Source organism: Cryptomeria japonica, chromosome 11 (genome assembly GCF_030272615.1).
Source record: "Cryptomeria japonica chromosome 11, Sugi_1.0, whole genome shotgun sequence".
NCBI lineage: Eukaryota > Viridiplantae > Streptophyta > Pinopsida > Cupressales > Cupressaceae > Cryptomeria > Cryptomeria japonica.
In genome coordinates this window covers 507,758,676-507,902,854 of record NC_081415.1, presented here as the reverse complement: position 1 = coordinate 507,902,854, position 144,179 = coordinate 507,758,676, and the positions used below count along the sequence as shown (strand labels likewise).

General features: G+C 36.3%; 1 long non-coding RNA gene across 3 annotated transcripts; it reads right to left on the bottom strand.

Moving 5' to 3' along the window:
• Positions 1 to 31,706: 31,706 nt before the first annotated feature.
• LOC131068269 (uncharacterized) lies at positions 31,707 to 112,045 on the bottom strand. Of its 3 annotated transcripts, XR_009359316.1 has the most exons (4): positions 111,434 to 112,045; positions 109,774 to 109,909; positions 50,303 to 50,345; positions 31,707 to 31,879 (listed from the first exon to the last, which is right to left on the bottom strand). It is a non-coding gene; the product is annotated as an uncharacterized LOC131068269 (long non-coding RNA). The 3 variants fall into 3 exon arrangements; XR_009111974.2 differs by lacking the exons at positions 31,707 to 31,879; positions 50,303 to 50,345 and adding an exon at positions 101,231 to 101,572 and having other exon boundaries at positions 111,434 to 112,029; XR_009111975.2 differs by lacking the exons at positions 31,707 to 31,879; positions 50,303 to 50,345 and adding an exon at positions 106,028 to 106,629 and having other exon boundaries at positions 111,434 to 112,035.
• Between the last annotated feature and the right edge of the window lie 32,134 nt (positions 112,046 to 144,179).

The window sequence follows — 144,179 nt, the reverse complement described above, 5'->3', positions numbered from 1 at the left end:
TATGTAAGCCCACCGATAATATGGACAAGGTGCAAATATAGAAAACTTTCCAATTGATGGGAATGTGCATGCTTAGGTTAGTCATGTCTGAAGACCAGTTTAAGTGTTCTATCGACAGTTCAGCAAAGTGCAGACATGATGAGTGAGTGAGGTACCAGCAAGGTTAGTATACCGGCAGGAAAGAGGAACCAGTAGAGTAGTTGGTTGGTGATCCCATCTGGACCAACATGAAGGAGTCAAGCTGGCAGATGGCCGACATGGATGCCACATAGAGTCAAGGTGGAAAACCTGCATCGGACGAAGATGGAGTGTACACCGACGGGGTAGCTGTAGAGTTGGTCGACTTTAAAGGGGACTGTGAAGCTCGAGGTGAAGCGGCAGAAGTGCGCGGATCGCGATTAAACGGACAAGAGAGGATCGCGAATAGACTAATCGAGCAAATCAAAGTAGTTGAAGCAAACCATCATGCCATTAATGGCGATTGACCAAGAAGTATGTCGACAGATCGTTTGCAGGTTGTTGAAGAAGGAAGTTGTGTTTTAGAAGGCGCGTTAATGACGGAGTTGTGCAAATGGATGTCAGAGTGATCAGATCGAGCAAGATCTAATTGGATTTGGTTTGCCTCGAGGAGGGTAAGGAAACCCTAACCACCTGAATTTTGAATTGAGCGTTGGCGGGAAAACCTGGCTATAAGTATGAAGGCCAAAGAGATTGTTTAGTGTTGCTGAGAAGAAGAGTTTAGTGTTGTTGTGAAGTGACTAAGTGTTACTTCTACAAGTTAGAGCAAATCCGTCAAGTGCACAACGCATATTTGAGAAAAGACTTAGTGTGAGGGAGAATCAAGTTTAAGGGATCAACCAGTAGCAGAGCAGAACCGGTAAGGATCATAGCGGAAAAAAAGTGAAGGTAGCACTCCAAGTTAGGCAGGCATAGAATCGGCTAAGTATAGTATCGCTAGAGAGAAGCAGAGAGCTGAAGGAAGTGAGAACCGACAGAGAGGAAGGTGAACCAGTAAACAATAGCAGTGAGAAGAGAAAGCAGTAAGTAAGAGAGAAGATCCAACAAGATAGTGACTGAGCTAGTGAAGATTCAGTCAGAGTGAGCAAAGAACTGGTAAGGCTAAGGAGATACCTTACTGGCAAGGAATTTTGTATTGAGTTGTTACAAGATTCACTTGTAACTAGATTACTACCTTTGTATTTGATGTTTTCCTTATGAACACTGAGTTGTAGCTCGGTGTAGGGGTTGTAGCTCCTTTGGGTTGTAGCCCATAAATCGGGAAGGGGTTATAGCTCCTTGGGTTGGTACCCTAAAGTCACAGGTTGGTGCTCCTTGGGTTGGTTCCCTAAACTTTGTGACAGGTTTTTCATTGTGAGGATGGATTAGAGCAGTAGACTCCAACAGCATTGCTCGCCGAGGTTTTTCCCATCTTGGGTTTTCCTCATACATCCTCGTGTTATGTGATGTCCCTTTGTGTCAATGCATTTGTGTTTAGTCTCCTCTCTAACCGGTAAGTCTGCATTCAGCTAGATGTGTTAATCGGTATGCTCATATAGAATAGCTAAAGGGAAAAGTTTGAGAACCATTGATTCACCCCCTCCCCCTCTCAATGGTACATTGTGTCTAACACAACTTCATAGTCTTTGCTCCCTCTTTACCAACTACTCTCTTTATATATTTCATTCTCAACTCTCTTTATATATTTTATTTTTATTTTTCCCTACATTTTTCATTGATTTGTTCAGCAAACAAAACCCTTATTAAAAATTTAATATAATTTGTTTTGGAAATGATTTCCTTTGCTCAATTATGCTTATCAATGGCTATATTGGCTTTGCTCAGGTGTGCTTATCAATGGTTGTATTGGATGCAAGATAGTTTAGGTTTACATTATTTACTATCCATATTGTTTTGCCTTGCTCTATTAGACTTTGTACTCTGTTTTGAACATGACAGAAGCAACAGATTCATGCTTGGGCAAAAATGATGATGGTAACAATGGAATGAATTAAATTTATCTACTTGCAACCAACAATGCCCCTTTTTAATTTTTTTCAGATTTATGAAGATTTATAAAGCTTTGTGCAAGCAACAAGTATTTTCATGCACACAAGTAAACAGTATTTTCATATAAGTTTGCAATGAATTTTGAGCATTCATTTTTATGCATCTTTTTACAACCTTATAGCAACCGACATCATTTACATTAAAATTACAATAAATTTTCTATGCTTCACTTATTTGTATATTTGTTAGTATTTTGAAAATTTTTATCAAATCAAAACTACATACTATGTTTGATTTCTCCTATCTATATCTAATATAAAAATTATTAATGAGATATTAATCAAATTGTAGTGTTTCTATTTTTTCTATTTGATAATTATAAATCTAAAAAATCAATTGTAAAATCAAATTTATTTTAAAATTAATTGTTAGTTCATTTAAAAATTATAAAAAAGAAATTATTATAATTTTAGAATTTGAACTGATTTACATGCAAAATGAGAATAGAATAGAAATGTTTCATATATATATATATATATATAGAGAGAGAGAGAGAGAGAGAGAGAGAGAGAGAGAGAGAGAGAGAGAGAGAGAGAGAGAGAGAGAGAGAGAGAGAGAGAGAGAGAGAGAGAGAGAGAGAGAGAGATTTTATTTATAAATAGATTATTCTTTTAAATTTATTCTAAAATGGTGATTTATTTAAAAATTAAAAAAAAGAATTTTGTTTGATTTTGGTATTTGAAATGACTTGCCTGTAAAAAGAGAAAATAAAATAGAAATTTTACTTATATCTCTATACAAAAAAATTTTGGAAAATTTTAATTTATATTTTTTTAATTTATTTAAATGTATTCTTAAACTAAGTCTTGATTTATTTAACAATTATCAAATATATTTATTAATAAAATATGTATTGATATAGGTTTGGTTTTTTTATTATTATTCAAATAATTTAAAAAAAATATTAAATGTTTCAAATTATTTCATAAAGGTTAAACAATTAATTAAGATTTTGATTTAATTAAGGTTAGGGTTTAAGCACTCAATTAATATTTTTGTTTAATTACAACTAGAATTAGGGTTGTATTATGGATATACCTGGGATTGAATTTTTAAGGTTAGAATAAAGGTTACAAGTAAGATAATTTTAATTTAAAGAAACTTTAAACTATTTTAAATTTATGTTAATTTTGGATTAAAATAAAGTTTAAAATTATTATATTTCATAAAAATATAAAAAATAAAGAAAAAATTATTCATAAGAAAAGTACATAATAATCAACATTTTTTTTATTATTTAATAAGAAAATGATAATTCGTGTTATGAATGCATTATCTTGTAATAGTAGCCCTAATTTTATCATAACCTTAACCCTAAACTATAATTGACTATAACATTTACCCTTAACCCTAAACCATCTAATGGAATACCCACCCTAATCCAACCCTAAACTCAACTATAACCATGGAATTAAACCTTACTATAGCCTTAATTGAACCCTAACCTTAATATAAACCTTAACCCTTATTGTTCCCTAATATTAATTAAATTATAGCCCAAACCTTAACCCTAATTGTACTTTAGTCCTAATTTATCCCCAACCATAATGTTATTCAATCATAAGCCTAATTCTAACCCTAATTGAAATCTAATATAAACTTTAACCCTAATTTTATTGAATTATAAGCCTAATTATAACCCTAATTGAACTCTAATATGAACCCTAACTATATTTAAAACTTTACCATAATGAAACCCTTACCTTGACAATATCCATAATCTAGACCTAATTAAACCCGAATCCATAACCCAACCCTAAAATTAAATATAACCTTAATTTAATTCCAACCCTAACCATAACTCTAACTATAGAATTAAACCATATCTACAACTTCAACCTTAATCTAACCCTAATTGAACCCTAGCACTTATTGAACCCTGATCCTAATTGAATTATAGCCCAAACCCTAACCCTAATTAAACTTTATTCCTAATTTAATTGTAACCTTAATGTAATTGAATTGCAAGGCTAATTCTAAACCTAACTGAACTCTTATATGGACCCTAACTATAATTAAAACCTTACCATAATTACACAATAACCTGATCCCTAATATAGCCCTACATACAACTTGATCCCTAATATAACCATAACTAAATCCTAGCCTAAATTGAATCCTAACCCTAATCCAACTCTAATCGTAATTGAAATCTAATCTTAATCTAACCCTAGCCCTAATATACACCAAACCCTGATCCTAATTGAATTTTAATCCTAACCCCAAATATGATTATATCCTTACCACAGTCAAACCCTAACTCTAATTAACTATAACCTTAACCCTTAACTCTAATCCCTCTAATTGAATGCTAACCCTATCCTAACCCTAAAGTTAACTCTAACCATAGAATTAAACCTTACCTACAACTCCAACCTTAATATAACCCTAATATAAACCCTAATCCTTATTTAATCCTAATCCTAATTTAATAGTAACCCTCATCCTCACCTTTTCTTATCCTAACAATAACCCTATTTAAACCTTAACTTTGACCTTAAAATGAAGCTTTATTATATAATCCGAACTCTCACACCATGATTTATCCTTAAACGTAATTAAACACTAAATAAATTGTAATACTAAACCTAATCCCAACTCTAATCAAGATGTAAATCCAAACCCTAAAAATAACAATAATTATAACCCTAAACCTAAATTTAACCCAAACCTTAAGACTAACACTCAAGAAACCAAAATGAGTAGAGAAAAAGTTGAATCTTTGAAGTTTTTCAATAATGGTAATGTCAGTGGTGGTAGTTCGGAAGGTGCTTCAGAAGGCATTGCTACCATCTGGAACCTTAATACTGTCAAAGGCCATGTTCTTATTCAGGAAAATAATTTCTCTTGTATCAAATTTGAGTATTTAAAAGATGTTACTTCATGGGTTCTCACTAACATTTATGCTCCCAATACTTTGAAGGCTAGAATTCCTTCTGGAAAAAACTTATAGAAGCTAGGGACAACTTCAGAAATCTTAGCTGGGTGGTCATGGGAGACTCCAATACTCCTTTGAGAGAGGAGGAAAAATTTGGAGGAAGCCCCTCTTAGCTGGAAAGTAGGTTGGCCCTTATGGACTTCATTAATACTCAGGCTCTCAACGATGTGGAAATACAGGGATGCAATTACACTTGGACTAATAGGAGAACTGGTAATGATCTTATCCAAGTTCATCTTGACAAGACTCTCATCTCTGATGACTGGTACAGTCATTATTTATGTTCTCTGTCGGCCCACATTCGAGTTGGGTCAAATCACTTTCCTATCACCTTCATTGTTGACTCAATTAATAGAAGGAGACACTTCCCATTCAGATTTTAAAAAATGTGAACCCTTCACCCAGATATCAAAAGTAATATTCAGAAATGGTGGAGTATCCAAGCTGAGGGAACTACTATGTATAGAGTTGTTAAGAAGCTTAAAGTGTAAAGGATAACATAAGACTCTGGAATAAATTCAGCTTTGAGGCTAAAGGTAAAGTTCAGGAAGACCTTAAAAAAATACAGGCCCAAATTCAGAAGGATGGTTTCAGTACTATGTCCATTGCTGATGAAAATGAGACTCTCAAAAAATACCATGATATCATTGCTAAAGAGAAAACTTTCTGGAAGCAGATATCAAGATGCATTTAGCTTAAGGAAGGAGATAGGAATACTAGATTCTTTCATATGTCGACGATCAAGCATACAGCAGCTAATAGGATAACCAAACTAATGGTGGATAATGGGAAGTTGGTCAAGGAGGAAGAAATAAGGAACGAAGCTAAAAGGTATTTCTCGGAACTGCTCAAGAGGGATCACAAATTGGATGCTGAAGCTCAAACTTCTTTCCTTGATAACATCCCTTGTCTCATTGATGATCAAATGAACCTCTCCCTCTCTTCCATTCCTTCGATCTTGGAAATCAAAAATGTTGTTTTTTTCTTTTGATGGTAACAAAGCGCCTGGCCCAGATGGTTTCCCCATGTTCTTTTTCCAAGATTTCTGGGATATTGTCGAGAAAGATGTCTCCAATGGGGTCAAGGAATTTTTTGGGGCTAGAAATTTTTTGAAAGAAATCAATGGTACTTTCATTTCTCTCATCCCCAAAACCCAAGGTACAGACTCTATGGAAAAGTTTAGACCTATCCGTCTTTGCAATTCTTTTTATAAGATTATCTCCAAGGTTCTTACTACCAGAATTTTGTCTGTCCTTCCTGCTTTGATTAATGACCAGCAAAATGGTTTTGTCCCTGGAAGACAAATTCTTGAATCTATTGTCACTGTCCATGAGAACATTCATTCTCTTGTTAGAGCTAAGAAGCAAGGTCTCATCCTCAAGCTTGATCTCTCCAAAGCCTATGACAAGGTTGACTGGCATTTTCTTGTGAAGGTTCTTATGGCTTTTGGTTTCTTCACTAGAGTTATTGACCTCTTCAACCAGCTTATCACCTCTGCCTCTTTTGTTGTTCTTGTCAATGGTTCCCCATCCCCCTTTTTCCAAGCTTCTAGAGGACTAAGGCAAGGGGATCCCATTTCCCCCATCCTCTTCATCATTATGGCAGAATGTTTTGGAAGGTCAATGGAAAATATGGTTATGCAAGGCTCCTTTAAGGGACTCCAATCTTCTTCTGCTGACCTCATTTTCTCCCACCAACAGTTTATCAATGATACTATTATCATGGGGGAATCTAGTATCTCTGAAGGTAAAATCTTGAAGAGTACTCTTTGTAAGTTTGCCTCAGCTTCTGGTCAGCTTATTAATTGGGTCAAAAGCGAAGATTTTTCATCAATACTCCTGAGAGAAGACAACAAAGAATCAACAGAATCCTGGATTGTATGATTGTTGATCTTCCTGCAACCTATCTTGGTCTCCCCATGGGCATTGCACCTCCTGATCCTTTTTGGAGCTCTCTAGTGGATAAATTTCATAAAAAAACTAGCTAGTTGGAAAGGATCCCTTTTAAGTCAGGCTGAAAAGCTCCAACTACTAAAAGCCTCTCTTCAAAATATATCGATTTATGCCCTTAAGTCTTTTCAGAATTCCAGTTAAGTATGTTGACGCAATTGAGAAAATTCAAAGAAAATTCCTATGGTCTGGGGTTGAGGACAAGAAAAGAATGTCTATGGTGGCTTGGGACCAGGTTTATAGACCGAAAAGTAAAGGAGGTCTGGGCCTGAGGAGAATCTAAACCTTAAATGAAGCTCTCATGTTCAAACAAGTATGGAGAATGTTCCATTCAGACACTGAATGGTGTAAAATCTGGCGAAGTAAGTACTCTCTTTTGTCCTCCTCTCTTTCTTCTTTTATCAATTTGGAATTCAGTATTAATGGATCCCGTATATGGAATCATGCCTCTAAGTGCAAAGAAAGCATTCCTTAAGGAATGATCTAGAAAGTAGGAAATGGCAGGAAAATTAAATTCTGGGAGGACCCCTGGCTTTTTGATAAACCCTTGACTGAAATCAATGAATGGGCCCTCCATGCTCCCTCCTGTATTAGAACTTTTGGCTCCTTAGTTGCTGAGTATTGGTCTGGGAACAAATGGCAGAACATTGAAAGTATCCACCCTATACTTTCTAAGCTCAAGATCCATTTGTCTTCAGTCTGGTTGAATAAAGAGGAAGACTCCCTTATTTGAAAACATGAACCCAAAGGTATTTTGACTGTTTCCTCTATGTATTGTGTCCTTTCCCCCACCCCTCCTGGTAATCCTTTCTAGTCTAAAGCCTGAATTAAGGGTCTGACTCCCAAAATCATTTTTTTCTACTAGACCATCCTTCAAAATAAGATATTGACCCTAGACAACCTTAAGGGCAGAGGCTTTGCCTTCCCTAATAGATGTGCTCTGTGTCTTCAGGAGGAAGAGTTTGTGGACCACCTGGCCATCCACTGTTCCTATTCTACCTCAGTCTGGGAAAGATTTCTTAAAAGTTTTAGCATTGATTGGGTGTTTCCTAACACTATCAGTGAACTGATTTCCTCCTGGAATTTTCATTGGACTAACTCCTTTTTGAGATCTTTGTGGTAGCTATCTCTTCCTCACATCCTGTGGGGATTATGGAAAGAAAGAAACAATCGTATGTTCAGGGACTTATCCCTCAATCAGGATATTGTGTTCCAGAAAATTCAATGGGCAATTGTGGAAAATATTGGGATCATTGAGGGTCCCTATTTCTCGAACAACCCCCTGGAATCAAATATTTTAAGCTCATGGAATTTTAAGATTGCTAACAGTTCTGACCTCAACCAAAATAAAAGACTTGAAGCTAGGTGGCAAACCCCCCCCTCATGGTTGGTTCAAAGTCAATTTTGATGGTGCTGCAAAAGGTAACCCAGGCCCTGCGATTGTGGAGCTATTCTTAGAGATGATAAAGGTATTTGCAAGGAAATGGTTGTTGTCCCAATTGGGAGCCAAACAAACCATAAAGTTGAAGCAATGGCAGCTCTCCAAGGTATTCTCCTTGCTAAAAAATGGAATTTCCCCTACTTATGGATTGAAGAGGACTCAAACAATATCATCAAATGTCTTAAGGGGACCTCAAAGCCCTCATGGTCGATCAACAATATCATTCAAGCTGCTAGAGACCTTATCAGCACTTTTAAAAAAAGTTACATATCCCACATCTACTGTGAGGCCAATGGCTCTGGTGATTGGGCTGCCAACGTGCCGGTTAACAAAGATGAGATGATTATGTGAACAAGAGAACAAGGACTCCCTGAAAAATGTCAAACTAATAATTTTTAAGGACTGATATAGAAGCACTCCAAAGATTTTTGATGGACAGAATAATAATGAAAATGACTAATTGGAGTACTTCGAGTTATTATAATAATGAGAGCCTCATTTATTATAATATTTATTCCATCACTTCCCACGCTTTCTGGGTTAAATTGATAGTTTCGATAAGCTTTCTGGCTAAAACTTTCTGCAAGTTTCAAAATTCGGCTTTGAACAGCGAAAATATGGGTAGTAACAGGCGGCGATACGAACCAAGCAGATGCAAAGAATGGAAATAGAAGGAGGAGGTCTGGAGCATCCTACAGAAGCGTGGTTTTTCAAAATTCATGGAGAGACTCCACGAACGGGATGGCACAGTTACCAGTTTTTTCTGCAAAAACTGGAGAAAGGGTATGCTGAAAATGGGAGACCGGACTATTTAAATTGATGAACACCTTATTGCCCAAGCCATAGGCCTCAGAAGGGAAGGATGCAACTTCTATAGAGACAGAAAAGTCAGTAAGGAGGCCATTGACAAATATCCGAAAACCGAGGAGGAGAAAAAACGCCTGGTGAAGTTAAGTAAAACTTACTACCCACCTAGGGCTTTTGTTAAACCCTGGCAAGAGGTCCTCTTTGTTTTAATGCGCTACATTACATTAGATGGTAGGTTTACAAAATTTTATGGCTACCATTTTGTCTTGCTAAATCATTTTAGGCATGATGAGAATGTTAATTTTCCTTATTTTCTGCTTTGCTCGATGAATGCCACTATTAAGGCCTACAAAGAGAACCCTATGGGGGACACTGCCATGCATCAAGGCTTAATGGTCCTTATTTACGACCACCTCAAGGCCAATCAAATAGCCCGCCTGCAACCCTCTATAGAGTTTGAGGAGGATGGGTCTGACTCTACCTTTTAGTGGATGAGGAGTCTGACAGTGACCCATCGAGTGATTCTGAGGAGAGCTTGGATGTTTCGGATTATGAAACTGGAAAGAAAAGGAAACACATTAAAATAAGACCTTCTTCCTCTAAGGGTAAAAAACCTAAAGGCAAAATCCTCCATATTAGCCCTTCCTCAAAGGAGGAGGTCTCTGAAGACTCAGAGAAGGAGAACCCTCAAGGTTCGCTGAAAAAGAAAACTAAAGTTCACACCCAGACTAGAAATAAGCACAAGAGGAATGAGGAGAATGTGAAGAAGCTGGAGGTTTATAAGCAGGAAAGGACCTTGGAAGCCGAACAGAACCTGGAGAAGGTGACCATGGGCGAGGCTCTTAGGGTTGAAGACACAACTACTATTCGGGACACCCCAAAAAAGGAACAGGATATCCCTGGTAAGGTTGATCCTCCCCCTAACCCTCCTCCAGAGGGTATGCAAGGTTTCATGGATACTATGGAGTGGCCTATAACTAGTTATAAGAAAGCTATGGACGACAACAAAAAATTCAGCAACAGAATTAAGATTTTGGAAACCATCAACACTGGGGAAGGGAAGACTATGGCTGATTACATTGAGGACTTGAAAAATACCATTGCAAAAGCTAAAAACATAAGAGACTCCTTCAACCCCAAATTCGAGAAAATAGAGAAAGATCTATTGGAAAGGAAAAATCTTGCTGACACTAATGATCAAACTATCTCGAGTACCACCAGTAAAGTCAGCAAAATTGAGGAGTGCCTGAAGAGTATTGTTGAACAGAGTTTAAGCATCCTGAAGATTTCTGCTAGCAACACTAATACTCTCATCAACAAACTGGACGAAGAGAAGGAGACCCTGGATATTGACCCCGACACTGAAGGTACAGGCAAAAAGAAAGAAAAGAAACCTAACAAGGACTTGGAAGATCTCAAAGCTGTTGGGGCCACCTATGACCAGTTGGTGAAAAAGGCAAAGGACCTACTGAAGACTATAGCTGTGTAGTGCTTTCCTTTTTTCTTTGTTGTTTTTATCTTTAGCTGTCTTTTTGGTTTGCTGGCTTTTTTGTCAGTCGTTTTGTAAGTGGTTTATAAGCTCTGGACTTTTTATTGTCTTATCTTAATCTCCTTTGTTAAAGGTTTCGAGTCCTGAAAACCTGTTTTCTTAATTAATCAAAACACTGACCCTAATCAAGATGTAAATACAAAACCTAACAATAACAATAATTATAACCTTAAACCTTACCATAACCCAAACCCTAAAACTAACCTTAATCTTATTAATGATGTAAACCCTAACTATGATTGTAATCCTAATCCCAAACCCTATCCCGAACCATAACCCTAACCCTAACCATGATTTGAACCCTAAACCTAACCATAATCCTAGACCCTAACCCTCTCCATAATCCTAACAATAACCCTAACCATGGTCTAAATGCTAACCCTAACCCTAACTATGATGTAAACACTAAAATTAATCCTAACACTAACCCTTAACCCTTGACCCTAACCCTAACCATGATATAAACCATAACCCTAGTTATAATCCTAACCTTAACCCGAACCTTAACCCAAACCATGATGTAAACCATAACCTTTATCATACTCCTAACTATAACTCTAAACCATTACCCTAATCATAATCATGACCCTAACCCTACTCATAATCTTAACCCTAACCCTAACCCTAACCCTAACCTAACCTAACCTAATAATAATCCTAAAACTAACCCTAACCTAACCTAATAATAACCCTAAACCCTAACCCTGAAAAATGGGAAAAGGTTGTACAACCCTTAGGATACACCAAACATTTATTAAAATGTATTAATAATATATATGAAGGGTATTAATATATTGGTGCATCCTAAGGGTTGGATAGCCTTTTCCGTAAAAATAACCCTACAAGTAACCCTAACCATGATGTCACCCTAACCCTATCAATAATCCTAACCATGATGTAAACCCTAATCCTAACCATGATGTATATCCTAACCCTAGCCCTAACCATAAATATAATCATAAACCTAACTCTAACCTAAACCCTAAACCCTAACCCAAGCAATGATCCTAACCCTAACAATAATCCTAATCTTAACCCTAACTATGATGCAAATCCTAACCCTAACCCTAAATCTAATTGAACCCTTACCTAATATGAACCCTAACACTTATTGAACACTGATCCTAATTGAATTCTAGCCCAAACCCTAACCCTAAGTAAACTTTAATCCTAATTTAATTGTAACCCTAATTTTAGTTAATTGTAAGGATAATTCTAACCCTAATTGAACTCTTATATGAACCCTAACTATAATTAAAACCTTACCATAATCAAACCCTAACCTTGACAATATCCCTAATCTATAGCTAATTGAACCCTAAACCATAATCTAATCCTAAACTTCAACCTTAATCTAAACATAATTAAAATCTAACCATAACCTAACCCTAAATTTTAATAATAACCCTACAATTAAGTCCTACCTACAACTTTAACCCTGATCTAACCATAACTAAATCCTAGCCTAAACTTAATTCTAACCCTAATCAAAGTCTAATAGTAATTGAACTCTAATCTTAATCTAACCCTAACCCTAATATACACCAAACCCTTATCCTAATTGAACTTTAATCCTAACCCTTAATATGATAATACCCTTACCATAGTCAAACCCTAATCATAATTGAACCCTAACTCTAATTAACTATAATCTTAACCCTTAACTCTAATCCCTCTAATTCAATGCTAACCCTAACCTAACCCTAAAATTAACTCTAACCATAGAATTAAACCATACCTACAACTCCAACCTTAATATAACTATAATATGAACCATAACCCTTATTGAATCCTAATCCTAATTTAATAACCCTCACCATCACCTTTCCTTATCCTAACAATAACCCAAATTAAAAGCAAGCTTTATTATATAATCCTAACCCTCACACCATGATTTATCCTTAAACGTAATTAAACCCTAAATAAATTGTAATGTTTTGATTAATCAAAAAAGAAGGTTTTCAGGACCCGAAACCTTTAACATAGGTGATTAAAAAAAGACACCAAAAAGTCCAGTGCTTAAGAACCGCATACAAAATGACTGGCAAAAAAGCCAGCAAACCAAAAGGACAACAAAACAAACAACAGCAAAGAAACAAAGAAGGCAATACACAGTAATTTTCTTCAATAGGTCCTCCGCCTTTATCACTAGCTCTTCGTAAGTGGCCCCGACAGTTTTAAGGTCTTCCAGATCCTTGTTAGGTTTCTTTTCCTTCTTTCTACCTCTCATACGGGTTCTAGGACCTTGAACTTCCCCTGTTCCTTCAGTTTCCGAGTCAATGTCCAAGATTTCCTTTTCTTTATCCAGTTTGCTGATGAGAATGTTGGTGTTGTTAGCTGAAATCTTCAGGATGCTTAGGCTCTGTTCAACAATGCTCTTCAGACACTCCTCAATTTTGCCGATTTTGCTAACGGTATCCGAGAGAGTTTGGTCGTTAGTGTCAACATTATTTTTCCTTTCCAGCAAATCCTTCTCTATTTTTTCAAACCTAGGGTTGAAGGCATCTCTTATGTTTTTGGCTTTAGCAATGGTTCTTTTCAGGTCCTCTATGTAGTTGGCCATGGTCTTCCCTTCCCCAGTATTGATGGTTTCCAAGATCAAGATTTTGTTGCAAAGTTTTTTGTTTTCATCCACAGCTTTCTTGTAACCATTAATAAGCCACTCCATAGTTTCCATGAAACCTTGCATACCCTCGGGGGGAGGTTGAGAGGGGGGGTCAACTTTTCCAGGGGTTGTTTGTTCCTCTTTAGGGGTGTGTCGGGTGGTAGTTGTGTCTACAACCCTAAGAGCCTCTTCCATGGTCTCCTTTTCCAGATTATGGTCAGCTTCCAGGGCCCCTACCTGCTTGTGGACTTTCGGTTCCTTAACAATCTCCTCTTTCTTCTTGTACTTTTTCCCGGTCTGGGTGTGAGCTTTTGTCTTCTTCTTCAACAGCCCTTGAGGGTTCTCCTCCTCAGAGTCACCTGAGACCTCCTCTTCCGAAGAAATGCTAATCTGGGATCTACCTTTAGGTTTTTTGCCCTTAGAGGATGAAGGTCTAGTTTTGATATATTTCCTCTTCTTCCCACTTTCATAATCCGAGACATCCATGTTGCCCTCAGTATCAGTCGAAGGGTCACTGTTAGACTCCTCTTCCTCTGAGAAGGCAGGGTCAGACCCCTCATCCTCAAAATCCATAGAGGGTTGCATCCGAGCAATTTGGTTGGCCTTGAGATGGTCATAAATTAGGACCATTAGGCCTTGACACATGGCAGTATCACCCAATGGGTTCTCTTTGTAGGCCTTAATGGTAGCATTCATCGAACAGAGAAGAAAATAAGGGAAGTTAACCCTTTCATTGTGCCTAAAGTGATTCAGCAAAACAAAGTGATAACCATAAACTTTTGTGAACCTACCATCTAAAGTGATATAACACATTAAAACAAAGAGGACCTCCCGCCAGGGTTTGGCAAAAGCCCTAGGAGGGTAGTAAGTTTTGCTCAACTTTACCAATCGTTTTTTCTCCTTCTCAATATCCGGGTATCTTTCAATAGCTTCCTTACTGACTTTCCTATCTCTGTAGAAGTCGCACCCTTCTCTTGTGAGGCTCATGGCTTGAGTAATTAAATCTTCATCAATTTCAACCGTTTGGTCTCCCATTTTCAGCAAACCCTTTCTCCAGTTTTTACAGAAAAAACTGGTGACCATGCCATCTCGTCCGTGGAGTCTCTCTATGAATTTCGAGAAACCAACCTTCTGCAGAATACCCCAAACCTCCTCCTTCTGTTTCCATTCTTTGCAGCTACTTGGTTCGTTTCACCTCCTGTTACCACCCATGTTGTCACTGTTCAAAGCTAAATTTTGAAACTTGCAGAGCAAATTAGCCGGAAAGCTTTTCGGAACTATCAAAGTTACCTAGAAAGCGTGGGAACTAATGGCATTGGTATTATAATGAATGAGTCTCTCATTATTATAATGACTCGAAGTACTCCAATTAATCCTTTTCATAATTATCCTGTCCATCAAGAATCTTTGCAGTGCTTCTATATCGATCATTACAAATGATTTGCCTAACATTTTCGGGGAGTCCGTGTTCTCCCATCCACGTAATTGTAGCGTCCTAAAATTGCGACACTTGCAATTTCGACTGCATTTCGGTCTTCACGATGGCGACGCAACACGGAACCTGAATGGAGACCCCGAAACTTGTCCACGACACCAAAAACTGCATTTTTCAAGCACCCTGGCCTGAACCTCCTTTGCACCCTGCTGTCCCGGGAGGTGGGACCAGAGCGCCCAGCGCCCTGGTCCCTGGCCCTATTTTGGGCCCGGTCTCCTATGGGACTTCGGGTCTTTTTGTTTGTAAATTGGAAATAATATTTCCTGGTCGGCCTAAGGTCCAGAAAATCAGTCTATTAACCCTAATTGACAAGTATATAAACTACATTTTCCTCTCTCATTTGGATGGAGGGAAAAAGGTGGAAACGATATTCAAGCATTCAAGCATTCAAGCCTTCCTTCAAGCAATTGATCATTCTAAATCTCCATTCAAGGCTAAGTGTTGCATTCAAGACAAGGATTCAACCATTGAAGAGGAGATCACATACTACAACATACAACATACAACAAACAACAACATCTATACCTTCGCACATAAGGATACAAACATCCTTACAACAAGGTATTAGTACTTGTTTTACAGACATTTACAGTTACAGCATTTCTCATTTCTTGGTTAATTCCAAAACCGGGGTTTGACCTAAAGGCAAACCCCTAATCCCTAACCCCCCAATCGTCTTCGCTTTTCTGTGTGTAGGTTGCAGGTACGCGGCTGAAATTGAAGATCTGGAAATCCTTGTGCAGAGACGAACAGATCCCCCTTCGTTTCGCGGATTTTTCGAAGGACCGTGTGCACGTCGGGCGCCATCGTCCCGTCAACTTTTGCTCAAATTTGCAGGACAGCGCCGTATCGACATTTTATTGCTAATTCCAGGTCCGCAGCTTCATCCTATATCCCTATCTCAGTTTATAAGCCAATCTTTCTCACTTTCTATGCATTCCTAGCTTAATTCTTCTATCAACATTCTTTACAAAAGAGGGTAGCCTTGCTGTCTTAACCCTTGAAACTCATTTAGCATCCAATCTTGCCTTGTGTGGGATTGGATCTTGTGGGTTTCAACCCCTCTTTTGAATGTAAAGTCTCCCAAGTGAAAACCATCAACCCTAGCAACCTCCCTTCTCTCTCCTTGGAGTTGGAAGAGGGGAGAGCAACTAGGGTTCGATCGATTTTCCGCTTTACATTTTGGTGAACCTGACGTGAACATCCTTTCTGATTATTCATGGTTAGATCTGAAAATTGGATTCCTTGATTACATTTCCATGTTTGATCTTTTGCAAAATTTTAGAGGTTAATTGCATAAAAACCCTAAATTTTCTTTTTAGTAATTAAGCTTGTGAAATGTCTAAATGTTAATGCTTGTTTTAGATCTGCCCTTCTATTACAAATTATCAGTTCATATTTGTGCTTTAATTCTGAAAGTTAAGTGGTTAAGTGTCAAAACCCTAATTTTTGAAACCCTCTTGATTCAACCTTTGTCTGACAATTTCACTTATCAAAACATCTCCAAATCAGCTGTAACTTTGGATTCCGCAATAAAATCACAATATCTTTCATCCCTGAAAATTTGGAAAAAAGTTGCGAGGACCGTGTGCACTCCGAGCGCCATCATCCCCGACATTTTTTCCGAAATTTCGGGAGCTAGATCTTACTGTATTTTCCTGCTAAAATCCAGAATTTTGGCTGATTTTATCAATTACAACACTTTCAAAATTAAAGTCAAAGTTGGTCTTGTGATTGCTTGGATTAAGGCTTCTAATTATTCAAAAATTGTTGAAATTGAAATTTTGTGTCAAAATTGTGTTCTTACTGTCCTAAATCTGAAAAGTGTGTTTGCATTCATTCGAAATTTCAGTGCTTTATTCAAATTCTTGCAATTTGTGACTTTTGAAATTAAGTGTTTAATTACAACAACTTTGATTTCCGCTTTCAAAATTGAATTTTGCGTGAAATTGAGTCAACTTTTAAATTTCAAAACTTGCATTGCTTTTGGTATTCCCTCTAAAATCATAAAATTCAAAATTTCACTTTTCCTCTCTTTTTCAAAATTCAAATTTTGCATTTTTCGACAATCTTGGTAGGGTTCAATTTTGAGATTGCAACTTTAATTTGGCCTATCTACAGATCGTAAAATCACTCAATTTTTTCAGATTAGCTTTAAAATCATCATAACTTTCATCCCTGCAAATTTCGAAAAAAGTTGTCGGGACCGTGTGCACTCCGAGCGCCACGGTCCCTGACATTTTTTCTGAAATTTCGGGAGATTGTCCTGATTATTTTTAACAGCTTAAATCTAGAAGATTGGCTGATTTTACTGAAAATTGCTACCTCTAAATTCAAAATCTTTCTCTCTCTCTCTAGTGCATGAGTTTTACAACGATAAGCCCTACTTACACTATTCCCGTTAGACGAAGCCGTAGAATTAAGTCTTTCCGAGGTTTAATTACCGAGGAGATGGAGCCTAATTTGAATAGCCTTTTTAACGAGGACATGGGTAATTCCTCTAATCCTCCTAACGATGAAGAAGCTCTCCATGAGGTTTCTGTAGAACAACTTGCGAAATTGGATAATCAATTTGACGATTTTCGACAATGGATGTCTCAAGAATACCCCGATAGTCAAGCTCTTCCTTTAATTGAGGGTTTAAAACATATGCTTCAAAGTGACAAGAATGGAATTGATATTTTGCGTGGTATTGCACACATTGTGGATTCGAATGTGATGCCTATGAAGAGTTGTGCCGAAACTTTAGGTTATACACAACCTCCCACTCAAGTCAATCACTCTATCCCTTTGACAACTTCTATTGCTAGCATACCTACCTTTACATCAAACATAATGACTACTTCTATACAAGACATTCCTCCTGTGATCACCAGTCATGGGGGCAATCCTTCTTCTTCAATTAACCCTCTTCCTTCATTCAATCCGACTTCTTCATTCATTCCTTCAATGAGTGTTCCTATTACATCTTCACAAATGAACATGACGCAAGGGGGCAATTCATTCAATCATTCCATTCCTCCTTGTAGTGTTCCTCCTGTCCAATCATCTCCTATGACTAATTATCATAGAGTCCCACCACCTTACTCTTTACCTTCTTTCAATAACATAACACCTCCATCTCAATCTAACACATCTAATATGAATTCTTCGACTGAAGCGACCATTAACAATCTTGCACAAACTGTCTCTTCTTTACAGCAACAAATTGTCTCTATGAATCAATCTAAGTTTAGTGTGCCCACATTTGATGTTGCGAGCCCACTTTCTCTTGACATTGTTCGGGCTATCCCTCCTAAACATGTTGAAATCCCGCATTTGGAGCTTTATAATGGTAAAGGTGATCCTCTAACACATGTTAAGACTTTTCAAACCATATGTACTGATTTTGCTTATGACCAAAGGTTGCTTGCAAAATTGTTTACTAGAACATTAAGAGACAAAGCCCTACAATGGTATTGCTCGTTGCCTTCTTATTCTATTACTTCTTTCAAACAACTTGCAAATGCTTTCATTCAACAATTTCAAAACAATATAAGTCCTAAAGTTACTTTGATTGATTTAATGCATTGTAAACAAGGTGTTAAAGAAAAAGTGACTGATTTCATTGGTAGATATAAGCATTTGTATGCTCAAATTTCTTTTCCAGTGCCTGACAATGATATTCAAAGAATCTTTATTTCTAATTTACAAAAAGATATTCGAGACAAACTTCTGTTTTCTGAGTTTACTTCTTTCCAACAGTTGTGTGCAACTCTTCACAATTATCAACTGACTGTGAGTCAAATGGAACAATCATATCCTATGGCTCCGAGTGATAAGGGTGATAGCAGTCAACAACCATTTGGAAAGTTTAAACCGAACAGAGATTCTATCAAATTCAATGAAAACATCATCAACAACAATGTGAATGCAGCATCAGGTGTGCCTCCTATTTCTAAATTTTTCAAGAAAGAAAGAAAGTATACTCCTTTGAATGAATCATTGCATAGTATTATGAATAAGTTATTGGAACAAAATGTGCTTACTTTTCCTCCTATAAGGCAAATTGATCCTGCAAAGATTACTTCACCTTATTTTGATAACAAATCTTTTTGTCAATTTCATCGTCAGCCTGGGCATGATACTGAAAAATGTTTTTCTTTAAAGGGTAAAATTCAAGATTTGATTGATAATAATACTATCTCTGTTTAGGGAGTGAATGATAAAGGCAACACATCTGTAGCTCCTCCTAACCAAAATCTTCAGATTTTTACTAATCCATTACCTTCTCATGCCTCTAATGTGATTGAGACTAATGATTCCTCTCTCTCATCTGATGGTCTTGTGTCTATGACTCCGAATGTGATTAACTTTGTAGAGCAGCAAGAAAACCCTAAAGAACCTTCCATCACATTTGATTCTAGTGAAACCATTAGGGCACCTGATGGTCCTTTATACATAGTTGCAAAAGTCAAGAATACACCTTGCCGTGGAGTGCTTATTGATCCTTCGTGCATGGTTAATGTTATTACTGAAGAATTCCTTTTTACTTTGCAATTGAATCAAGTGATTTATGACAAAACAGATGTGATTGTGAAATTATTTGATGCATTTTCTTCTCCTGCAATTGGTTCTATTACATTGCCTATTGAGGTCCATAACAAATCCCTTGATGTGAGGTTTGCTATTATTCCTTCGTCCGAACAATTTCGTGTGAAGCTAGGCTATCCTTGGCTATGTTCCATGAAAGCTATTGCTTCTCCTATTCATAAGTGTTTGAAATTTCCCCATAATGGTGAAGTTGTTACTGTCAATCATAGTCTCTTTAAACCAGCTGAAAGAACTTCTAGTGTTCCTATTGATTACTTTTGGCCTAAACAATTCCAATCTCTTCCTCCGCGAAGTGATCATCTTTTCAAATCTTATCAAAAGTGGAAATCAGATATGATCCTATCTCTAAGTGAACCTAGAACACCCAAACTTGATATTCCTATCGTTCTTGAGAAGGAAGTTCTTCCTTTGAAAGATAAAACTAATGTCTTTCCTCAAGAAGATTCCCAACCCATCCCTATGGATGTGACTATGTCTATGCCTAATAAACTTCCTAAAAGTAGACCTATGCCTCCTCGTCATGATGGACTTGGTCTCCTTCCTAAACCAAATATTCCTCCTTTGTATGGAGCAGTTCCTCCTCCTTCCTTTTATAGAGAGAAGAGACCTTCTTCTTCTCCTATTATCCAGCCTAAGAGACCACAACCTAAACACCCAAGTGATAAGGATGAGAACATTCCTCCTCCTCAATCTTCTCCACTTCCTACTAAGACTAGACGAAATCGTTCTGCACGTGAACGCCGACGAAAGCGTCGTCTTAGAGCTCAAGCAGCTGCTTCTCAAACTTTGCAATCTCCAAAAACACCTTCAACAAGCATTATTCCATTTTCTCCAAAATCTCCTAAACATAAGATGCATGATGGTCTTGATCTTGTACGGGTTAAAGATCCTATTTTTATTAATCTTGATGATGATATAGAAGAAAATGCTATTCATGATGAACATGTTACTCCTCTTGCTTCTGATAGTGAATATGAACTTGTTGATATTGATAACCATTTATCTAACGAATTTTCTAAAGCACTTATCCTAGCTCCTAGACAAGAACAACGTGGCTTGGAACATGAACATAGCCCTTGTTTGGATCTTGTGATAGCTCCATCTGTTGTGTTGGATGTTCCTCCTCTAGCGTGTTCCCTACCTTCCCGAAACATTGATCAGCAAGATCGGGGGGTAGATGACGTGCTAGACTAGTTACATTAGCATAGCAGATTCTCTCCTCTCTTGTGTTACTTCTTCTATATGTTATTCTCATTCTTCTATTTGTTGTCCTTAGTATTGTCTACTTGAGGACGATGCAAAGCATTGAGATCTCTTTTGGTCTCTCTCATGTTGACTCAAAAAACACATGTGTTCCCTTCTTCTAGGTGATTTTCCTTGATTGGGGAATGAAGAACAATTATGCATACATATATATGATATACATGAATTATCATACAGCATACTGACCCCGAGGAAAGCGAAGTCACCTCGTGCTTTGTGTTTTGTGTCTATTATCCTTGGGTTTATCTCACACTTGGGGGCTAAATCTTTATGATAACGTGCTCCTTTCCTTTCTCATTTCTTATGTGTATCACTACGTTAAAACAATCACCCCCGTTGAGGCGTGTGCGATCGCTTTAACGTAGGGGGGCATACACCCCGTCTATCCCTTGAAAATTTCTGGGCGAAGTTAGCTTTGCCTTGAAAATTTTTGGTATTTCTCTTGCATGACTCATAGTGAGGGAACCTTACTACTGACAGTCATGGTTCTCCCTCGTGATCTTCCCTTTTACTTTGTCAATCGAAGTCGTAAGATCCTTAGTCCACTGGGGGCTTGGTGTGTCTTGCCTCCTTGACGTGGTGAAAGTCTTTCAATGTTGTTTCCTTGTACTTTACTGGAAGTATGAGCATACATACTCCCGCTAAAGTGGGGGCTAAATGTAGCGTCCTAAAATTACGACACTTGCAATTTCGACTGCATTTCGGTCTTCACGATGGCGACGCAACACGGAACCTGAATGGAGACCCCGAAACTTGTCCACGACACCAAAAACTGCATTTTTCAAGCACCCTGGCCTGAACCTCCTTTGCATCCTGCTATCCCGGGAGGTGGGACCAGAGCGCCCAGCGCCCTGGTCCTTTAGGACCAGGGCACCCAGTGCCCTGGTCCCCCAGGACCATGGCGCCCAGCGCCCTGGTCCCTGGCCCTATTTTGGGCCTGGTCTCCTATGGGACTTCGGGTCTTTTTGTTTGCAAATTGGAAATAATATTTCCTGGTCGGCCTAAGGTCCGGAAAATCAGTCTATTAACCCTAATTGACAAGTATATAAACTACATTTTCCTCTCTCATTTGGATGGAGGGAAAAAGGTGGAAACGATATTCAAGCATTCAAGCATTCAAGCATTCAAGCCTTCCTTCAATACCTTCGCACATAAGGATACAAACATCCTTACAACAAGGTATTAGTACTTGTTTTACAGACATTTACATTTACAGCATTTCTCATTTCTTGGTTAATTCCAAAACCGGGGTTTGACCTAACGGCAAACCCCTAATCCCTAACCCCCCAATCGTCTTCGTTTTTCTGTGTGTAGGTTGCAGGTACGCGGCTGAAATTGAAGATCTGGAAATCCTTGTGCAGAGACGAACAGATCCCCCTTCATTTCGCGGATTTTTCGAAGGACCGTGTGCATGCCGGGCGCCATCGTCCCGTCAACGTTTACTCAAATTTGCAGGACAACGCCGTATCGACATTTTATTGCTAATTCCAGGTCCGCAGCTTCATCCTATATCCCTATCTCAGTTTATAAGCCAATCTTTCTCACTTTCTATGCATTCCTAGCTTAATTCTTCTATCAACATTCTTTACAAAAGAGGGTAGCCTTGCTGTCTTAACCCTTGAAACTCATTTAGCATCCAATCTTGCCTTGTGTGGGATTGGATCTTGTGGGCTTCAACCCCTCTTTTGAATGTAAAGTCTCCCAAGTGAAAACCATCAACCCTAGCAACCTCCCTTCTCTCTCCTTGGAGTTGGAAGAGGGGAGAGCAACTAGGGTTCGATCGATTTTCCGCTTTACAGTAATCATTTCCTCTTTGTTTACCGCCACATTGGCAGCCCAGTCAGCAGAGCCATTGGCCTCCTGGTAAATGTGGGAAACGTAGTTTTTTTTTAAAGTGCTAATAAGTTCTATAGCAGAGATGATTATATTGTAGATCGACCAAGATGGTTTTGAGATCCCCTTAAGACAATTTATAATATTGTTTGAGTCCCCTTCAATCCATAGGTAGGGACAATTCCATTTTTTAGCTAGGAGGATACCTTGGAGAGCTACCATTGCTTCAGCTTTATGGTTAGTTTGGGTTCCAATAGGGACATCAACCATTTCCTTACAAGTTCCTTTGTCATCTCTTACAAAAGCTCCACAACCTGAAGGACCCGGGTTACCTTTGGCAACACCGTCAAAATTAACTTTGAACCAACCATAAGGGGGCATTTTCCATTTAGCTTCTAGCCTTTTATTATGGTTGGGGTTAGGGCGGTCGGCAATCTTCATATTCCACGCACTTAAGATGTTTAATTCCAAAGAGTTGTTCGAGAAACAAGGACCCTCAATGATCCCTATATTTTTCTGAATCGCCCATTGAATTTTCTGGAACACAATATCCTAATTGAGGGAGACATCCCTAAAGATTCGATTATTTCTTTCTTTCCATAGTCCCCACAGGATGTGAGGAAGAGAAAGTTGCCACAAAGATCTCAAAAAGGAGTTAGTCCATTTTGAATTCCAGGAGGAAAATAGATCGCTGATGGTATTAGAAACACCCAGACAATACTAAAACTTTTAAGAAATCTTTCCCAGACTGAGGCTGAGAAGGAGCAGTGGATGGCAAGGTGATCCACAGACTGTTCTTCCTGAAGGCACAGAGCACATCTATTAGGGAAAGCAAAGCCTTTGTTTTTTAGTTTGTCAAGGGTCAAGATTTTATTATGGAGGATGGTCCAGAAGAAGAAATTGATTATGGGGGTAAGGCCTTTAATCCAGGCTTTAGACCAATAAGGATTACCTGAAGGAGTGGGGGGCAAGACACAATACATAGAGGAAACAATTAAGGTACCTTTGGGATCATGTTTCTAAATCAAGGAGTCTACCTCTTTGTTCAACCAAACCGCAGACAGATCGATCTTGGGCTTAGAAAGGCTTGGATGGATGCTTTCAATATTCTGTCATTTGTTACCAGCCCAGTACTCAGCAACTAAGGAGCCGAATGTTCTTATACAACAAGGAGCATGGGGGGGCCATTCATTGATTTCTATCAAAGGTTTATCAAAAAGCCAAGGATCCTCCCAGAATTTAACTTTCCTACCATTTCCAACTTTCCAGATCACTCCTTTGGCTAAACTTTCTTTGCATTTAGAGGCATGATTTCATATGTGGGATCCATTAATGCTAAGATCCGAGTTGATAAAAGAAGAAAGAGAGGAGGATTGAAGAGAGTACTTACTTTGCCAAATTTTACACCATTCGGTATCTAAATGAAACATTCTCCAGACTTGTTTGGACAGGAGAGCTTCATTTAAGGTTCGAATTCTCCTCAGGGCCAGACCTCCTTGGCTCTTTGGTCTACAGACCTAGTCCCAAGCCACCAAAGACATTCTTTTCTTGTCCTCAACCCCAGACCAAAGGATTCTTCTTTGAAATTTCTCGATTGCATCAGCATACTTAACTGGAATTCTGAAAAGACTAAGAGCATAAATCGGAATACTTTGAAGAGAAGCTTTAAGAAGTTGGAGCTTTCCAGCCTGACTTTTTATGGAATTTGTCCACTAGAGAACTCCAAAAGGATTCAGGAGGTGCAGTGCCCATGGGGAGACCAAGGTAGGTAGCAGGAAGATCAGCAATCTTACACTCTAGGATTCTACTGATTCTCTATTGTCTTCTCTCAGGAGAATTGATGAAAAAAACTTCACTTTTTGTCCTGTTGATTAGCTGACCAGAAGCAGAGGCAAACTTACAAAGAGTACTCTTCAAAATTTTAGCTTTAGAGATACTAGATTCCCCAATGATAATAATATCATTGACAAATTGTTGATGAGAACAAACAAGATCTATTGAGAAAGGGTGGAGACCCTTAAAGGAGCCTCGCAAAACCATATTTTCCATAGTCCTTCCAAAACATTATGCCATAATAATGAAGAGGATGGGATAAATAGGATCCCCTTGCCTTAGACCTCTAGAAGCTTGGAAGAAGGGAGAAGGGGAACCATTGACAAGGACAGCAAAAGAGGCAGAGGTGATAAGTTGGGTGATGAGATCCAAAACTCTGGAGGAGAAACCGAAAGACATAAGAACCTTCATGAGAAAAGACCAGTCAACCCTATCATAGGCTTTAGAGAGATCAAGCTTGAGGATGAGACCCTGCTTCTTTGCTTTAACAAGAGAGTGGATGTTCTCATGGACAGTTATAATAGAGTCAAGAATTTGACGACCAGGGACAAAACCATTTTATTGGTGATTAATAAGAGTAGGAAGGACGGACAGTAATCTGGAAGTTAGAACCTTAGAGATAATCTTATAAAAGGAATTGCAAAGACTAATAGGTCTAAATTTGTCCATAGAGTCAGCGCCTTGAGTTTTGGGAATGAGAGAAAGAAAAGTACCATTGATTTCTTTCAAAAGTTTTCTAGCCCCAAAAAATTCCTTGACCCCATTGGAAACATCTTTACCGACAATGTCCCAAAAATCTTAAAAAAAGAACATGGGAAAACCATCAGGGCCAGGCACTTTGTTACCATCGAAGGAGAAGACAACATTTTAAATTTCCAGAATCGAAGGAATGGAAGAAAGGGAGGCGTTCTTTTGTTCATCAATGAGACAAGGGATGTTATGAAGAAAAGAAGATTGAGCTTCAGCATCCAACCTGTGATCCCTCTTTACCAGTTCCAAGAAAAACCTTTTAGCTTTGTTCCTAATTTCATCCTCCTTGATAATCTCCCCATTATCCACCACAAGTTTGGTAACCCTATTAACTGTTTTATGCTTGATCATCGACATATGGAAGAATCTTGTGTTGCTATCTCCTTCCTTGAGCCAAATGCATCTAGATCTCTGCTTCCAGAAGGTTTCCTCTTTGGCAATGATATCATGCTATTTTTTGAGAGTCTCATTTTCATCAGCAATGGACACAGTACTGAAACCATCTTTCTGGATTTGAGTTTGTATTTCTTTAAGGTCTTCCTGGACTTTGCCTTTGGCCTCAAAAATGTTCCCAAGGCTGGATTTATTCCAGAGTCTTATGTTATCCTTTACACTTTTAAGCTTCTTAACAACTCTATACATAGCAGTTCCCTCAACTTGAATGCTCCACGTTTTCTAGATATTACTTTTGATGTTTGGGTGAAGGTTCCACATTTTTTCAAATCTGAAGGGGAAGTTTCTCCTTATATTGATGGATTCAACAATGAAAGTGATGGGAAAGTGATCCGATCCAACCCGAATGTGGGTCGACAAAGAACAGAAATAATGACTATACCAGTCATCAGAAATGAGAGTCCTATCAAGACGAACTTGGATAAGATCATTACCAGTTCTCCTGTTAGTCCAAGTATAAATAAATTGTAATGTTAACCCTAATCCTAACTCTAATAAATATGTAAATCCAAACCCTAAAAATAACCATAATTATAACCCTAAACATAACTTTAACCCAAACCCTAATACTAATTGTAACCCTAATCAAGATGCAAATACAAAACCTAACAATAACCATAATTATAACCTTAAACCTAACCATAACCCAAACCCTAAAACTAACCCTAATCCTTACAATGATGCAAACCCTAACTATGATTATAATCCTAATCCTAAACCCTATCCTGAACCATAAACCTAACCCTAACCATGATTTGAACCCTAAACCTAACCAAAATCCTAGACCCTAACCCTATCCATAATCCTAACAATAACCCTAACCATGGTGCAAATCCTAACCCTAACTGTGATTTAAAGACTAACATTAATCCTAACACTAACCCTTAACCCTAAGGGTTGGATAGCCATTTCACTAAAACTAACCCTACAACTAGCCCTAACCATGATGTATATCCTAACCCTTACCATAACCATAATTATAATCCTCAACCTAAGTATAACCTAAACCCTAAACCCTAACCCAAACAATAATCCTAACCCTAACCTTAATCTTAATCTCTAACCCTAACAATAATCCTAATCTTAACCCTACCCGTGATGCAAATCCTAACACTAACCCTAACCATGAAATAAACACTAAGATTAATCCTAACACTAACCCTAACCCTAACCATGATGTAAACCCTTACTCTATATTGATAATCCTAACCATAATTGTAACCCTAAGCCTAGCCATAACCTAACCCTAACTCCAACCCCGACCATGATGTACATCATAACCCTAACCATAATCCTAACGATAACTCTAAACCCTAACCCTAATCTAATCTAACCATAACCCTAAACCCTAAAACCTAATCCTAACCCTAACCCTAACCCAGTCCATAACCCTAACCCTATCCTTAATCTTAAACCCTAATCATAATCCTCACCATAACCCTAAGCATAATTTAAATCCTAACCCTAACCCTAAACCTAACTCTAACCATGATGTTAATCATGACCCTAACCCTAACCCTAATGTTAACCCTAACCCTAACTATGATGTAAACACTAACCTAGCCATTATCCTGACTATGACCCTAACCTAAGCCTAACTATTATCATAAACGTAACCTTAAGTCCAACCATGATGTAAACAATAAACTCAACCATAACCCTAACCCTAATCCTAATGCTAACCTAATTGTAATCCTAAACCTTAACCCTAATAATAATCCTTCTCTAAACTTAACCCTAAACCAAATTAAATTTTAATCCTAATCTATTCCTAAACCTAGACCCTACTCCTAACTAAACTTTAATACTAATTTAACCCTAACCTTAATGTAATTGAACCTTAACCCTAATTTTAACCCTAATTTTGTTGTAAATACCAAATGTAATTGTAGCCCTGGCACTAAACCCTAACCATAAACTTAACCTTAACTCTAAACCTTAACCCTAACCATAATCCTAACTATAATCATAAACCGTAACCCTAACCATAATCCTAAACCAAAACCAAACCCTAACCATGATATACACCCTAACCATTATCATAACCCTAACCCTAATCATAACCCTAAACATGATATAAACCTTATAAATTACCATAATACTAAACTTAACCTTCATCCAAAACATAACCATAAACCAAATCCTAATCCTAACCATACCCCCAGCTATAATTCTGACCCTAACCCTAACAGTAATTATGCTTACCCTAAACCTAACTTTGATGTAAACCCAAAACATAATTGTAAACTTGACACTAGACCCTAACCCTAACCATAAATTTAACCCTAATATTAATTTGTAACCATAACCCTAACCCTAACCATAATCCTAATTGTAATCCTAAACCCTAACCCTAACCACAATCCTAAACCAAAACCAAACCCTAATATTGATGCTAACCATAACCATGATATAAACCCCAACCATTATCATAACCCTAACCCTAATCATAAACCTAACTTGAAACATGATGTAAACCTTAATCCTGACAATAACACTAACCTTAATCCTAACGCTAACCATAAGCATAATACTCGTGATTAAATAAAGTTTTATATTATTTAGTATTTGCTTTGATCTTGCAACACATATATATTATTAAAAACAGTCTAAATAGATATATTAAATTTCATATATGTCTACCTAATAATATAATAATAATAATAATAATATTATAATATAATTTATTCTAATAAAAGAATATATAATTATATATTGATTTATTTTATGTTTTTCATGTTGCACCGCACGACTGCCACTAGCATATATACCTTAAATTTTAATTTCATCTATATAAAATACGCTGAGAGATATCCTTCTCGAGACGCCTATTTTTAATGAATTTTACACCCTAAATTCAAATAGGCTCCTCGAGAAGGATATCTCTCAACGTATTTTATATAGATTAAATTAAAATTTAAGGTATATATGCTAGTAAATAAACTCATGCTTTTATTTACTCCATACATAATACTTATTAAGTGATTTATAATTCATCGCTGAATAAATATTAATTACATTGATATTAGTTATTAAGTGATAAATTATATTAATTACATTGATATTAGTTATTAAGTGATGAATTATAAATCACTTAAGTAATAAGCACTCAAAAGAGATGCAAAATAAAACATTTGATCCCTAATGCCCAAGAGGGTATAAGGAAGGGGAAATGTAAAAAGAAAACCAAAAAAAATGTTTGTCTTTTCGAATATATTAGGGTAAAATGAAACCCTAAATCATTCATATCCTCTTGACATTCGATACTTTCATTTTGCTACTGTGTTGAGTGTCGCCATGATATTCACTCCTTGAGGGTATGAACAAGTTTTTTCTGGAAATATTTGCAAGCGTCTAGCATAGGTGAAGGGCATATTTAAATGATTTTATGTGTGCTGCATATTTTGATGAGTTTTTCATTAATATTGAACTGCATTTGGCATCATTATACTTGGAAGTATGTTGGGTTTTCTGGAAGCTTTCATTTTGTTTCTTCGTCAGGCCGTCACAGGTAAGATTGCAAAGCTATTTCTTTAACTCCATTAATGGCTACCAATAACGGTGACATTATCATTATTGCCTACAACTTTCATTGATCAATTTTGAGCTCCATTTTGATGTAATAAAATTTCAGTGACATGAGTATCCTCTGCATATTCTCATTTATTTCAACTTGTGGCTACATTCAAAGGCCATGCAAGTCATGGTTTGAAACCCTTACACATCCTCTGATTTTGAAGGAGCTTTACAAGCTCAACAGTGGCTCCATATTATTGTCTCTGTTTGTATTGAAGGCATTGTGCTTTTCGATTGGTAATTTGATCCTTATGCTCTACTAATATGGCAATGCCCTTCAATGGTTGTATTTAGGCCATTGTCTTGATTTGTTGCTCTAGATGCCATTGATGGATGGTTACATGTCGTTTAACAAAAATCTCATACCCTTTGACTATTATTCATGATTTACTATATGTACTTTAAAGTTTGATTGTCTTATATATGCTAATGGTTACAACACATACATATTCGCTGAGTAATAATTCTTGCATCTGTGTTCCGATAAAATTGTCTTTTTATCAAAAGCTACAACAATCACAATTTTGAAACCATTTATGATATTGGACTTCTTCAAAACCCTTTGTCTTCAATATATGCTCCTATGTTTTGAATGGACCATGAATGCCTTTGTCTTTAGGCTTATGACTATATTTTCCACGAGGCTTTGATTGTGATTTCATTGTATTATTAATTCCTTACTATCTTTTCTTCTCTCTATTATTTTATAGTCTTCAATCACTGCAATCTATATGTTATTATGTATTGAGCTCAAAGTTAATAACATATAATCATAGCGTATTGAAAAGAGAATCAGAAATTTGTATATTAGCTTCTCTTTTCATTATCCAACAACGCCAATGATTGTTCCTATTATCAAACTCTTCATACTTTGGTAGCTGCAAACCTGGGTCTTTAATTCCTAATTGATGAATTCTTTCCTTCAATATGCCCTTAGCTTCGAGCTCTTGTGCCCATTGTAACTCCTCTCATGAGATATAATCATAAAACATGTTGTGTAGGTATGTTTTCTCTCATCACCATAGATTGCACTATATATTGAACACAGTTGTTGCTATTATGATGTTTCCAATAACTCTTCAAACCTGTACTTTTCCCATGCACTATCATTGGGCTTCAAGGTCACTGTTTATTGATATCTTTGACATGCTTTATGAGCGCTACAACCTTATGCTTGTCTATAGATTGTATGCTTTGATGAACTCTCACTTATTTGCATTTGTCACTGTTTTGGGATCACTGAGATAATTATCAATATCTTTGATTTTTGTGTCACTGCTTCCTTTCTATTTTCTACTATTGATTACTTCGAACATTGAGGACTGCATACTATATTGCTTTTCATTGGCTATGAACACTATTGTATCTATCCTATTTTTGAATGCAATGATTGAGCTATATGCCTTTGAAATGGATTTATCAATCACTATACACTACAGTTCATTGTCTTTAAGTTCTCGTGAACTGCTATAGATCACTATGTAGCATGATCTCACTGTATTTGATAGTGACACTGATCATCTGTAGAAATGTCACTGGTGATTATTGTTGTCTTCAATGACACTGTGGTCCCATTGAGCATCAATTTTCTATTTATATCAGTGAACTCACTACTTCAGTGTTATAAATGATGAATTCATGTTTGATTGAATCACCATGTCATGTAGGAAAACACACTAAATCTCTGCCAATAACAATAGGATAAATGATTACATGTTGGGGTCAACCCTTATGGGAGCCCATTTTACTCCAAAAGCTATGATATTTGATATATCATATGAACTTGTAAAGTATTTCAATAAAGAGTATCGTACATGTACATGTACAATGAACAAACATGTTAGATAAAAATGAAATTCTGATTTTCATGGATATTGTCGATGATTTTCTGCATATTCTTTGATATTTCACTGTTCTTCATAACTTGTTTGATGCCCTATGAAAATGATTATCCATTTCCTGAAGTTACATATGAATTGATTAGGTATCCTGAGCTCTAACACCACTTTTTCATCTCTTGCAGACACCTCTGGAGAAGTAGAGTGTAAAAGAGCATGAAGACAAGCGACAACTCAGCCTCGAGGGTTGATCATTTAGGCAACGATGGATCCCTACTCCTTTTTTTATGCTTTCTTTCGTAAATGTATATATTTATTTTCATAATGCACTAAATGAGTTACTCCCACAGCTTGTGTGGGACACTATACTTTTGATATTCATGAATAAAGAAAAAACATCCTTCTATGCAAAGTTGTAAACAGTTCTTTCTTGAAAACACCTGCATTGAATATATTATTCATTTGATAACATCTCTTACTTGTATGAGAATTTGGGCACAATAAGATATGTACTTTTAATTTTTTAGTGCAAATGTTGTCCCGACTCTACCTGATTGAGCTGGAGGCGAAATTAGGTAAAAATGCTACCTAAATTCCTCTCAGCTCAATCAAGTAGACCTAGGATAGCATTTGCATTAAAAAATTGAAAGCATGTATCTGATTATGTATAGGTATCAAAAATATTTTCTTTATTAATAAATTCAAAAAGCATAGTGTCCCACACAAGCCATGGGAGTAACTAATTCAATGTGTCATACAAGAAAACTATACATTTACAGAAGAAAGCATATAAAAGGAGTAGGGATCTGTCATTCCCTGAATGACAAATCCTCGAGGTTGACTTGTCGCTTGTATTCATGCTCCTTACACTTTGCTGCTCCAGAAGTGCCTGCAAGTGATGAAAAGTGATGTTGAGCTCAGGATACCTAATTAGTTCATATGTAAAATCAGCAAATGCATAGAAGCTTTCATAAAGCGTCAAATCAGTTATTCAAGTTATCACATATATTAGAGAGGAAAGCAAAAAAATCATCATCAATATCCATTACAATCTGAACTTGATTGTTTCACCTAACATGTTTGTTCATTGTGCAGGTACAGGTATCATATTTATTGTTAGATTATATTATACTGAAATCAAATATCACAACATGTCGAGTAAAATGGGCTCCCACAAGGGTTGAGCCCAGCATGTTGTAATCTAATTTAACAGAGGCAAAGGTCTTTCTTGTTTCATGGTAATTCAGTCAAGAAGGGGTTCATCATTCACAACAGTGAATTGATGAATTCATTGGTATAAATAAAAAATCACTACTCAATAGAACCACACTGACATAAGAAATACAAGTAGTAGAAACTTAAATGATAGTGGCAAAACAAGGTTTTCCCTTAGTCAAAGGGGTCAAAGAGCAACAGTATAGGGCATTGCTATAGTCAATGGACAATGCTTTCAAGCTTATATGACAATGGTGAAAAGATGTTGTGAAAAGCATAATACATAATCATAACAAGAATAGTAAAGGTATTGCATCTTTTACAAGGAGCTATGTTTGAACAATCTCAAAAATAATTCACGAGACGCAAAATGAATAAATAAGGGTATAATAATCTTATCCTGCAAGTTACAATGACAATCATTTTCATGTCAAAGAATGGTGCTACGACAGAGATGGAATCAAAACTCATTGAGTTTGCAGCATCATGAAAATACGGAGCTTGTATTGGAAGATGAAGTTTAAATTGTCTTGCCAGGGCCTAACATAGTCCTACTAAACCAATCCATGACAGTGACAACATATATGAGATAGAGGTCACATGTTGTCAATGAACAATTGCAAAGGATATTCACCATGCACAAAAGGAATAATGCAAAGTGCAGCCAATAATGAAACTTAGAGATAGAGGTAACATAAGAGATATTCCATGACAGTGACAGCAAATAAGAGATAGAGGTCACATGTTGTCAATGAACAGTTGCAAGGGATATTCACCATGCACAAAAGGAATAATGCAAAGTGCGGCCAACAATGAAACTTAGAGATAGAGGTCACATAAGAGATATTTCATGACAATGGCAGCAAATAAGAGATTGAGGTCACATGTTGTCAATGAACAGTTGCAAGGGATATTCTAATGCACAAAAGGAATAATGCAAAGTGCAGCCAACAATGAAATTTAGATCAGCCACAACCTGCACAATGTATGCTCTGTGACAATAGAAATATGCGGTTTCAACCCCTACATTATCACAGCGTGTTCAATACAAACAAAGAGGATAATGAGAATCCACTATCGAGCCTATAAGGTTCCTTCTAAATTAGAGATAAAGTTGTAAGGGTTTCAAGACATGGCCTGCCTTATGGCCTTAGAATGCAGCATCAAGATTGAAACAAGTAATAATATACAAAGTTTGCCAGTTGTGGCCTAGATAATGAATTCAAACTTGCAAAATCTTTCTAAGATTTGATAATCAAAAGGAGGTACAACATCATTCATCAAATGCACATAGAATAATGTTGCAACTGGTATCTCTCAAAGTTGGAGATGGAGCTTAAACAAATGTTTTCATTCACAAGTGATAAAGCTTGTCATGGCAGCCTGAGTATTGCCTTCAAACTCTTCCAGAAAACCCAACAGACTTCCAAGTATGGCAGCATCAAGGAGTAGTCACAAAGCAAATGACAAATCTTCATGAAATACGAACCACAAAATATGCCCTTCTTTTTATTAAAACTCGGAATGAGCAAATACACAGAGAGTTTGCAAGTCATGGCATATTTCATGGCGCCAAAATATAGTTCAAAGTTGATGAATAGAATCACACAGAAAACCATCAAAATATGCCTTTAAATAAAATCGTGCAGAGCTCGAAATGAGTTTTTTAAACATAGGAAATGCAAAGAATTTACTAGATCCGGGTGCCTATTGTCGACACCTGCAAATTCTTCAAGAAGACTTCCATTCAAACCCTGAGGATGTGAAATGCACCATGGTGGCACCTCAAGAAGCAGATAGAGCAAATTAAATATGTGTCGAATGAATGCTCTTGCCTTGTGTTAGGGTTTCATTTACCCTAAAGTATTCGACCAAGTCTAGGCATTTTGCCTTTGTGTTTTTTTTTTCAATTTGACCAAGTCCAGTGATCGAATGTTTCACTTTGCATCCCTTTCTTGAATGTATAATATTTATTAAATGATTTATAATTTATCACTAAATGAACATTATCAATGCAATTAATATTTATTAAGTGATAAATTATAAATCACCTAATAAATATAATTATGAAAAAAATAATAACATGGACTTAAGTATAAATGAAATAAGAAAAATATTTATTAAAGTGATAATTAATAAATCACTTTATTAGATATTTTTCTTATTTACATATATTGATAAGGCAAGAGATATTATTACATTTAAAAGGAGAGTCAAGAATATAGGGGTAGTTGTATAGGTGGGCAAACATGTGGAGGGAATATGTCTTGTTTGAGTTGTTTAGGGACCGTTTAATGCATTTTTAAGAGCGTTTATGATAAAGGATGATAAGGCTTGACTTTTTTCTCAAGCACAAGCCTTTTCAAAGTTGTTTAGGGACCTAAAAAATAGGCTTTTTGAGTATGCACGACCAAAAGAGGTAGAGTCTTGTTTTCATACAACTGCTTTGGGAAAGCATAAATATATCCAAGTTGTTGGAGTTAGTTCTTACTGGTCATTCTTCTTGCAACTTGTAATTTTTAGAGTTCTTTTTGCAAAAGTGAAGAGTTTGTAACTCATTTTCAAAGATTGATCCAACATTGTAACACCTTTTAATTAGTAATAAGCAGTTTATGCCTTCTCATTTTTATGATATTGTATGCTTAGTGCTGATGCAGTTTCATGTGATGTCTCTTGTCCTTGTAATTGTATCTTATATTGGCAACTTTATACAGGAATACATACATATTTGCAAGTTATAAGTTGTGTCAATTATAAAATCAGTCTTAAGTTGTGAGAAAGAGTCTTTTTCCCCATAGGATTGTTATTATTTAGCCTTCTTATAAATTGATGCAAATATTATGAATCACTGAGTTGTGCAAGAAAACCATTGTGTTATTGGTTATTGTGTGTGTTAGTCAGTTGTCCAAATTTAGAATTATCACTTTGGTGTATCACCTTAGGTTTAGGGTTTCAGTTTCATGTTCTCCTTCTTATAGTTTCCTCTGCAAAGATTAGTTTTAAATACCTTCTAGGTGAAGTATCAAGAGGAAGCCGACCTTCTCCGCAGGTTCATTCTCATAACAGGTTACCCACATCCTGTGAATGTTCCTATGTATCACTAGATTGTTGAGTTTACTCAACAAGGTGCAAATATGTTGGCAATATGGAGAAATTGATTACGTGTTACATTGATGTTTTGTCATTGACGGCAACACCGGCTGTTCTGGTTGTTTACCGGTTTCTGGTTGGTTCCGGTAGAGTGGTTGGATTATGATATTGATCCGGTATGCTCTAGTATGCTTTGGTTTGTGGAATTGATTTTCATTTGTCATTCATGCTATTCAGATGTGTATCATGATCAATTCGTTCGGGATTTGATGGCTAAGATACTATCATTTGTTCTAGTAAGCCTTTTGGTCACCGGTAAGGGTTTTACCAACAGAGCTTTGTTGAAGATCTTTTGATGCACATGATAAGTGGTGTTGGTGCAACTTCTAGATGGCTTTTGCGATGTTGTTGGTTATCTTGTTTGTGTTCCTGTTGATCGGTGGTGTTGGATTTGGTTTATGACAAACTATTTTGGGTCCAATATTATCTAAGTTATGGACCAGTTTATGTAACATGTTGGTGAATGATCCCAATGTGTTACCAGCGGGATTTAATGATTGGTTCAGATTTTTTGTGGCCTAAGACGACTTGGTTGATCATTGGATTATGGGTTTATGTTATGAATTTATTGTATTATCTTTTAACTGGCCGACGTAATTGGTTAGGTCTCGGTTTGGTATAAATATGATGTAAGATCTCTTTGTAGATCATGGGTATATGGGATAATGGTTATGGGATGGTTATATGATTACCTGTGTTCGAAATGTTGTAATCATATGCAAGACTCTTGGTCGATCATAGGTGATTGAATTGGGTTGGTAAGAGAAGTTTAAAACCTCTAGTACTGAGCTTAACCGGAATTGTACTCAGGCATAGGAGAATTTATCTTTGCAGTTCACTCTTCTTTCCCGATTAATAATGCTATTTTATAGTCAGTGAGGCTCCTTTTGTGATGAGCAATACACTCTAGGTTGTTGGCCTTCATGCCTGTGCAGGCCCCTCATATTGTAATCACATACTTACTGCAGAAGTATTATCTAACTGTGGGTAGGCTTCCCACCATGGTTTTTCCCTTTACCGAGTTTTCCACGGACAAATATTGGTGTCATGTGTTCTGGATGGATGGTAGTTGTTATGTGATTTATGTTTATGCTTAATTGCTATATCATTTATTCTGGTATTTGTTTTATGCATTCCAGTATTGAGTTTACGTGTTCTAGTAATAAGGATTTGAATGCTTAAATTTATGTAATCTATTGATAAATGATTCACCCCATGTCTTGGTCGATCATAGGTGATCGATTTGGGTTGGTAAGAGAGGTTTAAGACCTCTGGTACTGAGCTTAACTGGAACTGTAATCAGGCATAGGAGATGTTATCTTTGCAGTTCACTCTTCTTTCAAGATTGTAGTCTGGATTTATTTTGCAGTTAGTGAGGCTCCTTTTGTGATGAGCAGTGCGCTCTAGGTTGTTGCCCTTCCTGCATGTGCAGGCCCCTCGTATTGTAATCACAAACTTACTACAAAAGTATAATCTAACTGTGGGTAGGCTTTCCATCGTGGTTTTTCCCTTTACCAAGTTTTCCACGTACAAATATTGGTGTCATGTATTCTGGATGGTTGGTAATTGTTCTGTAATTTTTCTTTATGCTTAATTGTTATATCAGTTATTCCGGTATTTGGTTTATACATTCCGGTATTGAGTTTACGTGTTCCGATAATAAGGATTTGAATGCTTAAACTTATGTAATCTATTGAAAATTAATCCACCCCCCCCCTCAATTGTCCCCTAGTTATCTGAGTTGTCTAACAATTAGTATCAGAGCCTAGTCCTCTCTGGAGAAGCTTAACCGCTTGAGGAAGATCCTATGGCATCTAATAGTTCAAGTTCATAAAATACATCTGCAGTTGAACTCCAGAGAGAAATTCCTTGGCTTGATGGAACAACTTACAGGGTATGGAAGATTCAGATGGAGACTCGCTTGAGATATCTTGGAAAGGAAATTTGGGAGATCGTTGAGAAAAGGGGTAACTCATTTTAATCTGGCATCTGGCAATCCTCCTCCGGCAAGCCTGGATAAGGAGCTTGAAAATGATTGTAGAGCTAAAGAAGCCCTTTTGTGTGCACTTTCTGATCAGCAGATAATGGGACTTACTAACAAATCAACTACAAAAGCTATATGGGACAAATTGGAGACTCTGAATGAAGTTGACCCTACTGTTAAAATTGCTAGAATTAATGGTTATCGGGTGAGGTATGAGAACTTGGAGATGGAAGAAGATGAAAGGATTACTGCTTTTATGGAGAGATTTAATGACATTGTTATAGGAATTCAATGTTGTGGTGGATCTCTGAGAGAAGATGAAATAGTTTCTAAAGTGCTGAGAGCTTTGCCACCGGCTTATAACATGAAGGCTACTGCAATTAATGAGCTAAGAACTATGGCAACACCTTTGTTAATAGGGATACCTTGGTTGGGAAGTTATCTGCTTTTAAACTTGATGAATTTGGACCTTCTGGAGCTGTAAAATTTGAACCTGCTTTTCATGCATCAACATCATCTACCGGCAAGAGTGATTGGAAAAGCTTTATATGTAGAGGAACTAGAGGATATGAAGAAAGAAGATGAAGAGTTTGAGCAACTTGAAGCCTTATTTGCTAGAAGAGTACATAAAAGACTGGCTGGAAGTAAGTATGAAGGAAAATCACCTTTTAAATGTTTTGTATGTAATAAGATAGGTCGTTTTGCATCTAGATGTCCTGAAAGGAATTCAAGATTTAAAGAAAAGGAGCTAGAAGATCTTTTAGGCCTAACCATGATTATCATAACAAACATAAGTACAGGAGGAACAATGACAAATCATGCTACTTTGTTGATGAGGAAGGTGTAACTGATTCTTATGATCAATCGGCACAAGATTCATCTAGTGAATCCAGCAATAGAAAGGAATGGTTATTTTTGGCTATCAAGGAAGATGATCTGGTACCTGAAGATAAGGCCCTTGCTGCTAAAATTGAAGAAAATGATGAATGGGTGATTGGCAGTGGATGTTCACATCATATGACTGGAGATAAAAGGAAGTTCTTATCTTTGCAAGAATTTGATGGTGGTCTGGTTAGATTTGGAGATGACAAAGCATGCATGATTAAGGGAAGAGGAACAATATCATTGGATGGTAAGCATAACACTGATAATGTTTATTATGTTGAAGGTTTAACACATAATCTTTTGAGTGTAGGACAGTTGGTGGATAAGGGATTTCAGTTAAAGTTCAAGGATGGAAAATGCAAGATTATCAACAAATCTAGATTGGAGATTGAAACCGGTACACAAACTAAAGGTAATATCTTTCATTTGAACTTCAGTGAGAAGACATGTTTGATTGCACAAATTGATGAGAGTTGGCTATGACATAAGAGGTTGTGTCATGTGAGTTTTGATTGCATTGTGGAGAGCACAAATGTCAAGGTGGATGAGCATAACAAAAGTCAAATCAGAACTTATGAGAGAGAACCGGCAATGGAAATGATCATAACTGAACCGATAGCACCTACATTAGAACAAAATGTTCAACTAGTTACTCCGACAATATCAGAAAATTCAACAGTAACTGAAGATCAGGGCAGAGGAATAGAAATTCAGAAGACTCCTACATATGTAAGGTTGAATCATTCAGAAGATCAGATCATTGGAGACAAAAACAAAGGAGTGATGAAAAGAAGGTTGGCAGCTGACGAGGTATGTTTAATTTCTCAAGTTGAACCGGCATCAATAATTGAATCTTGTAAAGATGAATGTTGGATGAAACCTATGGAAGAAGAATTAGATCAGATAGAAAAGAATAACACATGGACTTTAGTTCCCCGAGCTAAAAATAAGGAGCTTATTGAAACTAAATGGGTTTTTAGGAATAAATTGAATGAATATGGACAAGTTGTGAGGAATAAATCTAGATTGGTTTGTAAAGGATATTCTCAGAAGAAAGGAATTGATTATGATGGAACCTTTGCACCGGTAGCTAGGATTGAAGCTGTGAAATTATTTCTTGATTATGCTGCACATAAGAACTGCAAAGTTTATCAGATGGATGTTAAGTGTGCATTCAAGTTTGCTAGAGAGTTGTTGAAGAAATTTGGGTTGGAAAATTCTAAATCGGTTGGTACTTTCATGGTTACAAGTGAGAAATTGACAAAGAAAGATGCATCTGCACCGGTAAATCCTACAAGGTACAAGTCTATGATTGGAGGTTAGTTATATCTGACTCAGACTAGACCGGATATAATGAATGCAATTTGTATTGTATCAAGATATCAATGTGATCCTAGATAGAATCATGAGAGTGCAGTGAAAAGGATTTTTAGGTATTTGTAGGGAACAACTGAATATGGTTTGTGGTATCCTAAAAATGATGACTTTACATTATATGCATATACAGATGCAAATTGGCCTGGAGATGTTGATGATCGGAAGAGCACATCTAGTGGAGCTTTCTTTCCTGGAAAGAAAATTGTTTCATGGATCGGCAAAAAACAGTCATGTACCTCTTTATCTACTACTGAAGTTGAGTATGTTGTTGCTGCTACTAACTGTAAACAAGTTCTATGGATGAAGCAAATGTTGAAGGATATAAAGGTGGATTGTAATGAATCGGTAGTTATTCATTGTGATAACTCTGCTGCTATTGATATATCAAAGAATCTGGTATTTCATTCTAAGACAACACATATCTATCAAGTATAACTTTTTGAAGGAGAAACTGGAAGCAAATGAAGTCAGAATAGTTTATGTGAACACTAAAGAGCAGATTACAAACATCTTCAATAAACCTTGGCCTAAAGAATCATTTGAGTACTTTAGAGACAGATTGGGGGTTTCTGCCCCTCCAGTAGAGACCTAAGTGATGATGATTGGCATCAGTCTGCTATGCATTATCAGAGCTATTACTAATTCCAGATTGATGTGGTGGTGCTATTACTCAGGGGGAGTAGTCAGTTGTATGAATAAGAGGATTTATGATCTTTCTTTGATATTTATGTCAGATCTTTAGCATTGATGTCAAAGGGGGAGATTTACTCTTGTGAAAAACATAAGGGAGAGATATATTCATTAGGGTAGTTTGGTTCAAATCTTCACTGCTATATCATTTTGTGGGAGATTGTTGGTTGTCTTCCACAGGGCGGGACTTGTTTGGCATTTCTTGGCACTTGGATATTTTTCATATATAGTGTTGTCATCAATGCCAAAGGGGAAGATTGTTGGCAATTTGGAGGAATTGATTGTGTTGCATTGATGTTTTGTCATTAATGGCAACATCGAATGTTTTGGCTGTTTACCGATTTGCAGTTGGTTCCGGTAGAGTGGTTGGATTATGATATTGATCCGGTATGCTCCGATATGCTTTGGTTTGTGGAATTGATTTGAATATGTCACTCATACTATTTAGATGTGTATCACGATCAGTTAATTCAGGATTTGATGACTCAGATACTACAATTTGTTCTAGTAAGCATTTTGGTCACCGATAAGCGTTTTACTGCCAGAGCTTTGTTGAAGATATTTTGATGCACGTGATAAGTGTTGTTGGTGCAACTTCTAGATGGCTTTCGGGATGTTGTTGGTTATCTTGTTCATGTTCCTGTTGATCGGTGGTGTTGGATTTGGTTTATGGCGACCTATTTTGGGTCCAGTGTTATCTAGATTATGGACTGGTTTATGTAATATATTGGTGGATGATCCTGATGCGTTACCGACAAGATTTAATGATTGGTTTACATTGTTTTCTGCCTAAGCTGACTTGGTTGATCATTGGATTGTGGGTTTATGTTATGAATTTATTGTATTATCTTTTAGGCGGCCGACCTCATTCTTTAGTTCCCAGGTTGGTATAAATATAATATAAGATCTCCTTGTAGATCATGGGTATATGGGATTATGGTTATGGGATGGTTATGCAATTACCCGTGTCCGAATAATATTTTAATCATATGCAGGAGTCTTAGTCGATCATAGGTGATTGAATTGGGTTGGTAAGAGATTTTTAAGACCTCTGATACTGAGTTTAACTAGAATTGTACTCAGGCATAGGAGATGTTATCTTTGCAGTTCACTCATCTTTCCGGATTGTAGTCACTGAGGCTCCTTTTGTGATGAGCAGTGCGCTCTCTAGATTGTTGGCCTTCCTCCATGTGCAGGCCCCTCATATTATAATCACATACTGCAGAAGTATTATCTGATAGTGGGTAAGCTTCCCATCGTGGTTTTCCATGTACAAATTTTGGTGTCATGTGTTCTGCATGGATGGTAACTATTATGTAATTTATGTTTATGCTTAATTGTTATATCATTTATTATGGTATTTGGTTTATGCATTCTGGTATTAAGTTTATGTGTTCTGGTAATAAGGATTTGAATGCTTAAAGTTCTGTAATCTGTTGACAACTGATTCACCCCTCCCCCCCCCCCTCTCAGTTGTCCCCTGGTTATCTGAGTTGTCTAACAAAGTCTAGGTGATAATAGTTATGATCTGAATTCTTTTGGAGATGCAAAGAGGGAAAAGTTTAAAATGAATGTTGCTAATGATGTTTCTACTCCTTCTGAATTAGGAACAAAGTTAATGCTTGATATGAATACTCCTTTAGTTGATGTTACTTTATATAAACTAGTTGGAAGTTTAAATTATTTAACTCTTACTAGACCAAATATTACTTATAGTGTGCGTTTAGTTTCTAGATATATGTCTAAACCTCAACAAACTCACTTTAAAGTTACAAAAAAGAATTGAGATATATTAAAGGAACTCTTAATGTTGGGTTATTTTATGATGAAAATATGATTTTATTTTAAAAGGATTTACTGATTCAGATCTAGGGGAGATTCCAATCATGGGAAATCTACTTGTAGATATTGTTTCTTTGTTGTTTCAAGTGTCATTTCTTGGAATAGTAAGAAACAACAGTCTACTTCACTTGGTTCCACCAAAGCTAAATATAAAGGATGCACTAATGATTACTTGAAGATTTGGAGGTACCTCAACAAGATCCAACACCTTTGAATTGTGACAATCAAAGTGTCATTGCCTTGGCTAAGAATCATATCTTCCATGCAAGGACCAAACATATTGCTCTCCAACACCACTTTATTAGAGAACAAATTGAAGACAAGCAAGTTTCACTTCTATATTGCAAGGGTGAAGATCAAATTGTTGATATTCTAACAAAATCACTTCGTAAAGAGAAGTTCCAACTTCATTGTAAAAATCTTGGTTTGCGACCCATTGAAGGGTTTGATGTAAACTCCCCAAGTAAAGCTTAAGGGGGGATGTTAAAGCATTTAATCTTTACTTGGCTTAGGTTTATTTGTATTTAGTTTAGGATGTCCCTTTGGAATCCCTACATGTAATTTGTCCTTCTGTACATGTGTGAGGACAAGTCATTTATTTTAGTTTCCTTTATTAAGGATGTTGACACTTTGCACACATATTATGTGTCTCCTCTTCTCATCACTATTTAAGAGATGCTTCTCCTTTCATTCTTCACTTTGGATATCATTGTAATGACTCTCTCTCTCTCTCTCTCTCTCTCTCTCTCTCTCTCTCTCTCTCTGCTCTCTCAGCTTTGTCTTCATTCATAATACATACAGGGTTTTTCTTTGTTTTTCCCCTTTCAAAAGCTCTTGTGTCTCCTCTTCAAGTTTTGGGTGATTGCTTTCAAGTTGTTCTCTACTTTGGTAATATTACTTCAATCAACATACATACTTGGACTTATTTCTCATTTTCTTGCTCTTGAATTTCCCTTCAAATGGAACCAAATCATTATCCAAGCAATTATGATGAGGAAGGCTCAAAATTACGACGAGGAAGGCTCAAAATTGGAAGTTAAACAAATGGATCAAGTTAATCTCAGGGCTCCTTAAATTTTCTATTTTCAAATTATTGCATATCAAAAGAGATGGAAATGTGTTGGTGGATAGGGTATCGAATCAAAGTTGCTCTCTCACCGAGGAACAACCAACTTGGTGGGATGATATGAACTACTTCTCTTTTGAAACCACATGGGAGGTGATGCGTTGAAGGATTTCGCAAAAAGGTTACAGGGTGAGGACACTACCACTTTTACAAACAGTTGACTCTCCTCATCATGCGCTTTGAATTTGAAAGCTTAGAAGACCATGCAAAGGGGACAAGATTTCACATGTGTCTCGATATTTTTTCCCAAGCATAGGTCACAAGGGTTCACTTATTCATTTCGTGGTATAAGTGTCAAGTAGAAGTTGTCTCTACTCTCTGCTATCTTCTTAGCAAAATTCATTGGGTGCAAGTTCAGAGACGTTGGAAGGTAGAGTGAGGAGTAGACGACTTGTTCAGGTGCAGGCTAATGGAGGCCAACTTCTCCTTTGAGGTAGCTAAGCAACAAGGTGCCTTTAAAGGTGTGATATTAGAAAAAAGGAGGAGACATGTTTTCAAAATAGAGGATCTCAAGTTCCTAATAATGGTGGATGTCTTTTTAGAGGAGGCATACATGAAAACATCCTTCAAGTTCAGAACTAATGTTGATATTGCATCCATTTTTCTAGCCTAGTGCCTTGAGCTTGGCACAAAGGAGGGTGTGAAATGGGTGACGAGAGAATGCATGAAAGAAGAATGGAAGGAGGGACTGAATTCCTTTTTAGCCATGGCAAGACCCAGGGAGGGATTCATTAACATTAGAGGGCAATGTATCTATGCCGCAGAAGTTACTCCCCCTCTACAACCTTTCATGGTTTGGGGAGTTGATGATGATAGAGAGAGCAGAAGAGCAGAAGCACGCGATGGATGGAGAAGGATAAAAGAATATCTGAGAGAAAGGGAAGGAGAAATACAAGAGCAAGAAGGGGATACAATGCAAAAAAAGAAAAAACCATATTTCAAGAAAGAGGATTATTGGGTTAGTTGTGGCATACAAACGGGAGAATCCTCTAATCAGTAAGGAGTTTAAATCTCAGAAGGGATTTTTTGTTAATCAATGGCTTGGCTTTTTGTAATCTTGTTCAAGGGATAATGTTTGTAGTCAGTCTAGATCTATGCAGATGCCAAGTATAGGAGTAGTATTCGAATGTAGTATTACGTAAGGGCTTGTTCTGGTGTTGCTTTTCATACGACAAGTAATGCAACACATTTTTTATCTTATATGTAATCTTTGATATTTCTATTAATATAATTATAATATTTATTGATAAATATATATATATATATATAAGATAATATAACAATGTATTATATTAATATTTTATTATCTCTTATATATTTATTTATTTTTGGTGAGTAAATAGTTTTACATCAAATTTTCCTTCTATGCTAAACTACAAAAAAAAAGCATTCTCAACTACAGCCCACCGCCTAAGCATTCATAGAAAAAACTACATCCAGCCTTCCAAAAAACAAAGGATTCCATATATAACTAAACTAACCACCTATATATCGCCTATCTAATAGTTTAATTTTTAACATTACAAAAAAGTTTCCTTATCAATTCGTTAGCACCCATCCATACCAAGACCACCTCGACCATCAACCAATTACCACACAACCCTCCTACTCGCCAACAGCATCCTTACGCTCAACCCTTTTCCTCATCTCCCTCACGATCCTATCCCATCTAATGACCAAACTCTCTTTACCATAGTCAATATGAGCTTCAGACCTTCCAACTTCTTCGACATCACATTCATTCTCTGCAACCCATTCCTCCTCGCGACCCAGATGTAGCACACCCACTATCTCAACAACATCCTTGTCAATTTCCTCACCCATAAAGCCTTTTGTGATTAGATAGTCCCACTCCCAGTCTGAACATGTGGGCACTTTGATTTTGGCTATATAGAGCAAAAAATTGATGCTTCTGTCTATCTCCCCCCATCGACCCATCAGAATGTCGGGCTCTAAAGTCCTTACAATTGGGAATTTGTGAACCTTAACTGCAACTCCACCATCCTTGCCCATATAATACTTCTGAGGAAGGGTGATAAGGAGATTCTTGTCTACATTATCTATAACAACGTCTATTTCGCCAAGAAAGTCATGCTTGAACACCATCTAGGTCAATTTTTTAGCCCATTCCTTCGACGTGCCCACATAGATCAACATTGCCAAGAAAAATGCTTGCATGCTTGAACTAACTCTGTAACTATGATGAGCTAGTATAAATTCCCAACCCAACACCTCCTTTTAAGCATGCATGATATACATGTCACTATTCAACAGCACACCCCCCAACCACTTGTCTGTTATCTCACCCAAAAATGTCATATGTGGCTTGGTAGCCTAGTGAACTACACAGAAGGCTAAGATTGCCAAACTAAGAAAACTCACTCTATTTAATTGTAAACTCACATAACACCCAAAACCATATAAAATATGGTATTCTACGTACCTCCCCCCCCCAACCCCCCCAAGCTTGCACTCTTCTAGAATATTTATACAAAAATATGAAACTTCCAAATCCACAAAATCTAGAACAACCTTAACATTATGTAACTACTGTTATTCAAAATCTTAACCAAATTCCAAATATGTTGAAATCAGTTCACGAAAACTAAAATCTAAATGTTTGTTGCTCCTGCATCAGACTCCCAAGGAACAAAAGGCGTGTTTATGGGTCTCAATACTGACACTATGCTTGAATATATCTAATCTTGTCATCCATGTGGCATCTTCAACTGGTTGGTCCTTCCATTTGACCAAGTACTGAAGATATTCTTTGTTTTTGGTCTTCTTTACCACATTTTTGTCTAGAACTGATTCAATCTCCTTTGGTTGTGTTTTGAGTAGTTGTTGTTCCCAACTTATAATATGATCATCCCCAAGTTCAAGTCCATTTATTGAGTCCTCTTCTCCTTTGAAAGGACACAAATTTGAAACATTGAATATGGGAGAAATACCAATGTCATCTGGAAGCTCAATTTCATAGGCATTAGAAGAAAACTTCCTTAAGATTTTGCAAGGCCCAATCTTTGTCAATTTCAACTCGTTGTATTCTCTTTGAGAACCTTTCCTTCCTTAGGTGTACTAGAACCAAATCTCTAACTTCAAAATTTACCTCTTCTTTTGTACTTGCTTGTGTTTTCATGAAGTTGTTGTTTGACATTGTCATGCAATTATTACAAAACTGTAGCAAAATTTTCTCCATCAGCACTTCTGACCTCTTGCTTTCCTAAGTTTCGCAATTCATAAACGCCTCTTGGATGCATACCATACACAATCTGAAATGGGCTATAACCTGTGCTTTTGATTGGTGAATCATTATAAGCAAATCCAGCTTGTGCAAGTACTGGATCCCATTGTTTGGGATGTGCACTTACCAAGCTTCTCAATATTTCTCCAAGGCTTCTATTGACCACCTTAGTTTGATCATCTATCTGAGGGTGGTAAGCTCAACTGAAGCTGAGATTTGTTCGCAACATTTTCCAAAGAGTCCTCCAAAAATAGCCAACAAATTTAGTATCCTTGTCAGAAATAATACTTCTAGGAAGTCCATGCAATCTTACCACTTCTTTAAAGAGCAAATTGGCAATATGAGTTACATCATTTGTCCTAGCACATGCTCTAAAGTGTGCCATTTTGGAAAATATGTCAACTACAACAAATATAGAATCATTACCCTTCTGATTTTTTGGCAACCCAAGTACAAAATCCATGCTAATTGAATCTCATGGCTTAGTAGGAATTGGCAAGGGTTGATATAATCCAGTGTTTTGACTTCTTCCCTTAGCATGTTGGCATATCTTGCATCTTTCAAAAAACCTTTTCACACCAGCTTGCATTCCTGGCCAAAAATATTATACATTCAACTGAACAAGTGTTTTGTTTTGCCCAAAATGTCCTGCCAAACTGCCACAGTGTTTCTCTTTTAGTAGATTCTCTCTCATTGAACATCTGGGAATGCATAGCTTACATCCTTTGAACAACAACCCTTCTTGAATCATGTAATCCATCCATTGACTCCTATCTTTACTTATAGGATCTTCACATGCTGCATAAGCCTATCTGAAATCTGATTCCTCTTTGTACATGTCTTTCAAGGCATCAAATCCCAAGTTTTCCACCTTATATTCTTGGATAATAAGAGTTCTCCTACTTAATCTATTTGCAGCTTTGTTGGATTGTACACTTGAAAATTGTAAGGCATGGTTATCAATGTACAAAACAAATTCCTTAGGCATTAGATAATGTCTCCATTTCTTCAAAGCCTAGACAAGAGCATAAAATTATTTGTCATATGACGAATACTTCTTTTTGGCATCATTGACTTTCTCACTATGGTAAGCAATTGGCTTACCTTCTTGACTTAGGACAGAACCTATAGTTGTAATGCCCCGCCAAGAACCCTAAAGGAAAAACCACACAAACTAACCAAGGGTGAAATAATTTTATCTTTTTTAAGTTTAATCCACATAAAGTGCTTTAATTACTACATTGCACGTTTATTTTACAAGCGGAAGTGTAACACAAAGAATTCCTAAAGGGTTACCAACAAAAATTATTCGGAAGGTTAAATTTCATTATTAAGGTTAATCCAATTATCCATCTTAGGATGCTCAAAAACATACAATTGCCAACATTACCTATTAAACACAAATAAATCATAGTCATACGATAGATTTCACCGTTTGGAAGATTAAAAGTATTGCATTATATATCTCTTTCAAAAAAGCATTTGCACAATGAATAAAGATAACTGATATAATAAGCAACCAAATAAACTAAGATTACAATAATCATTTATTACATGGCTTCAAATAATACATATGAAATTACATCTTTACCAATTGCCAAGGTAACATAATCCACTGATACAAATGACCACATAGGTCTCAAAGGTACAAAAATCTCCAAAATTAGATGATCCAAAAATCACGAACCATGGGAATATTTGCGAAGTCAATCCTCACATGAAGGCGCGAACATAAACACCTGATGGGAAGTGGCACTACCACCCGACCATATGATCCCAAAAAGGAACCACCCCACCGTGCTAAGAGATATCAGAAAACCCTCAAGCAAGCACAAGCAAAACATGGCTGACAATACAAGAGTGACTTCACAATACTCCAGGTGAACTCATCATCACAATACACTAGTGACCCTAAAGAGAGAGTGTCATCGCATAGCTTGTGATGGTTACCCTAGGTAGGCCTCCATAAGTCCCAGCCCCCAACCTGGGTTATCCCGGTACCTTTCTCGAACCCCCGGTTCCATCCAAGACTCATGCGGACCCTACCAACCCTTCGTCAAGACAAGGTGGTCGGTTTGTCATTCCAGACCTTCCCACTACATCTTGAGTCTATACGAGCACTCAACCATGTGCGGGGTACAATATCTTACTTAATGTTTAGAACTACCCACCCCCAATCAATTATTAGGTTATCACTTATTAACTCACTTTCGAGGGGTTATCCAGCCATCCACTTAGGGCACGACCCCCACTCGAAAGCCACTCTCTCATAGGACACAATACAATCACGGTCTCCCTAAGAGAACCCTATGGCGATACTAACAGCCATATGACCACTACATAACACGGGTTACGAAAACACAATCTTACTAACCCTTGGTTAACCATATGGAATATAACACAACAAGGTTTAAATCGACAAGGTTATAAGGCCAACACCTGCTCAAGAGGGTACAACAAACAATACAACATGACGACTAAACAATTACAATAATTGCAATGAAATTAAGCTCTTTGCTAAGACATACCAGATTCGCTAAAGATCATAATTCAAACAATCTTTTGAGAATAATTAAGTTATTATATACTTGCAATTCAATATTAAAGATTTGAGAAAACACAACCACCCCTTTTTAAGAAAATTTGAAGTCGTCATTAATCTAATAAGGCTAGAATTTAAACTAAACTCAAATAACCAATTTCCCCCTTTTATTTTTGAACAAGTAAAAATCATAATAACCTAATGAACTAAAACAACCCATATTAAAATAATACATCTTTCACATAAACATCATTTTATTTAATATCCCAAATAATACAATTTCCAAAAAATAATTAAAATCACATTAAATATATATTAATATATATTTGTCGAATATATACTTATATACACATCATATTATGTATATATACCACATCTAATTTATAACTTAAATTACGGATATATCTAAAATTTCCAACAGTAATCATAAAGAAAAATACATTTATAATAATATGTATATATATGTGTGTGTGTGTGTGTGTGTGTGTGGATATATACATATATATTATTAAATCTGCATTTTCAAAAAACTAGCGAAACGTTATTTTTTTTAAGCGCTGAGAAAATAGACTAGAGAAATTGTTAACAGACGGTGCCTGCTATTTTTGGTAGTACTGCTACCAAATGGCAGCGATGCTACCATATGGTAGTAGTGACTACCAGATGGCAGGGATGCTACCATATGGTAGTAGTGACTACCAGATGGTAGCAGCAACTACCATATGGTAGAGCAGCTACCATCCCACGTGTGGGGGGGAGGTGGATCCCTTGCCACATGGGTAAAAATTTTATTAATTTTTATGGGCAAAAACCAAGAAAAATTCAAACAAAATAGAGGGGATTAAGTTCAAATTTTCATTGCTCTCACACAAATAGAAAAATCAAGAACACACACGGGGAGGTCAATTTGCAAAAATTTAGCCAACGTAACCCTTGTTTTTTTAACAATCTGAAAACCTCCATACAAATAGAAAAAAAATCTTTTGCTCCCAAACTTGAAATGAAAATATTTACAACAAATTGCTCAACTTAAAAACACACACAGAGAACTAAATTTCTGGTTCTAAAATTAAATTTCTTCAATATTAATAAATCCGATTTGGAAAAAGATTAATTCCATTATAAATCACTCAATTCCCACAACTTATATTAAATTTAAAGCTTCCAATAATAAATTTCATGAATTCCAAACCCACACAAGAAGTTTTCAAACCATTTAAATTTTTTTAATAAGAAGAAAGATAAAATCTATCCAACCTGTAAATGCACTCCTGGAAGAAAATTTGGGATGAGCCTCAACCTACACACCAAAATCTTCAATCCAGAATCCAATCTCCAATTTTTTTGTTTCCAAACTTAGCTTCCAAAAAATTTCTCTCCTCTCTTCCCGTGAAATCTTAGGTAAATATATGAAAAAATTTAACTTAAAACTTCTAGGTTAAAGTTATCATTCAACCAATAGCAAATTTTCCAAAAAGGTAAAAATCTAATATCCTCTAAAAAGTCAATGACGATATTTTCTTTTTTTCTTTTTCTTTTTCTTATTTGAAATTAACTCAACATAATATCTAAAAATTCCAATAGCATATAATTTAACTTTATTGCCTTTTTCAATTCAATACAATAACTTTTTTTTAAATATAACATGCACTTTATCGATTTAAGTTCAATAATTCAATTTATTTAATTAAATCAATAATCACAAAGGCATATTAATTTAATTCAAATACACCAACATCAAATAACAAAGGCATATTAATTTAATTCAAATACACCAACATCAAATAACACTATTCACTCTAACTAACTGGAAGCAAGCAAAACAAGAAATAACCACCTGACGACTCACAAAACAAAAATGTCAAAGAACCAAGATTTGCATATCAGTCAAACGAGAAATGACGACCGATTGATGACACCCACATGAGTGTAACTGCGGGTCAAATTTAGGGTCTAAAAACTATCTCCACCACTCTCGTCAAACAAATAAGGTACGCTCAAACCTGTGAAACCTGGTGGAGTCGATACCCCCTACCTACCCGGTACTTGTACCTGCAATGTCTTGCATCAAAGAAACACATGTGCATATAGAATAAATAAAAGGCACGGCACGCACACCAATGGAGGAGAATCGTGACATTATCTATCTCACCGGAGTGAGTGAAAAAAATCATCCCCTCGCACTCCATACACTTACAAACACAAAACATGAATATAACGCATTGCACGTATAAAGTAAATGTGTCCGTCCATGTCAGTAATCCAATAAAAATCACATTTAACATTCATAAGGAAATAATGCATGAAAAACATACGCTGCAAATCAAATTAAAGCTTATCACCATACTACATAATGTCTAAGTAAAATATCACAATAATGTATCCATTGAAAAAGTCAACAAAAGTCAAACATGAGTCTAAAAGTCTGATCGAGAAAGGAGTACTACATTCTAACCCCCAAAACTAGGCTTACTCCTACAAGCCTAAAATAGATAAGAATAAGGCTCTCTCATCTTCGTTGCATCATCCCATATAGTTGAGGTCTCATCATTTGGGTCCCATAGGACCCTTACTCGGGCGGTACGACCCCCGAGGGTCAAATCCCGACGCAGAAGAATGCGCACGAGCTCCGTGGAAATTTGTCTATCCTCGACCTACAAGGCATTCCAATTAAGAACATGGGTCACATCAGGATGATAAGGTCTAACAACAGAAACATGAAAAACATCACGGATGTGGGATACGCTTGGCGGCAAGGCAAGACGGTAGACAACAGGTCCTATCCTCTCAAGGATCTCAAAAGGGCCAACAAAACGAGGCGCCAACTTACAACCCTTTCCATAACAGATTGGACTCTTCCGCGGACACACTCTCAAGAACACACGGTTGCCAACAGAAAATAGACGATCCACTCTATGAGCATCGGCATACTTCTTTTGCCTATCTTGAGCAGCTACCAAATGCCCACGAATCTTCTCAACTTGCTGCTTCATCTCTCAAAGTATCTCTGGTCCTAAGGGCACCCTATCCTCTAACTGATCCCAACTCGAAGGAGTACACCAAGGACGACCATACAATGCTTGGAAGGGACACATGCCTATGGAACTGTGATATCCATTGTTATAAGAAAACTCCACAAGGCATAGATATTCCTCCCAGTGCAAATTAAGTTCCATAACGTACCTACAAAGCATGTCCTCCAATACCTAATTCACATGCTCGGTCTGACCGTCGGTCTCTGGGTGATACGCTGAACTGAAGTTCAATTGGGTCCCCAAAGCATGCTGAAGTGAGGTCCACAATGTTGAAGTAAAGACATGATCTCTATCTAAAATTATCTGCCTAGGAATCTCATGCAACCTCACCACATCCTCCAGGAAAACTCGTGCCACCACTGCTGTTGTATAGGAAGATCGAATAGGAACAAAATGAGCAACTTTGGTCAATCTATCAACAATGACCATGATGTCATCATGACGACGCGAAGAAACAGGCAACCCCAATATGAAATTCATGGAAATGATATCCAATTTCCAATCCGATACCAAATTACGCTGCAAAAGCCCTACAGGGTGCTGATGATCCGCTTTTAACCGTTGACATTCTAAACACTTCGACACAAAATCAGCAATGTCATGTTTCATACCAGCCCAATGATATATCTGTCTAAGATCAGCGTGCATCTTCTTGACACCAGGGTGTGTCGAATAAGGTGCACGATGGGCCTCAATCATGATCAAAATATGAAGTCCATCCAAAGGAGGTACATAGATCTGTCCAACACGTCGAAGAAGACCATCTGCCTCAAGGTTAGATCCAAAATATCTACCCTCTAATGACCTTCTAGTCTCCATCACGGCTTTAACATCCTGATACCAGGTGTCCTGAGGTAGAATCCCAAGAATTCTCTCTCTCAATTCTACCCCAAGGGACAATGCTGCAAATTCATTTCGCCTATGACTCAAAGCATCTGCCACAACATTCTCTTTCCCCTGAATATATTGAACCTCAAAATCATACTCACAGAGGAATTCCATCCATCTTCGTTGTCGAGCATTCAAGTTTGGCAGCGTGAAAATATACTACAAACTACGGTGATCATTGTGCAGCTCAAACCGACGCCCCAATAGAAAATGTCGCCACCTAACTAAAGCATGAACTACAGCTGCCAACTCCGAGTCATGAACTGGATAGCTCAACTCTTGGTCCTTGACTTTGTGAGACTCATAGGCTACCACACGACCATCCTACATAAGCACTTCTCCTATACCTTCTAAAGAGGCATCTGTGCAAACCATAAAATCTCTAGATAGATCAGGAACTGCCAAAAGCAAAGCACTAACAAGGAGTTCCTTCAAGGTAGGAAAAGTTGACTCGCACTTCTCTAACCAAACAAACTTCTTCCCTTTCCTCTGAAGAAAAGTGATCGAGTGACCTATCTGGGAAAAACTCTGAACAAAGCGACAGTAATATCTAGCCAAACCCATAAAACTCCAAACCTCAGAAACATTGGTCGGCGCTGGCCAATCTACAATAGCTTGGATCTTAGAAGGATCCACGGATACACCTTCTCCCGAAACTACATGACCAAGATAGTTCACCTCTAACTCGAACAAATCACACTTCGCCAAGTTGGCATAAAGTTGATTCTCCCTCGAGCACTGCAATACCTGTCGCAAGTGGCTCTCATGCTCTTCCATAGATCTAGAATAAATCAAAATGTCATCCAAGAACACAAGGACAAAACGATCAAGGTAGGTGCTGAAAACCCCATTCATGAGGCTCATGAAAACTGAACGCGTGTTCGTCAACCCAAATGGCACCACTATGAACACATAATGACCATAACGGATACGAAAAGTCATTTTATGAATGTCTGCATCATGAATGTGCAACTAATGGTACACAGACTTCATATCAATATTAGAGAACACCTTGGGTCCCTTTACTTGATCAAAAAGATCATCTATTCAAGGCAATGGATATCAATTCCTGATGGTTACCTTATTCAGTTGTCGGTAATCAATGCATAACCGAAGGGAACCATCATTCTTCTTAATGAAGATAATTGGCGCACCCCAAAGAGAAACACTAGGACGAATGAACCCCTTAGCCATCAATTCCTCCATCTACAGCTTCAACTCACTCAACTCCTGAGTAGTCATCCGATATGGAACTCTCAAAATAGGTTCCGCACTAGAAACAAAGTCAATGCGAAAGTTTATGTCCCGCTTCAGGGGCATATCGGGAATATCTATAGGAAACACATCAGCATACTCTCGAAGAATAGGTAATATTGGTAATAATGTGTTCAATAGCTAATGTTGGTAATTGTATTATTTGAGTATTCTATGATGGATAATTGGATTGACCTTATTAATGAAATTTAACCTTTCGAATAATTATTCGTTGGTAACCCTTTAAGAATTCTTTATGTTAGACTTTCGCTTGCATAATAAATGTGTAATGTAGTAATTAAAGCACTTTATGTAGATTAAACTTTTTTTTTTTAATTATTTTCACACCTAGTTGGTTACTTTCTGTGGTTTTTCCTTTAGGGTTCCTCGTGGGGCACTACATTTGGTATCAGAGCCCATGTTTGAACACTAGGTACTCTGGTTTTAAATTGAGCCCATTCAACTTAACCTATTGATTAGGCCTTAGTGTTTGTGTTTCCCTTGTCAGTATCTTTGTTGTAGATCTAAACCCTTTTTCTCTTGTGCAGTGATAGGATCATGGCTAGGAAAGTCAAAGGTGGTGATCGTCTTGGTGGCCACAATCGAGGTAGAGATGGGGGATGTGGCCGAGGTTCAGTCCATCATAGTCCTTCACCACAGCCCACTCATGAGAGTGTAGAGCAGGATCAGTTTGTGCATAAGAATGAGCAGCACGCAGCAGAGCAGGTTCCCAAAAGGAAAGAGATGAGGCAGATGTTCCAGGAAGTGTTAGCCAGACTAGGCTCTAGACCTGAGGCCGAACAGCCTAGCATTGCTCAGGTGGGAGAGTCACACCAGCAGAAACTTGAGAGGGAGAGAGAGAGAGGTCTCCCATGAGGAGAGAGGTCTCAGTGGACCACGATTCAGTTACTTTGGGGCACATGAGAGATTTGATGAGATCTCATCCTCCTTCCTTTAACAGTTTGGGTACCAGACTTGAGGCAGAGACTTGGTTGATTAGTTTGGATAGGTGTTTTGCAATGCATCAATATGGCAGTAACACCAAGGTGACATGCACCATCATGCGTCTCCAGAGGTTTGCTTCTATTTGGTGGCGGTTGGAGGAAGAGAGGATCGGTTTAAACATTAACACCGTGTCTTGGGAGATTTTCCAAGAGAGATTTAGGGCACACTTTCTCTCAGCTCAGTGGATACAGTCTCTAGCAGATGAGTTTTGTGCATTATGCTAGTTCGGCTTTTCTGCGGATCAGTTTGAGCATAGGTTGTATGAGCTCAAACAATATGCTGGTATTGGGAATGACGAGGCGATGTTAGTCCAGCACTTCTTGAGAGGTCTAAATGATCGCATCACTGGTGGAGTGAGAGTGTTTGAGCCTTTTTCAGTAGAGATAGTCGTGGCGAAAGCGAGGATGGTAGAGCAGAATCTTGGCCGTGCTCATGGTGGTCAGTCTGGAGTACAGATTGTGAGTGTGCCTTACAGTGGTACCAGAGTTAGAGGGAATCAGTCCTAAACTGTTGCACCTTTTAGGATTTTTCAAACACCCGATAAGGGTGGGCAGCAGTAGCAGAGTTTTCAGCCGAAGCAATTTCAGGGCCAGCAGGGTGGCAACTCTCAGCCTAAGAAGAATAGGAACTGGCAGAGGAATAGGTAGAGTTTCCCAGGGTACATCACAGGCCCCTAGTAGGGGAAGTTTCTAGCAGTCCAGTGGGTCATCTGGAGGTAGAGGACATAGTAGGGGAGCTTGTTTCTCCTGTGGTTAGTTTGGCCACATAGCCGCTCAGTATCCTCAGCGTTCTCATCAGACAGGTAGTCAGAGAACAACAACACCGAAACCAACAGAGGGGGATGCAGGTAGATCTCATAAAGTTTTTGCAGCGGTTGATGACCGCCAAGCCAAGCACCAAAGTACAGTGATCGAGACTGCAGGTGTGTTGGGTGGTATTCCTATCTCTGTACTTTTTGACTCTGGTGCTTCTAACTCTTTCATTTCTTCCTCCATTGTGAAGCAGTGCGAGCTCACATCTGCCAGACAGGCGAATAGGTGGCAAGTAGAGTTGGCTATTGGTTTGCATGTGTCTGTAGATTCCCTCATTCCCAATTGTTAGTTTTACCTAGGACCCTTTGTTACTTCAGTTGACCTTTGAGTCATTCCTTTGGGGTCTTATGGAATTGTGTTGGGGATGGATTGGTTAGCATCTCATAGTGCTCATGTAGACTCTCGTCGAAAGACGGTGGAGTGTTTAGATGATCATGGCAGGAAAGCAGGGATCGTTTCGGTTCAGAGATGGATATCCTTACGTATGATTTCTGCTATGCAACTTAAGCGGTGTATGCGTAGAGGGTGTCAGCTTTTTGTAGTTGCTCTAGAGGATGCGGATGAGGAAGAGAGTCGAGAAATCGCTCTCGATGGTCACCCTATTCTTCGAGAGTATGTTGATGTGTTTCCTATGGATATTCTCGATATGCCTCCGAAGTGGGACATAGACTTTCGCATTGACTTGGTTCCTAGTGTGCAACCTATTTCTAGAGCACCATGTCGGATGACTACTCAGGAGTTGAGTGAGTTGAAGTTGCAGATGGAGGATTTCATGGCCAAGGGGTTCATTTGTCCTAGTTTTTCTCCTTGGGGTGCGCCAGTTATCTTCGTTAAGAAGAAAGATGGTTCTCTTCGGTTATGCATTGATTACTGACAGTTGAATAAGGTAACCATCAATAATCGATATCCATTTCCTCGAATAGATGATCTTTTTCATCAGGTAAAGGAAGCCAAGGTGTTCTCTAAGATTGATCTGAAGTCCGGGTATCGTCAATTGCACATTCATGATGCAGATATTCCTAGAACGATTTTTCGTACCCGTTATGGTCACTATGAGTTCACAGTGGTGCCATTTGGGTTGACGAACGAGACTTTAGTTTTCATGAGCGTCATGAATGGAGTTTTCTACACCTACCTTGATCGTTTTGTTCTTGTGTTCTTGGATGACATTTTTATTTATTCTAGATCTATGGAAGAGAATGAGGGCCACTTGTGATAGGTATTGCAGTGCTTGAGGGAGAATCATCTTTATGCCAACTTGGCGAAGTGTGATTTCTTCGAGTCAGAGGTGAACTATCTTGGTCATGTAGTTTCGAGAGAAGGTGTATCTGTGGATCCTTCTAATATCCAAGCCATTGTAGATTGGTCAGCGTCGACCAATGTTTCTGAGGTTCGGAGTTTTATGGGTTTGGTCGGATATTACCGTCGCTTTGTTCAGAGTTTTTCTCAGATAGGTCACTCGATCACTTCTCTTCAGAGGAAAGGGAAGAAATTTGTTTGGTAAGAGCAGTGCGAGTCAGCTTTTCGTACCTTGAAGGAACTCCTTGTTAGTGCTCTGATTTTGGCAGTTCCTGATCCATCCAGAGATTTTATGGTTTGCATGGATGCCTCTTTAGAAGGTATAGGAGCAGTGCTTATGCAGGATGGTCGTGTGGTAGCCTATGAGTCTCGCAAACTCAAGGACCACGAGTTGAACTATCCAGTTCATGACTTGGAGGTGGCAGCTGTAGTTCATGTTTTAGTTAGATGGCGACATTTTCTGTTGGGGCGTCGGTGTGACCTCCACAGTGATCACCGTAGTTTGCAATATATTTTCACGCAGCCGAACTTGAATGCTTGACAGCGAAGATGGATGGAATTCCTCTGTGAGTATGATTTTGAGGTTTGATATATTTAGGGGAAAGAGAATGTAGTGTCAAATGCTTTGAGTCGTAGGCGACATGAAGTTGCAGCATTGTCTCTTAGGGTGGACTTGAGAGAGAGAATTCTTGGGATCCTTCCTCAGGACACCTGGTATCAGGATGTTAGAGTCGTGACTGAGACTGGAAGGCCATTAGAGGGTAGATATTCTAGATATGACCTTGAGGCAAATGATCTTCTTCGACATCTTGGACGGATTTATGTACCTCCTTTGGATGGACTTCATATTTTGATCATGACTGAGGCCCATTGTCCACCTTATTCGGCACACCCTAGTGTCAAGAAGATGCACGCATATCTTAGACAGATATATCATTGGGCTGGTATGAAACATGACATTGATGATTTTATGTCGAAGTGTTTAGAATGTCAGCGGGTAAAGGCGGAGCATCAGCACCCTGCAGGGCTTTTACAGCCTAATTTGGTACCCGATTGGAAATGGGATATCATTTCCATGGATTTCATAGTGGGGTTGCCTATCTATTCGTGTCGTCATGATGACATCATGGTCATTGTTGATAGATTGACCAAAGTTGCTCATTTTATTCCTATTCAATCTTCCTATACAGCAACAGTGGTGGCATGAGTTTTCTTGGAGGATGTGGTGAGGTTGCATGAGATTCCTAGGCGGATCATTTCAGATCGAGATCATGTCTTTACTTCAAAATGCTTTGGGGACCCAGTTGAACTTCAGTTCAACTTATCACCCAAAGACCGACGGTTAGACCGAGCGTGTGAATGAGGTATTGGAGGACATGCTTCGCATGTACGTTATGGACCAGCAGTCACACTGGGAGGAATATCTATGCCTTGTGGAGTTTTCTTATAACAATGGATATCACAGCTCCATAGGCATGTCTCTCTTCCAAGCATTGTATGGTCGTCCTTGGCGTACTCCTTTGAGTTGGGATCAGTTAGAGGATAGGGTGCCCTTAGGACCGGATATGCTTTGAGAGCTGGAGCAACAAGTTTAGTAGATTCATGGGCATTTGGTAGCTTCTCAAGAGAGGCAAAAGAAGTATGTCGATACTCATAGAGTGGATCGTCTGTTTTCTGTTGGCGACCGTGTGTTTTTGAAAGTGCGTCCACGAAAGAGTGTGATCCGTTATGGAAAGGGTTCTAAGTCAGCGCCTCGTTTTGTTGGCCCTTTCGAGATCCTTGAGAGAATATGTAGTACTCTTCCTCGTGTGAACTCATTAGACTCATATTTTATTATTGTTTACTTTTAGTGGATACATTACCATGATGTGTTATTCAAACTTATATGACATTATTTCATGCTTTATCTGGATATGAGATGCATAATTTGTTTGCAGTAATTCAGTACTTGTGATTTATGACATTTTATGGATTATGTACTGACACTTTATTCTATCTATGCAATGTGAAATTATATGTTGCATGTCTGGGAGTGTATTGGATACAAGGGGACGATTTTCCTTCACTCGCTCTGGTGAGACAGGGAACGTCGCGATTCTCCTTCATCGGTGTGTATGTCGTGTTTTTTATATTGTATGTATGCATGTGTGGTTCGGTGATGCAGAATATTGCAAGTACAAGTACCGAGTAAGTATGGGGTATCGTCTCCACCTAGCTTCACAGGTCTAAGCGTGCCTTATATTTTCTGATGGAAGTGGAGGAGGTAGTAGTTGACCCTATTTTACTCAGTTACACTCGTGTGCGTGTTGTCAGTTGGTCGTCCTGTCAGTTTGTTCGATCTTCGTATTTTGTCGTTTAACCTTTTTATGAGTATTTGCTTGGGGTTTGCTCAATTTGTGTGTTTAGTGGTTATAAATTAATTAATTAAATTTATGGAGTTATCTCATAGTTGGTATTTTTGAATTATGTATTTTATGAATTGAGATTATAAATTTAGTTAATTAAAAGAAGTTATTAAATTAAGTTGCAAGCTGCATGATATTAGAAATATATTTTATTTAAATTTCAGAAAAAAATAAATTAGATTAATTTCATTTATTGTTCCTAGAATTTTAAATAAATAAAAGAATAAATAAATAAAAGAATTAATTAAAATTAAAGTATTGCTTTAATTTCTTTATTTAGAAAATTAATTAATTTGCATGAGAAAAGAAAAGAAAGAAAAATGCTTTTTAATTATTGCATGTTAACTTATCCTTTGTTAGAAAAATAGAAAATGAAATAAAATTGCTTTTATTATTAAATTTAGGTTTTTGGGAAAAATGCATTCAACCTAGAATTTTAGTTTAAAAGGGGAATAGGTTTTTATTTTAGGGATACACGGGAAAGATTTAGGTGAAGAGAAATTTATTTGGAAGCTTGTTGAAGGATTGGTTCTCTTCTACAGATTTCTTCCAGGAAAGCTATACCAGATTGGGTGTCTTCGTTTGATTGTTTGTTTTTTGAAAAAAAAAAATTATTTCTTTCTTCTTTCTGAATGATGTGTGTTAAGATGTTTGTCAAATCTAAAATCATGCCTAATTATTTCTTGTTCTTAGCTAAAGTCCATTTCTGAAGTTAATTTTTGGTTTATGGAAAGAAGTTATTTTCTGGATGTTTTTAGATTAAAATTTTGAGAAGATTTGGAAAAGTTATTATGGCAAATTTTGCCAAGATTTTTATTGTGCATGAAAATTGCAAGATTTGGGAGGAATGGGATTTACCAAAGAAACTATTCCCTTGTTTGATTTTTGTTTCGATACTTGGCTATAGCAGTCCTTTTTAATATTTGTGTATCTCTGTGGAATTATTTAGTTATTTTAGAAATAAATTTAATCATTAATTAAATTTATTGTGTTATTAAAAGTTAAGGGAAATTGTTTTATTATATTATTTTGGAGAAATTATGTATTAATTAATTTCTCTTTTAATAAATTTGATTGGAAATAAATTTTGGTTGAAAATAGAATTTACTGGTTTTTAGGTTATTGTCAGTAAAAATAAATTAAAAAAATTAAATTAGAAAAAAAAAATTAATTAAATTAAATTAAAAATAAATAAATAAAAAATTATTAAATTAAATTAAAAATAATAATAATAATATTAATATTATAAATATATGTATATAGTATTTTCTGTGGTTTTAATTTGTTATTTTGGAAATCAAAGATATTTCAAAATTAAATCTTCTTTTTATTATATATTTTAATGTGATATAATTATAATATTATATTCGTAGAATATATATATTTATGTAATTATATTATATTATTATATATAATTTGGAATTTGGAATTTAATTTATATTATTAATATAATCTAATCGGGTTTATTTGTAAAATTAATCATGAACATATAATTAGGGGGTTAACTTTTATGTGATTTTATTTAACTTTATTGGGCAAATGACAAAATTCATTTCTTTGGATTAATATAGTTGTATTTTCTTATTTTCTGGAAAATCTTTAATTGCAAGTTATTTATGTTTTTGGTTGTTTAAAGAAAAGATTGTCTATATTAGGATCTTGTGTAAATGGTGTTTGCAATCAAGCTTAATTTTGTTGCTATTATGGTTGAGTTGTCATTATGTCATATGTTGTTATATCTCATTAGTCAGGTGTTGTTGTATAACCTCGTTGATGTGAGCCATTGTGTGTTTTGTCCAAATGGTCAATCTTTGGTTAGTGATTGTGCATCCTTCACCTATGGTTTGTCAGGATTAGTTATGGTTGTTTGTTTCGCCATAGAGTTCTCGTAGAGACCTTTCCTGTTAGTGTCCTATGAAAGAGAGTGGCTTTCAAGCGGGGGTCATGCCCGAAGTGGATGACAGGATAACCCGTCGAAAGTCAGTTAAAAAGTGATAACCTAATAATATAGTTCAGTAATAAAAGTGATAATATAGGACAGAGAGACAGGACCTAGAACATCTACCATGGTAACCATCAAGCTATGTGATGACACTCTCTCCTTAGAGTCACTAGTGTTATGAGTTGAGTCACATGGATGTTTGCGGCATCATGTAGTTCTTTTGTACTTGTCTTACTTTGCTTGCTTCAGGATTTTCTACTATCTCCTAGCACGGTGGGGTGGTTCCATTTCGAGATCACATGGTCAGGTGGTAGTGCCACTTCTCATCGGATGTTATGGATTGTATCTTCAGGCGAGGAAAGGCTTCGTTGGTGTTTCTTGGTTCATGGTTCATGTACCAACTCATATTCATGATCATTGTTCCATTGAAACCTTGTGGGCATTATATCAAACTTTTATGTAGCCTTGTTATTGTAACTTTGTAATCCATGGTATTATTGGAAGCCATGTATTTATGGATATTGTAATATTAAGTTAGTGGAATATATGTTAATTCAGTTGCTTTGATCTTATGTATAAATGAAATATGGATAAATAAATGCATTGGAAATACTTTGATTCTTTCATTATGGAATTTAGATGTATGTGTAGTTTTAAACTTAAACATTTAATTTATCTAATCAAATGAACAATTGGATTAACCATAGTGTTAACATAATCTACGATTAATCTTCGTTGGTAACCCATAGGAAATCATGTGCTAGTCTTCCGCTGTGTTATTCAACGTGCAATGGATATAATTAATGCACTTAATCTTTTTTTTTTTTAAATATATTTCACCCTTTAGTTGCCTAGTTGTGTTGTTTTCCTTTAGGGTTCCTGGCAGGGCATTACAGAATAGGACATGTTGCCTAATGTCTTGCCTTGTCGCCGAACCTATCCCACATCCACGATGTTTTTCATGTCCCTGTTCTTAGACCTTATCATCCTGATGTGACCCATGTTCTTAATTGGAACGCCTTGCAGGTCGAGGACGGACAGCTTTCCATGGAGCCCGTGCGCATTCTTCTGCGTCGGGATTTGACCCTCAGGGGTCGTACCATTGACCAGGTAAGGGTCCTATGGGACCCAAATGATGAGACCTCGGCGATATGGGAGGATGCAACGAAGATGAGAGAGCTTTATTCTTATCTATTTTAGGCTTCCAGGAGTAAGCCTAGTTTTGGAGGGGAGAATGTAGTACCCCTTTTCTCAATCAGACTTTTAGAATCGTGTTTGACTTTTGTTGACTTTTTCAGTGGATACATTATTGTGATATTTTACTTAGACATTATGCAATATGGTGATATGGTTTAATTTGATTTTCACTAGATGCACTAATACATTTGGTCTACAATTCCGACGGAGAAGGTATATTGTGACTAAGTTTGATTTTTTTTTTTAAATGCTCGAATTCGTCGAAATTCTGACAGTAATTTCACATTTGGTTTCGGCATAGAAGGCATTAGCAATGAAATTCGTTTTTTTTTCCAAAAAAGTGCTCACATTCGTTGAAATTTCGACGACAACGAGCATTCCTTTAATAAATAAAAAAAGAGGGCAAGTCATTTGTGCATTCAATGCCGCGTAGGCTTCCGCGTCGACCCCAACCCCTAGCAAGATCAAACAGCACACTCACCATTCGAGGTATTTTCACACACTCACCATTCGAGGTAGAATCTTCACCTTCATTTCGGATTTGCATAATATGAGGAATTGTTGAATCTTCACCTTCATTCATTGAATCTTCGGATTTGCATAATATTTGCATGAGGAATTTCGGATTTGCATAATATGAGGAATTGCTTGGGTAGAATCTTCACCATTCGAGGTAGTTGAATCTTCACCTTCATTCATTGATTTGCATATATGAGGAATTGCTTGCGTCCCACCCATTGCTTGAGCTATCCACTACATTTCACAACTACCTGTGCTTTGTCATTCCTAGGTCAAGATCATCGGAAGTCTTTTAATGTTGCCCCCATGCCTCGGTTGTCAATGTTCAGTTTTTCCCACATTGCAGAAGAAATGGAGAAAGCTTGTCCACGTTGCAATCTTTGTGAGGCTTCTTCCATAAATAACAGACTACTCATTGATTTCATTGCTTAAAATTTAGAGCTTTCTCATCAAATGGGCAAGAAAAGGACATCAATGAAGTAGATCTTAAGCACTTGTTGGTACCATATTATCTTATAGGATTGATAGAGAAAACTTAGAATTCTAATCGACTCCAGACTTCTTAATTGCATTTGAAGGAGTTCATTTCATTTTATGAGAAGCCACAATTTGTTCTCAAAGAAGAACATAGCCATACCATGTCATTACCTATTGATATCACTCATACCAAGGAATAAAAAATTTAGAAGGTTTGTGGCTATTGATCAACATCATTTGATATTGTGATCTTGCTGATCTGAAGTATTATACCATTCTACAACAGTTTGAAGAGAATGCATACACTCTTGGGTTGATTTGTCATTGTTCGTTGTGATCTGCAATCTTAGTCACCATTTGAGGCTCCAACGTTTGTTTCTGAATTAAAAAGTTCATCTATTTGTAATTAAGGGTAACTCCATTACAAGACCGAGTCCTTTAAAGAATTAACCTAGTGACCAAAAGTGACAGTGATACAACAAGAAGGGATTGTTATAGGTAGGAGACAACATGCAGACATGACTATGCTATAATTATTTAGTAATGACTATGTAAATGGTTTGAAAAAATGAAAGGTTAAAGAGAAAAGTCACTAATAATAGTGGCAAAGATGGTTGTGAGTGCATAGGTTTTGTTTTAAAAAGAGTATATCAAAAAAGTATATTACTCGGTCTAAATAAGCAAAGTAGAGCAGCAGTACAAAGAACATAAAGTTTTTAAGATAGTCAATTTTGGTAGAAAGTTTTGGATACCAAGAGAAAAAATGTCAGCAATAGACTTAAGGATCTCAATAAAAGGGAAACAATAGTCATTTAGATCCTTTGAAAAAGCATGCTAGGATGTGGTATTTGTGGTCTAAATGAATGAGACAAATAAGCATAACAGGGAGCACAAGTTAGTCCATGATGATATGGAGAAAAATGCAATGATTGACAATCCAATCAAATGGGAAGACATCACATTCCAAGTAGCAATAACAATCCCTAGCATGATATAGAGAAGAAATCCTAAAAAAAGATGTTGAACTTGACCATTGATACATTGATGAAGGCGATTCCCAAAACAAATTGATAGTCTTATAGAAGATTAGAACAATAAGGCATATTTGAAACCAAGAAGAGCAAACATTACAGTTTAAAAAGGGATGTGGACATTGTGGCAGTCATGGAGGCCTAATTTTGTGATGGTCAAGATGGAATCCATTGGGATATATATTTTATATAAATAGACAAAGGTTTATTCCCACCATTATATGTTAAGGTATGAAGTCTATGGTGAGCTAAACAACAACAATGAGAAAGCACAGAGATAGCATTACATGATAAAGACCATTTTGTAAATCTATTTTCAACCAGTTGGAAGCTATATACTAAACTAGTTGGGAGCTAAAACAAGTTGTCTTATATCTTGGCCAAGAGTTAGTAGAGAAAGTTGTTATGCAGGCCTTATGGAATATTCAATTCATAAACAAGCTATCCTTAGCTCAAGAAACAGTTCCAGACCAAAAGTTGAAGAGATCCTAGAATGTAATGTACTATAAAACAAGTTGTCTTATATCTTGGCCAAGAGTTAGCAGAGAAGGTTGTTATGCAGGCCTTATGAAATATTCAGTTCATAAACAAGCTATCCTTAGCTCAAGAAACAGTTCCAGACCAAAAGTTGAAGAGATCCTAGAATGTAATGTACTATTTTTACGAATGGTTAAAAACATTGTGCAAGAATTGCAAGATGATTTCTACTATACCAAGGCCAATTCAATGCATTATAGGGTATAAGAATAGTTAAAAGAAGAGTTATTACTTTAAATGATGATAAGAATATTTTCAGATAAAGCGATAACCATGTCATTGTCAAGACAATCATGTGAAAAGTTGTAAAGAATGGTGCATAAATGTAAATAAAAAATTGACAAATATACCTCAATTTTGAAATGCTTGGCATGAAGTTCCACACAAGCCTTAATGTTTCTAGAACATGTTAGTGTATGCTTTCATCATGGAAAAACATAATGTAGTTGATCATAATTGATGTAACAAAGTTGTATCTTTGAATGCCTTGTTCCTTGATTATAGATCTATGTTCAATTGATTTGAATTGCTTGATTGAAAAATTGATAGATGTGGGTTGGAGTTGATAGGGGTTTGAAATGAGAAATAGACTTGTATCTATATGCATCTTGCACCTTTTCAAATTGAACTTTTGGAAAAGTCCAAATTTGGAGAGGAAATTCCTACTATTTGTGAATCCAACATTCATCTTTCAAATTTTAGGTCAAATTTCCATGAATAAGGGTTCCCAAGACCCAAGTCCTAGAAAATTGAGCCATGAGGAACATCATGAATAAGGGAATGAACCAAATTTATGGTAACATTCTCAAACCTAAGTACAATTAGGCATAAATAAGGCACAACCACTAAAGTGAGTTCAAACCTAGTGTATATTTATAAAGAGATACATTGTGCTCATGTACTCTTGAGAAAATATGAAGAAACCAAATATTCTTTCACCAAGATATCGAAGAGTCAAGATGAGTACAAGTTTGGAAAGGTGGTAGCTCCCAAGACTTATGATATTGTCAATCTACAATATTGAGATGAAAGGCAAGTACAAAGTGAGTAATATGAGTAACATTAGTAACACACATGGAGCATGCAAAACACAAAGTTATGACATTTAGAACTAGTAAGATTCATATATTCTCACTAGGAACCATATCGAAAAGACAAGGCATAGATCTAGGACTAGTAAGATCCTTATATAGTTACTAGGAGTCATGTCAGAGACACATAAAAGCATGATACCCAAGATAGTAAGTTTGTGGATCAAAACCAAATGAAATAGATCTATGACTGTCCTAAGGGTATTACTTGTCACAGCCATAGTTTTACTAGTGATATTGTTTTTGTTTTGACAGAGTTGTGTTTGTAAACCCAAGTGTGGACATGTAATGGAGTCATGAGATGTCTTAAGACTACATCAATCCTTAACAACAACATAGTGTGTAGGCACCTAAAATATGAAAGGACTACATATTGGAAGGAGACAATCATCCATACTTATCACAAGCTTCTGCAGCTCATGTAGACTCAAGGTGAGTTGCAAAATAACCATCAATGAGTGTGAACCTTGTCTTCACAAATTATGATCAGTTGCCATGATACTTGACCCTATCCTCATGGTGTTGGCTCAATTCATATTAGTTTTCCCAAGCCTAGAAGCCAATTAATGTATCCAAGGGTGTCTAGAAGAATGGACTGTATGATAATTGACTTTGTATGTTGAAACCATTATACATGCCCCTACCTTTGCATCATACACATGAGTCAAGGATGATAGTGTGGTGTGCAAACATTCTATATGGATAGGACACAAGAATATGTACCAGATAGTGCTAGGTGAAATGTATTAAATATATTAGACTTACAAGGACATATGGGGAAGTTTGTGTGTGATGATGCCACGAAAGGTCTGATATCCCTATGTATCAGACTGAGAAAACCAGTGAAAGACAAAAAAAAATGCATTGAGAAGGCAAAAGGTTGAATTGCCTAATGTTTGGTGTTGAAGTGATGTGTGGGGACCCTGCCAAGTCAAATACCTGGTTGTAGTTTCAAAGGGTGGAAAAAGAATAAGCATTTTATTTACTGTCCTAATAGAGCATTCATCATAACAATGATTACCAATGATCAGTGTGTTGCAAACAAAGTTCTAGAGGAAGGCTCTTTCTATTGTAATACCAAGTGAGTGTTCATAGACCTTGTGTAGGCTCCTCCAAGCCTAGAGTAAGGAGTTCGAAGCCTAGATACATTGATTTGGCCTTGTGGCCATCAATGAGTGTTGACCCAATAGGAGAAGTCTTGAGACTGACAATTTTGGAAGTGTGGCATTGCTGAGAGCCAACACTTAGGTGTGAACCCCGTCTTCACGTATTATGATTAGTTGCCATGATACTTGACCCTATCCTCATGGTGTTGGCTCAATTCATATTAGTTTTGCCAAGCCTAGAAGCCAAGTAATGTATCCAAGGGTGTCTAGAAGAATGGACTATATGATCATTGACTTTGTATGTTGAAACCATTATACATGCCTCTCCATTGAGGGTATTGAGGAAGATTGGGATCGGAATAGTGTGTTTTGTTGAAGAAACATGATGTGAGAAGTTTGATGCAGAGGCAAGGGTAGAACTCAGTATTTCATATTAGGACAACAACTACATTGATTAGGCAAGTCAAATAAGGTCTCTCCAATGTTTAGGATACATAAGGGCAGCATTAGTCATGTAAGTATGCATGAGCATGGGAATGAATAGTTACTTTCCTTTTAGACTGATTTGGACAGTATTGAGAGGATCCTATAAGGATGACTATCACCATACTCTCGATGGCTTCACAACATTGATAATGAATTCACATTAGACACTTATGGATTACCCCAATTAGACATTAGTCAACTTAAGATATGATACAAGAATTGCATACCACAAAGCCATTAGCATATCACCTGCTCTAAATCATCACAAAGCCATTAGATATGTTTTGAGATGAAAAAAAAGAGTTAAATGGTTTTGGTTCAATTTGCATAATTTCTATGTTCAAGTTATTTAATTTGGTATATTATACTGAAACGTGACTTCATAACTAACATTTCAACTTCTATATAACTAGTTTTTATAGCCCGATTTTTTTGCCTATGAAGAAAGACAATGTCAGACAATATCAGCGAACAACAAAATAAAGAGACAATTGCTAGATTGTGGTCTAACTTGAAAAGAAAAGGTGATGGAAAATGTTATTGTCCCTGCAAAATATGTAAGGGGTAAAAGACTAGAAGACTTCTAATCAAAACGGCTAAGAAACATTGTAGGTTGCATGGTCACATTGAAGAGGGACATGATTATCATCCATTGGTAAGTTTTTTATTATACCGTTTTAACAATTTATATACATAAGAAATCACTTGATGATGAGATCATGATCCTGGTTTATTTATGTTTATCAATTTTATATAGGTCGAGCACCTTGGAGCACATGATATGGATCAACACAACCCGGAGAATATGGTTTTCGAAGTGGAGGAACATGGAGGTGTGAATATCGAAGCTGAAGATAATGATCACATGGAAGATGATGATTATGAGCCACAAAACACAATTGAAGATGATGGTACAAATACATTGATCCATGACATTTAGTACTGGCGCAGCTAATCATGCTGATGAAGAAGACCTTGATGTTGTTCATGATTTACCTCTACTTGAGAAGACATCTGAGGCCCTTTACGAAGGCTCCCCCAGAAAACTCTTCTCTCCGTTGTATTGTTGTTGGTGAACTTGAAGGATGAAATATCACAAAGGGCTATCTTAAGTTGACAACCCTCAGATTTTTAGCAACTAGCAAGCTTGGTAGACAGATTTAACCCCTTCTTATCATCAAAGCTTAGGTTTCTTCACTGTTGAAGTAACGATGTGCTATGCAAGAAGATGAGTCAGAAAATGTTTAAACTTAAACCCAAACTAATAATAGTAAAGAGTCATGAACCGACCATGGACACTAGGCCAAAACAATGAAAGAACCAATGTGATATCCATAAACAAACTAGTCTAAAATTAATTCTCATAACACAGTTCGCTGAGATGGTTCAAATTCGGGAAGTCTCCTAACGAGACGAATTTGAAAGAAAGACCCCAAATTGTAATAGTATTGGCTACACAGAGTAATCATATGGTCTCTTCAACGATTCAATTATGGAAAGAATACAAGATGCTAAGTATCGATTAAATAGTCATGGCAGCAATGTATTGATGAATTAAGATAAGACTAGAATCAGTCAACATGATAACAATAAACAACAGGATGCGATTATAAATAAGTGCTGATAATTAATAACTGTGACCAAGAATTGGAATCTTCTTCAATGCTACGTAAGATTCACAATAAGCAATACGTAAGGAGATGTAAAGACTAAGTCAAGAAAGCCTATTAAAATACCACTGAGAATTAAGCGAACAAAGCACTGTTAAGACAGCGGTTTATCAGCCAATGGAGATATGGAACATTAAGATTAATGATAGTATCTTAGGGCATCGTTATTAATTAAGGAATGTTAACTATCACAAGATCGATATTCCATGAGAAGAGATGGAGGTAGCGATTAGCAAGGATGCCTAATCAATATAGATAACATAATCATAAGACATGAATCTCTTGCAAACCGTTGTTAATAATAGGAGTCATACCTCTTTGCTCGATGAGGGGATATAAATGAAGTATCACCTCCAAGGAATAAGGAATATAGAACAACACAGAAATTATAATGGTCAAAACATCAGGTTAGAAAAAGATCAAAGGAAAGCTCTGCAACTGATTGAAAATATAGCAAAGGGGAATAGACCATAAGGAATAAGATACATAAGGAGAATTCGCACAGGAGCAGCAAGTACGTCTACAAGAAGAATAATATTCCAGCATACTATGTTATGGTAACATCTTTCTGAATATCTATTAGAATCGTATCTGCATACTATCATGATTCACAGTCACAGCATGACAAACATAAGGAATAAATTTATATAACTTCAGTAATATACAGACAACTGACCCTAACAACAATTGACCCTAACAACATAAGCAGCTTAATATACTGAATCAATGTTAATCTCGGTAATTTCTCATAATGAATATAAGATGTAAGTAGTAATATGAAAGACTATGAATGAACCATGAATGCTCAAATCATTAAGAATATACTGATAAAATATTAAGCATTTAAATCAGAATTACAGTGCTTACTGGTGAGGGAGGGAATGGAAGTGTAATGGAGCATAAGGAATAAATTTATATAACTTCAGTAATATACAGACAATTGACCCTAACAACATAAGCAGGTTAATATACTGAATCAATGTTAATCTCGGTAATTTCTCATAATGAATATAAGATGTAAGTAGTAATATGAAAGACTATGAATGAACCATGAATGCTCAAATCATTAAGAATATACTAATAAAATATTAAGCATTTAAAGCAGAATTACAGTGCTTACTTGTGAGGGAGGGAATGGAGGTGTAATGGAGACGTTAGGAAACACTCGTAAGTTGGCTGTCCAAGAACGACCCCAGAGGCATCTAGGACCTTGAGTGCACTTACCCTAAGGAGTCTAGCAACCTGGTTAGAGCCTCATCCCAAACCTACAGGTTAAGTAAGCCATGACGAAGGTTGATACATGAGGGGATCAGTTGGAATCACCAAGTGGAGTAAGAAGGTTGGAGGAAACAACCTCTCTTGGGCTTGGGTAGAGAGGCTCTAAAGCAGTCCTCATAGTATCCTCCTGCCAAACATTATGTTTATATTAAATTGGAATTCATGTCATAATATTAAACCTACATGTTTATTAATCAGAGGAATGTATCTATTTGCATATGGTTTATTGTTATATGCAGCAAACTATATTTAATCTTATGTTTCTAAGTCGATCAGGTATCATCTCTAACCCTAACTTAATAATTTTTCTGATTTTTAGTACAGAATATAGAAGGGGACGTTACAGAAAGATTCAAAGAAAACAGAAAAAAATAAAACTCAACCATAATTGGACGATCAAGTTGATAAAGATTTGACAGCCAATCTTAAATCTAAGATAAAACGGCTCAAATGATTTTAGTTAACTTGCAAAATAAAAATCAAAGAATGAAACTATTGGCCTGTTTTACCCCATTATCAAAATAGTCATTGACAAAGTGTTTTCTTTCTTTTCCAATGAAATTCTTCAACATGAAAGAGTTTGAAATATTTTATTTTTCTTTCTTATATACCTTAGCTCTGTGTTTTTTTTTCATTTTTGGGTAGGAAGAATAGTGTTGCAATAAGTTTTTCAAAGGTTAAGTCTTACCAAAAGGAATTTCAAGACCACAAAGCAAGAACATAACGAGGATATATGGCTCCCTGCATTCAAGAGGAGAGTTTCCTGGAGATTAAGGACTACTTTTACCCAAGTTGCAGAGTTCGAGGAGGATAAGGACATGATACAAGAATATGTATGGCACTTTGCTTTTCTGGGTTTCACGGCATTGCAGAGAAGAAAAGGAGATTTCCACGCTGCAAAGTCGAGGAAAATGGCTATCAAAGCGTTGTTGGGTTTATCAAGTTCTATATATTATGAAAAAGGTTTGTCACTCAATCCATGTTTGCTTTCTTCATTAGATCCACAAGCCTCCTGATTGCATTTTGAACAGTGATGAACTAAGTTGTAGCTACCTGTCAAAAGCCCATGAAACCTCTGCAATAAGTTCTATGTGACATTGTGTATAATGATCAAACTACCCCTAGGTTAGCTAAAGGCCTATGGAAAGTTGAAACTTCATGATGTGTAAATGATAGTCAGGTCTGCAAGTAAATAGTCTATGAAGATTGTCAAGGACCATCAAACTTATGACAGTGGATGACTGGGGCCAAACAGTGACAAGTATGGTTTGGATTGGCCACAAGTGGCAATGCCATTTGTAGGCTGTGAGCCATGAGCAGGGGATGCTTTGCTTCCTTCAGCTGGTCTTTAACTCATGATAATATGGGATTAAGGACTGTCAAATCTTGTTGTCTCCGTCAAAGAGATGCCTAAGAGTTCTTTCAAATCATATACAACCTTTAGACCCTAAGCATTTGTGTATTCATAAGGAAGCTTGTAAACAATGTTATGGTTTTCACAGAAGATGAAATGAAGTATGAGGCTTTAAAAAGGTCTATGAGCCCTAAAAATCTCTGTATACTCAAATAAAGGCAATTACCTTATGCCTGATGATGTATAAGAGAGTCACCAAATGGCAGTACTGGGATAGTCACTACAAATCAGTCAAGGTATTAAGGTAATAAAATAGCCTTTGTGGAGCTCTGCCAGTCCATGCTTGGGGGTTTTCCAAGCCATGGAAGACTCTTACAAGATGGCAATCATGGGACTGTGACTGTGATTTCAACTCCAGAGGATCTATTGGGTGTTCAGCATATTGAGGTTGAGGCTAGACAAAATGATGTGGCCCCATCAGGTAAAGAGCACAACAATTGTGTTCTCTAAAATAATGAAATACTTGTAACAATAATAATAAATGTTTTGAATTTAACCGATTTCTTTGTTATTGCAGAGGACCCCCCTTCGCTTCAGTGTCCTCGTCCTCAGTATAGGACTAAGCATAAATCGAGATCACGAGCAGAGGGCAGAACAACTGAAAAGGGGGGAAATGATGAAGAAAACGATGCTCCACTTAGTCTTTTCATAGCTTCAAAGAAAAAACAAAAAAAGAAATGATTGTAATCTACCTTATTTGATAATGATTGATTTTTGTGTTAATGAATGTAATTATGTGCTAATGAATGGTTATGAATGATGTGTTAATTAATATTGATGAATGTTGTGTGTTAATTAATGTTCAATGTTATGTGTTAATGAACGTTATGTGAAATTAATGAATGAATGTTATATTTTATTAATGGTAGAAAGAATGAATGAATGTTAGATGTTAACGGGGAATTTAGAGTGATGTTAGGGGGGGGAGGGGCCAAATGAGCTTCCACCTTCACGTGGTTGGCCCTGTTAAGTAGAGAATATTAAACTATTCTCGAAAACAAGTGAAGTTCAATAAGATAACACACTTTTCAATATTTCATTATTTTGCATAGTTAATATTATTGAATAATGTATATTTAATCTTAATTGCAGGGTCCAACAAAGCCAACACAAACAACAACACCACAAGTTGTTGGGTATAATGAACTCCCATATTGTCTTGTATGTACACTAACAGTATGAGTTGCTTCTAGTGTTGATATCCATGGCGGGACTACAAAAGTTATGAATATGCCTCATCCTTCTAAGTTTTTTTATTACTTGACATTTTCTTTAGCATTTTTAAATTTTCCCTATCATTTTAAGTCTAACCACTTTTATATGGAATTTATTGCTCAAGTTTTTTACTATCTGCCAGACATTATTGATACAAGGGTTTGCATTGCATCCATTTTTTCAATTAGGTATTATAAAGGGTAGGTTGTATATGTAAATGTCTCTTTGAGTTCATCCAAATTTTATAGCTGTTACCTTACATCTCGTTATTGCTTCATAGCTCTATTTTCTATGAGGAGAACACCTATGTTTTTCTTTGCCAATCCTCTAAGACAGTTTATGACTGCTAATAATTGTATATTTTGATCATTTTATATTGTCTCGGACCCATGATAATAGTGATAATGTATCAATAGAATAGATGGATATAAAGTTCTTATCCTGCTATAATTGTACATTGGACAGTGTTCTTTGACTCCATGGTTGCTCTATGTGAGGATTATTATGACTATATGCTGCTGTTACTTGGTGATTCATATGGACTATTATTTAGGCATTCTCCTTATCACTGTTGTATGATCTGCATGGTTGCTATCTTATATTTGTCAACCAATCTTAGATTTTCCCTCGATGATCATGTATTTTCTTGCTATTTGTATTCCCCATAAGTTGAGTCTTTCTCATACTAATTTTTATATGCTTTCTCATTGCCTAGACTAATGCATAAAGTTCTATCATAAGCTAGATAGTCCCTCATTATTGAAAAGAAAACCTTTGAATAGTAGCATACTATTTTACCATCTTATAACAAGATGGCTCCCATGACATCCTCAGTAGCATTTGTGTAAGCTTCAATTAGCAACAAATAATTAGGTAAGGTCAACATTGGAGCATTGTGATGCAGAGCATCGACCAATCTCAATCAATTAGGGAGATCTTTCTCCCAACTCACTTATTCAATAGGGAACAAACCCCAAGCCCTCACTAGCCTACTAGCCACTCAAGTTGCTTCAACACCCCAAAGACTCACTCCTACTCCCTAGTCCCATACAACCATTGACATACATCACATAGGGCATTCTCACCTTGCCCAAATCGATCTTGAGGTCTTCCAACCCTTGAATCACACCAACTCACAAAATCTTATTCTCTCAAACCCTTCTTCAACATAAATTCAATCTATTCATGGCTGTAGGAATCTCTCCAATCCTAGCAACTATAGGACTATAATGATTGGTCATACATTTGTCAAACTTTTTGCCACAATGTTAGACATGCAATTTTTTTATGAGTACCTAGAGAAGGGTAATGTTCAAGCTTGCAGGAAAGCTAGCTTCAAGGGAGATTATCAAACCATTGACCACATATTTACACTCTAGGCTACTGTTGAGAAGGCTCACCACCGCTCTTCAATAGTCTTTTGTTGTTTATAGACTTTTCGAAGGACTTTGACTCAATTAGGAGACAATTGCTTTTCCAACAAAAACATGATGTCGGCATTTTGGATTCTCTCATTAGCATTGCTTATAGGCTTTATGAAATTTATTGGGCAGCTTCATACTTACAATATCTTCAACTTGATGAGGAGAACAATTGGGGTCAAACAAGGGTGTCTTATCTCCAACCCTCTGTAACGTCTACATTGACAAGTTGGTGGAGCTTCTTTGACTACATACCCATATGCCTTCACTAGTATTTCAAATATATATGATTGATTGAATGTAAAGCATTTTCCAAAAGACCCCTGATATTCTTCAGGCATTCAAACTTTAGATACATTTTTCAACTTATATCTATCTAATAACATTAAAAAACCACATTCTTGTTAATTATAAAAAAATAATTACCAATAATCTTATTTTCATTTATTAAATACAGTAAGATCAAATAATTACAAATCCATCTCACCCAATAAGAAATGAGCACAAATCCAAAAGAAAGGGTGCTTCATAGTCTCACATAATATGAGCAGTATTCTAATCACAAAGAATTAGAAACAATCTCTAAGTGAAGAAGACGACCATTCTAACCCTTAGTGTAAGAATGGCTTTCCATACCATGTCAAATTGTGGGTTATAAATGACATTAAACAACCTTTAGATACATGCATCTCTTGTGTGATCTTGACGTCTATCACAAGTTTCACTGAAACCAAGGAAAACACTAGATTTTTTCATCTTGATCTTGATGTTAGTTGAATGCTTTTCTTTTGTGGGCTACTTGCAGAGCAGATCCCTTTTTTGGAAACTAGTATTTGTGTTATGTTTTCAGGATTTGCTTAATAATAGTATTGTCACAATAGTCCTCCTTTTGTTCGAATGCTTCCTATTGGCTTTAAGTCACAGTTGCCTTGCATACTTTGTTAATGCATTGTAGCTCCTGCAAGATAAGTAAACCATACTCGTATATGTCTGTTATCATTTATATTTTGCTTATTGATTTGAAACATGATAAATTGCTATAAAATAATGGTATTCATTCGATTGCTATAATATATATTGATATGTTATCGGGTTGTTAAATCCGATAACATATTGTGCATCGAACCTCAACTAAATGTTGTTGTTAATAAAGCACCGATTCAGTATTTGCTATCGGGTGTAAACAAGTACCGCTTCATTGCTTGGTAAAACACTTTAGTTAATTAATGAAATATGCACTGATTCAAATATACAATGTGCACTTTGGTTATCGGGTGCATTAAGGCACCGCTCCAAATTATGATATGCAATATGTTTATCGGGGTTATATGTGAACCGATCCATTATGTAAATAGCATTGTGTTTAAGAGATAAAACAAAAGTATATTGAAAAGGCACCGATCAATAGGTGCATTGATCGGTCATGCCTAAAAGGCATGACCGGTCAATACACCTATTGAACGGTTGCCTAAATGATATATATACCAATTGAATTCATTTGGAGAAGACATAGAAAATATTAAAATGATCTCTCTCACACAGTCTGCACATAAATAAATCAGAATTGTTAGACACAAAATTATAAATTGCAATCACATAGCATTGCTAGTATTTAACTTGTTCTTCAATAGAAATTGAATATACTTTACATACTTTCCTTTCTCTCTCACTCATGCTTACTATAACTAGGTAATGAGAATCAAGTAGTGTATCATTTACTTAGTATGTGTCTTGTTTTAACTACGTGGCATTTGACAGCCATGGCCTACACTTATCGAAAAAGTAAATGTTGTTGCAGGTTCAAGAAGTACACCGTTAAAACTGAAATTTTTCATACCAAGTTGCAGAATGTAGGTGGCATTTGAGGGAGGTCAGATTCCCCACAAACTTCTATATAACTACTGGTCTTTGTAATGTTCACATCATAACAGTTTGCATTAGCCATGGCTTTCAAATAGCCAAGCTAATTAGAAGCTTTTATGCTTAGATCTGTTTGAAATGAGAACAGAGCTTCTCATTTTGAAGGTAGTTTCATGCCTTCACTGTTGGGTGCCAGATTAGTTTTCTTTTCATACTTCTCTTTCTGTTTTTCGCTCTTTGTTGGATGCCTTCACTATTACATGAGGGGTTATTGCTAATCTACTTGTTGGTGGTATTGTTCTTCTCTCTCATTTTGCCAAAGGGTTGCAACATTACTTTCTTTTTCACTCATCTCTTCATTGGTACTTTAGAGTTTTACATGCCATCATCGATCCCTTTTGCCAACCCCAACCTTCAAACCGCATTCCTGTCATTTTTTATTACCCCTCTCAACCTATCACCCTTGGCATTATGAATACCATTAATGACTACATTAATTTGTAGCCTTGTTGTGCCCCTTCAAATGCTTAATGGCCGAAGAGAATTTTTGTAGATAAATCATCCACTTCACATGCCACACATTTTCCAATTTACTTTCTGTGTGGTAATTGAAGTGGGCAATGATCAATTGAATGGTAGTCTCTTTGTTAAGAATATAGTGGCACCATTGTTTGATGACTTGCATAAGGGTGCAAGGCTCCTTTTCATAAGTTGAATAGTGCCACAAGGTATCATTAATAGAGTTTGAGTGATGGGCGATAGTTGGCCATGCTAAATTAGCATGATGCCTAGTACATAATCAAATGCATCAATCTAAATATCAAATGATTTTGCAATATTCACTAGAGTAAATGCTAGCACAAAGTAGAGGGGTTGTTTGAGGCCATTAAAGGCATTCTTTTTGTGGAGTCCATAGCAATGTTGCCTTGTTGCATATAACCTTGTTAAGTGATCAAGGAACGTGTGAAAATCCAAGGAACAACCTTTTATAGAAGTTCTCAAGTTTGAGAAAGTTGTGCAATTATTTGAGTTTGCATGGGTATGCTAGTATCATGTCACCTTGATTTTTTCAAGATCAACTTGAATGGGAGAGTGGTTGATAATGTAACTAAATTTGCATGGTGCCAAAATTTCATTTGTTGAGGTTGGTTTGCAACTTGTGTTGGCATAGCATATGTGGTACATGTGTAATGTGTAACATATGTTCTTCCAATATTGTATGGGATAGGCTAGTATTTCATCACCTTGATTTTCTCTGGATCAACATGAATGCAAGTGTGGTTGATTATGTAACCAAGGTGTTAATTTTGTGTGGTGCCAAAATGCATTTATCAAGGTTAGCTTGCAACTTGTGTTGATGTAGTGTATTTAGTACTTGTGCAACATGTAGCATGTATTCTTTTAAGATCTTGTTAAAGATTAGGATGTCATCCATGTAGACAATGATAACATTTTTTATCAAGCACGAGTGTCACAAGAGCATTAGAAACTATCAAAAGGCATAGCCATCCATTCATAGAGTCCTCACATTTTGAATATAGTTTTCCAAAAAAAAAATTATTGAATCAAAACTTGATGATATGTTGATTTGGTTTATTTAGTGTGCCTAGAGATGACCCAAGTGATTGCTGATGTGTACAAAGAGATACATGTTCTTCATTGAGATCTTGTTGAGACATAAGAGTCAATGTAGAGTCACCATATGTCGTCTTTCTTGGGTGCAAGCATAATCAAAGTACCACAAGGATGAACTTGACTTGATACTTCTTGAATTTACTAATTTTTGGACTTTGTGTTGTTTTTGTTCTCCTAAAATGATGCGTTAAAGATATATTTGGAATAAGAGATTTGAGAATCAAGTCAATTTTGTATTGTATGAAGTAGTGCATATGAAGTCTTATCGATAAAATATCAATGTGGCTTCACGTGGGATTCCAAATGGCATTGAAATTCATCCTAGTATACTTGAAATTGAACTACTTGGGTCCATCTAGTAGGACATGCTAAAAGGGAACCAGCAAGCACCATTGTAATTGACATGCGTATTATTTTTTTTTTTTTAAAATAAATCACTGTCGGCATTCCGACATTGTCCCAACTTTGCACCGATGACAAGACCATCGGACAAACAGCATCCTCATCGGTGCATAGTTCCTGGCAAGCGTCGGAATTTCAACGCCAATTAAAGAAACATCCGACGAGGATGTTGTATGTCCGACGGCACTTTATTGTCAGACGCTTGTCATAATCGTCGTCGTTGCAGGTTCCTGGTAGGCGTCGGAATTCCGACATCCATCCGACGAGGATGCTTTATGCCCGACGACATTCTTTGATCGGATGAGCGAACATGGCCGTCGTCGAAAGAGTTTAGGATGTCGTTGAAATTCCGACGTTAGATGGCACCGTCGGAATTACTGACGATGAGTTTTCGACGACTTCATTTGTCCGCAGTCCGACGAAAAATAGTCGAAATTCCGACGATAGGCCGTCAGAAATCAGCCCCAAATGTACTAGTGATGTTTTTCATGCAATATATCCTTATCGATGTTAAATGTGATTTTATTGGATTACTGACATGGACCAACACATTTACTTTATATGTGCAATGTGTTATATTCATGTTTCGTGTTTGTAAGTGTATGGGGTGCAAGGGGATGATTTTCCTTCACTCACTCCGGTGAGACAGGGAACGTCATGATTCTCCTTCATCGGTGTGCGTTTCCTGCCTTTTATTTGTCTATATGCACGTGTGGTTCTTTGATGCAGGACATTGCAGGTACAAGTACCAAGTAGGTGGGGTATCGACTCCACCTGATTTCACAAGACTAAGCGTACCTTATTTGTCTAATGCGGGTGGTGGAAATAGTTGTTAGACCCTAAATTTGACCTGCAGTTACACTCATGTGAGTGTCGTGAGTCGACATTTCTCGTTTGACCGATATGCGAGTCTTGGTTCTTTAGCATTTTCGTTTTGTGAGTCGTCGTGTGGTTATTTCTCGTTTTGTGTGCTTCCAGTTAGTTAGAAAAGTTAGTTCTAATGAATAGTATTATTTCACATTGGTGTATTTAAATTAAATTAATATCCCTCTGTTATCTCATGTTGTTGTATTTGAATTAAATTAATATGCCTTTGTTATTTCATGCTGGTGTATTTGAATTATATTAATATGCTTTTGTGATTATTGATTTAATTAAATAAATTGAGTTATTTAATTTAAATTGATAAAGTGCATGTTATATTTAAAAAATAATTGTATTTAATTGAAAAAGGAAATAAAGTTAAATTATATGCTATTGGAATTCTTAGATATTATGTTGAGTTAAATTCAAATAAGGAAAAGAAAAAGAAAATATCTCCATTGACTTTTACAGGAGATTAGATTTTTACCTTTTTGGAAAAATTGCTATTGGTTGAATGAAAACTTTAACCTAAAAGTTTTAGGTTAAAATTTTTCATATATTTACCTCAGAGTTCACGGAAAGAAGGGGAGAAAAAAATTTGGAAGCTAAGTTCGGAAACAAAAATTGGAGATTGGATTCTGGATTGAAGATTTTGGTGTGTAGGTTGAGACTCATCTCAAATTTTTCCTTCCGGGAGTGCATTTACAGATTGGATAGATTTTATTTTTCTTTTTGTTAAAAAAAAATTAAAAGGTTTGAAAACTTCCTGTGTGTGTTTGGAATTCATGAAATTTTTATTGGAAGCATTAAATTGAATACAAGTTGTGGGAATGGAGTGATTTATATTTGAGTTAATCTCTTCCCAAATCAGTTTTGTTAATGTTGAAGAAATTGAATTTTAGAACCAGAAATTTAGTTCTCTATGTGTGTTTTTCAAGTTGAGTAATTTGTTGTAAATCTTTTCATTTCAAGTTTGGGAGTTAAAGATTTATTTTCTGTTTGTATGGAGGTTTTTAGATTCTTTAAAACCAAAGGTTATGCTGACCAAATTTTTACAAAGTGACCTCCCTGTGTGTTCTTGATTTTTCCATGTGTGTAACAGCCAATGGAAATCAGAATTTAATCCCCTCTATTTTGTTTAAATTTCTCTACCATAGGGTAGCAGCGCGCTACCATTGGTAGTCGCTACTACCATATGTGGTAGCAGCGCTACCATGTGGTAGCAGTGCTACCAAACAAACAGCAGCACAGTTTTTATACGATTCTGCCTCTTATGATATATTTCGCATGTCATTTTTTTACAGTGCCAAAAAAAAATAATGTTTTCGCCAGTAATTTTGATATATATATATATATATATATATATATATATATTTTTCTTTATGATTGTTGTTGGTAAATTAGTTTTATCCGTGAATTAAGTTAATTTTTAGATGTGATATATACATAATATGATGTGTATATAAGTATATATTCGACGAATATATAATTATATACATATATTAATATTATTATATATATTTAATGTGATTTTTATTATTTTTAAGAAATTGTATTATTTGGGATATTAAATAAAATGATGCTTATGTGAAAAATGCATTATTTTAATATGGGATGTTTTATTTCGTTAAGTTATCATATTTTTTTTACTTATTCAAAAATAAAAGGGAGAAATTGGTTATTTGAGGTTAGTTTAAATTCTAGCCTTATTAGATTAATGACGGTTTCGAATTTCCTTAAAAAGGAGTGGTTGTGTTTTCTTAATTCTTTGATACTGAATTGCAAGTATATAATGATTTTATTATTTTCAAAAGATTGTTTGAATTATGATTTTTAGTGAATTTAGTATTTCTTAGCAAAGAGCTTGATTTTGCTACAATTCTTGTAAATTTTTAGTCATCATGTTGTACTGGTTGTTGTACCCTCTTGATCAGGTGTTGTCCTTATAACCTTGTTGATGTAAACAATGTTGTGTTATGTTCCATATGGTTAACCAAGGGTTAGTAAGATTATGTTTTCGTCACCTGTGTTTTGTAGTGGTTATATGGCTGTCACTATCGTCATAGGGTTCTCGTAGAGAGACCGTGATTTTATAGTGTCCTATGGGAGAATGGCTTTCAAGTGGGGGTCGCGCCTGAAGTGGATGGTTGGATAAACCCTCGAAAGTGAGTTAATAAGTGATAACCTAATAATTGATTAAGGGGTGGGTAGTTCTACACATTAAGCAAGATATTGTACCCCGTGCATGGTTGAGTGCTCGTATAGACTCAAGATGTAGTGGGAAGGCCTGGAATGGCAAACTGACCACCTTGTCTTCACAAAAGGTTGGTAGGGTCCGCATAAGTCTTGGATGGAACCGGGGGTTCGGGAAAAGTTACCAAGATAACCCAGGTTGGGGGTCGGGACCTATGGAGGCCTACCTAGGGTAACCATCACAAGCTATACGATGACAGTCTCTCTTTAGGGTCACTAGTGTATTGTGATGTTAAGTTCACCTGGAGTATTGTGGAGTTACACTTGTATTGTCGACCATGTTTTGCTTGTGCTTGCTTGAGGGTCTTCTATTATCTCCTAGCACGATGGGGTGGTTCCGTTTTGGGATCACATGGTCGCATGGTAGTGTCACTTCTCATCGGATGTTTATGTTTGTGTCTTCATGCGAGGATTGGCTTCACGGATATTCTCATGGTTCGTGATTTTTGGATCATCTCATGTTGGAGATTTTTGTACCTTTGAGACCTACGTGGTCATTTGTATCAGTAGATTATTTTACCTTGGTATGTCATAAAGATGTGATTTTATATGTATTATTGGAAGCCATTTAATAGATGATTAATGTAATCTTAGTTTATTTGGATGTTTATTATATCAGTTATCTTTATTTAATATGCAATGCTTTCTTGAAAAGAAATATATTGTAATACTTTCAATCTTTCAATAATGAAATCTGTTGTATGAATATGATTTATTTGTGTTCAATAGGTAATGTTGGTAATTGTATGTATTTGAGTATCCTATGATGGATAATTGGATTAACCTTAATAATGAAATTTAACCTTCAAATAATTCTTCGTTGGTAACCCTTTACGAATTCTTTGTGTTAGACTTTCGCTTGTGTAATAAACGTGCAATGTAGTAATTAAAGCACTTTATGTGGATTTAACTTTTAAAAATATATATATTTTCACCCCTAGTTGGTTAGTTTGTGAAGTTTTTCCTTTACGGTTCCTGGCGGGGCTTTACAAAAGGCAAACCAGCTAAATAGGTTTCTAACTGTCATTACTTAGCTAAAAGTATTTTCTATTCACAACCAACCTTCAAAATTTTCATTCAAGCTATACATTTAGCAATTGCTTTGAGCACCAGAACTCCTCTATAATTTCCTACTGAAGCGCCAACACCATCAAATAATGTCTCATCCAGTTACTAGAAAGAGCCACGCCATCCACTCATGTTGTCGTGGTTGTCCAAAATCTCCAGGAGTATCAATCAACCGGCTAAACTGCATTACACAATCATGGACCCAGCTTGTTTGTTAAGCAACAGCATCACCTTCAACTGCAACAACACGGGCTTATATGTTAACCAATGGCATCACCCAGCTTGACTTCCAGAGACTATAGTAGCAACTTTCAAAGGTGGCAGCAGCAGATTTCAAAGATCATGTTCTATTACAGAGCATCGACTGGTGATTTCCTCTATACTTCAACCTCTTAATAGCAATGAGTTGCACATTCAAACTTCTGACACTTCTTTGTTTCATCGCACACTACTTACAGACACATCCACATAACACGGCAATGGATAGATGCACATGCAACGATGTCTCTAAAAAACCTCTCAAAATTTCATCGCCCAGCTTTGGCAATTCCAAACGTTCTCCAACAATTATGTGATCCTTTCAATTGTGTTGACTCGACATGTCAATCTTGACAAACTCAACAACAAACAAAATGCACTCATAAACATAAGCATTGAAGAATTTGCAAATGGAATCAAGTGTAGAACCTAGCTCTAATATCAAAAAAAGGTTTACACAAAAGGCTGAGATTGCCAAACTAAGAAAACTCACACTATTTAATTGTAAACTCACATAACACCCAAAACCACATAAAATATGGTATTCTACATGTTAGTTTTTAGTACTTTCAGATTGAATAAAACTCAGAAAATTAAAATAAGGTTAATTAACTTATTGTTTTCCAGACTTAAGCATAATAAAGGAAATGAAATGCAAAAGACAAAACACAGTTACCCTGGGAAAACCTCCTAGGAGGAAAAACCCAGCCAAAGGATCCTCAGATCTGATTATGATTTTGAATTCAACTGAACATTACATATGATCTCCAGCCTCTTATGAAGTTCGCTATATGGTCTCCAGCTTCTTATGAAGTTTGCTGCCCTTAATTTGGGATCTGCAGGTGTCTAATGGAGTTCACTGTCTTCTATTGATGATCTGAAGTCCACTGCCTTTAACTAGGGATCTGCAGATGTCTGATGGACTTCGTTGTCTCCTATTGAGGATCTGCTGCTAACTAATGGAGTTCGCTGTTTGCCAGATGCCTTTAATGTAAAGTTCGCTTTTCACTGAATAAAATTTTCATCTGCCTAAGTTCGAATGAAGATAATGAGAAGCAAGAGTCACATTTATAGGAGACTTTCTTTCCTTTTAACATGTCGGCCTTCATGTATTAACATTATTAATTATATTAATTATTAATTCCTTTTAATTGAGTTGAATAGGGTCGGCCCTATCAAGGAGGCGTGATATGTTTAAGTGTAGCGTGGGAGCCTTTTTAGGTGGGAGCCGAGGAGTATTGGGCCTAGCCCTATATGATGGAGGCGGATTCCAATGTTGGAATCCGCCAGCCCTAATTACAAACAACACTCCCTCTTAATTAGGGAATAGAATCATAATCATAATCTTCCAGCTTGCACACAAGCATAGACTGGATCCACCTTGCATTACTCACAGAGGGTGGAGAGGATCCTTTTCTACCATCTTACATTGCCCGCAGAGGATGGTCAAGGTTACAATACCATCTTACATTGCCCGCAGAGGATGGTTTAACAATTACACTTCCCTTTTACAATACCATCTTACATTGCCCGCAGAGGATGGTTAATAAATATACTTCTCCCTGAGAAGTTTACAATACCACCTTACATTGCCCGCAGAGGGTGGCTAACATTTACAACACCATCTTACATTGCCCGCAGAGGATGGTTAAGAATTATACTTCTCCCTGAGAAGTTTACACTACCACCTTACATTGCCCGCAGAGGGTGGATTTATCCAATACAAAGTATCACTGAACTTGAGACTCCCTCTCAATCAGAGTTTCATTTTCTACAATACCGAGTCTATCCCTGAAGTACACAAACTTCACTTTGGATAGAGGCTTGGTAAGGATATCTGCAACCTGCTCATCAGTGCTGACGTATTTCAGCTGAATGATACCCCTTTGCACCATATCCCGAATGAAGTGATAATGGGTTTCCACATGTTTTGACCTGTCATGAAACACTGGATTGATAGACATTTTAATACAACTCTGGTTATCACAGTGAATAACTGTAGGGTCCCATGGCTGACCAAACAGTCCAGCAAGGAGCTTACGAAGCCACACTGCTTCTCTGGATGCTACACTTGCTGCAATATACTCAGCTTCAGCAGTACTCAATGCCACTGAGGATTGTTTTCTGCAGGCCCAAGAGATTACTGCAGAACCCAAACTGAAACAAATACCGGATGTGCTTTTCCTGTCCTTGACGCTTCCAGCCCAGTCTGCATCAGAATAACCTTCCAAGGTTATTGGGGTGTTATGTGAATACTTCAGCCCAAAGCCAATTGTGCCCCGCAAGTATCTTAGAATATGCTTGGCTGCAACAAGGTGAACATTCTTGGGCAAACTCATGAACTGACTAAGGGCATTCACAGCAAAACATATGTCTGGTCTAGTGTTAACTAGATACATCAGTGATCCAATCAACTGTCGGTACTCGGATGGATCTCCAAATTCAGAGTTAGTTGCAGAAACACTTAACTTCTTTAAGTTAGATTCCATAGGAGTAGACATTGGTTTACAATCCATCATTCTAAATCTTTTCAAAATGTCAATAGTATACTTGCCTTGACTTAGAAAGATTTCGTTAGATCTTTGCCATACTTCTAGACCTAGGAAATAATGCATTAGACCTAAATCTTTCATTTCAAATTCTGAAGCTAATTCTTTCTTGCATCTAATAATAAGTTCATCTTTACCAGTCAAAAATAAGTCATCCACATAAAGAACTAGAATTAGCATTTCATCATTGGCTACTTTAAAGTAAATGTTAGGGTCGGCATCATTTTTACAAAAACCTAGACTTAGCAAATATTTATCAATTCTTTCATACCAAGCACGAGGAGCTTGTTTAAGACCATATAGAGCTTTCTTTAACCTGCACACATGGGTTAATCTATCCTGAATCTCATATCCCTCAGGTTGCTCAATATAGACTTCTTCCTCAATGACACCATTGAGAAAGGCAGTCTTAACATCCATCTGATGTAGTTTCCAACCCTTAGAAGCAGCAATAGCAATTATTGTTCTAATGGAAGTATATCTAGCAACAGGAGCGAATGTTTCTTCATAGTCTATGCCTTCCTTTTGGGAAAAACCACGCGCTACAAATCTAGCCTTATCTTTTTCAATACTACCATCAGCATTATGTTTAATTTTAAATAACCATTTAGAGGAAACAACAGACTTACCTTTGGGTCTGGGCACAAGGTCCCACACATCATTCTTGATGATTGATTGATATTCTTCATCCATAGCAAGCTTCCAGGCATGATGACTTAAGGCTTCTTCAACATTGCAAGGTTCAGTTTCAATGAGATTACACATTAAAGAAACATAGTTGGAAAATACCTGAGGTCTCTTAGTTTCACGGAAGGTGCCACTTGGAGCAGCAAATCTTTCAACTTCTTGAATGGTGTTTCTTACCCAAAGTGGTCTCTTCTTGGTAACGACAATGTCACTAGGAATATCAGTGGGATTCATGGGTTCTGGAGGATCATCATGATCATCTTGAGGTGGAGGTTCAACTTGCTCACTCTGAATCTCAGGGTTAGTATCAACATTCATATTTTGATTATCATCAAATTCATCAATAACACAAGAACCCTTCGATTTCTTAAACGCAATGTCTTCTTCAAATTTAACATCTCTACTTACCTCAACATACCTTTGACCTGGGATGTAAATCCTGAATGCTTTGGAGGATTCACTGTGTCCGACTAGCATGCCTTTCTTTCCGGAGGGTTCCAACTTTGATCGCTTTTCCTTGGGCACATGAACATAGACGGGACTTCCAAAGATCCTGAGGTGACTAATGTCTAGTTTGAGTCCCGTGAAGGCTTCTTCCGGGGTCATGTTCTTTAGAGCATGATGAGGACATCTGTTCTGGATATATACTGCTGTTCTAGAAGCCTCAGCCCATAGGAAGGTCTGCAAGTCTTGATCGTGAATCATAGCCTTTGCAGCCTCCACAATGGTCCTATTCTTTCTTTCAACAACACCATTTTGTTGAGGATTGTATGGAACACAAAACTCCCTCTTAATTCCTGACTCAACACAAAAATCATGAAAACTACCGGAGGTGTATTCACCTCCATTGTCAGATCTTAAACATTTGATTATTTTACCAGAGAGGTTTTCAGTTAATGCTTTAAACTCCTTAAATTTACTTAAGACTTCATCAGATTCTTTAGATATCAAGAAGTAGATCCAAGTTTTCCTAGAGAAATCATCTATGAAGATTACATAATAAAGGAATCCACTAGGAGATGCTATAGACATAGGACCACATAAATCAGAGTGAACAAGTTCTAGTTTGTCTTTAGCTCTATTTTCACTTTTATGAAAAGGACTTTTAACATTTTTACCAATAGCACAACCTTTACAAGTGTTATCATGAATTTGACTGAGTTTAGGCATACCTTTGACTAGCCTTTCAAGGGATGGAAGAGCTTGATAATGTAGATGTCCAAGTCTTCTATGCCATAACTCACATGATTCCGAGGCCTCATTAATGAGAGCTTGAATAGGGTTAGTAGAGAGCTTATAAATACTATCATATCTATGACCAATTATACGAGCAGATTCAAAACTATCTTTCTTAGACCAAGCAAGAACTTTTCCTTCAGAAAATACAATTTGATAACCTTTATCTTCTAGAGTAGAAATGGAAATTAGGTTTCTTTTAATTCCAGGAACAAACAATATATCACTAAGATGCAAGGAAATACCAGAATCTAATTTTAGAGAAGTAGAGCCAGAACCTCTTACTGAATAACGAGCGTCATCACCAATTACTACATGAAGGCTGGTATCATTTTCTACTAGGCCTAAAAGATGATCGCAGTAACTTGTGATGTGTCTGGAGGCACCACTGTCAATCAACCATGTATTGCTATCTGAGGGAACACTGCTAGATAGAGCGGAGATGAATAAGAAGTCATCATTTTGTTTTGAGACTTCATTTAGGTTTGCTTCACTTTGGTTAGGGTTAAACTGACATTCCTTAGCATAATGACCGAATTTGTCACATCTAAAACATCGCACACGCGAGGTATCTCTTGGTTTCTTCCAAGGGTGTTGGGAACTAAAGGATCTGGAATCCCTATTTCTTCTAGGATAAGGTTGCTTCCAATTTCCCCTTTTCTTGCATTGAGCTGCAAGCATGTGATGTTCATCTACATGGGGGCTCTTGGATTGACTCCTTGTGAAGAGGCGAGACTCTTCCTGGATGCAATCATTCTTAAGGCGATCAAGAGTAGGTAACTCCGACCGACCACTTACGGTTTGGATAAATGACTCCCAAGAGAGAGGTAGACCATTAAGGGCAATCATGACAAGGTCTTTATCTTCCATGTTATGTCCAATTAAACCTAGCTGATTCTTTAGTTCTGAAATTTTTATGAAATAGGAAATAACAGAATCTTCTTTAGCCATTTTGATATTAAGTAGTTGTTGTCTTAACGTAATTGCCCTACTAAGATTGTTAACTTCATATGTACCTTGAAGATCGCTGAACATTTCCCTTGCAGTGGTGAATGAGGCAATAGAGGTGACGAGGTGGTCTTTGACTGAATCAATGAGAATCTTCCTGGCCTTGATAGCATCCCTTTTGAATTGTTTCAACTCAGCTGCATCCGAAGGCTCAGTTAGCTCTTTCGCTTCAACGAATTGGAGAAGATCTTCTTCCTCAAGAGCCAACTTGATTCGAACTTTCCATGCAGTAAAATTTAGATTCCCATCAAGCCTATCTTCAACTTTCAGCCCCATTGACCTGATCTGCAAAAGCTACAGCAATCTGGAAATAAAGGTGTACTGAATTTTAAATCTGAAGATTGATCTAACCAATTAGCTCTGATACCATGTTAGTTTTTAGTACTTTCAGATTGAATAAAACTCAGAAAATTAAAATAAGGTTAATTAACTTATTGTTTTCCAGACTTAAGCATAATAAAGGAAATGAAATGCAAAAGACAAAACACAGTTACCCTGGGAAAACCTCCTAGGAGGAAAAACCCAGCCAAAGGATCCTCAGATCTGATTATGATTTTGAATTCAACTGAACATTACATATGATCTCCAGCCTCTTATGAAGTTCGTTGTATGGTCTCCAGCTTCTTATGAAGTTTGCTGCCCTTAATTTGGGATCTGCAGGTGTCTAATGGAGTTCGCTGTCTTCTATTGATGATCTGAAGTCCACTGCCTTTAACTAGGGATCTGCAGATGTCTGATGGAGTTCGCTGTCTCCTATTGAGGATCTGCTGCTAACTAATGGAGTTCGCTGTTTGCCAGATGCCTTTAATGTAAAGTTCGCTTTTCACTGAATAAAATTTTCATCTGCCTAAGTTCGAATGAAGATAATGAGAAGCAAGAGTCACATTTATAGGAGACTTCTTTCCTTTTAACATGTCGGCCTTCATGTATTAACATTATTAATTATATTAATTATTAATTCCTTTTAATTGAGTTGAATAGGGTCGGCCCTATCAAGGAGGCGTGATATGTTTAAGTGTAGCGTGGGAGCCTTTTTAGGTGGGAGCCGAGGAGTATTGGGCCTGGCCCTATATGATGGAGGCGGATTCCAATGTTGGAATCCGCCAGCCCTAATTACAAACAACACTACATACCTCCCCCCCCCCCCAGAAGCTTGCACTCTTTTGGAATATTTTTACAAAAATATGAAACTTCTAGATCCACAAAATCTAGAACAACCTTAACAACATTATGTAACAACTATAATTCAAAATCTTAACCAAATTCCAAATATGCTAAAATTAGTTCACGGAAACTAAAATCTAAATGTTTGTTGCTGTTAAGGATGATCAGATTTATATATATATATGGGTAATTTTAAAATTATAATATAATGTTGATAAACAACTGTGTTGACTGTTGTAAGTACAATGATAAATACCATTGAATATTGTTGTCACAATATTAACCTCTTTTGCTTATTCCTTTAACTGCAGATTACAACATATAGAATGGAGTATTCCGCACACAAATGATTATCACTTCCACGGCAGCCACCCTTCATGTCAACGTGCTAACCGTTGCTACCTGTTTGTTGAAGTCGACGTGCAAATTGTTTCGTGTTACCTGTTACCTTGCTTCCAACGATAGCAAGATATTTAAAACAGTCGGTGATCCACAAAGGAGTCACAACTCCTTTTGGAACCGACATGATTCCCCAAGGACTCGTGACTCCACACTCAAACAATTCAATCGATCAATTAAACTGTTTGTTATATGCAATCATACACAACGAATCGGTAGATTTTCTAATGAAATAATATATCATAATTAATATGATGAATGATTAGTAACACAAAGTTGTTACTAATCATTCATAGTCCTGATTATGATATTAATCATAAGACAAGTCGATTGATAATCATGCACAGAAAAATGTACATCTAAATGTGATCAAAATAAGAAGAATAGATTTACGGATAACTACAAAACAAATGTCTAAGGTCGTAAGGCCAATTAGTCATTCGATTCATCTAATTAATGCTATCTATTTTAACAGTTGCTCCTGCATCATAGCCTCTAGAAGAATAGGTGTTTCCATCACTACTCTCCAAATGTCAAAGCTATCCTTCAAAAACCATTATAAGCCCCTTCACCGCCTTACTAAATGTGTCTGCAAAATATTAAATGCATGCCACCACCTTCACACACCTACCGCTTTGTATGCCCTTAAAGCATGTGCAATAAATCATACCTCTTCCATGGCTTTAAATACTTTGTCCTTCAAAAACTTAAGAAAATTTCCCTCGCCCAACTCGACACCCAAGCATAGCAAATATTAATGTACGTGTGTACCTGTACCCCAACAAATAGTAGTATGATCTAAATTCTAGTTTAATCCACCTGTCATGTTCCTCGCTCTTCTAAGCGATCATTGTAAATTCACACGTATTACTTGTGCAATCTCAATTCTCCCTCCACCCTACAACACGCTTGTTTCGTGGCTTGCCAACCTGTCTGTCCAATCCCTACTTCTACAATTAGTTACTATCATCATTCTTACTACATTCCCTTCCCTTTATATATGACTAATTTTAATGTCCTCCAAAGATTTAGTTCAATTTCTGATAGATGATAGCCATTTATTTAACCTCCAATTTGTCGTTATTTTCAAACCTCCATACCACTGTTGAAAGAATAAACTACCATAAGCTTGCAAACAAAATTTTCTTATTTTGTTTAGACCAGATACAAAACCAATCCCTCAAGCTTTGTGGTAATGATCATTGCAGCTCTAGCTTATTCAAAAAGTATTTCCAACAGCTCTAGCTTATTCAAAAAGTATTTCCAACAGCTCTCTATGTATGGGCATAACAATAAGAAATGATCTACATTTTCATTGTGGTTTTTACACAATGAACATCTGCTTGGCTCTGCAATTCCAATTTTTGCTAGTCTATCCTGAGTTAGAATCCTATTCTAGATTGCCAACCATGACAAAGCCCCTGCCTTTGGCTCTTTGGCAAACAAGATTTACCCCATGGTAATTCCTTCGACCATTGGTGATCTTCTACTATAGCCTCCTTGATTTTATACCCTAACTTGACTTTATACCTACCATCTGTTGAAACACACCATCTAATTATGTCTTGTTTATATGACCATATCAATACTCTACTTTTCAGTATTTCATTCAAAGCATTCTTCTGATCTTGGGGTGCATTGATATTATCCAATGATTTTCATTCCCATATTACTAAACCTTTGTATTACACCACATTCACGTAGTCACAAATCTTCCACCCCCATATTCTGATTGTCTCTTCCTTAACTGCATCTATCTGAGGATTGGAGTTGAGTGTTGAATAACCCCCCCAAGAGTCCTCCCAAAACAAAGCGCTCCTACCATCCCTAACTTCCCATGTGATATGTTTGGTAATAACCTCCCTACAATCAAGAATAAAATTCCAAATTGCAGATCCTCTTGCAAGATTACTGACACTTAGGATTCTCAAAGGTTCATTTGAATCTAGATAATTCTCAAAATTTGAACCCATCGCCAATCTCAATTGCAATACATACTCCAGACTAACTTTGCTCCCATTGCAATATTCATAATATTCAACTGTCTCACTCTCGCTCCTTTAGCTCCTTGTTTGCAAATCTTGTACCAGGATAGCAAAGGTATCTTATGTGTCTCCTTCGTCCCATTCCAAAAGAAACGCCTCATAAGCTGAATAAGGATATCTTCCACTGATTTGGACATCTTCATACAAGACGTTGAATATACTGGCATAGCTATCAACACAGCTTTTAACATCAAAATATGGTCTGTTGAGGTTAACCACCTCCCTTTCCACATCTCCATTTTCCTCTTTACAGTTGTTGATTACATTCTCCCAGTAGCATTTTTTTGTTAACACCCCCAAACAAAGGCATCCCCAAAAACCTTCTTGGAAGGCTGGTTTAACATCAAAATATGGTCTGCTGAGGTTAACCACCTCCCTTTCCACATCTCCATTTTCCTCTTTACAGTTGTTGATTACATTCTCCCAGTAGCATTTTTTTGTTAACACCCCCAAACAAAGGCATCCCCAAAAACCTTCTTGGAAGGCTGGCAATCCTCAATCCCAATATTCTCACAATCTCTCTTTGTAGGCTTGGTTGTACATTAAGAAAGAATACTTCAGGATTTTTCCAATTGATACTTTGACCAAAAGCTTTGTTATAATCATTCAGTAAACTCCTAATATTTTTGGCTTCCACTGTAGTTGCTTTTCCAAATAAGATAGTAGCATCAACAAATTGCTAATGTGTTGTTGCTTCCACTGTAGTTGCTTTTCCAAATAAGATAGTAGCTACATGATGCAATAGGCCGGAAATACCCTAAATTTAATACCTCCTTTTTCTTTGGAACTAATGCAATGAAAGTATGATTGAGGGTAACAAGCATTGCAATTCTTCTAGATTCCTCCACCGCTTTATACAGATCATCACAAATGATATTCCAGAAGACCTAGTAGAATTATGCAGGTAAATCATCCAGGCCTGGGGCCTTATCCAATCCAAGTTGAAAGGTGGCCAACTTCACTTCTTACATAGTGATCGGCTTATATAATTCCACATTATCTTCTTCACTGATCAAAGTTGGGATATGATTCAGGAAATCTTCCCATTCCCCACCATGATTTGAAGTGGCATGATTTAATATGGATTAAAAGTATTGCATTGCCTCTTGATTCACTTCCTCCATGGATTGTCTTTGAACCATCTTCATGTTTTATCTCCAATATCCTATTCATGCTTCTATTTGCCACTGTTGTTCTATGAAAATACTTTGCGTTCTTCTCACCTTCCATTAGCCAGGTTTCTCTAGATTTTTGTCACCAGTGCGATTCTTCCTTGGCCAAGATCTTAGAAAGCTCTACTTTCAACCTCTACTCCATCTCAAAATTATCCTTGACCATCCCTCTTACAATAACCTTCTTCAATTCGATTAACTACTCTTCAACCCAAACCTTTTCGATGAATATAATTTCGAAGTGATCCTTGTTCCAAACCTTTAGCTTGTTCTTGATATGTAGGGATTTTTTACTAAGTAGATACATCTTAGAATTGTGCCCAACTCTAACTTCATCCCACCATAATTTGACTAGACCATTAAGCTCAATGTCCCTAAGCCACATGTTTTCAAATCTAAATGGACTTCTACCTTTGAGCCCTTCCGCATTGATGATCAGTTGTACTGGAAAATGATCAGTCCCAGTAAATGGTAAAATAGTGGCTTCATGGGTGTCTGATTGATCCTCCCATTCTCGATACGAAAGAAAACTATCTGACCTTTCTATTATACAAGGGATATTATTGTCATCTATGAAAGCCTGAAAAATCTTGATATATCCTGGTTATATTATGCATCCCTCCCTAGTTTTCTGAATTGTTTAGTGTGGCATTAAAGTCTCCTCCAATAACAACTTTCTCCTTACTCTAGGTCCCCAGCTATTGCTTTAAGCCCTGCTATTAATTTCTCTTGTCCAATGTCAAAATCGGCCCATAAACATTTACCACAATCATTTCCTTGTTCTAGTTCAAAGTTTTGCATTTAACTGCCATCCAATTTTGATTCTCCCTAACTAAAGTACATCTAACAAATAATGGATTCCACAGCACTCCAAGTCCACCAAAGGCCCCGCCCCAATGGATTCCACGAAGAATCCCTCCCACTGACTCCACACTCTCATCTTGTTTTGATATTCCTCCTACCTCCACTTTTTTTCTTGTAGTAACACCATATCAACTTCACTTTTCAATTTTCTTTGTCCCTTTGCACTGGCGGCAATTTCCAATTTTGCTTTGTTCATTTTGGCACCCCGCTTCTTTTAACTGCAATGTATGGTTTTTTTTATCTTAGATTGGGTTTGTGCAATGCTTCGTTCTGCCATAATGTGTATTTGATCATCTTCAAAACCTTCATCCTGATCAGAATCATAATAAGAATCCTCCTGTACTATTGCCTCATTATCTTCCTTCACCTCCCAATCCATCTACTCCTCCCCCTCATCGCTATCCCATGTTGGCATGCTTTGACCTTCTATTTTGGATTCAATCCTTATCATTGCTACATTCTCCTCACTTCAAGCCATAATTTCCCCTTGATCTTGCTCAAAACATAGTCCTTCAGAGCCCAATTTATATCACCTCTTCTCCCTCCATATTCGTACTATTATTTTCCCCATCCCTCCTTACACCCTCCAGCCAATCCTCCTCCCCATTATGGGTTTTAATATTGTTGTACCTCTGCCCTTCTTGATCCTTGGTAATGATGTTGTTGCACATTTCTACCATACTATTGACTTTATCTTCCTTCAATGCTTCAACTTGGTTCAAATCCCAACTCCTCAATACTGCCATGACCAATGGATCCATCAAACCTTGCCCTGTATCATATTCATCCCGATCTCTGGAATCTTGTTTTGTCTTCTTCGTTTTTGTTATCATGCTCATTTGCTTTGTTAACCAATACCATCCCAATGTGTAAATGTATTGTAATTTCCAATTTAATGGACAAGTTATATGCAGGATGGTGTATTTTAAATTTGATATTATGCCTATGACACTAATCTTGCTATCTTTCTTTTATTGCAGGTAAGGAGGATGAACATGTATCGATTTCAATGTCATCTCCTTCGATTGGAATGATGTATAAATAGTAGGGTGGCCACAATCAAGTGGCACCTTGATCGGACATGTCTTTTAGACATGTCCGACCAAGATGTCACTTGGTCATGACCCCTACTAACAACAACCAATCCATAACTGATCGGTGCTTCAAACATACCCGATAATGAATCGGTATCCTTAATGATAACAGCGCTTATAACATGCCTGATAATGAATCGGTATCATTGCTGATGATAATAGTGCTTAATCATATCCAATTGGTATCATATGTTAATGATAATAGTGCTTAAACATATCCGATCATGAATCGGTGTCATTTGTTAATTGTTACAGATATAAAACATACCCGATTATGAATCGGTATCAAAGCATATGGATTAATATAACATAAACAATAACAATAGTTCTTAGCATTATATGCTATCGGGTTAATACCCCGATAGCATATAATGCCGATATGAATCGACATTAATATGCTATCGGGTTAATAGCCCGATAGCATTTTAGATTGATGCTTAACATAGTTAAGCAGGTCGTCAATCTAATCCAATATCAATATCATAATTGTGACCAATGTTATAGTCTGATAAACATAAAGCATGAATGAGTAAACAGAATATAGGAGATTACTGAGTTAGGAGAGTCTTATCTTGCAGAGGCTACTAATGCATTAACACAATGCACTCCAAATTTCCATGTTCCTTGGATCTACAATTAGGACATAGCAGCATTTGATCTTCTCCTCCAATTTTCAAAAGCCTGAATCCATCCTTTGTACTCACCTCAATTCCCGATGATATATGTTGTTGTGGAGCTAACCCTAGGCAGATCCTTATATAAGCCCCTTGACTTTTGTCAACCATAATTTCATCCATTGAGATTAATGTACCAAGCTTACTTCCAATTTCCTTTAAAATACTTTCCTCCTAGTCGTCAAATGGAATTTCATACATACGGATCCACACCGGTACTTCTTCTATTATATGCTTCCATGGGTTGAAGTTTGGATACCTTGTGCCATCAATATAATATGGACCATTACTTACGGCTTCCTGTTTTGCTTGGGTTGCGGGAAATATTACTAAGTAAAAATTGTTTGTCGGGGCACAAACCTATATTTGTTCCCCCCAACTATCATAACACCAATTCTCCATCATCCCTCCTCCTTTTGCAAAGCCACCTAATTTGACAAGTATTCCTCGATCTCTTAATTTCCCAATTTCATTTTTCAGTTTACTCAAATCAATCGAAAATGAAAGTTTTGGTTAGTGCCAGAGGAGTTTGCTTACCACATTCATTTGCCTCTTTGTTGGATGGACCTTCGTCGGTTTCCACTTTATCTTTCCCTTTCCATAGCTTTTTTGTTTGATCTCACCGATCGGATGCCTCCTCGGGTTGCTCCTACTCCACCAAAAATCTAAATTATCTGCCTTGGAAGTGACCTTATGAAAGGAAGCTAAGGTGCGGAAAACGCTTCCTAACACTAATCTAGTGGAGGAGATAGTGCAAATCTTCTTACAAATCTTCTATCATAGAAATAGAAACACATTCATAAAGAGATAATAAACATACATAAAGATAAACAATGAACACAAGATATATCGTGGGGAAAACCCTTTCGGGTAAAAAAACCCCACTCCAAAAGCACAGTACTTTGTATTCCAATAATCAAACTCGTGTAAAAAAAACCCACAAGAAATTTTCTTACAATGCCAGTGCTTAGCTTCTTCAACAAGAGTCTACAACTACAACCCACAACCTGGATTAATCCCCGCAGCATAACACTTCACCTGCAAACATTACATATCTAACACTCCTCAAGACTACCTTTTATAGAGAAATAAAACCCAAGAGGAAGCATCAAGATGGGCTTTTGCATAACACTTGGCCCTATTTTTTGGCCACCAAAAAGCATGCAAATGACACATGTACGTCTCCAATTGACTCCCCATTCAAACCTCCTAAGTTGGGCACTCAAAATTTACTATTTCGAGGTATGACAGATGCTCTCATGCATCTTGCAGTTGTGATATCTTACAACACTTAGAGTTGTAAGAGAATTCGTCATAAATGACTAATTTTAGCTTATTCTCTTACAACTTGTCATACCCCTCTCCATGCAAAAGGTATCTCCTGACACTTTTCCATTCTGTCATAGAATCTGTCATAGGCCGACACTTGTCAAGATCCTCACGTGGGATGCCTACCTCCACATGTGCAACATATGTGCAATGCAGTCATCGCCAAGTAGGATGCCACCAAGCCTGTGGATCCCCCTAGGAGACTAGACATTTGTAGGCAATAAATTAATTAATAAATAAATGCATAAGCTAATGTTAGAATTTGCAAAGGTTGAGACACCTTAATCCCAACACCTTATACCAATACCCTCATTCCAATGTTTTTGGTATCTATTTCTTTTGATTATGTCTGCGACCTTTTTATTTTTGTCATTGATTTGCCACTCAAACCTATCGCTTACCAAAGGAGTAAAGCCCTAACGCCACCTTTCTTGCGGCCGAATCCAAGGTAATCCTTGTCTTCTCCCCAGAATCCCAACACCTTATACCAAAACCCTCATTCCAATGTTTTTGGTATCCATTTCTTTTGATTATGTCTGCAACCTTTTTATTTTTGGCATTGATTCGCCACTCAAACCTATCGCTTACCAGAGCAGTAAAGCCCTAACGCCACCTTTCTCGTTGCCAAATCCAAGGTAATCCTTGTCTTCTCCCCGGACTATTAGATTATTGTTGTTTCCTCCGTAAAACCCTAAACTATTCCTGGTGGAAAAGCTCCGGATGACATCGATCCACCCAGTGACCATCCAAACATACCAATTGTGAAATATGATCACCCTAATGCTCCTCGTGTAATTATATCTAAAATTCTAAGAATATTCCCCATGTACACCACCTAGATTTTCCTGCAATCCCTGGCATATATTTCCAAGATTCACATTCTTCACCTTGAAGTGTTGTTGTGCGCATCTTGCCCTTCATTCGTCAATTGGGAAGGCCTCCTATGCATCTATCGCCCACTCTCCTACCCTGTTGATCGCTGTCCAATCTCCCCTGAAGTTCACCCTCTGCTCCTCTCCAATATCACCACTTCGCTACTCGCTCCTCTTGTTGCTCCCTTCGCTCCAGTTGTCGCTCCATTTTTACTCAATTCGCTATATATCATCTTTAGTTTCTTTTATTTGAAAAAGAAATTTCAAAATATAAACAAATGACAATGAAGTCCACATAAAATAATTTGTGAATATTTGATTATTATTCTTTTGTATTTATTTATATAATATAATAATTATTAAAATAAATAAAAACAAAATTTAAAAAAAATAATAGATAAAATTTTATGTTTTTAAAAACTTAAAGGTCAAATCAAATGAATGCAGTTTCTTGTTCCTAACATCATATCACATCAATATTTATACCATTTTTTTTGCACAAAAAAAGGTGATCGTAGAATAAAACGGCAGTGCATGTTAAACAGACCCATATACGTAGAAAACGGTGACGACAGCAATAAATAAAACCAGTAAAATATTCACGAAAAATTTAACGGCTACGATTGCTTACATCGTCTTGCATCCCTTCTCTATCGTACACTGTTGATGGCCAAAATCAGATCGTCGCTTTCAAATAAGGGAAACACTTTCAGCATAATTAGAAACCAAAAAAAACATTCATTTCCAAGAAAAGTAAAATCAAGCTAAAATTGGCCTTTGAAGGAGGATGAGTCAATGAATATAGAGATAAGACTGTCACAAGTTGCAGGAAGCATATCATGATCATTAGAAACAACATGATGGGTAGTCAAATGAGGTGTAGCATTATCATATAATGTATGTGAGAAAGAAGAATGAACATTCTTGGGACCTGTATCATGAACAAGCATGGGAGTCTATACATACTGATGACACAGGTTCGCGGTAGTACAATTTAAAGCAGACAACAACAACAACATTGTAGCAATTCAGAAACTGGATGGTATTTCTATTTGTGATATTGAAGGCAAGCTACTGTTTAATATGATGGCTTCTCTCTTGTAATCTTGTGAAGTGCATGAATTGTTCTACAAAGATGCAAGCTGTATCACTTACCAAATGAAGGTAGCATCCACACTCAATGTTGGAAAAAAATTGAAGACTATATAGGATGAAGGGCAAAATTTTGGATAGACAATTGAAAATTTAAAAGGATCGTAAAAAAGTGTCTATTTGATTTTTACCTCCCAAGGATGAAATATCACAAAGGGCTATCTTAAGTTGACAACCCTCAGATTTTTAGCAACTAGCAAGCTTGGTAGACAGATTTAACCCCTTCTTATCATCAAAGCTTAGGTTTCTTCACTGTTAAAGTGACGATGTGCTATGCAAGAAGGTGAGTAAGAAAATTTCTAAATTTAAACCCAAACTAATAATAGTAAAGAGTCATGTCCTGACCATGCACACTAGACCAAAACAATGAAAGAACCAATGTGATATCCATAAACAAACTAGTCTAAAATTAATCCTCATAACACAGTTCGCTGAGATGGTTCAAATTCGGGAAGTCTCCTAAGGAGACGAATTTGAAAGACAGACCCCAAATTGAAATAGTATTGGCTACACGGAGTAATCATATGGTCTCTTCAACGATTCAATTACGGAAAGAATACAAGATGCTAAGTATCGATCAAATAGTCATGGCAGCAATGTATTGATGAATTAAGATAAGACTAGAATCAGTCAACATGATAACAATAAACAACAGGATGTGATTATAAATAAGTGCTAATAATTAATAACTGTGACCAAGAGTTGGAATCTTCTTCAATGCTACGTAAGATTCACAATAAGCAATACGTAAGGAGATGTAAAGACTAAGTCAAGAAAGCCTATTAAAATACCACTGAGAATTAAGAGAACAAAGCACTGTTAAGACAGCGGTTTATCAGCCAATGGAGATATGGAACACTAAGAGTAATGATAGTATCTTAGGGCATCGTTATTAATTAAGGAATGTTAACTATCACAAGATCGATATTCCATGAGAAGAGATGGAGGTAGCGATTAGCAAGGATGCCTAATCAATATAGATAACATAATCATAAGACATGAATCTCTTGCAAACCGTTGTTAATAATAGGAGTCATACCTCTTTGCTCGATGAGGGGATATAAATGAAGTATCACCTCCAAGGAATAAGGAATATAGAACAACACAGAAATTATAATGGTCAAAACATCAGGTTAGAAAAGATCAAAGGAAAGGTCTGCAACTGATTGAAAATATAGCAAAGGGGAATAGACCATAAGGAATAAGATACATAAGGAGAATTCGCACAGGACCAGCAAGTACGTCTACAAGAAGAATAATATTCCAGCATACTATATTACGGTAACATCTTTCTGAATATCTATTAGAATCGTATCTGCATACTATCATGATTCACAGTCACAGCATGACAAACAAAAGGAATAAATTTATATAACTTCAGTAATATACAGACAATTGACCCTAACAACATAAGCAGGTTAATATACTGAATCAATGTTAATCTCGGTAATTTCTCATAATGAATATAAGATGTAAGTAGTAATATGAAAGACTATGAATGAACCATGAATGCTCAAATCATTAAGAATATACTGATAAAATATTAAGCATTTAAATCAGAATTACAGTGCTTACTTGTGACGGAGGGAATGGAGGTGTAATGGAGACGTTAGGAAACACTCGTAAGTTGGCTGTCCAAGAACGACCCCAGAGGCATCTAGGACCTTGAGAGCACTTACCCTAAGGAGTCTAGCAACCTGGTTAGAGCCTCATCCCAAACCTACAAGTTAAGTAAGCCGTGACGAAGATTGATACATCAGGGGATCAGTTGGAATCACCAAGTGGAGTAAGAAGGTTGGAGGAAACAACCTCTCTTGGGCTTGGGTAGAGAGGCTCTAAAGCAGTCCTCATAGTATCCTCCTGCCAAACATTATGCTTATATTAAATTGGAATTCATGTCATAATATTAAACCTACATGTTTATTAATCAGAGGAATGTATCTATTTGCATATGGTTTATTGTTATATGCAGGAAACTATATTTAATCTTATGTTTCTAAGTCGATCAGGTATCATCTCTAACCCTAACTTAATAATTTTTCTGATTTTTAGTACAGAATATAGAAGGAGACGTTACAGAAAGATTCAAAGAAAACAGAAAAAAATAAAACTCAACCATAATTGGACGATCAAGTTGATAAAGATTTGACAGCCAATCTTAAATCTAAGATAAAACGGCTCAAATGATTTTAGTTAACTTGCAAAATAAAAATCAAAGAATGAAACTATTGGCCTGTTTTACCCCTTTGTCAAAATAGTCATTGACAAAGTGTTTTCTTTCTTTTTCAATGAAGTTCTTCAACATGGAAGAGTTTGAAATATTTTATTTTTCTTTCATATATACCTTAGCTCTGTGTTTTTTTTTCATTTTTGGGTAGGAAGAATAGTGTTGCAATAAGTTTTTCAAAGGTTAAGTGTTACCGAAAGGAATTTCAAGACCACAAAGCAAGACCATAACGAGGATATATGGCTCCCTGCATTCAAGAGGAGAGTTTCCTGGAGATTAAGGACTACTTTTACCCAAGTTGCAGAGTTCGAGGAGGATAAGGACATGATACAAGAATATGTATGGCACTTTGCTTTTCTGGGTTTCACGGCATTCTAGAGAAGAAAAGGAGATTTCCATGTTGCAAAGTCAAGGAAAAGGGCTATCAAAGCATTGTTGGGTTTATCAAGTTCTATATATTATGAAAAAGGTTTGTCACTCAATCCTTGTTTGCTTTCTTCATTAGATCCACAAGCCTCCTGATTGCATTTTGAACAGTGATGAACTAAGTTGTAGCTACCTGTCAAAAGCCCATGAAACCTCTGCAATAAGTTCTATGTGACATTGTGTATAATGATCAAACTACCCCTAGGTTTGCTAAAGGCCTATGGAAAGTTGAAACTTCATGATGTGTAAATGATAGTCAGGCCTGGAAGTAAATAGTCTATGAAGATTGTCAAGGACCATCAAACTTATGACAGTGGATGATTGTTGCCAAACAGTGACAAGTATGGTTTGGATTGGCCACAAGTGGCAATGCCATTTGTAGGCTGTGAGCCATGAGCAGGGGATGCTTTGCTTCCTTCAGCTGGTCTTTAACTCATGATAATATGGGATTAAGGACTGTCAAATCTTATTGTCTCCGTCAAAGAGATGCCTAAGAGTTCTTTCAAATCATATACAACCTTTAGACCCTAAGCATTTGTGTATTCACAAGGAAGCTTGTAAACAATGTTATTGGTTTTCACAGAAGATGAAATGAAGTATGAGGCTTTAAAAAGGTCTATGAGCCCTAAAAATCTCTGTATACTCTAAATAAAGGCAATTACCTTATGCCTGATGATGTATAAGAGAGAGTCACCAAATGGCAGTACTGGGATAGTCACTACAAATCAGTCAAGGTATTAAGGTAATAAAATAGCCTTTGTGGAGCTCTGCCAGTCCATGCTTGGGGGTTTTCCAAGCCATGGAAGACTCTTACAAGATGGCAATCATGGGACTGTGAAAAACATATGCCAATGAAGAGAACAGATACAAAGGATATTCAGAGTTTGTATCAGTCTAGACATCCTAAGACAATGCAAGACCTAGAAGAACCACCTAAAGTATTCATAATGAGCATACAATAGCAATGTTGTGAATGTCTGAAAAATCTTAAACCCAATTCCTGATAAGATTGTAAGGGAAATGCTAACAGTGGACACTACCAATTCCATAATGATTTCCATGCTGGTGGGCAGTTTAGAAGACAGCATAAGGGACAGTCCATAATGATTTCAAAGACAATATGGGAGGGCAAGAAGACAGTCCCTTGCATGGAGGAGTGGCAAATGACAGAGCTAGCAAGGTTTGAAGGGGAGAGACATTAGATTGAGAAGTAAAGGACAGTGTAAGGACAGCAAAAGAGCAAGAAGATGACAGCGTGCTGACATGCACAAATTGCAGTCCCATGGAGGATATAAATATGCATCTACAGGGCAAAAAGGAATGCATATGCAGCCAGCTATGAAGGCAAATCAAGGAGCTTGAGAAAAGGCAATGAATAAACACAAAAGGGGCAGCATTTACACCTTGCACATGGCATTTCCATGAAGACAGAACCACAGGCAAAGACAATGGAGAAAAGAAGAAGGGCAAAATTTGTTTTAATCTTCTCATTGTGAGATATAGATAAGTGCTAGGCATCAACTGGAAATCCTTATAGCCATTCACAATGAGGAAATGTGCAGTACAACAGTCATAATGCTGGGACTGATTTCTGCATAGCGAAGGATGGTGATAGTAGTAGGCAGCTTAAGGGACAGTCCACGAATGTGGTTTATAATAAAATAGACCTCGAAAGGAGTATGACAATCTCAGATTGATTCTAAACATGGTGGTGATACATACAAGTTTACAATGGTGATACATACAAGTTTACAACTTAGTAAATGCTAATAAATAAATTTGATTTTGGGCTCACAAGCAGGAAAGATCAAGGAAATTATATTAGGTTAATGGGAAGCTATTTTCTTAAAATAGACAAGAGGAGGTGCCTCTCCGATAGCTTACAAATAGAAAAGTCTATAGATTAGAAAATAGTAAAATTAAGAGAACTAATGGATGTTAGGTGAAAAAGTATTAATTACGATGAAGCATTAAATTATCCCCAAGATCAAACATCTAATACCCATATTTGTCATCAACCATCATACCATAAAAGGGAGATGAACCACACTAGAAGCAAACAATGCTAAATCTAAATACACACCAATGTTTAGTTTTTCATATAATTAAACATTGTGGTTTACAAAATGACGATCCAACCATTTCTTACTGTAGTACCTTAATGTTAAGGTGTACAAGAGAGAAAGTCATGTTAAAATGTATAGCCCTAGAAGTGAATTCATCTGTACCCCCTGTTCTTCCCCATGCTTTAAATTATTCAGACTAAAATGGAGCCTACATGAATAGGAGTATATTTCTTTCTCCTAGTTGTCTAGATTATGTAATATTGAGAAGTGAAGTCAAAGCAAGTGACCACCAGGGTTACACTGAACTCCGCCATAAAATTCTCTTCTAATTAACAATATTTTTATTACTCACACAAGTGATTGTGTGTATATCAATCTTCTATGACTAAAATAGATATCAACTGTGAAATTAATAACTATCATTAGTATGTTAGGTTGAAATTCAAGTGCTGAAGGATGGTATGATAGATCTTCTAATATAAGATTTGAGGATTTGATGAAGTAGTTAGGTTTCTTAATGTTGTGTATCAGATCTAAATTTTCATACCTTGTCAAGTAGGTCCTAGTTGTTTTAATAAAAATCTTGTGTTTATCACAGTATTTGCTCTCCCACTCATCTATTTTGATTAGTCAATATCTCTGTTATGTTAAGATTTTGATTTCTATCGCTAGATAAAATGGAGATCTACATTTTAATTGTGTTGTGTATGGCTGTGTTATTTTCATTATGTTAGGTTTATATCGGAGACAACAGCCTCTACATTTTCTATTTCTATCATTTTTCCCCTTCTTAAAGTAAGAATGTTTTGGAGGCTTGGAAAGGTGTGTAAAGAGCTGCAGACTAAGATGGCTTGATTTCTTGAGGCTCAATATAAAGAAAGCATGTAGAGTTCTTTGAAGTAGAAGATGATATAGTATTGGATAGTGCTGATGTGTATTTTGTACATGACCAAACACAGAATAAAATACCTAAAGGTACCTTATCCTCTCTTGAATAAAGCTCCCGAATGCTGAAGATATCGCAGAAGGATCAATCGGAGAAGCTTCAAGGTTCCTGTTATGTAGGATCTCTACTCGTGGATAAGCTCTTTGTCGTATGATGTGATTTTGCTGGAATCACAAGGGGACTTACACTTGACGACCTAAACGTCTGATTTGCTAGAATCACAGGATTTCACTAGCCTAGATTTTGAAAAAAAGAAAAAAAAGGATGAGGGCGAGGGAAGGATCTAATTCTGACACTAAGAATGTAGGAGCAATGATTGATCTTTGATGAAATTCTAACAAAGTCTTGTTTTGACATCCCAAGACCATCTCCACAAGATTAGTGCGATCTTTGGAGGAAAGCTTTATGATGTTCAGATCATCGCTACAGGCATAGACACCATCAGGCTGATGCATGTCAATGAAGAAGCGACAATTGAAGTTAAGCTCAAGCTGAATGATTCCAGTTGACTACACAAGGCAAGTCTGCAATCAAGAAACTGCTAGTAGTATGGATATACAAATTTCACCATTGATCAAACACATTTCTTCCACTCATCTAATAACATGAAATCAAATCTGAGAAGTATAAAGACCATGCAAATTGTTGAATCGACCCATAGATTTCACCATTTCTTCAATGAAGTTTTACAAGTCTTTTACAACAACATCTTGGCAACAATCTTTGCCTTCTCTTTCTATTCTACTCTAATTGCTATTCTATCAACTGACTATTCACTATTAGCTAACTATTCACCTTCTAACTACTGACTAACTATCAGCCTTTACAAATGAGGAGCCAAGGCTTATATAGTGCCCATAATACAATTCAATGGCTTAGATCAATTTGAGATCAATGGCCAAGATTTTACAATGAAACCCTAATTAGGGTTTGTTACAACAAACTCAATTCTGGCCAATGAAATAATTGCATTATTTGGACACATGTCTTCTCTGGAATATTCGACCAATGGAGAACCGGGGTAGGTACATCGAAGTTTGTGTCATCTTTGATGAGTCAGGTACATTGAATCTGGACACACTGAGGTGGACCAATCCAACTGGAGGAGTGATGACTGGGATGCCACCTTGTCTGACACTTCAAATGTTGGACTGGAAGAGGTCGTCCTTGATGAGGTTGGGCTGGAGAAGGTCGTCCTTGTTGATGCTGGGCTGGAGAAGGTCGTCCTTGTTCTGGCCTGGTCTTCTTTCATCTGCCAAAACAAACCAAAAGATGATTAAGGACACATGATAAATTCATTTCAACATAGCATTTTCAACTTAAATCATCAACAAAAAGACATTAACATGAAACTTGCCGAAGATTTTCCCCAGGGACAGGCCAGAATTTCGCCCTGGACCCTCTGGAAGGGTCAAGAGCGAAATTTGCATTCCTGGCCAACTTGGACCTCTTTTCAACGTTACCTCACAACCAACCCCTCACCTGGCCCAAACAAGGTGAAAAATAGTAGTTTCAAAAGATTTCGCCCTGGACCCTCTGGAAGGGTCAAGAGCGAATTTTCTTGGTTAAGCCTCAATTACTCCATTTTTTGACTTCAAAATCCTCCGGAAGGTGAGCATATGCTTGTTTTAGTCCAACAAAGTCTAGGGATCCATCCTTTTAGTTTCTCACATGGGCCAATTAGATGATAACAGGAATTTCGCTCTGGACCCTTTGGAAGGGTCAGGAGCGAAATTCAAGTTTAAAGCTTGATCCTTCATCTTCTTTACTCCAATCTATCTTGCAAGGCTAAATAACATACTTCCATCCTCAACCACGCCCTAAGAATCAAAGTCTTGGCCTCATACAAGGGAAAAATAGTTGATTTGAAGAATTTCGCTCTGGACCCTTTCGAAGGGTCAGGAGCGAAATTCATTCCTAGCTTGTCTTCCCTCACTCAAGTCCATTCTTCTCACTTTGTCTACTTGGACTCTCATCCTTGGATCCCTCTCCCATGCTTGCAACATTGGTTTGATCTTCACAAGGCCAAAAGGTCAAATTTGCTCGAAACCTAGCCAAGGACAGGACCCATCCAAAATTTCGCTCTGGACCCTTTGGAAGGGTCAGGAGTGAAATTCCAATTTTAGCTCAAAATTTGCATCTTTGGTGGATAAACATCTTTTCAAGGCATTCCAAATAGCTTCTCTCATCCTAGTCTAGGCCTGACTTAGCACGAAATTTGGAGAAAAGGATGGTTTTAGTGTTTTTCGCTCTGGACCCTTTGGAAGGGTCAGGAGCGATTTTCTTTGCTTAGGCTTACTCCTCCATCATTCTGACTTCAATCCACCCCTCAAGGCTAGGCAATGGTCTTCTTCATTCACTCCACCCAAGCTTGGTTTGTTCTTGCAAGGCAAAATAGGGGATTTTGAGATTTTCGCCCTAGACCCTTTGGAAGGGTCAGGAGCGATTTTCATCATTTGGGCTCAATTCCTTCAATCTTGATAATCATTGGCAATTTGGAGTCATTCCTAAGGCCTTCTTTAATCATGAGCCACACTAGATTTGGTATGAAACTAAGGGAAAAGATAGGTTTTGCACAATTTCGCCCTGGACTCTTTAGAAGGGTCAGGAGCGAATTTCCCTTTTTAGACCAAAATCATCATTCTTTCAACCCCACTCTTCTTTACAAGATACATTTCATCATTTTTCCTCCAAGGAACAAGGATTGAAGCCTAAGCAAGGTCAAAATACTAGGTTTACAAGGAATTTCGCTCTGGACCCTTTGGAAGGGTCAGGAGCGAAATTCACTATAAGGCTCAAAATCCTTTACTTCTCAATGCTTTCAAACATTTCCGGTGGCAAAAGATGTCCATCCTTCCTTTCAAGGCGCCTTACAAATCAAAATTTGGTCAACTATGGAAGAAATGAGTCTTAGGTAGATTTTCGCTCTGGACCCTTTGGAAGGGTCAGGAGCGAAAATCTCATTCTAGGCCAGATTACTCACTTTTCAAACTCCAAACCACTTCAAGAAGCAAACTTAGATCATTTTCCACCTGAGGAAGAAGGTTTCAAGGTCAAACAAGGTAGCAAATGAAGTTTATGATGAATTTCGCTCTGGACCCTTTGGAAGGGTCAGGAGCGAAATTTGCTTTGGGCCAAAATCTTGTTCTTCAAAATCAATCAAACTCCCTCTCAAGGCAAAAACATACCCATTCATCTCCCATCAAGCCAACGCCTAGCCAAAATAAGGAAGAAAACAAGAGTTATAAGGATTTTCGCTCTGGACCCTTTGGAAGGGTCAGGAGCGAAATTCCTAATCTTGGCCAAGATCCTGACTTCATTTTCACATTTCTTCATTCAAACAAGCGTTTTTGCCTTCATTCAATCCTGGGAATGCGTTAGTTCTAGGTTTTGGTCAAAGTAGAATGTCTTATGGAGAATTTCGCTCTGGACCCTTTGGAAGGGTCAGGAGCGAAATTTGTTTTGGACCCTTTGGAAGGGTCAGGAGTGAAATTTGACATTTTGAACTCTCCCTCAGGATCATTTTATGGAATATAACATTTAAGTATAGGAAATGTCACTTATACTTTAAGTTATATTCCATATATACTTTCAGGATGTTTGAGAGTGGTTTCGAACCTCCAGGAGTTATATTGCAAAATCTAGTTTTTGGAGGATTCTTCAGTTTTCCAGACTTAGTCAAATTTCAGGATCGGGACATTCCAAACTTAGCCAAATTTCAGGATCAGGATATTCCAAACTTAGCCAAATTTCAGGGCATTTGAAGATCAGGATGACATTTCAGACTTCATCACTCACCAACTCGACCTAGCTCGAACCTTCAAGAATGATACCCACTCACAAAGCAAGACACAATTAGCAACGAGAGCAAAACCAGGCCCTAAGGAAGACTCTCAAAGAAACCCTAATTCTGGGGCCCTGGGGACTCACCCTAGCTCAAGCAAAGCCTGCCATCCTATTGATCCCCTAGCGACACTCATCCTGCAAAGGCTAACAGACAAAACCCCAGAAAGCAAAAAGCAAGGGTCCCCATTTGCAATGGGGCGATGTGTGAATACGTCACAACAGGTAGCTATAGTCTTAGCAAATTGGAAATAGTCCAATAATAGCAATTATATAAGATCTAACACTTTTTTTTCATGCAGATGGTCTGCCATTGCCTAGTTACCAAACAACTGATAATGATATAAAGAACAACTCAAATAGAAGATTGAAAAAGAATTAATAATACTAAAGCTAGAAAAACCAGGGTTTACAGCTTCAAGGGTAGAGCACCTTTTTTAATTTATTATCTTTCTCAATATAATTAACATAATAATTGGTAATACCTTTTCATTCCAGCAAGATAAACAACCCATTATTTCATATAATAAGGAGAATCTATAAGAAGAATTACCTAAATTTTCCTCCATCAACTGCTGCTTCCTTTGCTCTGCCTCTTCCTCTATTCTGGCAGACAAATGGTGGTTTGCAATCACCCTATTCGTAGAAAATTACAAGCCCTAGAACCACCTTTAGCCATCACCTTCATCCTGAAAACAAAAAAAATAAAAATAACAATGTAAGGTATAACAGAAATACTGAAAAGGTCTTATGTTTTTGTTATATTTTAAATTCAAACTAAAATCTAATTTTCATCCATCCAGAACAATTTGAAGGCGAATTTTAACATATTTGGGGATATGTTCAGTGAATTTCAATTTTTTTGGTTAGAAAACATCAATTTAAGTGAAACTGTTTTAAAGCATAAAAATAAATTTGAATGAAAGCAAAGATTAATTATAATATCATATCATTCAATAAACAGTTGTTAAAACATAGAAGCAGAAAATCAGAACTGGAGTCAGACATGCCAATTTTTATAAACATGGTAAGGAGGACTCGAAAATGATTATATTTTCAATTAATAGATGAAAAGTCAGTGCGCATAGACATCTTAACCATTACATTGTTTTTTCCTCTTACATAGATATTTGAGCTTTTATTTTATTTTTTACATCTGCTAGTAAAAAGCTGTACATTTTTCATAAAAAAAAAAGAGAAAATTGCATCTCCGGGTATATTTCATAAATTCTTTAATTTTAGAAGATGTATAGTTATATGAAGAAACTTTATCTGAAGTTTCCTAATATTTATAAATATACCATTACTTATAACATGGAAAGGTAGTACTTGGAAACTATTATCTTTTCAATCAACTAATAAAAATTCAGAGCACATAGACATCTTAACCCTTAGAGTGTTTTTCTTCTTATTACTGCTCATTTGGGCTTTTATTTTTATTTTTAAATCTGCTTATTAAAAACTATACAATTTCATGTTAAAAAACCAATTATCAGCATACAAGGAAAATAATCAATCGATGTAAATAGGATGTATCTAAGAAACTTCAATAGGAAGTGTACCAAATTTCAATGGAAAATTATAGGAGACGTATAGCTATATGAAGAAACTTCCCGAACGATTGGAGATGTCCCCATATGTGTCTCCAAAACAGGATGCATATCAGATACAGGGGACAAGTACTAGGAGCTACATAATGAATCTCTGGGTAACTATGATTCTTGCTCAGATGTTCGCCTTTCTCCCATTTATCAAGTTGGAGGCAATTTGAGATGCACAAAAGCAATGACCGAGGTTCAGAAAAACCTCTGATACACATGGTAAATAGAAAGGGAGAACTGTGTGTGTATTTTATAAATTGATAAGAAATGAACATGATGATATTATAGCAAAACGAGGACAATATAATGCAGGTTACACGGAAAAGAAATGCCCTGCCCACATCTCAGTAAAACAAACTTTTAATATTAACATGGAAAGAATAAAGAATACTAGTTGGATGTCGCCTTGTTAAAATGGTGAATCAATTTATATGTTGCAGACTTAGATGGCTTAAAGTTAGATAAACGAGGGTTACAGCTTCAAGGGTAAAGCACCTTTTTTTAAAAATCTTTCTCAGTATAATAAACCTAATAATTACTAATACTTTTCATTCCAACAAAATAAACAACCTGTAATTTCGTATAATGAGGAATATATGTAAGAAGAATTACCTAGAAGAAGAAATTTTCCTCTTACTGGTGGCTTCCTTTGCTCTGCCTCTTCCTCTGTCCTCCCTTTGCTCTGCCTCTTCCTCACAGTAAAACCAGGAAACCAAAAACAAAGAAAACAAAAAAAAACAGGACAAATCACACAGACAATCCAGCGTGCACGCCGAACAAAACCCTCGCCAAAAAAATTGAAAAAACCAAAGAAAAAACAAAACAAAATTGTAACGAGAGAAAGAACAAGAAAACAGAGGAAAGCATTGATAGAAGACCAAAAACATTCAAACAAGGAACACTCTCTGTAGATAACAGAAGTGCAAAGCTCTTCGAGAGCCATCTAAAAAAATTGGTATATTTCAGGCTTTGAAATTGAAGATGTCCTATTAAATAGGGGATTCCAGTGCAGAAATTCAGGCTTTTTCTTAATTCTCCATGACAACGTTCATATGCTTTTTCTCACCCGCTCTCCATGACAACGTTCATATGCTTTTTCTCACATTCATGCTTTTTCCCACAACAACGGTCCAATTTTCTTTGGTGAAATGTCTAGAATGCCTTTTCAATTATCCTAGTTTACTCTTAAATGAATTCAAATTTTTACATTTGAAATCCGAGTCCAAATCTCTTGCCCCTTCCTATTAACCATTTTTAAATTTCAAATTGGAATTGCAAATCTTTTGATGCTTCCTCACCCCTTATTTATCATAGTAATTCTAAGAAGTGTCTATATATATATATATATATATATATCCTCTAGCTAATCTTGATGATCAATCTGAACTATGTGATAGTCTTGTGAATCAGTTGTGAAATAAAATGTAGGTATATCAAGAAATATGAACATTAAAAATGGAACAAGACCTACATTTTAATTCATAATTGATTCATAAGATTATCACATAGTTCGGATTGAACATCAAGATTAGCTAGAGGTTATATAGAAGTAAATACTTCTTAGAATAAATAATAATTTAAAATAGAATAGGGAAAAAAAATATGAACATTATTGTTCACATGTGACCTGATAGGTCAATAGGGAAACAGCACAAAACTAATTATTTATTATTGTAATATTCATAACTGCTCCAAGATAATATTAATATTAAATCTCTTTGGAGAAGGGCTTGTTCAACGTATGCCCAAGTATAAAGTGGATTTGGGTTCCCAAGCAGCTATTGTGTTTGCTACGTAAAACTCATGATAAAATTGATTTTATTATATTTTTCCCTTCTCATATTTCTAATAATGTTGAAGAAATTTTAATGGTTTTGCCTAGAGAATGAGGCTTGTTCTATGTGTTTCAATCTTATAACATTGGATAGGATGTGTTGTTTGTTATTACTTTCAAGAATACAATATCATGCAGTTAATTTGGAAGCACAACTTGAATTGCATATAATTCTTTTTCTTTTTCATAACTTCTGCCCTAAAATGGATAGGAAAGAAGATTTAGTAATTGAACATCCTGAAATATATTTCTACCTGAAAATGGATAGAAGAGAGAAGATTTAGTAGTTGAACACCTTAAATCCAAGCTTCACAAAGTAATTTTTTATTTGATCATAAAGTGGTTTTTCAATGTCAATGTACAAAAGAGTGGATATTCAATGTCACACAATGTATAGATGTTACTTTCTTTCTTACCAATTAAACTTTAGTGCAAGTACAGAAAGAGTTGGATGATATCAAAGGTCAATTGCAGTTTGCAAATTGGCTAGTTGGATGGTTTCTCACTCATAAATTAGTTTTGTATTCACAACATAGCTTGATTTGTTTTAGTTTGTGAACAAGATAACTAGTTGGCAACCTTTATCTTGTGGGATTTGAGCCCAAAAAAGTTCATTTAAGAAAATAATGTTTCAAGTCAAACCCACTCTTAATAGTGCATGTGTATTGTTTTATGGTTGTCAAAACAAATCAATTATATTGTGTCATATTACACCTAATAAAAAATAGAAAATCACATTTATATATCAATGGTTAGCCATCTATTTCCACTTGTCTTGCTAAGTTTACATGAGATGATTTTTTTTTGTCTAAACTACTATTTTATATATTTGCATATCAAAAATTGTTTCATTCTAATCTTTTTGTCATAGTTTTATTTTAATAATAATATGTTTAATTATTGTATCTTTTAGTGGCAGGAAATCCATATATATTTAAATCATGGTTGATGGTTAATTTTTTGACAAGTTGCCATTGGCTAAAAATATTTGGCAACTTGAATGAGGAACTATATTAAGAACTTCAATGAATATGATCTATAGAATTTTAGAAAAAAATTTAAATTTTAAATTTAAGAAAATGTTTGTATTCTAGAATTAATCTTTGAAATTGATTTACTTCAATAAATGTAATATTTAAATTGATAAGTTGTTTGATACAAATGGTTTTTATTTGAAAGGGGTTGAGTTTACCCCTTCCCTAGAGATGTGGGGAACAACCATTGGCTGCAACCATTCTATTAGGCCCAATGTCTTTTTATAAAGTTAAAAGCGATGGCCAGTTGGTCATTTCTCAAGCCTTTTTCGTATTGGTTCTTTTCTAGTTTTTTGTATTATTTTTTATTTCATAAGATTTAACATAGTTTTCTTTTTAATTTTTTTATATTTTTTAATCACATCTAATGACTTAACATTTTAAATGGTGCATTATGTTAGAGTATTCGGGTATTTACTTGATTAATTAAACAATATCTGTTTAATTATTTAAGTTCCCTTTATCTCTTTTACACTTAGCTAACTTTAGGTGCATAATAATTAATTCTTTTATTAATTATTATGTGCAAGCCTAGGGTTTTCCCTTTTAGGGTTTCTTGACCTATTAAAGGTTGAGTTCTTTCTTTTCATTGTATGAAGAAGGATTATTATTGACAATACATTTTGGAGATTATTGAGCTCTCTCTTTTGGAGCATATTTTTCCTGTGTTTTTGTTCCTTCTGTGATTTACTTCCTTGATTCTCCTTGTAACAGGTTTTTCAGCTTGCATAGATCATTTGGGCTCCTGTGGTGTTGTATTTTCTCAACTCCAACATGGTATCAGAGCTTCAAATCTGCAGCTACCTGTTCTTGTTTTGAGAATTTTTGCATTGGAAGCAGATCTAGGGTTTTAGAAAAAAATTTATGCATCTAGGGATATGCTTTTTTCTGAGCACTTTGGGCCTAAACGAACCTCACCATCATGCTTAGAAGGCCTAAAAACCCCTATGGTCATATAAAATTTGACCTACTTTGGTTCCTGAGCCTTTGGGAGTATTTTTTTCTCAGATCCAGGTCATACGGCCTTGCCATGCAAATCGAGAAAAAATTCAAAAAAAAATTTGCCTTTTTACAGCATGCAGGCCGGAATTTTGATTTTTTTTTTTTTAAATCAAAAAGCAAGGTTTTAAAAAAAAAATTCTTTTGGACAATTTTTTGTGGGGGGGTTCCCCATGGTACGCAGGGTACCATGGGGCCCCTGCCGCTGTCGCAGACCTACAGGCCTTGGGCCCCGCACCTCCTTACTTTGGCCCATGCAATCCCCAAACTCTGCGGCTCCTTGTCTTCCGGTAGCCCCGCCTCCCCGGTCGCCGCTGTTCTCCGGTCGTCGCTTCCCAGCAGCCCCACCTCCCTGGCCACCACTGCTCGTCGCCGTCGGCCTCCGTTGGCTCCCTGCGCTTCCCCGACCGCTACTCCACTCGTTGTGCCGCCTGCCGCCCGCCACTGGCTTCTCTTGCCCGCCGTCACGGCTCCCCGAACCCCGCCGCCGCAGCAGCTCACCGGCCTGCGCCGCCCGCAACACCCCAGCCCGCCACCCACACCAGCCACCAGAGAACCACCCGGTCGCCACCGGAGAGCCACTCATTCACCTCTGGAGCGCCACTCCCTGGCCACCTCCACCCGAATAGCCACCAAACTCCCTTTTTTGCCTCTTTCAGGGGGGATTTGGTTTTTTGGCCTTATCTTGGGCATACGGAGTCGTTTTTTCAAAAACGAATAGGCATCAGAAAGCTAGTTCCGAGCCGGACCTCGTCATGTTGGTATTTTTTTCCAATTTTTCTATTTGACTGTGTGTTTTTTTCCAGTCAAAGTGAGGTCTAGTTTTTGCACTCTGGGAGCCATAGAATGCGCATCTGACCTCCGTTTTTCGAAAAATTTATATTTTCGAAAAGCACGTGTTGTGTACTTTCTATCCATATGAGTTTTATTTATGTATTTTGCTCCATGCATATTTTATTCAGTTTTTTTTTTTCAGCACTCTGGTGGATATCTTGGTTGTTTCAGGTCCTGGGATCTCTTGTCTGGTTCGGATGTCTCTATTTTGGTTCACGTTTCTATTTCCAGTCTTCTTATCATTGTAGCTTGTATTTATGCAAACGCACTAAGATAAAGTGCCATCATACATTGTTTACTTGGGATCTTGCATATCTTGTGCCTTGTTGTACATGCACTACTTATAAAGTGCCATGAGGGGGTTGATGTTTGCCAGTTGTTTGGCATCTTCCTTTGTCCAATGAGTGTTCCTTCCACAACATTTACCTCATGATGTGTGTCAAGTGAGTGTTCCTTCCATGACACCATGTACTTTTCTCACCACCTTTGATGTTCCTGGTTCTTCGTCATGCAATTCTTCTTGGTTGTTCTTTACAGTGTTCTTGTCCCTCTCCCTCTTTCGCATTATGGGGAGGTTGTCCTATTGGTTCTAATGCTTCCATGGTTCGATTGATCAGGCTTTGGTTTCTCATGCCATTTGTATCTTCGATTTCAGTGATTGCCTTGTTTGCCATCTGATTCGAGTAGTGTCATTTGAGGGCACTCATACAGATTACAATCTTCTCTACCTAGTCATGTTCTATTTCAATGGAGGTTCTTCAGATCAGCAGTTATTCTTCGACAGAGTTTGCAGATTCTTCATGCTTCAGTGGTGTTCTTTTCCATCTCTTTTTGGAGTAGAGTTTTGTTCCCATGTGGTTTTCTCTATTTCTCCAGTTCATAGAGATTTCATTGTATTTGGGCACCTAATCAGGCCTTGTTGTCAAGACCCATCTTTCATGCTTTCAGTAGTTGTTCTAGGTTTTAGCTTCTCCCTAAGTCTAGCTTAAGGGGGAGTGTTAGAGTATTCGGGTATTTACTTGATTAATTAAACAATATTTGTTTAATTATTTAAGTTCCCTTTATCTCTTTTACACTTAGCTAACTTTAGGTGCATAATAATTAATTCTTTTATTAATTATTATGTGCAAGCCTAGGGTTTTCCCTTTTAGTGTTTCTTGACCTATTAAAGGTTGAGTTCTTTCTTTTCATTGTATTAAGAAGGATTGTTATTGACAATACATTTTGGAGATTATTGAGCTCTCTCTTTTGGAGCATATTTTTCCTGTGTTTTTTGTTCCTTCTGTGATTTGCTTCCTTGCTTCTCCTTGTAACAAGTTTTTCAGCTTGTAGAGATCATTTGGGCTCCCATGGTGTTGTATTTTCTCAACTCCAACACATTATAAATATCAAGTGGCACATTATTATTTGATCACAATGTAATTTAGTAAATATTGTAATACTTAGCATTGTGTTATCATTTTTGGAATCTACTTATTGTTTACTCAAATATTTGTTTGAATTTTTACATTAACTTTAAGTTGGTAAACTTATCATTTGTGTGGAGCATGAATTTGAACATTGTTATTCATTTTTTTGATATATTTATTGCTTGTGGGAAGTGTGGGTTTAAATTTTGGTCTTGACACTTGATTCATTTTGTATGTTTAAGATTGAAATCTCTTTGGTTGCATTTATTGTTTGCATTTTGGTGTTGACTTGTACTTGTTTGATTGAAATCTCTTTGGTTGCATTTACTTTTTGTATGTTTAAAGTACTTATTGAATTTTGTTTCTTAGATTTTCTTCATTTTGAATTTTGTTTATTTGAAGTTTGTTTGATTTTTAGGTATTTGTATTATGTGCACTTATTGTTTGAACTTCGGCCATTTGTTTGAACTTTGGCCATTTATTTGAACTTTGGCACCCCTATTTTGTTTGAGTGAAATTTTGGTTCATTTTATGTGTATGAACTACCTTTGTTATCCATTTTATGTGTGTGTGTGAAATGTGTATGAATACCTAACTTTAAAATTGAATTATTGTTTGTGTATTGGCATCCATTTTGCTTATGTTTGAACATTGGAATCCCCTTAGTTTGCTTGAGTGAATTGTGGGTACTCAATTTGTTTGTGTGATTGAACTAACATTATAGGAATAGTGTAATTGAACTAAATTTTGCATTCATTTTGTCTTTGTTTTATACTTTGGGATGCTTGAATTCAAGTGTTTACATTGTGTGGTTATACTAACTTTTTGTGAAACATGTTCTTGAACTATATTGTAAATTTACTTTCTCTATGCATGAAGTAGGATTTAACTTTGATTTTCAATTTGCATGAATTATGTTTTTTAAAATTTAAATTTTGTATTTTCTTTATGTGGTGTACACTTGAAAAAATTATAATGTGATGTACGTTTATAATTTTATCATGTTTTATAACTCTAGCATTCACTTAATGTGTGTGTGTTTGTACTTTTAGGATGTTTGAATTTAAGTGTTCACTTCATGCATGCTTTTAATTTGTTTAAATGAAGTATGTTTGAATTTTTGGCTTCACTTAGAGTGAATTTTGTGTGTGTGTTTGAAAGCTAATTTTCATATTACTTTGTGTGGTGTATGTGTTTGAATTAAATTTGTATTTATTGTGTGTTTCTCTGTGTGTGTTTGAAGGAACTTTGACCTTTAGTTTTTGTGTATTAATAAACTTTAGCTATCATTATCGTGGAGCATATAAAGAATTTTTACTTTTACTTTCTATGGAATGTGATTGGAAGATCTGATATTCTTCCTTTTTGTGTACAAAGGAAATTTAGATATTCCGTATAGAGTGAATGAAAGAGAATTGATGTTCAATTTGTGCAGAATGTGCTTGAAGGAATCGATATTTGTTTGTGTAGAAATGAAGTTTGGTTATTATTTTTTGTGGAATATATGAATGAATTTTATTTTTTTTAAACTATGTCGGGTAAACTTTTCAACATGATCTGTGATGCTGGCACAACACGTCCTCCAACTCCACGTGAAACAATTTTGACTCGGAGCTCTAAATCGGTGAGGCCAAAAATAGGGAACCTCATCCCCACACTTCACTTGATCAAACCCATAAGCTCAACAGTCCAGTGAAAGCACAAGGAATGCAAGTACAATGGCCTAACAAGGATTTGAACCTTGGTGGTCACTTCAACAACGAAGTGTTTTAACCATGACATTATACGTCTGAAGATAATGCATGAACGAACTTTGATGTTTCATTCATAATGAAATATTTTATTGAAATAACAAAAATGGATTTCATTGTGTTTGTTTGAAATAAATGTCGTTCACATTCTGAGTGTTTTTGTAATTTTACATGTTTGTATTTTAATTAATTTTATCACTTTAGCTTTATAATTAATTTATCAAAATTAATTATTTTTCATTCTTCTGAAAATCATTTCAATCCCCAGCTTTAGTCAATATTTATTCAAAATCCTAATTAGCTAATTAATTCCAATTAATTAGCTAAGTCCCTGATTCCTACAAATCACCCTCTTAATCTTCATCGTCTAGCCTAATTAATTTTAGCCTAATCATGATTATCATTTCCTCCAATTTTATATTCCTCCACTCATTCTTTGTCCTCATGTCCCATCCTCCTAACTTGCCCAATTGTACTCTAATATCTCATTAACCCACCTAATCAATCCTAATCATTTGCATGCACATCCCTAATCACCTTGACTAAGGATGGGTCAACTCTTTAGCATAAATGGCTTTCTCATCTCATCCTCCAATCTTAAATGCCAACAACTTTAATTCATCCAAGGAATTTCAAATTCCTTGAATCTTCCCATGCCCCCTCTTCCCAAGGAATTTTTAATTCCTTTATCCTTTACTCTTCCCACACATCCTCCTTTTGGGAAATTTTAATTCCTCTTGTCCTCTCCTAGGGAATTATATATTCATTTCCTCTCTTTCCGAGGTACTTGGGGAACTATTCTCCATGTACTTGAAAGTGTGGAGAGAAGAAATGTCTTTATGGAAAATCTCTTGGATCTCCCACTTATCCTCTCAAATCCTCTTCCACTCACTTTTAATCCTAGCCCACAATTCCTTTCAATCTTGGCCATCCATTTTGGGCCCTTACAATCTATAAATTGGAGTCTCCTCTCCTCTCAAATCATCCATCTTTTTCACATTGTTATGTTGTCCCTTAAGCAACAAAATCATCCATTATACCCCACTATGCCCAAATAGTGCCCCACACAATCCAAATCCATCATCCATCACATCTATCATATGCCATCCCTTTTGTTATGTAGTGGAGAGTAATCCACATTCTTTAATCACAAGGAGCAAATAAAATGAAGGTCTTGGGTGCATACTTTCACTTCCCGCTCAATCAAAGGAGGTGAAGAATCACGGTGAAACAAATTTATATTTGTATGTTTTAATTTCTTTTGATTGTTTATTTAACATTGCATGCTTGTGATTTTGCTAACCCTGATTTCCCCCATGCTCAAAACCTTGTGTGAATGAAGTATGTTTAAATTTTGACTTCCATTTTTTTAGTTATCTATTTGAATTTTGACATTCATTTTTTTAAGTATGTTTAAATTTTGACTTCCAATTTTTTTAGTTATGTGAGTTTTGCATTTATGTGTTTGAATTGAGTGTTTACTTCATGCATGTTGTTACTAACTTTGTGTGAATGAAGTATTTTGAATTTGAATTTTGTGTACATTTAAAAGTTAATTTTAGCATTCATTTTACTTGGTGTACATGTTTGCATTCAGTTTTGTTTTGTGTGTGTTTGAACTAAAATTTGTATTTATTGTGTGTTTGCACTTGAAAGGACTTTGACCTTTATTTTTTTGTGTACAAATGAAATTTAGTTATCTTGTTGTGGAAAGTACAAATGAACTTTAATTTTTGCTTCTTCTTTTTTGTTTAAATTTAAAATTTAGATTTTTTGTATGGTTCATGTATGAAAGAGCTTTGATGTTTAATTTATGTGTACAAAAAGAATTGTTATTGTAGACACCTAAAATGTCTCATTGATCGTGTATTAATTATTCGTCCTATTAGTTAAATAATTCTTATTAATCTAATTAATCTTATTCTTCTTAACTAATTTAATCATCATTATCTATCTTACTAATTATTCAATTTCCATCCTTCCATCAATTCATCATTTAACCCTATTTCAAATATTAATTAAATATTATTTATTTAATTAATTATGATTTATTCATTAATTAAATAATCTTTATTATTTAATTAATCCCATTTCTAATGATTAAATAGTTTCATTTAAATTATTTAATTAATTGCATTTCTAATGATTAAATAATTCATTTTTCCAATTCTCCAATTTCACATTTCACCAAATTCTAATTTCATCGCATTTCATAAATTTCATGTGCATTTCAACATTTGAAAATCAAAATTCAAATCCAAATAAACATGAAATTAAATTTCAACTCAAATCCTATAGCACATGTTGAAAATCATGACTAATTAATCAAATCAGTTAACTCGGTTAACTCTCCAAACTCCCCTTTTCACTCCCAATCACCTTTTCTGACTAACTCATCAATTCAATCTTCTTCTCAGTAAATCCAGATTAACTAGTCAATCTATCTAGTTGACTAATCAATCAATTGAGTTAACATTCCAGTCTATCATGTTAATAAATCAATCAATCCACTTAACAAATCAATCAAAATGAGTTGGCTAATCAATCAAATCAGTTCAACTATCAATCAGCACTTTAGTTCTATTTCTCACCCATTCTATCTCAAAAATCTATAAATTCAACCTCTTTCCTTCATTTCAATCAAATCACTAACTTTGAATCTTTGTGCCACTTGCAAGTTATCAGCACGATATCTAAGAGCCACCATACCATAGAGATGAGAAGAACAATGGAAGCCACAATGCAATTGAGGGGGTTTTTCAATTAGTTAATTGCTTAATTTCTTCGTTATCTATTCATTTCATTGCTTTATATTTAGAATTAGCTTAATTAGTTAACAGATTTGTGATTGTCCTTATTTCCTAATTAGCTATGATTTCTTATATGATTTTAAGCATGAAAACACTGGTGAACCCGACATGAACAACAACCAACTAACCTTCTTGCGTGATTTTTTTTGTGTTTTAAAAGATCTGTACAGACACAGAAAAATGTTGTGCATTCGACTTCATAGTAATTTGTGTTCGCTCATAGCACTATGCATTCAACTTGACAGAAATTCGCAATCGCCTACATCCTAATTCACATTCACTCATATTGATTCGCATTCGCTTAGCTTATTCATTATTCTAATCTCTTTTGTCATTTCTATTCACAATCTGTTTGTGTTGCTAACCCATCATTATTTTCTAATTCCAGAAAATTTTATTTCTCTGCATAAAATGCATCTAACATCATGGCAAGGAAGGTAAGATTCAAAATTTCAAGTGCAAGGAAGAGATCAAAAGATAGACGACAATAGAGATCTTATAAACGAATACTCAGAACAGAAAAAAAAAAAAAAAAAGGCTCCAAGACCTAGAAGATCAGGCATCTTTATCCCTATATTGTAGCATCATGCACAAATACCTGCAGAAGTATGACATATATGACGAGATTGAGGTCATGGGCAATATCATTATGAGTGAAGCCTTTGTCTTGTAAATTCTTCTTCTGTCTTTTAAATTATGTCTTATAATTGATCTGCATTCAACCAGACACTGCACCATATTTGCTCAGACAGTGAGCCACAATCAGTATGATAGAAATTCATATTTAATGTTACTGAAATCCGCAATCGACTTGATGGTGATTCATATTCGTTGAATGTTTTCAAAAGCTTTTTGTTCTATCATTTTCTCAATTTCTTTCTGATATTCTAGTCTTTTAGTGTTCTATTTTCTAACAGATCATTGACAGACAGCGAGAAGATTCTTGTAACCCGGAAGAGATTTTAGGCTTGTTAGCCCACAATGCCAACTAACATTTTAATGATTTTTGCAGGTACTGATGGAGTTCAATTAGCTCACATTTCTTTTCGTGCAATCTAAAATGAACAAGAAAAACTTTCTTATTGCAATTCTTTGGGCTTAAAAAGAACACTCACATATTGCTATCTAGACTAAAAAGAGCATCATGTCTGATTGGAGCAATATCTCCAAATAGTTGTTAGATAACATTGCAATGAGGGAATAAAAAGAACAATCTTTGTCGTGTGTGTTTTGAAAGTGATAGTCATATTCTCTCCCCTTAATCAGGTGACCAAAAAGCCAAATTCACTATTTATGTTTTCTTTCTTTTATTGCAATTAGGCTAAAACCTTTAGTAGGTCTACCCTCCCGAGAAGCCCATAAGGTCGGTGAGAGGGAAATAACCTAAGTGGGAAACGACTAAAGCCAAGTAATCCAACCCACTATAATCAAATGTGGATGTGATGAAAATCATGTCCAATGGTAGTTTTGCATTGATAGCCTTCCCCCAGTATCCTTGAGATGTGAAAAGCCTTTGTTCTAAAGGTTGGGGAGCCTCCTCAAGGAGTTTATCTTTGACACACCTAATGGAACACTTTTTACGAACCTTAAGCATAGAAGCCAAAATGAATCAGTAACCAAACATTTATAATATCACAGTGCAAGGGTGGGGAAGAATCTTCCCCCAAGACACTCACCATACATCTCCCAAGAAAATGATCCAATTGAGAAGCAATTCTCTTTGGGTCAACTTCTGGAAAAAGAAAAAAAAAATGAATGCACCTTAGGGTGTGACAAGGTTGTTTGAGCTGAAGGAGTATCAAGATGTCAACCTTTTGACATTAGAAGAGTCTGATTGATATTTGTGTTTGTTTGGCCAAAAATCTATCAAAAATAATTGGGGTTTGAAAAGATCCTAGAAACAATGGGGATTTGGAAAGATCCTATAAACGACATACGCTCTTTTGTTTGGATTATATCAAATTGTCTTCTTACTTGTTGCTATGTTTTATTCATATTTTTTAGAAGATCAAGTATCAAACATCCAAAACACAATCAAAACACAGTCATAAAATCAGTCAAGTTTTGTCAAAAAAATTCCAATCACAAATGTAGTTTGAGGCATCAAGAGAAAACATTAGAATATCCAATGTCAACAATAACAAACAAGTCAAACAGGATTATCACTTTTGAAAAAATGGAGGAAACATGTTATCCCTTGTGATCTTAGGTCTCATACTTTTTCATAGTCCATGCATAGTCACAATTTACATCCTCGTATTGCACAAGTCTTAAACCTTCACAGTCTTAGTCCAAGCCAACCAAGAAAACATCATGGAATGGCATTATGAATTTCGTAGGGAAGGTGACGAATTCATCCCTTCCATTTCTATTCTATCATCATCTATAGAAATTTTAGCTCAATAAATTAAGATTTTGCAACAACAAATGATAGGCATGACTAGTCCTAACAACCATAGGGATTGGTTAGAAAAAATGATGAGGGAAGTGACAACCATGATACCTCTATTCAAATTGGAATCATTATCAGGCCAACCTTCCTTCTCTTGTGAGACTGTTCAAACATGCCAACCTTCATTCTCCAACAAAATTGTTCCTACTTCAATTCAACCAACATTAGAGTCATGTCAACCTTCTTTTTCTTATGAGACTATACCATCCTATCAATCACATCAACCCAACATTCAAACCCCTTTCAACCACAATCAAAACCCATTCAACCAAAGTCCAAATCAAAATCCATTCAACCAAACCCAAAATCAAAACCCAACCATGTCAAAGCCTCAAAACAATTCATATGATCATACAAAGAAGAATAAAATACTAAAGATTCTCACAAGAGCTTCCTAAGTCATGTTTTCCAAGCAAGATCAAAATCATATACCAATGATAATATAATGAATCAATAAGGATCCGGTCAACTACTGAGAGGGGGGGTGAATCTGTAGATAGAAAACAAACTAAACTTTCACCAAACTCAAACCCAACTCATAAATCAATCATTGAACTAACTGATTTAGACATTGTACCATAAACTGCAACTGCACTGTCAAGATTACCAGTTGACTAGAATACCAATATAATAGTGTAACGGATCTGAAACTCACATACAATTTAACCAAAATATCAAACCACTTTACTAGCATTAGTAATAGCACATTTCAGATCACTTTCGGTCATCTAAACATATCTAAGTGGATTTACCAGTTAAACATATTAACCATATCAAAACATATAACCACAAAATCATTCACCACTCGACACAATGATTTTTGACTTGGAAACCCAAATTGGAAAAACCACGATGGGGATGAATACCCACAAGTATTATGAACTCTTCTGAAGTTCACCCTATTAGGAGCCAATCCTTGTTAGAAGCTTTACAAAAATTTCATGTTAGGAACAGATCCGATTAAGGACCACCTGGTTAAGGGATTGACTACAATACCCTGTTAAAGACAATAGCCTATTAGGAGTAACCTTGATAGAGGATTTCAAATCCAAGCTAATGGATCACCTAGTTAGACAATTTAGATAGCACCAAGCCTGTTAAAGCTTACTCTATTAAGGGATTTAACTATTGTAATTGTTAGAAAACAACAGGGTCTTGTTGATCTGGTAATAGCACTACTCTGCTTATCAGATCCTTTTAAGCTCCTATCTGTCTTCAAAACATTTTGCAGATACTCCTTCTGGTTCGGCAACAATCAGACTACCACACTTAACCAAAATTGCCAATGCTATTACAAAACAACTCATCGACTTTATAAGCAAAACAATAGGTCGGTAACACATCACAAAACCTAAGATCTCATAGAGATTATAAACATATCGGTTCAAACATGATCTTTGGATTACATAGCAATATGCTACACATAGTTCAAGACAACTTCGACCGCTCCTGGATCACTGCACATCAAATCTTGTAACTCATCATGCAGTTTTCACTTCATGCAATGCACCTGTTCATTCCCAAGATAAAACAGTTATCTCTACACGCCAAAACCACTTTGAAACTCATCACGTGCATCATGCATACGTGGCATAATCATCTTCAATCACCATTCAATCATAGATCAACATAACTGATTCACCAAGCTCCATCGGTTAGGGTTCGACATATCAACAGGTTAGGGTTACTAGTTGATCACTCTGCTTCAATAGTAATACTGGTTTCCTTCACTGCTCAACTACCAGTTGCATTACTGCATCACTAGTAGTTACAATACAACTCCATTACTGGTTGCTATTGATATCAATGATAACACTTATACTTCATTAATGCAATCTTCATGCAATACCAACAACCAGTGCCTAGAAAGGATTTTCCTTTCATGAAGAAGTTGATCTTCAAGTAGCCTCCATATCTTCCACCATTTAATCATCTCCTGAATTCACATAAGAGAAGTCACACCATCTATATCCAATAACACAATCTCCCAAGGGCTATCCATGGTACAAATCCAATCAAATCCAAGTCATGATGTTGGTCCCTTCTATGTTTCAGAAATTTAAGATTCAATGCCACCATATATTCCATTTCCAAGAAAACTCAATTCAGAGAGTCTCATTCAAAGTCATTTCTCAATAGGCCAAAGTATTGAAACCTTCCAATAATCTCCCATGCATATCCAAACTCCTTCCTTGTGTCAAGAAGATAATACAAAACTAGAAGAAATGAGTCCTGAAATAAATCAAGACCAAGAACAAACCTTACCATCCTATCAAATTTTTTATCTAAACCCCACCTATCAAGAATCTTATGATGATCTCGTCATTCTTTTCTATTCCATTCATAGTGATACCATTTTTCCTCATGAGAAAAGTGTCCTTTCAAGTCCCATCCAACATCCACCTCCTAAGAAATATCAAGACATCCCTTCCATCCTTCCTAATAATCCCTTTCCAAGTCAAGATCAAAGTATCCCTTCACCTTCATGTCTTAAACAAGAGCCCATTATTTCTCTAGATCCTTATCAAGATCCCTCCATCCCTTCATCTCCAATTCATAATCCTCCAATTCCCTCACAAGATTCCCTCTCACCAATTGAACTTACCTTCTCCTATTCCCCCCCATGATCCCAATGCCTCTACACAAGTTGTTCATGAACCCCTTATCAATGAAATCACCAATCTATATCATACTGCAGAGAGTGATTTATCAATGATTGTATGTGCGCCATCATTACATGCCAATGTTGTAATAGAAATAGGAGTAGCACCAGCTAATGAGATCAACATCTAGTTGGCTTCATCATCCTCTTCGAGTGTACCAACACAAACAAGCACAACATCAACAAAAATCACAAGGCTAGAATCCATCATTCAAGGAATGATCTCAACATCTTCATAAATGAAGTAGGATCAACAAGTCATGCAAATATTCTACTCATCATCAACACTGTAGAGTTTCCTCTCACTCCAATTGAGGAAGAATTATATGTGAGAGATCAAATATAAACACCTATATGGAAACCATAACTGATTCACATGACTACGAATTCCCATCTCTTCATAGCAACAACGTAGGAGACATAGACAAATCTTATGACCATCTCCCACCTGTCGATGATGGCATTGCTTATGAAGATAAGGAAATAGATCCAAATTCCTTGAAAATTTGTTATGATAACTAGGCTTGCATGATATCAACAACCTCTCCTTCTAAAGAGGATAGAGATCTTTGCCTCATACACCCACGCTTGATATACTGGGGGAAAGAAAATCTACTACAACTGGATTGGTTTGAAAATGATGAGGCTGGAATAGAAACTACACATGAAATACGCCTAGTTGAGTCTTTATATCCTCTCAAAAAAGAAAGGTTTATCCAACTCTTCAAACATAGACCAATGAACTACTTACACAATAAAGGAGATCCACTCTCTAACCTTATGAGCAACATGCACCTTAAAATATATTTCATCTAAGGGCTGGGTTAAGTTTCAACTTTGCTTTCTACAACTGCATATCATTTTATGTCAAGAATTGCATTGCATATAGCTTCTTTTCTGAATGCATCGCTTTCACACTCTTCATAGCATATAGTTTTTGCATTTGCATATAGCAACATCAATAAAGCAAGGAGATTGTTTTAGTTATTCACCTATTTGCACTAAAAGAAGCAAAGGTTATCTCGTTTCTTAGATACTTGTACAAAATGTTCTTGAAAGTTTAGGTCATTCATCTTCAGTGTCACCTTGGGATTGAGCTTTATCTTTGGTTGGGTAGAAGTTTCACTATTGAGTCTTATTACCCAAAGTCTATCAATTGCTATATCTCACACATTAATCATTTGCTCTAACTCATTACAGATACCTAGTTCATCACATGGCTAGTGAAAAATCCAAAATCTACTTCAATGCCAGTGTAATTATCAGACCCATGTAGGTTTCATTACTTACAAGCCAAGGCAAGAATATAAAAAAGAAAAGAAAAAGTGTTATGCCAAAATCCATATAAAAAATATCAAGGCAAAAGAGAAAAGATATATAACTGAAATATCATGCATACAAGTGCAATAAAAGCTTGACTATGGGAACATGTGAGTAACTCCATCAAGGCTATAGATGCCTACTAGAAATGGAACAATATTTGAGAGATTATATTGTATAACCTCGTTAGGGCTATAGACGTCTGACTGGCAGCGAGGCTCTATCCAGGATGTTTTTGAAGTCAAAATAACTCATGTAACTAGTCGCATAGGATTCCAGGGTCTTTAATGGTTATAACAGTTGGAATAAATTCAATGGCACACATATGGTCAAAAGAAGATCAAAGTCTCAGGAATTGGTGCAGAAGTTTTTTGTGACTCTATTTATAAATCTTGGTTACATATAGTGTTAAGTTGGATAGTCCTAGGTTTTCTGAGAACAGATTGAACTCCTATCTCTGAAAAATTTTGTACCTTTAATACACTTAGTGCATTTCAAAATAAAAGACGCATGCAATTATCCTTGTTCAAATAGGAAATGCATCTTCATCTTGCATCATGCATATAGCATAATTGCATTTTAAAATCCCATTTGTCCACAAATGCATTTTGTAGATCATCATATCATAATAGGCTTGCATTATGGGGGCATGGTTGAAAAAATCCTAAAAATCAGATAAAGTCCTGAAAAAATCCTAAAAATTAGATAAAGTCCTGAAAGAATCCTAAAAATTAAATAAAGTCCTGAAAAAAATCCTAAAAAGCATAAAACAGTCCTAAATAAATCAACCAAAAATATCGGAAAAGCAAAAATAGCAAAAACATTCAAATACGATCCTGAAAATACCTAAACTTCAAAAAATTGAAAAACAAACTAAAAATCAAAAAACTTGCAATAAAATGTCTCGCAAGAAACAAACACCCTAGAAGATATCCAACAAACACTTCACACAAAGTTAAACAAAGGATATGACTATCTTTTCAAACATCTGCAACCAAACTGATCAAACTGTCTTATCACTTGAATCAATATCCAAATCAACATGATCAATATCATGTCTTACAGAGAAGAGGATACACTCGAAATCAAATAGGTCAATTTTAAATGGGGTCCAATATTTTCTGAGATCGGACATTATCAACCATCACATCAAGCAATCAAAGTAAAGTCACAGTCAATATAGCTACTGAGTTTTGTCTAATTTGGTTTTTATCTTTTATCAATTGGAAAAGATCATGTTTCTATGCTACTCAAGGATGTCCAAAAGTGACTAGAGGAGTCGTGATGAACATGATCTTTTTCTTTATTTTCTGTGAATCAATGAACTTCTGGGGAAATGATGTTATGGGGGTCTATGATAAGTACGTTCACTTTATGAACACCGCACATACCTTGACTCCTAGCATCATTCCTATAATGGAGGGTTCACTCCTTGTCTGCAATGTGTTTGTTACTACAATGAGATATCCTTACACCTTGTTTCCTTATACCTTGGTGTACAAAGGTCCATTGATTCATAATAAGGCTCAATGATGAATATAAATTTTGCTATGAATAAAGGCACAGAAGATTGTGTATCATCTCCAATCTTCCCATTTCATGTTCTCATTTTGTTGATTCTATCTCATGATCATTCTCTCATCAATCCTTTCTTATCAAATCAATTTCATCATTCAACTATTATATCCATCAATCAATTCTATTTTCTAACATTCTTCAGTTCTTACTAATCATTCTTCACTTTCATAATATCTTCATCATTCATCCAACTTTCATTTGTCTTCGTCTTATATAGGATGTGTCCTTCCTGAAACTAGACGCTCTCATCTATCTTTGTCTTATCCAGGATATATCCTTCTCGAAACTAGACATTTTGATCATCTTTGTCTTCTAAGGGTGTGTCCTTCTTGAAACTAGACTTGATATTTATCCATCAATCTAATCAATCCAATCAATCTACAAACCACTTTATCCATTTATTCTATCCAATCAAAATCATTCATGTCATAAGTTAACCATTCTTCATCTTTCATGTAGCATTCACCTTCTTTTGAGAGATCATTCATGCCTTCAATGCACAAACAATCTCTCCAGGAGGCATCTTACCTCCATTATCAAGGCAAACTAGGGCAAAAAAAAATCATTTTCTTTGAAACGATGTCGTTTCGACATTGTCTCAAAGACGGGCAACTGTACACACCTAAAAATGTCTCATTGATCATGTACTAATTATTCATCTTATTAGTTAAATAATTCTTATTAATCTAATTAATCTTATTCTTATGAACTAATTTAATCATCATTATTTATCTTACTAATTATTCAATTTGTATCCTTCTATCAATTCATCATTTAACCCTATTTTAAATATTAATTAAATATTATTTATTTAATTAATTGTGATATATTTAATAATTAAATAATCTTTATTATTTAATTAATCCCATTTTTAATGATTAAATAGTTTCACTTAAATTATTTAATTAATTATATTTCTAATGATTAAATAATTTCATTAATTAATTCATTCTTCCAACTCCCCAAATTCACATTTCACCAAATTCTAATTTCATCTCATTTTAATAAATTTCATGTGCATTTCAACATTCAAAAATCAGAATTCAAATTCAAATAAACATCAAATTGAATTTCAACTCAAATCCTACAACACAGTTGAAAATCATGATTGATTGATCAAATTAGTTAACTAATCAATTAACTCAGTTAACTCTCCAATCTCCCATTTTCACTCCCAATCACCTTTTCTGACTAACTCATCAATTCAATCTTCTTCTCAATCAATCCAGATTAACTAGTCAATCTATCTAGTTGACTAATCAATTAATTGAGTTAACTTCCCAATATATCCTATTAACATATCAATCAATCCACTTAATAGATCAATCAAAATGAGTTGACTGATCAATCAAATCAGTTCAACTATCAATTAGCACTTCAGTTCTATTTCTCACTCATTTTGTCTCAAAATCTATAAATTCAACCTCTTTCCTTCATTTCAATCAAATCACGAACTTAGAATCTTTGTGCCACTTGTAGGTTATCAACACGATATCTAAGAGCCACCATACCATAGAGATGATAAGAACAATGGAAGCTACAATGCAATTGTGGGGATTTTTCAATTAGTTAATTATGTCGAGAGGCATCTACAATGACATCAAAATGTTTGTAAACAAAAATCGATTTTTGAAACAATTTGACATGCAAATGACGTGTAAATGCATGAAATATGCCATGTTTCAGTTTTTGTGGAGGTGTTATTTTATTACTCCAAATAAAATAGAACCCTAGCCACTTGTCTCCAACTAGATTCACAACTTTTTGCATGCAGGAGTTTCTTGGTATTTAGTATTTTAGAAGGACATTTATTTTACAAGGATTCTCTTATATCTCTTGGCATATGTTACATATATTTTTTTAATATATGTATACTATTTGTTTAATTTCTTCATTTATGTATTCATTTCACTGCTTTATGTTTAGAATTAGAATAATTAGTTAAGGGATTTCGTGATTGTCCTTATTTTCTAATTAACTATGATTTTTTATTTGATTTTGAGCATGAAAATGGTTATTATGTCGAGAGTCGTCTACAATGACATTGAAATGTTTGTAAACAAAAATCCATTTTTGAAACAATTTGACATGCAAACGACAGGTAAATGCATGAAATATGATATGTTTCAGCTTTTGTGCAAGTGCTATTTTATTACTCCAAATAAAATAGAACCCTCGTCACTTGTCTCTAGCTAGATTCACAACTTTTTACAAGCGGGAAAATGAATTTGTATTCTTGGTTTTTAGTATTTTAGAAAAACATTTATTTTACAGATGGTTTTCTTCTATTATAAGATATATCTTGGCATATTTCACATATATTTTTTAAATATAGATATACTAGTTATTTTGTGGGGAATGTATGAATGAACTATGATGTTCATTTTTTGTGGAATGTGAATTAACATTTTTTTCTTGTGTATATGATTGAAGTTTAGCTATCATTTTGTGTAGAGTGTATGAATGTACTTAGATGTTCGCTTTATGTGGAATGTGCGTACAAACAAACATTGAATAAAGTTTGGCTTTCATTGAGTGTATTTGAAATAACTTTGGGGTTCATCATGTGCATGCATGTGTGTCAATAAACATTTACATTTATTGTTTGTATAATGTGTGCATGTGCATGTTGCATGTAAATGAACTGGGAACTTTAGCATTCACTATGTGCATGTTTGAAAGTTAATTGTTGCATTCACTTCATGTGAAATAAATGCACGTGCAATTGAAAGTTACTAACTTTGTCATTCACTAAATGTTGTAACTCTATTTTTAAATAACATTGGCTTTCATTTTTTGTATGAATGTATTTTAAATATCATTTAGTGTAGAGTTTATGTAGGAGAATACTTTGACATTCACTTTTGCGAAGCGTATGCATAAAAATACTTTATTCTTGCATGTTTGAACTAACTTTGGGATTCACTTTTCTATGTTTGAATGTACTTCAACTATCATTTTGTGTTGAGTGTATGTACAAAAATATTTTAAAACTTTAATGATGGCCACTTTGTCTGAATAAACTTTATATTTTAGTGTGTTGTGTAGGCAATGAGAGAAATCTTTGAAAGTTAATGTTGGCATTTGTGCTTATGTGCGAAAGAATATCAAAATTCATTTTTTTTGTATGAATGCACTTCAATTATAATTTTATGTGAAGTGTATGTATAAAATACTTCAAATTGAATAACTTTGACATTCATTTATTTTAGTATATTGTTTATGGGCGAGGAGAGTAAAGTTTGAAATTTAACTTACACAATTCATTGTGTCGTGTCTGATTATTTTTTTATTAAATAATGCATAAAACTTGATTAGGGTATTTAATTAGTTGTTTTTTATTTATGTTTTGTGATATTGTAAAGTTTTTATGAGAATTTGAGGATGATTTTGATTATGTATATGTAATGAGAATGATTCTTGAGAGCTAACCTAATAATATGTTGTGTGCAAATGCGTTTTAGTGGATGCAGGATTAGTCAAAGATGGGAACATGGTTGAGGAGAGGGGTCCTTGCCATTTGGGTAGACAATGTCCATGATAGAAACCATATCACACACCACGAAGATCATAAACTCATGCATATGAATGATATAATGGATATTTCTATTTAATTGCCATGCATACATATGATCATTAATGCTTTTGAGTAAATTATTAGAAAAAAAATTAATTAATTTGTGTACATTCTATTTACTTTGTACATATTTCTTGATAACACCTGAACAATTTGAGCAAATTGAGAAGGCCCTAACAAAGATAAAAACCAATGCTACGGACCAGAGAATGGCGGAAATTGACAACAAATTCAACAAAATTGAAAAATGCCTCAAAAGTATTGTTGAACAAAGCTATAGCATTCTGAAGGCCTTGGCCGACAATACCAAAATTCTCATCAGGAAACTGGAGAACGAGAAGGATTCCCTGGAGCTGGAACCTGACATTGAAGGTATGGGAGAAGAGCAAGGACCTAGAACTAGGACCAAAGGCAAAAAGAAGGACAAGAAGCCAAACAAGGATATGGAAGAACTCAAAGTTGCTTCGGCAAACTATGACCAGTTGGTCAATAAGACAACTGATCTTCTTAAGTATTTATAGGTGATGTTTGTTTTTTGTCTTTTCTCTAGTTTTTCCGCTTTGTTGTTCCTTTCTTTAGCTGTATGTTCAGTTAACTGGCCTTTTTGCTAGTCTTTTTGTAAGTTGTTTTAAAGCTGGTCTGGATGCTTTTTGATGAACTATCTTATGCTCCTATGTTAAAGGTTTCGGGTCCTTAAAACTTGTTTTTCATATTAAACAGAAAACCTGAACAATTTGGAGTGCTATAAAAATATGCTTGTCATCTTTGTTTTTCATGAAATGATATATGCTCAAAATGAATAGTGCAATAACAAATGTATCATGTTCTTCTTTTATTAAAATTTTCACATAGAAACTTACAAGAACTCACTTATAAGCATGACTACATCATCATATGAATAGGAATATATGGATAAGCATGTGTACATATTTATATGTATAAATAGTTATTTACACAGACACATACCTATGATGATATATAGGCACACCTATGCATGCTCTTACAAATAGATATCATGGTTATTTTGTTATGCCTCATAAAGTTTGGAGACGATTATTTCAATAATAAACATAACATGCAATATTGTAAAAGTAATATCGTTGTTATATATTACTCTTACAATAGTAAATGAATGGTACTATTATATATTACTTATAGTGTTGTGATGTTTGTGATATAATATATATATTCAAATGTTTCTTATAATGTGCAATGTATGGTAACATAATGAATGAAAACTCAAACATCATCAAATTCTTTTTGAACCAAATTCAAAAAGAATAATGTTGGATGTCAACTTTCAAACTAGAATACTATTGTACCTTATTTAGAAAGGTCAATAAAGACATAAATTACAATATCCACTAAGTGACACCCGCTTTCAATAAAGAATACATGCATACACAACTCTTCTAGAAAAGAGAAATGCCTCTACTAAATGGTGATAGGCAAGAATAGGAAACAAGGTTACTATAAGTATCACTTGACTTAAATTTTTACATAAAAAGAAGTTTGCAACAAAAACTCTACAAAATTCATTACTAATTTATTTGGCATGGCATTATAAAAATTAGCAATTCATAGAAATATCCAATGTAGAAGCATAAGAAATACATACTTTTGTTTTGTTTATCGTTGCATTCAAGCAACCAAGTTTAGGAAAATATTTCAGTTTATGTTTTCTAGGTTCGAAGGGAGTTTGGAGGCATTGATTTAAAAGGGTTTTGAGCAGATAAAGGTTGTCAAGCTGAGCATTAAAGGTTTCAAATATAACCCACTTCCAATTCGAATCTTTTTGGCAATACTCTCAATAGGTTTTCATTATTTCTAATAATTTTCTACAAACATGAATAAGATTTGATTTTTGAACTAAATGCTTATGAAATTTGCAACCGGTAGGATATCTTAGACTCAAGAAAGAAAACCAAAGAAATAAAAAAAATGGGATAGACTGTTCATATATATATATTTTAAATAACAATATAGGATAGATTGTTCATATTCATTTTTTTGGTAAAATAACAAAATAGGATAGACTAAGCTTCTAGATTAGAAAAATTAAATTACTACAAACTGAAAATCAACATTGAAATACCATACATAACTTGTAGAAAATAATAATATATTGGCCTCTGCAAATAAAATCTTAAAATTAGATAGTCAAATTGATCATAAAACATATGAAATAGTGAGATAGATCACATTACACATAAATTGATTTCATTTTCATAGTAAATCTAAATGAAGACCGTTTACAACACAAAGTCATCGAAATATAAGAAATTGTAGCTTCTTGCTCATTTGAAAATTGTTAGTTATATAACTAAATCAAGAATGTAGTTTGTTATAACATACATATGATATACCTTCTCATGTAATGCCTTATTTTTATGATTTTTAATGTTATTGATTATTCCATAAATACGCAATTATCCTTATTACAAACTAAAATGTTTAAAATAAAATTAATCATAACCACGTGTAATTATGATTTATTTCTTATCATGTCTTCTTTTATAAGAATATATGCTTATATATATGTATATATCATTATATACATACATGTGTCATACCTTTTTCATTTAAATTATATTATTGTATTAAAAAATGACTGTAATATGTCATGTAAATGATTGCATTGAACAACCATGTAGACTAGTAATGCATACAAATAATCATAAGCTTGAATATATCAAATTTGCATTAAATTGAATATTTAGAACAATGATTCAAATTAGGATGCATATAAAAATCCATATAGAAAGAATTAAGAAATTTCATCTTAGGAGAGTATGATGAGCCCCATTTTTTACTTTATTTAGACCCCTTTATGTTGTTTAAAACTCCTGTATGTTTTTAAGAGACATGCATTTATACATCTTATGTCTGTTTTAAGCCATAACTTTAAGTAAACATTTGATGACTTAAAGCCTTTTTGAATGAATGCCATGAATGCTAGATGAATGTGTTTTTTATTATGAATGATGATTAATGTTATGTTTTAAGATATTTTGAATGAATAGGGATCTTTGTGTGCTTAACTTCTTGAATGCAACTATTATGAGGATGATTTCAAGTTGTTAAGAAAGCGGTGAATGTGATTGCCAAGTTGTAGTAGAGCCATGACGAGATTAAAGACAATACACCAAGAAGGAGTCAAAACTATTATAAACAGTTAACCAGTTGTTATGACATTTGAGGACTCTTTGATTCAGTTCAAAAGCAATTATCTTCTCAATTACTCACAATGTCCGCTGCTGGAGTAAACATAGGAGGAATATGTTATGAAGACTAATCGCCATGAGCAAATTCCTACTCTATTTCAACTTTTATGTTCCTTATTCTCATGTTTTTAATTTAAGCCATCCTCATGATCTTTAGGAGTGGAACGGATGAAGTAGTTAGTTAATTATAAAATCTCTTCTCTCTTATAAATTCAATAAGTGTATTATCAAAAAGGCTAGAATGAAGATATGCAATTTTCTATTTCACTGAGTATTAGAAATAAAGAACCAACTCATGTTATCTTTGTTATCTGTGTGAGTACATCATGGAATTCTAAATGCATAATATCTAAGTTTTAAGTTAGTTGTTGGGAAGAATCATCCAAGGGGGGCCACTTAGCAAGGATTCCATTTGTTTAGTTTTCAATTATTTTCAATTATTTTCATAGTTTAGTTTTAATACTCAATTGCTCTTGCAACCATAAAAAATTTGTTCTATGATTGTTCCTCCAGCCAAGGCAGAGAAGAACTATTCCTTTTACTAGTTAGATTTTTATTGTTCTTGAAAAAGTTTTGTCAACATTTACTTTAATAGAAAATAGTTAACGTTTTCTAGATTTATTTTCTTTCTATCATTTCCTTTCTAAATTTCTATTTTAGAACTGAGAAGCTCTTCGTCCACAAACAGTGTTGTCCTATTTCAAGTTTAAGATCCCTAGGTTGACAAATCAATGAGCTTTAGTAATGAGATTGATGGTTACTTAGTGAAGACATTTGGTCTCTAGGTTGAGGTGCTATCAATAGTTATCTACCCATTGTTGAAGTCCTTACAAAGTGCATGGATATAGGATCATTGGTGTATGTTGCATTGTGTGTGGGACAAGCTATGTTTTTGTGAAGAGGTGTCGAATGTGGAACAACATAGAAGGATGATCCTCTTTTCGATAAAATTAATGTTTTTAAAGTGCTTTGGCCAAATCCTAGTTCATTGAAATAGATGAATTGCCTAGTAAATTTACTTAATATATTTCTTTACCACATCCTTCTAATATGTCATTTTCATATAGTAGATATGCATGCAGATGTACTAGGTTGCACCATGGTTTCCATCATTCCATTGTTTCCAAGTAGCTAGGATTTTTGTGCAAGGTCGGTGGTTCTTCATGTTAGGAAGAACTCTAGGGAAGCATAATTGCTTCGTGGTTGGGGGAAAAAGCACCTAAGGGGCAATGTTCCCATCCTTAGCTAGTAAATGACCATATGGTTGGTGGCGAGCAAGGATGATTGTTTTCTATTTACTTGAATCATTGTATATTATATTTCACTTGTAGTGATATCATCATCACATGTATCCCATCATCATTATATTCATAAATTAGGCATATGTGCTTTCTTGGAACAAGCACGTCAACTCCATTGCAATTTATAATTGTAATTTTCATATTTATATTTATGGAGTTAACCAAAATAATTCATGTTTGATGATGTGTTAAATGGGTTAATTAAATAATTGTTTTGTTAAGAGTTCTAAGGTCCTTACATTTGGGTATTACAACATTCGGTTAAACTCTAGGACCTAAGACCACCATGCTAAAGTGCGATCTGTGGTCTAGGTCAAACTAGGCAATCCTGCTAAATGCGATGAACAATGGGTCATGGGTGGCATAAACTATATTCAAGATGAGAGGTTGGACCATTTTTTTAGCCTCCTAATTCAACTAAGGGTTAGGCTACAATTCTTAGAGCAAGAGATCAAGAGTAGGAAAGACCTGAATAGAAATCTAAACTAGGAAGGAAACATGAACAATGTTCTGTTAGCAATATTTCTAGCTATGGGAGAAGTTATCAAGAGGATAATTCAAAAACATGGAAACAATAATTAACAAATTGGGAGAATGAAAAGAGGCAACAATACTTAAGACAAAGATGGGAGGAAACAATATTGGAGTAATAAAAGGGCTAATTATAAAAATAGCAACAACTGGGGAATTGAATTCAATTGACCTACGATGCCTTGAGATGTTACGTATGTGGAGGAGAGAATTATGCGAATTCATCTCCTCATAGATCCACAGGGTGAAGACAAGGAGCTCAACAACACAAAATTCATGCAATGATAGATGATTAGGTAGTTGATTTCAAGCCATACCAATACAATTCATGGTAATCTCTATGGCCATCATGTTTCTATTTTAATTGATATTGGAGCTACAATATATTTTCTTTTATTCAAAGATAGTTTCAAAGTTACCTTTTAGACCAAGATATATATTGGCAAACCCATGAATGGTCATAAATTTAATGAAAATTACTACATTACTCAGCAATTAATTGAGCACATGGTGTAGGGAAAATGAGAGAAGTCAAGACACATGGCACAACAAGGGAAAAAGAAATTTCAAATTCAAATTTGAGGAAATAATGGAAAAGTGTTAACCCCACTATGACAAGTCATAACGAATATGTAATAGAATATGGCCATAATAGTTTTGCATGAAATTATTTTGGGAAAAGAATCTCTAAAACATTAATTTATTTTAAAAAGGAAAATGGCTCTCTTTTTCAATATATTGGATGCTAGATTAAATGGAGGTCATTTTTATTGTTTAGTCTTGAATTTCTTAAGAAATTTACATTGAATTATGCTAGTTATGTAGGAGAAATTTTTGTGAATGAATTTCATATATGAAGTAGGATTTTAGAAGCTCTTTGGACGAGATCCTTATCAGGTTTTCAAGAAGAAATTGAAGGAGGACAACTGGAAACAGGTTCTTGATTCAACAACAGGGTTTCGATCTTCTTGCAGGTCTAGGTTCCCATCTTCTGCTTCTTTTCACTCAATAGTTACTTGTGTATTTCTTTCAAAAAAAATAGAAAAAGAGGAGGGTTTGTTTACATGCATGTTATAATTTCTTGGGAAGAATTAAATGCATAGGACACAAGGAAAGGGGTGCCAGGAAACCTCCACCCTACGAACCCAACATGCACAGGGTTGCAGGTGTCCGCATGCAGGCTCGACCCAAAGGGGTGTGGGGCCCAAGAGATTCCCCCATCTCTACCACCCCCACCCCCCCTCCTTGCCCTATTTTATGTTTTAAAACTTTTTTTAAATAATTAAAAAATTATTTAAGTTACTTTTTAATTTTAAAGTTTGATTTAAATAATAAAAATTTATTTAGATAAATTTCATATTTTAGAGGTTGTTTTAAATAATTTAAATTTATTTAAATTACCTCTTAATCGCTCTCAAAGTTTTAATCCTTGTAAATTTACGGAAAGGTTTTCTCACTAGAGTCGCCTAGAGTTGGGTTGGATAAAAGTCATTTTTGATGTTATGGCACGTGGAAACCTGAGTTCTTCTAGTGTTGGATGCATGGCCAAGGATAGAAATGGAGTAATCATTGCTAGGTGTAAACAATGACTGGCCCCAGGGACTAATAATGAAGCCAAAGTAAAAGCGACTCTTTTGGTTGTTCAATTGGCTAAAAGGATAGGTGTGGACATACTTTTTTTTTTTTAATAAAAGGGGTAAAAACTTTATTGAAACTCAAGAACAAGAATTACAAAGAGAGCCAGAGCCCTGGGCCCCAGGGTAGAACCAACAAGCCAGCCCCACCACAACCAACAACCTAACCCTCCATATCCTCAGTAAAAATCTTCTGCAATTCCTAAGATTGATCCTTAGAAAGATGCTCCCAACTTTCAACCTTCCAATCACTACCATGTTCCGAGGCCCACTTTGCCAGACAATCAGCTGCTCTATTCCATTTTCTAGGGATGTGGATAAAGGCCACCCGCTCCATTAAAGAACTAATATGGAGAATCTATTGAACAATCCCTGCCAACTGCCACTGAATCCCATTATCCTTCTACTCATTCAACAAGTTAACAACAATTTGTGAGTCTGATTCACAAATCACCTGCCTCTGACCCTGCTCGCAAGCCCATTCAAGGGCGTAGAGAATTGCAAATCCCTCCATACAATTATTAGAGTGCCTCCCTTTATGAACTGAAAATAGGAAAACAACCTCCCCCCTGCTATTCCTGCCTACACCCCCAACACCAGTTGGGCCAGGGTTACCCCTAGATGAGCCATCAGTGTTAATCTTGATAATCCCATCCTGAGGGGGTATCCACCTTCCCACCCTTTGAACCTTCTTTGAAGCCCTTCTACCTCGCCTAACACAAGCTGAGGCCGGAGACAGCTCTTGCAGGCCAAACCTACTCACAATGTCTACCTCATCTCTATTCAACGGAAAGTTCACCTCACATTTAGCTTCCACTGACTCTCGAATCATGGCCATGATCCTATTCCAAACCTGTTGAACAAACATTCTGACCTCACGAAAGATCCTTCTGTTCCTCTTGAGCCAGATCTGCCACAGAATGAAGATGGGCCCGATATACCAGATAGTCTGGAGGAAGGTGGACACACTAGGAGGTCTGCCCAAACTGCTCCAGAACTCCACCAGAGAATCTGTATGGACACACAAATGCTTCCACACTCCCCACCAATAATTCCAAATAAGCATCGAGAAGGGACATCTGAAGAACAAGTGTGAGGAATCTTCCTCCCCATTACCACACATAACACAAATAGATGGCGCCAAGAATCCCCGCTTGCGGATATTATCCTAGGTTAGACATTTATTCAGAGCCAAGGTCCAAGCAAAACAGTTACACTTCGGCCAGGAAACCTTATTCCACACCTGTTTCCACCAGTTCACCTCCCCTTCCTCCAAACCTCGGTTCAACAATTCCCGGTATCCACTAGCTACCGTAAAAACTCCCTTAGGGTTTGGAGACCAAGCAAGCCCATCCCTTCCCTTGAGGAAGCTGCAGTGTTTACTCGGCAGAATGCCTTGCAACTCTGCACACTCATCCTCCATCCCCGCAACCAGCCACTCATTAGGAGCTTTCCACCACTCCAATTCCAGCCTACCACACCTATAAGTAGCCTTAAAGTCACTCATCCTTGACCAACCCACCTCCAAAAACCTTTGGCTCAGATTCCAAAGATGAGGGAAATGATCAAGGATGGGAGGATAACCATCCCACGAATCGTTCTAGAAAAGGACCTCTTCCCCCCTTCTACAAATCCAAAAAAGCCCAGACTTAATGAGAGAAACCCCCCTCTTGAGAGTGACCCAAATTGAAGAACCCTTTCCCTCAAGCGGATACCTAGGGATTTCCTCCATCGGGATCCTCGTCATACATTTGTTGGCCAAAATCCTAGCCCAGCCACGATCCTGTTCCACACACCACCTCCAATACAATTTAGCAGCCAATGCTTCCCCAAAAAGAATAGATTGCCTTAGACCAAGTCCCCCTGACTGCTTCGGGGTGCACACTAAGTTCCAATTAACCAGACTCCATTTGGATGAGGAAAGATTGCCTGCCCATAAGAATTGCCTAGCTAGAGAATCCAATCCCTTCAAGAACCACTTAGGAGCCACATGAAGCATACATCGATAGATCGGAAGAGCCTGAACCACCGACTGAATCAGTTGAACCCTCCCAACAAAGGAAAGCCATCTGTGAGTCCAATGATCAACCTTTGTGTGGAATTTATCAAGAATGCCCTACCAAGACTCCCTAGGAGGTTTGCCAGGAGAAATAGGGATACCCAAGTAGATCAAGGGCAGGGAGCCAACTTGGAATCTTAATATAAGTGCAATCCTCCTTTGAATAGCTTCAGGGGTGTTAAAGAAGATGATAGAAGATTTATTCTCATTGATCAACTGGCCCGAGGCCTCAAAATAAACATCCAGGGCCTTCCGCAGATTAGTAGCTTCTCTAACCCGAGCCAACCCCATAAGGGTTGTGTCATCCACAAACTGCAAATGTGACTGCGGCTGGAGGTCATTACCCCATCTCCAACCCTGAATAATACCCAGCCCCACATTCTGCTTAATCAGCCTCCCCAACCCCTCAGCCAACAGAATGAATAAATAAGGTGAGAGAGGGTCCCCCTGGCGAAGACCCCTGGAAGCACCAAACAACTCAGTATGGTCTCCATTAATAAGCATAGAGAAAGAAGTAGTCGTAACATAGCTCATAACCCACTGAACCCACTCATCAGCAAAACCAAAGGCCCTGAGGATCTTCTGAAGGAAGGACCACCAGACTCTATCATACGCCTTAGCCATATCCAGCTTGATAAACATAGCTTTTTCCTTGGATGAAGCCATAGAATGAATGGTCTTTGTAGCAATGACCACACCATCTAGGATTTGGCGACCTTCCACAAAACCACTTTGCTCCTCTGAGATGACATTCCCCAAGCACTTCTTCAATCTCTCCGCGATAAGCTTGGAGATGATCTTATAAACCACATTGTAGAGAGAGATAGGGCAGAACTAACCTAACCGGTCGACCCCTTCACACTTAGGGATAAGAGCAATGAAAGTCGCATTCAAGGCCCAAAGCATATGCTTGTTCCTCTAGGACTCCTGGACCACCTCCAATAAATCCAGTTTGATAATATCCCAGAACTCTTGAAATAATTCCACCAGGAACCCATCCGGGCCAGGAGCTTTTCATTTCCTCATGTGAAAGACAATCCTTTGTAGATCTTCCAATAAGATAGGACACAAAAGCTGCTCATTCATCTCCCCTGTGACCAGAGATGGAATGCAATCAAGAACCTGATTCTCCACCACCGAGTCCCCCAAGGGGTCCTCCCTAAATTGGGCCTGAAAGAATTGTAACGACTCCCTAGAGATCTCCTGCAAGGACACACACTGCTCACCTCTATCGTTGACCAAAACAAGGATAGAGTTACCATGTCTTCTTTCTTTTACTGAGTTGAAGAAGAAAGTAGTGTTCTTATCCCCCTCCTTCAGCCAATCAATACGAGCTCTCTGCTTCCAGTATATTTCTTCATGAAGCTCCCATTCCTCGACCACCTTGACAGCCCTTTCCTCATCCCTAAGCAGCTCCTCAGACAGGCCTTGCTCTCTGATTTCGCTCGTGATCCCATTCAACACCAGTTGAGCAGCCTTCTTCACATGAAAATATTCCTGAAGCCCTGGCGGTTCCACTACTTAAGTTGATACTTAATAAATTGAAGATGCTTGGCAAAAGAGTACATGGCAGTGCCAAAGGGTGGCTTCCCCCTCCTCCACCACTCCGCAACAAGGGCTTGAAGGGAGGGATCCCGAAGCCACATAAGTTGAAATTTGAAAGAAGGAGAGCGAGCTACCCGAGCCGAAGAAGAAACCAACTTGATGGGCCAGTGATCTGACCCTCTCTAGTCCAGAATCTCGGAGCTAGTGGACCACCCTCCACCAATCTAGAACCTAGAGACCAGAAAACGGTCCAGCCTCTCTGCAATCCAATACTCTCCCAGCCTCCTATTGTTCCAAGTGAACAAACCATTTCTAAGCTTAATGTCAACTAGCTGCAACAGGGATATATTATCCTAGAACAAGACAGAAGAGGGTTCCAATCGCATGACACCCCCTTTCTTTTCACTCAACTCAAGGATGGCATTGAAGTCGCCTGCCATAATCCAAGGATGAAAAGGAGCCAGCCTTCGCATACAAGAAATATGGGACCACAGGTTTTGCTTACCCTGAAACTCTATAGGGGCATAGATGTTAGAAAACAAGATGGGTTCCCCAGTCTCAAAACTAGAAAGGACCCCAGCTAAAGAAGATCTGGAAGCAACCCACCAGACCGAGCGAAATCTTGAGGGGTTCCAAAGACATGCCACCCCTCCTAAAGATCCAACTACCCCAACACACTAACACTCGCCTCTCCCCCACAACTTTGGCACTAGACCCATCATACTTTCCACTGAGATTTTAGTTTCTTGTAAAAATAGGACGTTTGGTGAATGATTCCTAATCAAATCCCGAACAGCTTTTTGT